We start from the raw sequence: 140,014 nt of genomic DNA on the forward strand, positions 1-140,014 counted from the left end.
CGCACAACCGCTTCCGGTAACCAGCAATGAGTTTCTTACAAGGCTCTGCTGGAATCTTAGACCCTTCTTCTTTGGCTCCTGCTCCAGGTCCCCCCTGAGATGTGAAGGGGGCCTTCTCCAAACTGCCATCAAGAGATCTCTCCCCCTCCCCCACAGGTGTTCTATGGGATTCAGGGCTGGACTCATTGCTGCCACTTTACAAGTCTCCAGGGCTTTCTCTCACCACCATTTTCTAGTGCTGACCTGAAGTGTGTTTTGGGTCATTGTCCTGCTGGAAGAGCCCTGACCTCTGAGGGAGACCCAGCTTTCTCACACTGGGCCCTACATGATGCTGCACAATGTGTTGGTCGTCTTCAGACTTCATAATGCCATGCACACGGTCAAGCAGTCCAGTGCCAGAGGCAGCAAAGCAACCCCAAACCATCAGGGACCTCCGCCATGTCTGACTGTAGGGGGCGTCTTCTTCTCTTTGGAGGCCTCTTTTTTTCCTGTAATCTCTATCTTGAGGCCTTTTCCTACTTTTGTCTCCTCTGACCAGAGAATATTCTTCCAGAACGGTTTTGGCTTTCTCAGGTAAGTTTTGGCAAACTCCAGCCTGGCTTATGTCTCTGGGTAAGAAGTGGGGTCTTCCTGGGTCTCCTACCATACAGTCCCTTCTCATTCAGACGCTGACGCTGGATAGTACGGGGTGACACTGTTGTACCCTCGGACTGCAGGGCAGCTTGGACTTGTTTGGATGTTAGTCGAGGTTCTTTATCCGCCATCCGCACAATCTTGCGTTGAAATCTCTCGTCACTGTTTCTTTTGCGTCCACATCTAGGGAGGTTAGCCACAGGGCCATGAGCTTTACACTTCTTGATGACACTGCGCACGGTAGACACAGGAACATTCAGGTCTTTGGAGATGGACTTGTAACCTTGAGATTGCTCAGGCTTCCTCACAATTTTGCTTCTCAAGTCCTCAGACAGTTCTTTGGTCTTCTTTCTTTTCTCCATGCTCAATGTGGTCACACAAGGACACAGGACAGAGGTGGAGTCAACTTTAATCCATTTCAACTGGCTGTAAGTGTGATTTAGTTATTGCCACCACCTGTGGAAACTGACAGGTTAAATCTCTGAGACAACGTTTTGTATCCTTCCCCTGAACAACTATGTTGAACAATCTTTGTTTTCAGATCATTTGAGAGTGGGCTGTCCATGCTTGGTGACCATCAAACTTAACTGAACTTGAATTGTTTTGTAAAGAGGAATGGTCCAAAATACCTTCATCCAGGATCCAGGAACTGATTAAAAGCTACAGGAAGCGACTAGAGGCAAAAGGAGGATCTACTAAATATTATTGTCACTTTTCTGTTGAGGTGCCCAGACTTCCTGAAATATTACTGTGTCCATCAGTTATTAGATAGATCAAACTGACATGGCTGCTGCAAGCACCAAAATATTTAGAACTAAAAATGATTAAGATTAATAGGGGTGCCCAAACTTTTTCATAGGACTGTAGGTACAAAGTGTATTTGTAGCAGATGTTTATGGGGTTTGTATCTACAGCATTCACTGCGCAGCGAAATGACACGCTGTCTATATCCTACACGGAAAAACCAAATGTATATCGTTTTCGGTTATGTTTTATCACTTCAGAACAACCAGAAACTTTGATACATTTTTGATAGTGTACGGATATTTCTACACTTTCCTAATATTGGGTTGCATGAGGTTTGTTTTTTGCGGGGTCTGATGTACTTTTATTTCTATAATTTTGCTGAATATTTGAATATTTGAAGATTTGATCAAATTTTATACAAATTTATATACTGAGCAATTCAGAATGTGTTTATGTTCTTATTTTTATGTGTTCTAGGTCTGATTTGAATTTTTAGTTCTTTTGAATTTTTTGATTATTTTTTAACTTAAATTTTTTAAACATTTTTTACTGTTATTTTTGCACTGTTGCGATATTGGCGCCTCGTTCATGTTTGACCAAGTCTTTGACAAGGTTAATGGCCACTACTGTCCGATCTCTGCAGCACAGACCCAGTGGCTGTTGCGGCCGCCATATTTCAAGACCTGACATAACAATACAACGGATGTTGGGAAAGAGTTAAAGGGAGTCTGTCACCATTAAACCAGCCCCAGTACCTTATAGTGCTCAGTGCTGTGCGCACTATAATGGCAGCTGAATTTCCTAAAATTTTCTTTCACTTGCATATAAGAGACCATTTTTTGGGTGTCGCATTGTTGGAGTAGAGGGTACGTCTCTTCTATATACAACCCTAACCCTCACGTGCCTGGTTTGACATGGATAAAGCTGGTGTTGCCATAACAGTCACAGGAGCCACAGCATATCGGGCAGCACCTCATTTTACCCATTCCATTCCTCGCTATGTCCCATTTTGAGCCTGTTGCTTTCTAAGGACGGAACTTCCCAATCAACAGAGAGTCAACAGCAAATTAGCTAGAAGGGAGACACCTAGTGGCAAGAAACTTAGAGATGATTTTCAGGCAGAGAAGAAAAATCGTTTTAGAATAAAGTGTATTTCATTTTGGTCCAGAATCGTGCGATCTATTAAATATGACTAAGATGTCTGAAAAGTGAGCGACCAGTTAAAGGGATCTGGGAGGATCCATCCTATGGGACACACCAATCCTAATGATAGAAAGGACTCTTTGTACGCATTGTATTGCCATTACTATTCATTTCTACACTACAGCGCACCGGACTCTGGCAGGATAGGGTTCTGCGGCATGTCAGACTTCACAACTGCAGGGGGCAGCATTTCTGGCTAGATGACTGAAACCAAGAAGAGGAAGCTACATGGAAGGGCTACTGATCGGGCAGTTGTAACTCTCTGGCTGGAGAATGGAACAAAATGGAAGTCTGGCCCTTAGTTTGGTCCTGCGGACCCCATAGCAGCTGCCTGGGCCCCCCTGACAGATGTGCAGACAATAACCCTCTATGGGAAGATGGATGACCTGCCCTGACATAATGGAATGGCCACAGATTCATTACCCTACTGATGATAGATAACACCCCCGCATTGATCTCTAATAGGTGGTGAAGTGACTGGTACCTGAGGGGCCCGAAATAATGACCCACCCCCATGTACAGGACCCCGGAGAGCGCCGCAATAGATTACTGACGATAAACTGCATTATACCAGTGATGGATTGGCAGAAAGGGTGCAGGTCAGACTAGGCATACTGTCTGATGTATCTAAGCCCGCCATGTGTCTGCTGAGCTGTGTATCTAAGCCCGCCATGTGTGATACTGTCTGATGTGCTGAAATAATAGAAGATTACCAACTACAGTAAGTGTTGAAGCTCAGAACATTCATCTTCTAAGATTCTAATACTTGTAGAACATGTGTGGCCCCCAGAGAATCTATATATATATCTAATATCTATCCATCTATCTATCTCCTATCTATCTATCTATCTCCTATCTATCTATCTATCTATCTATCTATCTATCTCCTATCTATCTATCTATCTATCTATCTATCTATCTATCTATCTCCTATCTATCTATCTATCTATCTATCTATCTATCTATCATCTATCTATCTATCTATCTATCTATCTATCTATCTCCTATCTATCTATCTATCTATCTATCTATCTATCTATCATCTATCTATCTATCTATCTATCTATCTATCAATATATCTATCTATTATCTATCTATCTATCTATCATCTATCTATCGATTTATCTATCTCCTATCTATCTATCTATCTATCTATCTATCTATCTATCTATCATCTATCTATCTATCTATCTATCTATCTATCTCCTATCTATCTATCTATCTATCTATCTATCATCTATCTATCTATCTATCTATCTATCTATCTATCTCCTATCTATCTATCTATCTATCTATCTATCTATTATCTATCTATCTATCTATCTATCATCTATCTACCTATCTATCTATCTATCTATCTATCTATCTATCATCTATCGATTTATCTATCTCCTATCTATCTATCTATCTATCTATCTATCTATCTATCTATCTATCATCTATCTATCTATCTATCTATCTATCTATCTATCTATCGATCTATCTCCTATCTATCTATCTATCTATCTATCTATCTATCTATTATCTATCTATCTATCTATCTATCTATCTATCTATTATCTATCTATCTATCTATCTATCTATCTATCTATCTCCTATCTATCTATCTATCTATCTATCTATCTATCTATCTATCTCCTATCTATCTATCTATCTATCTATCTATCTATCTATCTATCTATCTATCTCCTATCTATCTATCTATCTATCTATCTATCTCCTATCTATCTATCTATCTATCTATCTATCTATCTATCTATCTATCTATCTCCTATCTATCTATCTATCTATCTATCTCATACACACTGTATCTGAATCATTCCTTCACATCCTCTTTGCCGCGTTCCTTACAATATTATATTTAGTAGGGAAATATTTCGCTATCAGATGTAGAATATTCTTTTCATGCTCTTTCTATATTCGGAACAAGTGATACTGAGCGCAGGTACAAAGCTTAAGAAGGTTGTGACCACTCATAAAAGAGAAGGCGCCCTACGCTGACCCTTGAGACGGCCATAATTGATAGGAATGTCTTCCTCCTCGCTGCATTATTTCTTAACACGTTCTAGAAATCTTCTTAGAAAATGATCTGTTCTTTGGTGACCTCACATCTTCAACCTTGGGTTAATAATTGAGGAATTTGGTGCCGTAATCAATGTTTTCTTCTGACAATAGTATTCGTGACGTCGCTGGAGGACGGGGGTGGGTAGGCGGAGAGGTGTCCAGTATAGTATATATATATACAGTATGGTGCTTGTCCACGCAGAGCAGCTCCAAGGAACATTCCGTCACCTTGACAGACCACCGGAGCCATGACCGCCATGTCTTACAGTGCACTTGCCACCATCTTTTTTGGCTTATTAGCCTTGTCTTCGGCGTGTTATATACAGAACTGTCCCATAGGAGGAAAGAGGTCGGTGATAGACTTCATGGACGTACGGAAGGTAAGTGCTCCTCAATGTTATCAGATGTTCTGGATCTTTGGAAACTCTTGAAGTTCTCATTCACTGTCTTCTCTTACTTCATGATATGTTGGCTTTATCACAGCAGCCTGACTCTGAGCAGAAACTTATATAGGGTAAAGACGTAGTGGTCTCATGAGAATTTTTGGAGTGTTTCTTCTCCTTTTTGAGTAGGTGGACCTTTTTTGAGGTTCAGACGTCTCCTGTACTCACCCTTACACCACGATGTGATGGCTCTATCTGAGCTTTATCCCAGCAGCCTGACTCTGAGCGGAGACTTATATAGGGTAAATACGGGAGACTTATAGGGGTTTTTAGAGTTTTCCTTGAATCTTGCATATCTGTCAAGGTTCTTGTTCTTCACCAAGATGTCTCCTGTACTCACCATTACTCCATAAAGTGTTGGCTCTATCTGAGCTTTACCAAGGCAGCCTGACTCTGAGCGGAAACTTATATGAGGATGAATACGGAGACTTATAGGGATCTTTGGAGTTCCTTCTCCTTGCATATTGGTGGATCTTGTTGAGAGAATTGTTGTCCACCATGATGTGTCCTCTGCTCACCCTTAGGCCTCATGCACATGTCCATGAGTCTTATCGGTGAACCATGTTTTTCAGGGCTAGCACACTGGCTCATTCATTTCCAAAATTCAGGGTAGGTCCTATCCCTGTCTGTTCTGCAGCCCCGACCTCAATGAATGGGGCTCTGAAGCCCCCCAATGTCATCCATGTGCTGACCATGCCTTCCCATATTGTGGCGGTGACACACACACACAGTCACGTGCAATAAGCACACAGTATACAGTCAGTGCCCTCTAGTGGTGGTTTCAGATAGTCAGCATCTTATATTTTACAGTCCGGGTTTGGAGCTTTGTTTCAGGATAACCGGGCTCTGATCCCTATACAGATGGGTAACGTGTCACGAGTTGTGGGTGACGTGTACCAACTATTCTCGGTCTTCACTGCTTTAAGGCGTCTTTGTGTATTCTCAGTGGCTGCAGCGTACACGTATTATACATTGTAATCATACCTCCTGCTCCACCATGCTTTACACTGCCACTCTGCTTGTTTCCATAAGGGCTGATTATAGAATAATAGATAAGTAAACCACAAGTGAGAAGATTCGCATCACTGACTGGAGGGGCTGTAACTTATCAGTTGTGATTTACGGATGTAGCAGAGCTGAGTTTGTTATTTGCAGAATCCATGCTGATATGACACCGTGTTACCCATGGACTGTCATAGAATTGCCAGAAAACATAGTGAGCCATGAAAGGGTGTAGAAAACAGGTACATTACACGTTCAGCACTGCTACATCTTCATAAAAATGGAGTTATTACACTTATAGTCAGTGTTTTCTCAAAACCGTCTAAACTCAATAGGGGAACGTTATAGCAACTATAGAGAGATACTATGGCGGATGTCACAGCCGGGCGCTGTCTGAGGCTCTGCTCACATGTTTGGCAAATTAAAGGGGTTGTTAAAGGAGTTCTGTTAAAGGGGTATTCCAAACAAACACACTAGGCAGCAAATCCTTTGCTATATTATACCATGATAAAATTAGATAAAATTCATTCTAATAATACATTGAGATTTATAATATTAATAGTTACTTGGAAATATTTATATAATGTTTTAATAATATATTATTAAATTATAGATATATTTAATGACACGTTCAGCTCTGCTACATCTACATAGAACTATTGCACAACACAAATGAGACCTGTACATGACTGACTCAGCTCTGCTACATCTGCCCTACTAAATGAGACCTGTACATGACTGACTCAGCTCTGCTACATCTGCCCTACTAAATGAGACCTGTACATGACTGACTCAGCTCTGCTACATCTGCCCTACTAAATGAGACTTGTATAGGACTGACTCAGCTCTGCTACATCTGCCCTACTAAATGAGACTTGTACATTACTGACTCAGCTCTGCTACATATGCCTTACTAAATGAGACTTGTACATGACTGACTCAGCTCTGCTACATCTTCCCTACTAAATGAGACTTGTACATGACTGACTCAGCTCTGCTACATCCGCCCTACTAAATGAGACCTGTACAGGACTGACTCAGCTCTGCTACATCTGCCCTACTAAATGAGACTTGTACATTACTGACTCAACTCTGCTACATCTGCCCTACTAAATGAGACCTGTACAGGACTGACTCAGCTCTGCTACATCTGCCCTACTAAATGAGACTTGTACATTACTGACTCAACTCTGCTACATCTGTCCTACTAAATGAGACCTGTACAGGACTGACTCAGCTCTGCTACATCTGTCCTACTAAATGAGACTTGTACAGGACTGACTCAGCTCTGCTACATCTGCCCTACTAAATGAGACCTGTACATGACTGACTCAGCTCTGCTACATCTGTCCTACTAAATGAGACCTGTACAGGACTGACTCAGCTCTGCTACATCTGTCCTACTAAATGAGACCTGTACAGGACTGACTCAGCTCTGCTACATCTGCCCTACTAAATGAGACCTGTACATGACTGACTCAGCTCTGCTACATATGCCTTACTAAATGAGACCTGTATAGGACTGACTCAGCTCTGCTACATCTGCCCTACTAAATGAGACTTGTACATGACTGACTCAACTCTGCTACATCTGCCCTACTAAATGAGACTTGTACATGACTGACTCAACTCTGCTACATCTGCCCTACTAAATGAGACTTGTACAGGACTGACTCAGCTCTGCTACATCTGCCCTACTAAATGAGACCTGTATAGGACTGACTCAACTCTGCTACATCTGCCCTACTAATTTGGAGTAAATCCTGTAAATAACAAAGTCAGCTTTGCTGTTCTGGTTGCCTGATTATGGAGCTGGCCCCAGGAATCTGTTACATAACTTATTCCACTCTGCTACATCGGCACTCGTCATGTGAATAGGGAAGCAGATATAGGCGTAATAACAGAGTCAGCTCTGCTACATGTGCACTAGTCAGCTGGGTCAGTAGTACTATGGCTATTGTCAGTGCTGGTGTACACACTGGAGCTCAGTGGCGCCCCCTCACCGTGGGCAGGTGGAGGTACAAGGCTAGAGCACAATAGGAATTCAGGGGAACAATACAGCTGTGAAGGAGGAAGCGTATAGCGGAATGTGATCTGATATACAGGGGATTGTGACTGTATGACATGTATACATGGAGGTGTAGTGATGGCCACTGAAGTAGCAGAGCTGACACATCGCATATCCCTATCAGGTTCAATGACAGCAAGCAGAGATCTTAAAAACTGAGCAATTGATGCAGAAAACCCCCATTTATTTAATCGTAATACCCCTTTAAAAGACTTACCCAATACAGCTGAGGGTTTGTTACAATGTAACAGCCTTGGTCAGTGGCCTCTAGAACTACAACACCCAGCATGCCCACATGAGAATTCATAAAATATTTTTTGTACTCCTTGTGTCCAGCAGGGGGAGTCTAACACTTTGTGTAGACCTTATATAGCGCCCCCTACGTACATTATATGCCTTGCCGCTGTGTCGGGCGCCATTTTTGGGTGTTATGTTCAAGCTCTAGTTATGGAAATCTTTCTAGTACTCCAAAAAGGTTCCGCAGTGTTTTGTATCGCAAGAACAGCGCCACCATCAGCTTCAGGCCATGTCTGGTATTGCAGTCATGCTTTCGGCACCAGTGTTAAGATGATTTCTCTGTCTTTTAGTGTATTCCCTGTGGACCAAGGAACAAAGGTCACTGCTTTGGGCCCAACATCTGCTGCGGCGAGGAGCTGGGGTGTTACTTTGGCACCACTGAGACTCTCCGATGCCAAGAAGAGAATTTCCTCCCATCGCCTTGTGAATCTGGTAGGAAGCCATGTGGGAACAACGGAGGAAACTGCGCCGCCTCCGGCATCTGCTGCAACCATGGTGAGAACCTACAACGTGAGGTGTCTACAGGGCGCCGAAAACCTAAAAACAACCAAAGATATGCGTGATGTTGTGAAATTTGTTATATGCTTAATGGATATACGCCACAAGTTTTATGTTAAACTAGTTTTTTAAAGAATTTTTGATGATTTTCTTTTTAAAAAGTACTAATTCTACTAAATCCTGCAGTTTTCACTCTGACCACAAAGCCTAAGAACAGATTGACACTCACCAATTATGTGTTTTCTTTGCAGCAGCATTTACATAATAGAAGATAACACCGCTATAGATAAGACCACTGACACACCATTACATCCCCGACTGACAATAGATGATGTCACAGCTTATTCCCCTCCCTTCACATGTCTAAAAAACTCTCCCCAGAGTATTTTTTGCCTATGCTGTAAAGCAGATCACCAAATGCTGTTAACAGCCCGGAGGAGAAGCTCAGACAAGATGGCCGCCCCCATAATCATGTACAGAAAATAGAATGATGGTCTGGATGTAGGCATGGGCAGTCACTAACTGAACCATGTGATTTCATTGCCCCACCCCTGCTTTGGAGCTCCTCCCACTAACCTCTACAGAAAATGTAAATGTAGTTCCATAGAGTGCTACGGCCGTGACCGGTTTGTTACAATGTACCAGTGATATAATTCTCACATACTAGACTCCCTGGCTGATATACGGGGTCACCATATACATGGCTATTGTATATATACTGTATATACTGTATACTGTACTGCCTCTGTCTTGTTCCCTGCAGAGAGCTGCACGATGGACCCGGCCTGTGAACAGGACTCCCTATTCTCCTAGTCGGTGTCTTCAGAAAGCACAGAACGCACTGACCAGTATACCGGCCACACAACCACGAGATGCAGGACCCCCGCCGCCGCCACCGCCGCAGGCCGCCACTGTGTATACATGTACTGTACAGTGAATAAAGATCTGAAACATGGCCACACTGATGTCTCTTTTCTTTACATAGTCAGTGACTAAACTGCACTTATCCCTGGTGTCCCTCATGTCACAAGTATTAGGACACTGGGCACCGCCACCGATCAGCTGTTTGAAGAGACCGCACTGTTTGGATACCAAGCGCAGCGCCATACATGGTGTAGTGGTTGTACTTGGTATTGCAATTCAGCCCATTCACTTAAATGGGACTGAGCTAGAAAAAGGCAATGTGACATGGATGTGAAGGTGAAGCAGTGATAATCTGTGGGGTCCCAGGGGCCCCGCCGATCTAATATTAACCCCTTAACTACAGTGGCGTAATGAGGCCTATAGCACCATAGAGCTGTTTGACTCGGCGTTGTGCTGCACCTGTATTTCGGTACAGTATAGTGACATTATATGGGCAGTGTATGGCACAAGGATAGGCTCACTTGGTAAATCACCAAAAAACAATTCTACCTTATCGAACATCACCCTATAGCTCAGTTTCTTGGACTTGTGACTCATATAAGCTTCATCTATATAGTGACCCAGCAAAAGGTCACAGAAGAAACACAAAAACTGGTCTGGAAGTGGTTAAATCCGGAGAGATAAAATCTTATGCCACAACAGACTCTCTATATAGTGTATACTGTCTGTATACAGCATAGGAATATAATTGGTGCTCTGCTTCCCTCTAGTGGTGAAGGAGCACACCTGCATGATAGCCTTAGTTCATACTGTACATATAGTCCTATACATTGACCCCTGACTTATGGATATAGCGCACCACTCAGTTATCTCATAGAGATGAATGGAGCTAACAGGACAGGCGTATCTATCGCTTCATTCATCCAGAGAGGACCACCATGCCCGAGGCTAAGTGGGGGCTAAGTGGTTGGATAGTAACATCCCTGGTGGACTGGGGCAGTGAAGAGGTTAATAGTAACATCCCTGGTGGACTGGGGCAGTGAAGAGGTTAATAGTAACACCCTTGGTGGACCGGGGCAGTGAAGAGGTTAATAGTAATATCCCTGGTGGACCGGGGCAGTGAAGAGGTTAATAGTAACATCCCTGGTGGACCGGGGCAGTGAAGAGGTTAATAGTAACACCCTTGGTGGACCAGGGCAGTGAAGAGGTTAATAGTAACATCCTTGGTGGGCTGATGCAGCAAGAATTGGGTTAATAACTTTTATGGTGATCTAGGGCAGTGAAAGTGTTAATAATAACTTCCCTGGTTGTCTAGGGCCATAAAAGGGATGAATAAAATAACACCCCTGGTGGACTGGGGCAGTGGAGAGGTTAACAATAACATTCTTGGTGGACTGGGGCAGTGAATAGGTTAATAGTAACATCCCTGGTGGACCGGGGAAGTGACGAGGTTAATAGTAACACCCTTGGTGGACCAGGGCAGTGAAGAGGTTAATAGTAACATCCCTGGTGGACCGGGGCAGTGAAGAGGTTAATAGTAACACCCGTAGTGGGCTGATGCAGCAAGAATTGGGTTAATAACTTTTATGGTGATCTAGGGCAGTGAAAGTGTTAATAATAACTTCCCTGGTTGTCTAGGGCCATAAAAGGGATGAATAAAATAACACCCCTGGTGGACTGGGGCAGTGGAGAGGTTAACAATAACATTCTTGGTGGACTGGGGCAGTGAATAGGTTAATAGTAACATCCCTGGTGGACCGGGGAAGTGACGAGGTTAATAGTAACACCCTTGGTGGACCAGGGCAGTGAAGAGGTTAATAGTAACATCCCTGGTGGACCGGGGCAGTGAAGAGGTTAATAGTAACACCCGTAGTGGGCTGATGCAGCAAGAATTGGGTTAATAACTTTTATGGTGATCTAGGGCAGTGAAAGTGTTAATAATAACTTCCCTGGTTGTCTAGGGCCATAAAAGGGATGAATAAAATAACACCCCTGGTGGACTGGGGCAGTGGAGAGGTTAACAATAACATTCTTGGTGGACTGGGGCAGTGAATAGGTTAATAGTAACATCCCTGGTGGACCGGGGAAGTGACGAGGTTAATAGTAACACCCTTGGTGGACCAGGGCAGTGAAGAGGTTAATAGTAACATCCCTGGTGGACCGGGGCAGTGAAGAGGTTAATAGTAACACCCGTAGTGGGCTGATGCAGCAAGAATTGGGTTAATAACTTTTATGGTGATCTAGGGCAGTGAAAGTGTTAATAATAACTTCCCTGGTTGTCTAGGGCCATAAAAGGGATGAATAAAATAACACCCCTGGTGGACTGGGGCAGTGGAGAGGTTAACAATAACATTCTTGGTGGACTGGGGCAGTGAATAGGTTAATAGTAACACCCTTGGTGGACCGGGGAAGTGACGAGGTTAATAGTAACACCCTTGGTGGACTAGGGCAGTGAAGAGGTTAATAGTAACATCCCTGGTGGACCTGGGCAGTGAAGAGGTTAATAGTAACACCCGTAGTGGGCTGATGCAGCAAGAATTGGGTTAATAACTTTTATGGTGATCTAGGGCAGTGAAAGTGTTAATAATAACTTCCCTGGTTGTCTAGGGCCATAAAAGGGATGAATAAAATAACACCCCTGGTGGACTGGGGCAGTGAAGAGGTTAATAATAATGTCATCCCTGGTGGACTAAGATAGCGAGAAGAGTTAATAACAAATCCATGGTGGTGTAAGGCAATGGAAGTGTTAATAATATCACCCCTGGTGGGTAGGGACAGTGAAGAGTTAATGGTAACATGGTGGGGGGGTGTCTAGTGCCATTGTTAACTGGTTAAATGCTGAAGGCTACAATGACATTATACACGTGTTACATCGAGATTTGTCTCAATCTGAACAAGTTCATTCCAAATTTAAAATGCCCCAATGGCCCTGAAATGTCTTGTCCAACCCTCCAGGGGCTGCTTGGACTGGACCCAGGTCTGCTCAGCCTCAGTACATCTTCCTGTATATAGTGATATGGACCAAGTTGGTATAACCTGGGTATCTCCTGTATATAATTCTATATGTACAGCTGGTATCCTACAAATCTTATCTTCTTCTTATCCTTCCTACTTAATATTATAAATGTGAAAGTTTGGATGTTTGTTACTTGATTGTGCAAAAATGGTAAATGACATGGCTTCACGACTGTTATGAATTTATGTTCACATACTATATTACACTGCTCCTGCAGCAGCTTATCTCACGTCCTAGTTCTATTATCTCTCTGTGTAATCACACGCTAACCCTCAGGGATTGTGTACAGGCATTTGCATATTACCTGATCTGCTCCAGGCAGTGCTGACACATTGACATGGGCAAACACCTTTTATCCAAATTGGCAGTTTGTTAATTTTAAACATCCTTGGGAAAAGAAAATCTAATTTGTCGCAAACAACGAGAGCTATGAAGGAGCCAGAAGTCACAGAGTTCTCCTCAAGCGGAGCTAAGGGGGATCATCGACACCAACAACACGTTCATTATATGGCGTCCCAGAGAGCTCCTGAGATGCCGGAACAATCACAGGCATAGCACGAGGAACAAGTTCAGCAGCAGGACAGCTTAAGAGCTGCCAAAATTCCGGAGCAGGTGAACCATCGACGGCAGCAATTTGCTGAATATAGGCGGATCATCCACTCCAACAACCCGCAGACGAAGTCGCAGGCAGAGTCTTGTAAGTTATATATCTTCTTATATATAGTGATATGGGCCATGTTGGTATAACCTGGGTATATACTGTATATAATTCTATATGTACAGTTGGTATGAGTTATACATCTTGTATATAGTGACATGGACCATGCTGGTATAACTAAATATAATTATATAAAAGTAATGTCATCTTCATTGCACTACCCTGATGTGCGCACCAGAGGGCGATGTGAAGCTTTCCTGTAGCTTTGCAGGGTTCCTTGTATCCTGGTATTCAGCCTCTGGTGACATTTATTAGGTTTCTGGATGAGGAGCTTCCTGACAATCTGCTCACCTGTGACAGCTCCTTGAGAAGGTTTGGAAGCAGAGACATAACCTTAAGTTTCTGGGCCTCTATGTAAAATTTAGAACAAGGCCAGCACTTACTATTGCCATTGTCTTGTTATGTGGTGTAGGGTCTATGGATTCATCCAGGCACTAGGGTTTGTACTACTTGCCAACAATGAGGGAGCTTTGTCTTTCATCACCTCCATCAATTTGAGCTATTTTTATTCTTTATTACTCACTGATTCCAGCACAGTTGGAATTTTTTCTCTAGCCCCCACCATTCCTGAGCAATCAGTGCAGAAAGGTTTGGTATTCTAATTAGACTCCCTAATGTCAAGTGGGTGGGAGCAAACAAGGGGGCGTGATTGTGTGCTCTGCTTCTGATTGGAGCTCCGAGTCACGCCCCCTTGCCTGATTCTACCTGACACCACCTATGTGACATTAGGGAGTTAGTCAGTGTAGCGGTGCCTCTTAAAAGATCAAGAGTTTGGTGAAGGTGATGAAAGTTCCTCTTTCAAAGACCCAATAAGGCCCCATAACAAATCTGGGAATTTAGTAGAAAAGCAGGAATCCTTCACCTGGTTCTCAGCTTGGCAATACCTGAGGGCGGGGCATAAAATGAGGCGGGCATTAAGATAGAATTCTACTGCAACAAGCCGCCTCCCAAAGCCCCGCCCTCTTCCCCAGACTTAATGATTCACATGCTTTAGCACTGGAGGGGGGACAGAAGAGGCTTCATGGGACAGAAGAGGCCTCATGGGACAGAAGAGGCCTCATGGGACAGATCTGATTTTTGGGCAGGATGAAGGAAGACAAGGATATCGCGGTCAGTGTTACTTGTATTTCCATTTAATATAACAAGAAAGCAAAACAACAGTTTCCCAAAAAGACTGAACTTTATTTGTCAATCCCGTCTTCACTCGTCGTCGCAAAGCTCGCAGCGAATCCTCGTAGAAACCTGGGCCTGGCGTTAGTATCGCTCCCAGATATGTTTACATACTGTATATACAGAAATAGGTCTATGTATATCAAAGTACACTTGTTTTATATAGAACATAGCAGCATATCAAATATGGATCCGATCCCGCCCGACAACCAGGTCACTTACTTAGAATTGTCAGGAAATCTTTGTTCAAAGTTCTGCGTTATTTAAAGGGGCACCTGCCGTCTACGGGGGGGGGGGGGGGGGGCTTGTCCAAAATGATAAAATCAGAGATGAGGGTCTTAGTGCTGGGAACCATCATGGGGGTCTTGATGGCTTCATTGTATGGATGGCCATAGTAATGAATGAAACGCTGGCACAACCACCTCTCCATTCAAATGGGCTCAGGATGGGTGGGGGTCCGACTGCTGGGATAGGGTATATGTTTAATTTGTGGTACAATCCCTTTAAATACATAGCTGTTGGTTGTGACGCCCACCGATCCTGACATTGGGGCCCTCTGTGTCCTATATTAATGGGGCGGCAGTGTTCCAGTCAATTCTATGGAGTGAATAGAATTCAAGATGAATGGAGCAGCCGTGCATAGCTAAGACCCGTACATATAAGACACAGGGCACCCCCGTTCTCACGATTGGGGGGAGGTCCCAACAGTCATACACCCACCAATCAGATACTTCATAAGGAACTGACCCACCACTAGAGGGAGCTTACAAGTTTGTTTCTCTGAATGCAATGTACAACTAGTAGTCCTTAAAGGGAATGTGTCACTAGAAAATTATCTGTTTTAAAAAAAAAATTCACGTCACTCTATTCTTTAAAAAAAAAGGATTATATTGTAGTATTTTAACTCTGGCCACTAAGCCTAAAAATAGACTGACACTTGTCAATTCTGTAGCAGCATTCACCTCATTGACATGATAGATAGCATTACAATAGAAGATAGCGCGTCTATGTTCTTCTTACACAAAGCATGTCTAAAAAAAAACTCTCCCACAGACTCTGACTCTAGTGACTCTGCTGTAAAGCAGATCACTAAATGCTGTGAATAGAGCAGAATAGAAGAAAGAAATCTATAGAAATCACAAAATAAAAAGAGATGAGAAAAATCTGGCTTTATTAAATAAATTATTAGAAAAATTAGTGACATGGCTTACAAGCTCCCCCTAGTGGTGACGGCGGGCAGACAGAATTTTATCATATACTGCTATGGCTATCAGAAAAATGATATATTAAGAAATGAATCTGCGCAGAATGGAGGGGCCATACGATGGATATTCACTTTGGATTGGTTGACAAATCGCCCCCCATCCCATGTGGACGACAGGTGCCCCGTGGTCAAAAAAGAACCATCAATACATAAAATATACACGTGAAGGTGTCCCAATACGCACAGCATTGTGTTCAAAGTGGAACATTCAACAGTAAATTGGGTGATATCATAACACGTCTCTTCACCAGTAAATCACTGACAACAGTTCGTACGGCATAAACTACCAAATAAAATAACAGAAAATAGCTTCATTTTTATTTATTTTTTTTGTCCACATATATTTTCTCTCATAGACACCCTGCGTTCTTCTCGCAGTTTTTTTTTTCTCCATATAAAATTATATATATACAATTATTTGCCTATTTATATATCTCTCTTAAATCTGTGCATGCACACACAGGCAGCTAGTCACATGCACACGCGTGCACACTCACACGCACTCACGCATCGACGCACGCACGCACTTTTTTATTGCAGACTCCCTCGTTGCTCTGTATCATGTGCAGGACACAGTCGTAGGGGCAGAGTTGACGACAGTAAGTAGGGATTAGGGTAGGCTGGTGGTCAGTAGGGTCATGTGACGTCTCTACGACGTTGGTAAATGGGGACTGTAAAAGCTAGAATTTAGGTTTCTCATGAAACTTTGAGGTACTCATCATCCCACCAGTCAGGAGGTACATTCATTGTGACTGTCTAATTTCCATCTGTACCCTTATAGAGCGTGAGATATTAAAAATTCAATTTAAAATTTTTTAAAAATATAAAAAATTGAGCTTAAAGGGGGTATGTCACCAGAACCAGCATATCAATCTAGCCTCACAGATTGATAGGATACGGTTACCTGAATCAAACGGTGTTTTTCCCTTGTGAATCGGAGCCTCCGTTGCGGAGATATCGCTGTTTTCGTCGATATGAAATGAGCTCAAGGAAGCAGCCATTGCTCTAGACTCATTTGCATATGGACATAAAGTGCGATATCTCAGAATCGGAGACTCCGATTCACAAGGGGAAACCGCTATTTGATTCAGGTGACCTTAACCTATCTATCTGTGGGGCTGGTTTAATATGCTCGGTATTGGTGAAACACTCCCTTTAAGCTTCATTTTTGATATTTTTTTTAAAAAAAGGAAGGCAGACAAAAATTGGACAGTCATAATGAATGCACCTCCTGACTGCAGGGACGATGAGCTCCTCACATTTTTGAGAGAAAGCTAAATTCTAGGTTTTATAGTCCCCAAATAGAACAGGGATCTCTAATATGTAACTTTTTCTAACTTACTAGGCTCCTTCTGTATCAAACATTTGATTGGCCAAGAGATCTACTCAGGGGTGGGGAAAAAATAAAGCAGGGGTGTGGCTAGGGGCTGGCAGTGCTTCTATATTAGGTGTCAGGTGATACAGAGGGCACCAATGGGAAGCCTGGCAGGAGTGATCAGAACTAAATGTTTGCCCTGGGTGTATAAATGCTTAGCTATGTCTATGACGGAAAGCCCTTTATTACTTCTACCCTTGAGAGGCATCTTGGTTTTCCAGTATGCAAAAATAAAAAATTTGTAATATATTTACCCTACTACCGATTCCTCTCTAGTCTTGGTCATCCCATTGCTCCTGCTTTGCCCCCATGCATGTTAAAGTGACGGCCATACTGAAAACATGACAGGTGACCATGACATCCAATCATGAAATTCTGTCCAATGTGACGTCAGCGCTAAGGCCAATGATTGGCAGCTTTGGGTCATGTGATCTATGTATGGCAGTGTATCTGCTGCATAATAAATGGTTGTCTCCATGTAAAGCACTGCTCAGCCAGCTCCTAAGAGGTCACAAATGTTTGGGGTTTTCTTTAATACAACGTCCTCTTGTGGGTGCCTGTCCATCTATTATATTTAAAGGGGATATTTCATCACCTCCACCTCTTTGCACCCTCCAATAGACATTACTCTGCTGATTCCAGCACAGTTGGAATTTTTTCTCTAGCCCCCACCGTTCTGGAGCAATTGGTGCTGCTAAGTAAGCACTCTACTATCAGGTGGGCGGTCCCACACTATCTGCTTCCCCCTTGGACCGCCCACCTCACAGTAGAAAGCCTTGTTAGTGAAACTTACATTATTGATTGCTCAGGAACGGTGGGGGCTAGAGAAAAAATTCCAACTGCCCTGGAAACAGTGAAGAGATGACTATTGAAGGATGCAAAGAACTAGAGTTGGTGAAGGGTATATTCATTATACAAATTTACTCCCGTTTCTGCCTCTGTTCCTTGTCCTTGTTACAATATGGACATTGATTTTGGAAATTTGTGTAATACCGACCCTACGATGGGCACGTAGATACTATTTTTTATCATTTCAAACTACACAGTATATTAGGATATTACACATGGTGGACACATCGATTTTATCCACTCAATTTTCCATCCTCCTGTTACATAATTTTTTTTTTCATCGACACCCAAGCCAATTCTGAATACATTTACAGTATTTTCTAGTCACAAAATTTTTCAAAAATTTATCTTATTCTCAATTCTTTTAGTCCTAAAAATAAAATAGGAGAAAATTGGAGAAATTGCTTTACAGTAATGAGATGTAAAAGGGTAGACACTGGTGTGGAAACGTGGAAACTTGAGGGTTGACTACCGGGAAATGACCCGGAAGAAACCTGCTTAAAAGGGGTTAGGCAAGTGGGTCTGCTTCTGATTCTGGAAACAGCACCACTATTGTGTAGAGGCTGCATCTGGTATTACACTTTAACTCTTGTCAAGTTTATACTGCAGTTCCAGACCTAGCCTACAGACAGGAGTGGCGCTGTTTTTGGAACAGAATTTTTTTTTCCAGTGTTATATAACCCCTTTAAGTTTCGCATTTGCTTTAGCTGAGACATGAAGCTGATCACACGCGGGATGGCTCTTTTATAGACATTTGTAGGTTTTAGTGCAGGGATATAACAAAATTCTGGACGATATTTGAAGGGCCTATATACGAGGGTAAATTTTCATTTTCTGGGGATTTTTTTTTTGCTTCTGGGTGGACTTTGATGGACTTAAAGGAGAACTCCAAGCAAAAATCAAAAATAATCCATCGTATAGTGCGGTATGTGTTCATCACTTAAATACTGTAAAAAGTTTCTGGAATTTACTGTTACAATATGGTTTCTAGATTTTAGAAACTTGTTGCTCCATGACACATATACAGCTGGAGGGTCAGACTCCACCCCTGCTTAAGTCATTCCCAAAGACATTGGTTGTTAGATGCATATCGTCACGTGACATCAAAGCTCCACCCACAGTGTTACATTTTAGAACATGACGATAGACATTAGAATTTGTGATATTTTCTACTACAACATGGTTTCCCATAGCCCAATCTTTCTTCAAATCTGTCACAGCTCCACCCCTGCTTATCTTATGTCCTACAGTTGATTGGTACATAAAGTCATGTGATAACAAAGCTCCACCGGCTATAGCAGGTATAGTGGTATTTGGAAACCCTATTGTTACAATTAGAGACCTGGGTTTAATATGAAGTTTCAAAAAACCTCAGAGCCTGATCCAGTGTCTTTAGACCTCCTCAGGCCTTTTCTGTGATGTCATAGGCCCCGGTGGAACACTAAAGGCCTCGGCGGTCACATGGGGAGCGCCAACATCATGAAACTTGATGGTTTGCTCCACATGGTCCCAGGTTTCAGTGATTCCCCAGGGTCTGTGATGTCACATAAGAGGCCAGAATCTGTCCAAAGAGGACCAAAGATACTGGGAAACGTACACCACGAGGGAGCCCAGGAGAGGTGCGGGAAAGTGAGTAGCAGTGTCTATTGTTTTACCACACCACCATTTATAATAAAAGCGCTTTCCGTAAACTAAACTAGAGGGCAAAACGCACCAATATTTGCAAAATTAATCTCGTAAGGTTAATACATCTCTAGTCATACATTGTAGCAGCTCATGGTTCCATGACACACCTTCCTGCATCCGACTCCACCCCTGCTTAAGTCATTCTCCTTTCCCTACATTGTCATTGGTTGGCAAGAGTATAAGCTCCACCCATAATACATTAACATGTAGAAATTGTGTGATGTAACAAAATATTTAAGCAATTCCATCGTCCAATTTGTAAGTTCTATCATGACTGGATATCTCAAGTGGGTGGGCAGTATAACAAGCCACGAGTGGAGTTCCCCTTTAAGTAAGTGATCATCCCATAGCATGTGTGTGACCAGCTTTAGGTGCCTCGTGGCTAAGTTATAAGACACAATATGGTTATGTAGCACATCTCCCTGACCATCCATCCACCTGAAGACCTTGCTCCAAGCTTGGCATGTTGTCTACGCTCTTCGACTCCGACCTCAAGGACACTCTTGATGCTGGATAAGTAAACAAGCACACTCACAATTCATTGCAGCATTTTTATGGAGTAAAATCTAGCGTGCTAAAAATCTACCCACTGTGAACTGTGCATTATTACCAAGGTAAGACTCGCTAGCCGTGCGCCCGTAATGCCACAGCTTGGCGGGAGGCTCTGAGAAGATCTCGGCTCATCTTATATCCTGTAGTTTACTGTACTAGTGGTGCTGCCGCTAAATCCCTGAAGAAGAGGGAAGAGGCAATTTATTCCTGAAGTTGTACAGCACTTTTCTTTGGTTTTATCCCTGGGATTTTTTTTATCAGAATTTGTCTCAGCATGTAGCAGGACTCGATGGTGGTGAGAAAGGCTTTCCAGTCAGTATGTTGTCTCCAGATATCACAAAAAACTACATTTATTAAGCTTATTCAGGGCTACGAGAGCAGCGCTCCCCTATATTCTGTTGGGTAAAGTGCCAACCAGATATACAGGGGTGTAAATAAAGACTCACGGGCCCTCAGCACCGCACCTCCCATGAGGCGACCTGAAGCGACCGCTTCAGGCGGCGCTATGCCAGGGCCCTGGGGGAAAGGGGGCTGTCCTGGACTGGCTTAGCATCACCGTCTCGGCAGCCCAGCAAGGGAAGCGAGCGGTAGATTGGGGAGGCCCCTCACGCTTAGCAGAGAGCAGGTCCTCTCCCGGCTTGCTCTCTGCCTGCTAATGCCGCCCCTTTCTGTCGTCCGCATCAGGCGGCAAAAAAGCTAGGTTCACCCCTGGCGCAAACGCTAAGCTTAGGTCCTCCTGCCAACCATCGGCCACTCCCATAGATGCATTTTTGCAACATTTCCATTTCCTTCTCCATCTGGCCCAGACCACCATGACGTCCTATCATTCCTATAGGCTAACTGTGTCCCCATGCACCAATCAAGTCCCATTTGGTGCCACAGTCTTCCACATGGAGTCCCACCTACACCAACTTCTATGTATACTATGAAAGGGTTAACTTTCTCCTTTCTGACAGTGGAAGGCTGTGTATTATAAATCTTCTCACTCCAATGCACCAAAAGGCAGGGCGAATAATTTTTATGTTGTATCAAGACCTAGTGAACTGTGGAGCTCCTTGGTTTCTGGGCCTCGTGGCAGCTACAACCACCGCAATCTCTATAGCTACACTAGTGTTAACGTGTCACATTCTAGTTGTCATTCATCTAGCGCCTTGGATGGTGACTTGGGGTGACCCTAACCATGAAGTGTGACATTAACTAGTAAGGGTAAGTTCACACGGGGTTTTTTGGTCCAGAACCTGATGCGGAGGCCGCTCCGGACTGGGCCAAAATGAATGGGCCTTGTTGGGAGGGAGAGTCTTCAGGCGGATGTCACGAGGCGACTCCGCTTGAAAGAATGAGCATCTCGCTTCTTTTTTCCAGGAGCAGAAACGGCTCCCAGAATAAAGAACTGACCGTCTCCCATTGATTTCAATGGGAGCTGTCTTTTTGGTCAGGATTTTGAGGCGGATACGGAAAAGTGGAAATGCCCTTTAAGGAGGTCTGATTTACTATAGAGGATGTCCAAGTTTCGTGATATCTACCTCTAACAATCAGCTGCAATCTGTGGGACATCATGGTAGTAGGTGTTCAATTTCCCTGCAGCGCCACCACAGGGAAAATTCTAAAATTACACAAATCCATTCAAATGAATGTGTTGTCTCTGTAATGGACAGAACAGGTCCTCCAGCTGGAAGGACACTCTTTTTAACTGCTCTCCATTCTGAGGATCCTAAAGAGATCCCCTCTATTAACTCAGAATTACCAACCATGGTTCACGAAAATGGGTTTTCTAAGCCGGACGACCCTTTCCATATACTGGAATAGAGGTGACCCTTTCAGAACAAGCAGAGACCTCTCTCTCTTTGGAGGACCAGATTCGGTAATCCGTTCCTTTCCAGTGTAATGCTTCATTTCCCCTGTGGTGGCGCTGCAGGAAAACTGCTCACTTCCTATAAGGATCCTCCACAGATTACATCTGATCACTGGAGGTCTAAGAAGTGGGACTCTCTAAGTTGACCTTATTTTCGGGGACTCTTCTCATAAAAAATGTCCAACGTGGAATGCAACTTTAAAAACTGGTTAATCCATGATGGACTTCTCCTGACTCAGGCCTATGTCCAGCACAGTCTAGGGGAAAGAAGAGGGCCATAAAAAAGCCCCCAAACAACTGAACCTAATAGTGACAACCAGGGGTGAAGCTTCCCCTTTCGCCGCCCGAGGCGAACTACAGAAAGCCGACCCCGCCCCCCCGGAGGAGGAAGCAAAGTGAAGGGGCGTGGCCAAGCGAAGGGGGCGTGGCCAAGCGAGGGGGCGGGGCTTAGTGCCATTCGCAGGCAGAGAGCAGGCACGGAGAAGACCTGCTCTCTGCCTGAGCGTGAGGGGAGGCTGCTGGAGCAACGCTGCTCCAGTGGCCTCCCCAAACCACCGCTCGGTGCTAAGCCAGTCCAGGACAGCTTGTCCTGGACTGGCTTAGGTAATCAAAAATGCCGCCCTCCCTGGGGTCCTGACATAGCGCCGCCTAAAGCGCTTGCTTCAGGTCGCCTCATGGGAGGTGCGGCGCTGGTGACAACACACAGACTGGTCAATGATCTCACCATAAAGTCTAAGTCATCAGTAGTGCAGACTCGCAAAAATATTGAAATACTAAAGGAAAAACCTATCGGTTAAGAGAGAAAATTTCCTACTATCCCTCGAAAGTTTTTGGGAGATAATGCACAGTAGACAGTGCCTAGAACGGTGGGAAGTATCTTAAAGATTGCTAGATTTCACTGCACAGCAGAACTCCCATTGCTAGCCAATATGGCTAAATTAACTCATGAATCCAAGTCACTTTGACCTTTCTTTCCGTGAGTCCTAAAGGATTAAGGACTGGTAACAGTCACAACACTGCACTTCCCCTTTGACTGCCCAGCGGTACATTATAAGAATATAATACACCTTTCGGACCGGCAGTCAGAGGGAGGTAAAGGCGTAAGGGAAAAAAAACAGACATATAGCATCATTGGCGGCATAACAAACTGTATACCATAAAGGTTTCATCTGCAGTTAGATTACAGCAAGCACTTGAGACACCTTTTTTTTTTGAGTCCTCCAGGGTTGTCTTGAATGGAGTTGTAGTCAATGGTCCCCGTAGACTCTGTTAGGTCTTTTCCTGATACCATGGGCTGGAGTAGGTAGCACATGCACAGTGAGTAACTAGCTGTGTACACTCAGTCAACCGTCCTTAGATTTCCGTGGACTCTATCCTCTCCAACCTTGAAGGCGTCCAAGGTTTCTTGTCTTCTGCTGGCGGCGTGGTGACCTTTGTGGTCAACTCGCCGATCTTTTGCTCCAGTTGTTGATTTTTTTGATACATCTCCACATAGTTGAGCTGAAGTTGCTTCTGATATTTTATGACTTTTTCCTTCTCTTCTTGCCACGTACGTCTCTCCTCTTCAAAGTCCACCACCTGTTGGTCCCGCTGTTGTCTCTCCACAGCCAACTCCATCTGGAGCTTCTCTATATCCATCTTAAGGGTGCCCACACTGTCCTCGTTCTGACGTTTCATCTTGGCCTCATCGCTCTCACACGCTAGAGTGTCCCTCAGTTTTTCGTTGAGGTCCATGGTGTACGGGTTCTGGCCAATATCTGACAAGGTCTCCTTCAAACCTGCTATCTCCTGTTCGCATTGATTGAGCTTCTCCTTCATTTGCTGGGCCTCGCTTTGCTTTCTTTGCATTTCGTTCTCGCAGATCTCCAGACTGACACTTTTTGAGCTGTAGGAATCTTTAATGGAGATGATCTGCTCCTCTTTTTCCCGTAGCAAGGCCTTGACTTCTTTCAACTGTGTTCTAAGGCCAACGATCTCATTGAGTTTTTGAGAAATGTCTGCCTGGGCATCTTTCAATTGCTGCTTCAGAAGTGAGATCTCCCCAGCTTTTTGACAAACCTGCAAAGAAAAGCTTACATGTTTAAGTTGCTGGGACGAAACAAAAATTTTGGAGTAGAAAATATGGAAGAATCCAACTTTTTTACAATTTTTTTTTGCCCCCCAGGCTTTTAAATGGCCTATATGTCCTGTAGAGAGCGCCTTCATTCAGACTGTGGACGCAGATGTTATGGGGTCATTGAAAGTGCACAGTAAGGGTATGTTCACACGGAGGAATTCGGCACTAAATTGGAGGAAGACTCCGTCTTATAAAAAGCTCCAAATTCCGCCTGAAACCAACCTCTAATTATTTCATTGGGAGACAGATTTTGACGCAAATTGGACAAGCAGAAAAGTCATTTTCAGATTGCTGAAGCTGAATTTTCAGCTAGTTAAACTTCTGCCATGTGAACAACCCCTTAAAGGGATCCTATCTTTTAAACACATTTTTTTCTCCCTAACATGTCGGAATAGCCTTAAGAAAGGCTATTCGTTTCCTACCTTTCCTTTTCTTCTCCGCGCCAATGTTCACCTGTAATCCCGGTTTTTCTCGGTATGTAAATGAGCTCTCTTGCAGCACTGGGGGCGGCCCCAGTGCTCAAACAGCACTGGGGGAGACCCCAATGCTGCAAGAGAACTCTCCAGCTCCGCCTCCATCTTCTTCTGCAACAAGGTTTTCACCACGTCTTCTTCCGGTGGTGTCTTCTAATTTCTAGGCCTCGGGCCTAGGGCAAGCCAACTGCGCATGCCCGCCGACCATATGAAAAATGGCCGCTTCCACAGTACTGTAAGCAGCCATTTTCTCTTGCAGCAATGAAGCTGCCCCAAGTGCTGTTTGAGCGCTGGGGCCCGCCCCCAGTGCTGCGAGAGAGCTCATTTACATACCGAGAAAACCGGGATTGCAGGCGAACCGCAGCGTGGAGAAGACAAGAAAAAGGTAGGAGACGAATAGCCTTTCTTAAGGCTATTCTGACTTGTTAGGGACAAAAAAAATGTGTTTAAAAGATAGGAACCCTTTAAAGGAAACCTGTCAGGCCCTTGGGGACCACTCAACTGCCAAAATGTCATTGAGCATCTGGGGCTTAAGGTCCTGAACTTCTGAAACCTACGGCCAAGCCGGTATGCTTAGTAACCAAAGGTTGAAGATCACAGATGCCCACTGAGGGACTTCGGCGCATGCGCATGGCACGCAGAGAAGACGAGGTCAGTAGATCTCACTTCAATGCAATGCAGGTGTACTCTTGTATTGTCATTGCGTGCAATTCGCTTGCACCAGAGTCTCTTAGTGGTCTCATCTGTGCCTAAGACTGCTCATTGCTAAGTACAACGGCATGTGGATGGTCTAGTGGCCCCAAACAGGATGACAGGTTCCCTTTAAATAATACAAAAAATTCTATTATTGCCATTGATATACATGGGTATCTTTTTCTGTTTATTGGCTTTCCATCAATGGGCTTCACTAACCGCTGCTCAGCTCTGACCTGGGCATGTCTGATGATGTCACGCCGCCCCCAGCTTATTTCACTCCCAGGTGCAGTGTGACATCATCAGACATGCTTAGTACAGTGTGAGAGATGTCAGTCAACTAGCGGGAGCAGCAGTTAGCAGCAGCAGATAGTGAAGCCCAATGATGGAAAACCCTGCCCATAAAGCCTTTTTTCTGCTCATTTGCATAGGGATTTTTTTTTTACAAGGATGGAGCGTAGGTCCTGAATAAGAAATACATCATTGTAAACTGTGCTGACAGCCCTACAAGGTACCGAGACTCCATTTAATGTCTTTATTAGAGATGAGCGAGTAGTACTCGATCGGGTAGGTATTCGATCCAATACTACGGTATTCGAAATACTCGTACTCGATCGAGTACCACTCACTGTTCGAATGGAAAAGTTTGATGCAGAACCAGCATTGATTGGCCGAATGCTATACAGTCAGCCAATCAACGCTGGTTCTTCTCGTACCTTTAGAAGTCTTCTCCATGCAGCGTCCCCGCGGCGTCTTCCGGCTCTGAATTCACTCTGCCAGGCATCGGGCCTGGGCAGAGTCGACTGCGCATGTCCACTTGTAGTGCGGGCATGCGCAGTCGGCTCTACCCTGGCCCGATGCCTGGCAGAGTGAATGAAGAGCCGGAAGACGCCGCAGGGACGCTGCACGGAGAAGACTTCTCGGAGGAGCCAGCCCGACCCTCACTCGTGGACTTGGTAAGTATAATTTGATCGAATGTTGCCTACCCCTGAAACGAGCATTTTCCCCCCATAGAGTATAATAGGGTTCGATATTCGATTTGAGTAGTCGAATATTGAGGGGCTACTCGAAACGAATATCGAATCTCGAACATTTTGCTGTTCGCTCATCTCTAGTCTTTATGCCTAGACGGCCTATGCTGTCATCTTACCTCCCACTTGGTTTCCTCGATCTTCGGGAGGAACTCTGACTGCTCCTTCTTAAAGATCATGCACTTCTTCTCCAATTCCTCCCTTTCCTGAAGCAACTGCGCGACGTCGTCTTGAAACTTCTTCTTTTCTTGCTGGAGCTTAAATATCTGCAGCTGTAACGCTTGTTGGGCGCGTTGTGCTTTCTTGGACACTTGCTGAAGCTTGTTGGCATAATTCTGTCTCAGATCTTCCATTTCCCGCTCCCAGATCTTCTGCTTCTCTTCAAAGACTTGAAAAATAGCAGCCTCGCTTTTGTCTAGGTTCCTCTTCATCTGTATCACCTCTTGCTCCTTTTCCCAGAGACGATCCTCCAGGTCTTGAATGATGTCATCGCTTGAGGGTGAATGGAAAGGCAAGGTCTCGTTGAGATGGTTCAGTCGGCTAAAAGAAGAGGTGCTTTTGCTGGAAGATCGGCCACTATCTGAGGTAGAAATTCCATTATAACCTACTATATTCTTCTCTACATAGGTAGTCCCAATGCGATTTATATGGCTTGTTGACGCGCTCATTGGGCCAACATGCTGGCTGTAACCAGTCCCATACGTTGGTAGGCTGGTCAATGAATTACGACCAGAATCAGATAGACCTCCCACCTGGTTGGAAGATCTATTGTGGCTGCTCTTCTCCAAACTGCTTTTTAAGACAGATTGACTGTTCCCGTGACTCGAGCCCTTTCGATTCTCAGTGACTCCATTGTTCACTGGTGGACATAAGTTCTGCATGGAATGGAAATTCTTAGGGACCACTGGTTTAAAGGCAGAGGGTCTCACCAAAGGCTCATTGCTCTGTAAAATCAGAAAGTAACACAAACAGGACAATGATATAATGGTTGTCACTGGATAACAAAATATCTTCTAAACTTGCCCCAAAAAAACTGTTCAGTATTAGAGACGAGCGAACACTGTTCGGATCAGCCGTTCCGAACAGCACGCTCCCATAGAAATGAATGGAAGCACCTGGCATGGCGACCGGCCGCCGGCAAAGTGTACGTGCCAGGTGCTTCCATTCATTTCTATGGGAGCGTGCTGTTTGGAACGGCTGATCCGAACAGTGTTCGCTCATCTCTATTCAGTATCCATGGTCCAGTGTATAGTTCACTAAGGCCAGGAAACCGAAGGACATGAAAACGTTACCTATACCAAGTAGACCGTGTACTTTGTGCAAATGTGACAGGGTTAAAGGGGCTCTATCAGCAGAATTTTGCATGCGCCGGATTTGAACCGTCGGAAGAAGACGACGATGAAGCCGGAGAAGAGCCCAGGACCGGAGGGTGTCACCGAAAGAAGAAGAAAGAAGAGGAAGGCGTGCCAGAAGATGACGTTGGATCGTGCATCACCACCCACAGTACACGATAAGTATAATTAGCATATTTGTTTTTAGAGTTTTATTTTAAAACGAGGGGGGGGGGGGTGTTAAAATAAGATTAGCGGTGCCTGAATACCCTTATAAAAGGCTATTCACACATATGTGAGGCTCATATAGCATCATTTTTCTGATAGAGCCCCTTTAACTCTGCCACATTTGTACAATAATAGGGAGTTAAATGACTTTTTATATCATAATCCACATAAAAATTTACATTACTTATCCTGAGTTACATCCTGTATTATACTCCAGAGCTGCGCTCACTATTCTGCTGGTACAGTCACTGTGTACATACATTACATTACTTATCCTGTATTATACTCCAGAGCTGCGCTCACTATTCTGCTGGTGCAGTTACTGTGTACACACATTACATTACTTATCCTGTACTGATCCTGAGTTACATCCTGTATTATACTCCAGAGCTGCACTCACTATTCTGCTGGTGCAGTCACTGTGTACATACATTACATTACTTATCCTGTACTGATCCTGAGTTACATCCTGTATTATACTCCAGAGCTGCACTCACTATTCTGCTGGTACAGTCACTGTGTACATACATTACATTACTTATCCTGTATTATACTCCAGAGCTGCGCTCACTATTCTGCTGGTGCAGTCACTGTGTACATACATTACATTACTTATCCTGTACTGATCCTGAGTTACATCCTGTATTATACTCCAGAGCTGCGCTCACTATTCTGCTGGTACAGTCACTGTGTACATACATTACATTACTTATCCTCTATTATACTCCAGAGCTGCACTCACTATTCTGCTGGTGCAGTCACTGTGTACATACATTACATTACTTATCCTGTACTTATCCTGAGTTACATCCTGTATTATACTCCAGAGCTGCGCTCACTATTCTGCTGGTACAGTCACTGTGTACATACATTACATTACTTATCCTGTATTATACTCCATAGCTGCACTCACTATTCTGCTGGTACAGTCACTGTGTACATGCATTACATTACTTATCCTGTATTATACTCCAGAGCTGTGCTCACTATTCTGCTGGTACAGTCACTGTGTACATACATTACATTACTTATCCTGTACTGATCCTGAGTTACATCCTGTATTATACTCCAGAGCTGCACTCACTATTCTGCTGGTACAGTCACTGTGTACATACATTACATTACTTATCCTGTATTATACTCCAGAGCTGCGCTCACTATTCTGCTGGTGCAGTCACTGTGTACATACATTACATTACTTATACTGTACTGATCCTGAGTTACATCCTGTATTATACTCCAGAGCTGCGCTCACTATTCTGCTGGTACAGTCACTGTGTACATACATTACATTACTTATCCTGTATTATACTCCAGAGCTGCACTCACTATTCTGCTGGTACAGTCACTGTGTACATACATTACATTACTTATCCTGTACTGAGCCTGAGTTATATCCTGTATTATACTCCAGAGCTGTGCTCACTATTCTGCTGGTACAGTCACTGTGTACATACATTACATTACTTATCCTGTATTATACTCCAGAGCTGCGCTCACTATTCTACTGGTGCAGTCACTGTGTACATACATTACATTACTTATCCTGTACTGATCCTGAGTTACATCCTGTATTATACTCCAGAGCTGCACTCACTATTCTGCTGGTAGTCACTGTGTACATACATTACATTACTTATCCTGTACTGATCCTGAGTTACATCCTGTATTATACTCCAGAGCTGCGCTCACTATTCTGCTGGTGCAGCCACTGTGTACATACATTACATTACTTATCCTGTATTATACTCCAGAGCTGCACTCACTATTCTGCTGGTACAGTCACTGTGTACATGCATTACATTACTTATCCTGTATTATACTCCAGAGCTGTGCTCACTATTCTGCTGGTACAGTCACTGTGTACATACATTACATTACTTATCCTGTACTGATCCTGAGTTACATCCTGTATTATACTCCAGAGCTGCACTCACTATTCTGCTGGTACAGTCACTGTGTACATACATTACATTACTTATCCTGTACTGATCCTGAGTTACATCCTGTATTATACTCCAGAGCTGCGCTCACTATTCTGCTGGTACAGTCACTGTGTACATACATTACATTACTTATCCTGTATTATACTCCAGAGCTGCACTGACTATTCTGCTGGTACAGTCACTGTGTACATACATTACATTACTTATCCTGTACTGAGCCTGAGTTATATCCTGTATTATACTCCAGAGCTGCACTCACTATTCTGCTGGTACAGTCACTGTGTACATACATTACATTACTTATCCTGTACTGAGCCTGAGTTATATCCTGTATTATACTCCAGAGCTGTGCTCACTATTCTGCTGGTACAGTCACTGTGTACATACATTACATTACTTATCCTGTATTATACTCCAGAGCTGCACTCACTATTCTGCTGCTTTTTGTGAATATGATATTGATGTTCTACTTTTAGAACTGGTCATCGATATCAGATTAGTGAGGTTCCAATACTCAGCACCTTTGACAATCAGCTGTTTCTATAGGTTGGGGTGTTTAGACGAGCTTATCAATTATAGTGCCATACATTGCATAGAGGTAACGCTCGGTATTGCATCTCAATCCCATTTACTTGAATGGGATTGACCTGCAAAAATGCCATGTGACCAATGAACATGCTGTCATTGCAAGTGCTGCTTAACCTGAAGGTGCCAGTTGTTGGATTCTCTCCAATAAAATATTGACAACCTATCCTAAGCAAATGTCAAGAATATCATAGACCTGGAAAACCCAGTTAAAGCATGACTTGTCTCTATAGGCTGTACTTGGTATTACAGCATTCAAAAGAACAAGGATAAACTGTAATACCAGGCAGCCAGGATGGCCCTGTGTCTGAAGGAAAGCAGTCAGGATGGCAAAGTCTCTGAAAGAAAGCTATCGGGATGGCACTGTCTATGATAGTAAGAAGTTAAAATGGTGCTGTCTTTGAAACAAAGTAATCAGGATAGTCCTGTCTCTGAAATAAAAGCAGTCACGATGGAACTGTGTCTGGAAGGAAGCAGTCTCAATAGCCCTGTCTCTTAAATAAAGCAATCAAGATGACATTTTCTCTGGAAGAAATCAGTCAGGTCAGGATGGCGCTGTCTCTAAAAGAAAGCAGTCAGTATGAGAATGTCTCTGAAGGAAAGCAGTCAGGATGGAGCTTTCTCTGAAGGAAAGCAGTCAGGATGGAGCTTTCTTTGAAGGAAAGCAGTCAGGATGGCACTGTCTCTGAAAGAAAGCAGTCAGGATGGAGCTGTCTCTGAAGGAAAGCAGTCAGGATGGAGCTTTCTTTGAAGGAAAGCAGTCAGGATGGAGCTGTCTCTGATAGAAAGCAGTCAAGATGGAGCTGTCTCTGAAGGAAAGCAGTCAAGATGGCGCTGTCTCTGAAGGAAAGCATTCAGGATGGAGCTGTATCTGAAGGAAAGCAGTCAGGATGGTGCTGTCTCTGAAAGAAAGCAGTCATGATGGAGCTTTCTTTGAAGGAAAGCAGTCAGGATGGAGCTGTCTCTGAAGGAAAGCAGTCAGGATGGAGCTGTGTCTGAAAGAAAGCAGTCAGGATGGAGCTGTCTCTGAAGGAAAGCAGGCAGGATGGAGCTGACTCTGAAGGAAAGCAGTCAGGATGGAGCAGTCTCTGAAAGAAAGCAGTCAGGATGGAGCAGTCTCTGAAGGAAAGGAGTCAGGATGGAGCTGTCTCTGAAAGAAAGCAGTCAGGATGGAGCTGTCTCTGAAGGAAAGGAGTCAGGATGCAGCTGTCTCTGAAAGAAAGCAGTCAGGATGGAGCTGTCTCTGAAGGAAAGGAGTCAGGATGGAGCTGTCTCTGAAAGAAAGCAGTCAGGATGGAGCTGTCTCTGAAAGAAAGCAGTCAGGATGGAAATGTCTCTGAAGGAAAGCAGTCAGGATAGAGCTGTCTCTGAAGGAATGCAGTCAGGATGGAGCTGTCTCTGAAAGAAAGCAGTCAAGATGGAGCTGTCTCTGAAGGAAAGCAGTCAAGATGGCACTGTCTCTGAAGGAAAGCATTCAGGATGGAGCTGTATCTGAAGGAAAGAAGTCAGGATGGAGCTGTCTCTGAAAGAAAGCAGTCAGGATGGAGCTGTCTCTGAAGGAAAGGCGTCAGGATGGAGCTGTCTCTGAAAGAAAGCAGTCAGGATGGAGCTGTCTCTGAAAGAAAGCAGTCAGGATGGAAATGTCTCTGAAGGAAAGCAGTCAGGATAGAGCTGTCTCTGAAGGAATGCAGTCAGGATGGAGCTTTCTTTGAAGGAAAGCAATCAGGATGGAGCTGTCTCTGAAAAAAGCAGTCAGGATGGAGCTGTCTCTGAAAGAAAGCAGTCAGGATGGAGCTTTATTTGAAGCAAAGCAGTCAGGATGGAGATGTCTCTGATAGAAAGCAGTCAGGATGGAGATGTCTCTGATAGAAAGCAGCCAGGGTGGCACTATCTCTGATAGAAAGCAGTCAGGATGGAACTGTCTCTGATAGAAAGCAGCCAGGGTGGAGATGTCACTGATAGAAAGCAGTCAGGATGAAGGGGCCACACGGTGGCTCAGTGGTTAGCACTGCAGCCTTGCAGCGCTGGAGTCCTGGTGTTCAAATCCCGCCAAGGGCATAAAACCATCTGCAAGGAGTTTGTATGTTCCCCCCGTGTTTGCATGGATTTCCATCCCATAGTCCGAAAAAGACATAATGATAGGGAAAAATGTACATTGTGAGCTCTATGTGGGGCTCACAATCTACATTAAAAAAAAAAAAAAGAAAAGAAAGCAGTCAGGATGGAGATGTCTCTGATAGAAAGCAGCCAGGGTGGCACTGTCTCTGAAAGAAAGCAGTCAGGATGGCACTGTCTCTGAAAGAAAGCAGCCAGGGTGGCACTGTCTCTGATAGAAAGCAGTCAGGATGGCACTGTCTCTGATAGAAAGCAGATAGGAGTACATTATGTGACTTTCACCTTTTCGCTCTTGCGCTGCTCATTTATATACATGGAGTTTTTCTCCGTCTTGTAGCTCTTCTCTTCCCCCGAGTATCGGTTTGAGTAGCCATTTCTGAAGCTGTCGCTTTGCTTGAGGCTGTTCTGAGTTCTGGTTCCTACGCTCTTCATCGCAAACTCTTGTTCATTGGCAACTCCACTGCCCACACTACCCATAGTGCCCTGGGAGGGAGAGTCTGAAGACCTGCTGGCGAAAGAGTGGAAGGACTCTTGGCTCTGGTAGGCTGTGTCACTCAGGACAGTTCTTGACTCTAATTTTGCCATGGCAGCAGAGAGGAGGGTGTGTGATGACACTCAACGGCACTGCAAGAGAACCAAAGCAAGGGTTATCCAAACTGAGTACTGCCCAAAAACATTGCATTACGACTAGTATACAGGGTCGGCATACTATATAAGAGGATGGCCTCTTCTCACGTGCCAATGATGTCATGTTCATCAGTCTCATGTACAACAGGAGTTCAGTCCCATTCAAGTGAATGGGGCTGAGCTCCAATACCAAGCATAGCCACTATACAATGTATGGTATAGTATAGTATACATACTATACCATAGAATACAACCAAATACACATATCAAGACATCTCTTGTACTGATACTTTGTTATAGCCAGTATTATACTCCAGAGCAGCATTCATAATTCAGCTAGCTGTCACTGAAAACAGACAAAAACTCTTCTAATCATACGCCTGTATTACACAGTAAGGGGCCATTCACACGGAATAACGCCGGGCGTGTATCACAGCCGTACACGCCGGCGTTACGGCAGACTGCCGAACACTTCCCATTCACTTCAATGGGAGCGCTCGTAAACGCCGCTGTTACGAGCGCTCCCATTGAAGTGAATGGGAAGTGTTCGGCAGTCTGCCGTAACGCCGCCGTGTACGGCTGTGATACACGCCCGGCGTTACTCCGTGTGAATGGCCCCTTAATACTGAGCTCTTATAACGCAGTAAGGTGAGGCTATTTTTCTACAGCCCCTTCCACTTTTTAGAAAGCTAAGCAAGTGAAGGCGCCTTACGTGACGTGAATGCTGATAGATTTCTACTTTGAAACTGGCAGAATTGTGATTACGGCTCTGGAGCATAATATAGAATTCAAATCGGGATTAATACATGATAGTTAATGGAAGTTAGTTTTGTAGATTCATGTACACTACACCACCAAATACAACTTACTGCACCCTTCAATAGGCACAGTTCAAATTTATTCTCTAGCCCCAACCATTCCTGAGCAATTGGTGCTGTTAATTTCAGCACTGAATAAGCTAATTACTGTCAGGGGGGTGGTCCCGTGTTGGATCAGCCCTCCCACTTGACAATCGAGATCCTAATTAACATGCTGAGTGCTAAAACTAATAGCACTGATTGCTCAAGAATGGTAAGAGCTAGAGAAAAAAACCCAACTACTCCAGAATCAGTGGAGGGACACCAATTGAAGGGCGCAACGAATTGGAGCTGGTGGAGTTGGTGAATGGTCTTCCTGATCCTTCCTGGATCCATGAGAGTATAAGTTGAGTAGGGTAGGGGATGCTGAGCTTAGCTATAGTCAAATCTGTATTTTTAGGTATGGAGTAGAGGTGTCCTTCAATCTCACTGTATATTCTGCGGTGACTGAACAGACCGTGAACTGTTTCCAGTTTTGTTCGGTTGAACATGAAGATGAATAGTTGGCTATGTCCTCTGCTACAACATTGCCCGGGGTCTCGTAACCGGAAACTAATTGCAGTTTCAGATACTAAACATTAACAGGTGTTAGACTCAATGAGAATCTAACAGAATAAAGTCAAGGTGGCGCTATCCTTGACTACAAAACATGTTCCCTGGTAGTCACAGGGTGCGGTCACATACATCCATATGGCTATAGGCCCAGTCTGCACTTCTATGTGGCTGCAATTTTAATATAGAGGAATATGGATGAAAATTTGCTATGCAAATTAAGCTCAGGGAGCACAGGAGGCGTTCCCCTGTGCTCTGAGCACACCCGCGTCATCACCTCTCACTGCCCCTTAGTCCATTCTCTTCACGCCTCCCAGCAACTTATCCTGGTCTTCTGCTTTGCGTACGCATCTGACGCGGTTGAAATCCTGCACATGCGCAGTCAACACTGCCACTTCAGGTTTGGGCAGAGTCGACTGCGCATACGCCGTCCGCCATTTTACAGTGGTCTGTTATACGTGTAACAGACTCCCTTTAAATATGAATGACGGCTCAAAACAAGTATCTTAAAGAGTCATTTCCAATTATAGGGAGTAAGGTCATTTACCCCTCACACTTGTAGTAAACCAGAACAACACAGAAACTATTAAATACTAGGATGTACAAAATACTATAGACATTAAAGGGATTCTACCATTAAAAACTTTTTATTTTGTCGTTGACACATCAGAATAGCCCTAAGAAAGGCTATTCGTCTCCTACCTCTAGATGTCTTCCCCAGGCCACCGTTCGGTGAAATCCCAGTTTCCTTCGGTATGCAAATGAGTTCTCTTGCAGCACTGGGGGCGGGCCACAGCGCTCAAACAGCACTGGGGGCGTCCCCAATGCTGTGAAAGAACTCTCCAGCGCCGGCTCCATTTTCTTCTGGAACGTCCTCTTCATGCGTTTTCTTCTGGCGCAGGCGGTGAAACTTGTAGGCCTCGGGTAAAGCCGACTGCGCATGCCCGCGGTCACAAGAAAAATGGCCGCTTACACAGTAAGGCAGTGGGTAAATTTTATTTTTTCGAAGGAAAGTTTTTTTGACCCCCTTATTTTTGACTGTTCCGACACAGCCAGGTCCCAAACACTTTTCAGCCTGATAACCTCGCGCTCGCTTGCGTTAGATCTGCCATTTATAATGTGGATCACGTTTTACATCTCGTTAACAACTTTGCCAGCCTATGAAGTTTGAGCGCCCCCCCGAGTTTCTCGCCTCGGCTGTGAACTTTTGGCTCCCCTCCCTCTACACCTCCCTACGTTGCTCTGGTCTCTGTGCTGTCAGAATCAATTTCTCAGTCGAGAGATTTCCCCAGTTAAGTGTTTTCAGCAATTGCTGCAGATGAAAGCGAGTTGAAGGAAAGGTTACGTGTAATGTTCGCTCCTGTAGAGAGAATTCATAACTCGCCTCTACGTGACACATTTTGTATGAACTTAAAACGCGCAGAGTAACTTGATTACCAAAAACCCAATCTCTGCCAAAGTGACTGCGGTCCTGCGAGATCGGGCAGGTTAAAGATTCATTCCGGAGTTCTCGTAATTACAGATTTTTTTCATATTTTGTAAAGAATATTTAATCCTCTTTGGGTTTCTATAAAGACGAGATGAAAGGTCTACGGAGGATAGAAGAGAAGACTCCAGTATGGAGCTTTCAAAGATTCCGAGAAGCATCAAAGAAACAAGAACGGAAGTGTAAACTTTACTCCCCTTTGTGGCTCATGATGATGAGAACCTTCCCCTTTAATGTTGGTCAAGGTCCCAAGACCCTCAAAAAACAACTGTGGCATGGCTAGTCTGACTTGAAGAGCTGACGTGGACAGCCAGAGTCCACCAAGTTGTAATCGTAACTCCATCGGAGGATAGAAGAGAAGACTCCAGTATGGAGCCTTCAAAAATTCCGAGATGCATCAAAGAAACAAGAACGGAAGTGTTAACTTTACTCACCTTTGTGGCTCATGATAATGAGGTGAGCTCCTTTAATGTTGGTTGAGCCCCTTTAGTGTTGGTCAAGGTCCCATGACCCTAAAAAAACAACTGTGGCATGGCTAGTCTGACTTGAAGAGCTGACGTGGACAGCCAGAGTCCACCAAGTCGTAATCGTAACTCCATCAGAGGATGGAGCCTTCAAAAATTCCGAGATGCATCAAAGAAACAAGAACGGAAGTGTAAACTTTACTCACCTTTGTGGCTCATGATGATGAGACCAGCCCATTTAAAGGGATTCTACCATTAAACTACCTTTTTTTCTAATGAACACGTCGGAATAGCCTTAAGAAAGGTTATTCGTCTCCTACCTTTAGACGTGGTCTCCGCCGCGCCGTTCCGTAGAAATACCGGTTAACCGGTATGCAAATGAGCTCTCCGCAGCAATGAGGGCGGGCCCCAGCGCTGAAAGGCCGATGAGCGCATCCCCATTGCTGCCCGAGAGTTCTTTCCTGCGCCACCTCCTTCTTCTGCAGCAACTCCGTCTCTTCTGGCTTCTCTTGCGGGCGGCGGCCATTTTTGGGTAGCCGCTCTTGCAGTTCAATACAGGAGCCGGCCAGCAGCCATTTTTGGGTAGCCGTTCTTGCAGTTCAATACAGGAGCCGACCGGCGGCCATTTTTGGGTAGCCACTCTTGCAGTTCAATACAGGAGCTGGCCGGCGGCCATTTTGGGGTGGCCTCTCTATGCTCCTGTATCGAACTGCAAGAGAAGCCAGAAGAGGCGGAGTTGCTGCAGAAGAAGGAGGCGGCGCAGGAAAGAACTCTCGTGCAGCAATGGGGATGCGCTCATCGGCCTTTCAGCGCTGGGGCCGCCCTCATTGCTGCAGAGAGCTCATTTGCATACCGGTTAAAACCGGTATTTCTACGGAACGGTGCGGCAGAGACCACGTCTAAAGGTAGGAGACGAATAGCCTTTCTTAAGGCTATTCCGACGTGTTCATTAGAAAAAAAGGTAGTTTAATGGTAGAATCCCTTTAATGTTGGTCAAGGTCCCAAGACCCTCAAAAAACAACTGTGTGTCTGACTTGAAGAGCTGACGTGGACACCCAGAGTCCACCAAGTCGTAATCGTAATTCCAATGAAGGATAGAAGAGAAGACTCCAGTATGGAGCCTTCAAAAATTCCGAGATGCATCAAAGAAACAAGAACGGGAGTGTAAACTTTACTCACGTTTGTGGCACATGTTAGCCACAGCTACAGCTACAGCGTTGGTGGAAAGCCACCAACATGTGACTCCCTACGATAAATGTTCTTGTACTTGAGTAGACACCAACTTTTGGGCCCCGTAGCTTATGTCCTACAGCTATAATTTTGCCCAAGCTGGCAAATGAAGAGGGTTCCCAAGTTGAGCATCCCCCTCTATAAAGCCAGTGACACCTAATACAACATGTGTATGGGAATTGTCCGATCCCTTTAAGGTAAAAAAAAATAAACTATACATTTGTTAGAAATCATGGGTCGACAAAAAAGTGTAAAAAAAACTGATGAGTATTTTGCATCAAAAATTGTTGGGACTTTAAATATGGTGCCCACTCAGAAGCGGAGATCCAGGGGCAAGGCCTGTGATCAGAATCCTCTATGAATCCGGACAATAACCCTTCAGACGCCTAGGTCAAATGTGACCAAGGCAACTGCGTGGGTGATTTTTTTTTTTCAATGTTTTGGATTTTTGTAAATGTTTTAAGACATAACAAAAACTATATAACTCTGGTATCGCCATGATCGGTGGCATAACTACTGGGCCCGGTGACAGCCGCTATGGCTGCATCTTTTTTTTTTAGGTCGTTACTGGCCGGTAGCAGCCGGTAACGAGCCCCATTTACTTACCTCTGCATTCAGGCTTTGGGCCTACTAGTGTGATGTCCCTGATGTCACATGACTGGGGCCTGCGTCCATAATACTGTGTGCAGGGGCCTCTATGGGCATAATTGTGTGTGGGGGGATGTCAGTCGGTCAGGGTCTTTGGCGTCGGTCAGGGGGGCCCCACCATTCCTAGTCACGCCACTGGCCATGACTGTACCGATCTGAACATTGTCCAAAAACAAAACCCATAAGAAAATGGTGCAAATGTATTTTTTATTTCATTCCATCGAATTCTGATTTTTTTTTTCAGCTTGTGTGTACATTATACGGAATATTAAATGGTGCCATTGTGAAGTACAATTTCGTATGGTTATAATAGTATGAAGCTTTCACGCCACGGGAACGCCGTAGAAAATATTTATACCGCAATGAACAAATTAAAGGGTTTGTCCCATGAAAAGCATCCTATCTATACTGCTAGTTTATGTGGATTTAAGACTTTTCCTAAATATATTGCTTTGTTTGACTGCTATCTTAATTTATTCACTTCATTGTTGACACTGCGTTTCTATGGCCACTGGGCTTAATTGCTCATTTCCCAAGTGAGGTAGCTGCCTGCTCTCAGGGGGGGAGGGAGGGGCTGACAAGTAACGGAGCTCCTCAGATAGAGGAGGGGGGAGGAGAGAGCTCCGGGATTACTGTGCTGTCTATCTTTGGCTTTTCCACTTATCATCCGGTTTAAGGGCTGAGATAAGGAGTCCGTTACCTCTGTATGTAATGCAAGCTGACTCAAATCCAGATCTGCTACATCAGTTTCCACATCAGCTTCATACTGTGGTAATGCATTTACAACCAATCCCTCATTATTGACTGCAAACATAGCAGAGCAAGTGAAACCCCGCCCACCAATGTGCCGACAAATCCAGGAAGTGAAGAGAGCACAGAGCCTTCAGGCTGCAGAACAAGAGTTATGGGAATACCCCTTTAATATATTTTCCTCGCCTCTCCAAAAATAGCAATAAAAAGTGATCACAAAGTCATACATACCCAAAAATTGGTACCAATAAAACTACAACTTGTCCACACATAGCTTCATCAACAAAACTGTAAAAATTTTATAGGCGCCAGAATACGGTGACCCAGGATGTGACAATAACCTTAGGTCTCTCCGGGTCACTTTTTTCCGTCATTGTTAAAAGCACTGCAGAATTTTTTGCGTTTTTCTACAATGAGAAATGAATATTGTGACGTCCGTGGCGAATGTCCTGACTTGACCTCGCACCGTGTATTGATTTCTATGTATGACTGTTCTTTACCACAACACACTCATTGATTTATGGGTCTCAATCATCCAGGAGAGGCAGGACATAGATGTATACAGTGTTGGCCAAAAGTATTGACACCCCTGCAATTCTGTCAGATAATACTCATGTTCTTCCAGAAAATGATTGCAATCACAAATTCTTTGGTATTATTATCTTCATTTAATTTGTCTTCGATGGAAAACCACAAAAAGAATTGTCAAAAAGCCAAATTGGATATAATTCCACAGCAAACATAAAAAAGGGGGTGGACAAAAGTATTGGCACTGTTTGAAAAATCATGTGATGTTTCTCTAATTTGTGTAATTAACAGCACCTGTTACTTACCTGAGGCACCTAACAGGTGGTGGCAATAACTAAATCACACTTACAGCCAGTTGAAATGGATTAAAGTTGACTCAACCTCTGTCCTGTGTCCTTGTGTGACCACATTGAGCATGGAGAAAAGAAAGAAGACCAAAGTACTGTCTGAGGACTTGAGAAGCAAAATTGTGAGGAAGCATGAGCAATCTCAAGGCTACAAGTCCATCTCCAAAGACCTGAATGTTCCTGTGTCTACCGTGTGCAGAGTCATCAAGAAATGTAAAGCCCATGGCACTGTGGCTAACCTCCCTAGATGTGGACGGAAAAGAAAAATTGCCGAGAGATTTCAACGCAAGATTGTGCGGATGGGGGATAAAGAACCTCGACTAACATCCAAACAAGTCCAAGCTGCCCTGCAGTCCGAGGGTACAACAGTGTCACCCCGTACTATCCAGTGTCAGCGTCTGAATGAGAGGGGACTGTATGGTAGGAGACCCAGGAAGACCCCACTTCTTACCCACAGACAGAAGCCAGGCTGGAGTTTGCCAAAACTTACCTGAGAAAGCCAAAACCGTTCTGGAAGAATGTTCTCTGGTCAGATAAGACAAAAGTAGGAAAAGGCATCAACATAGAGATTACAGGGAAAAAAGAGGCCTTCAAAGAAAAGAAGACGCCCCCTACAGTCAGACATGGCGGAGGTCCCTGATGGTTTGGGGTTGCTTTGCTGCCTCTGGCACTGGACTGCTTGACCGTGTGCATGGCATTATGAAGTCTGAAGACGACCAACACATTGTGCAGCATCATGTAGGGCCCAGTGTGAGAAAGCTAGGTCTCCCTCAGAGGTCAGGGGTCTTCCAGCAGGACAATGACCCAAAACACACTTCAGGTCAGCACTAGAGAATGGTGGTGAGAGAAAGCCCTGGAGACTTGTAAAGTGGCAGCAATGAGTCCAGGCCTGAATCAATGTTTTTTCATTGCAAGCAAAATAAATTAAGATAATACCAAAGAGTTTGTGCGTGTAATCATTATCTGGAAGACACTGAGTATTATCTGACAGAATTGCAGGGGGGCCAATACTTTTGGCCAACAGTGTAGAAGACGACCTCCTGGAGAAAAGAACACGCCACTGGAAGGTAACGCTATGATGGCGGCTCCGGCTGCAGGTACATGGCTGTATCTCTAGCCTGACTCCCAACAACTGGCATTGTACTGTCCAGTGGTTCTCAGCCGGTCTCTCTGGGCTGGTTGTTATCCTGGCACCCCTTATGTCTTCCTGTCTCACAGGCCTCTCCTGGCATTCGCTATCCCTGTGGGTGACACGGCCATGTGCCATGAAACTTTTTGTCTTGAATTTTTGGAAACATAGTGAGGAAAGGGGGGGGGGGGGTTGGGGAAGGTAGAATTTTTTTTTACTTACTGTATATTGTACTCACCCTCAGGTATATCATGCCTTATACTCTAGTTACATGTAGAGCTGCAGCTCACACTCTATTTATTCATATCCTTAGACCCCTGTTGTCTCTTGTATCCTACTTCAATGTCTAACAGCTGGAGATGTACCCCCACAAAAATGTGCAAAAGGGCAAATTCCCACCGCTGAGCATGGCAGACTAACCAGACTACCTGTCGCCATGTGTTGGTATTTTGCTGTACTGTCAATAGGGAGGTTCCTCATACAGGCGGATACACATGTGATTGTGACACTGGCCAGCAGTGAGCAGGTAAATCCCATTATGTGCGGGGTTCTTTCATCTGTGTTTGTCTATGATGAGGCCAGACGGGTAGTTAATGATTAACCGCCATATAGTACTGACCGCACAGGGGGAACAACACGTTCTGCTACAGGATTATGTAATATCTCAATGGTAAGTCCCATCAAATTCACAGAAAGTTCTAGCAATAACACCCCAAGAGAGCGGAGACAAAAGCAAGAAGTGCGATAGACGTGAACTTGTCATACAGATTATACATATATGTACACAAAACCCATGCACACGGGTAATATACACACATACACAATATTACACAGATATTATATATACACACTAATAAAGCCCATTCATACAGATATGTTACACAGATACAGTATACAATACACACATACAAGGTGAGATGTGGGATACACATACAGATAACATACACACATTATACATACATACAGTACATCACCCCAGTCTCCCGGCCTCCAGTACATCACCCCAGTCTCCCGGCCTCCAGTACATCACCCCAGTCTCCCGGCCTCCAGTACATCACCCCAGTCTCCCGGCCCCCAGTACATTACCCCAGTCTCCCGGCCCCCAGTGCATTACCCCAGTCTCCTGGCCCCCAGTACCTTACCTTAGTCCCTTGGCCCCCAGTACATTACCCCAGTCTCCCGGCCCCCAGTGCATTACCCCAGTCTCCTGGCCCCCAGTACCTTACCTTAGTCCCTTGGCCCCCAGTACATTACCCCAGTCTCCCGGCCCCCAGTACATTACCCCAGTCTCCCGGCCCCCAGTACCTTACCCCAGTCTCCCGGCCCCCACTGCATTACCCCAGTCTCCTGGCCCCCAGTACCTTCCCTTAGTCCCTTGGCCCCCAGTACATTACCCCAGTCTCTTGGCCCCGGATACATTTTTTTTTCTCTTTAATGTAAATCATGAGCCCCACATAGAGCTCACAATGTACATTTTTCCCCTATCAGTATGTCTTTGGAATATGAGATGGAAATCTACGCAAACACGGGGAGAACATGCAAACTCCTTGCAGATGGTTTTATGCCCTTGGCGGAATTTGAACACCAGGACTCCAGTGCTGCAGTGCTAACCACTGAGCCACCGTGTGGCCCCTCTGTCCCCGGATACATGTCTGCAGTTGTTATCCAGTAATAGTGACACCATACCCTATGGATCTAATCCTACACTGGAGGATAAGTGCGGTGTGTGAGCTCTCACCTGCTGTGTGTATGTGCGGCCTCGGCTCCCTCTACCCCATGTCTGCAGCCAGCCCTGGCCACTACTGTATACTGCAGAGACATATAACACAACCTTCGCCCTCTACGACTAATAATATACTCCTGTGTTTACCCTGCGCAGGTAACGTGGTAACAAGAGCAGGTGAGTAAACCTGCCGGGTACGAGTGTGTATAACCGTACAGGAGCCGCGTACACACACAGATCTCTGCACCGCTATACATTACATAACTCATCTGTTAGTATTTTGCTCTATTTAGGACTATCCCCTACTACAAAGGGTTAATTTACATTTTTTACATCTCCCCCACCGTCTTCATAATACTGATTTACATTTGCTCGATAATACTGTCATATAGTACGCCAAGCAACTAATGTTACAATAATGCAATATAGTGCCCTAATAAGCCGCCATATGGAGAGCAGAAAAAGTGCCACCATGTGTTATACAAATAATTATGCTACTGAATGACGAAACATTACAGCCGTACCGTGCTGAAATAATAGTACCATATAGTGGCCACATAATACCGCCATACAAAGCAGAAATAATATTAATATACGGTGTTTTAATAATGAAGTTATGGAATGAACACTTGAACACTGTCCCAATAATAGTAACAAATACTGAGCTAATAATACCGCCATACACAGCTGGATTGATGCTACCATATGGTGTCCAGATAATTATGTAATAGAATGATTGCATATTACAGCCAAACAGTGGCCATATAATAGTACCATAGAGTAGGCCAGTAATATTGCCATACAAAGTGGAAATAATGCTACCATATGATGTCCAAATACCGTAGTTATGATATATTGATCACATATTACAGCCAAACAGTGCCCAATAATACCATACAGTGATGTAATAGTACCGTCATACAAAGCAGAAATAATACCGCTATATGCTATAAATATGCTAGTATGGTACGGTACCATATAGTCTCTAAAAATATCACTATAATGATTCCTACTGTCACATCTCTAGGCTAAAACTGCCACTAGAGGGAGCCAAGTGCAGGCAGATATAAAGGGGGCGGCTTCAGACATGAGTGGGGTGATACACCTGTCACAAGACTATGGATACTGATCAGAATATAACATGATGTGATACTCCATGAGCCAGTACTTCTCACAGCTGAGTGTTTGCTACAGTTGTACCCAGTCTGGAGATTAATAGTCTGATACATGTTACCTGCACTGATACATTGTAACAAACTGTTAGTACAGAGACTTGTCCTACCTGTCAGTGAATGGCTCCCGCTCTAGTCCTGCAGCTTGTTGCACCCCTTACATTCGGACAGTACGGTGGACTCTGCGGAGCTTCCAGTGTACTCACTGGACCTGCACATACTCCAGGCACTGCTCATACACATACCACACATTCCTGATGTCTCTCCAGGGTCACGTGTCTGGCACAGCTCAAAGGAAAGGAGTGAGATAAAGGGGGCTCACTGGGGGGGAGGGGGGGGGGGGGGCGTCAGGGTACTGGGGGGGAGGAAGAATCTGGAATATCAGTCCCAATACATCGCTTACAGCTTCCTTAAGGGTTGTCACCCAGCTTTCCTAGACTCCTGAACAGTCCGGCATCAATAGAAGGATAGGAGATTAATTACTAGGCAGGTTCAGTAGTGGCGGCAACCCAACTTTCCTAGGAACAGATATGCTGGATAAATCATAGGAGCTGGCGTCATCCTGTCCTATGCCATACTCCGACATAGGCCACACCTCTTTATATAAACCACACCCCAATATTAGGCCCCACCCCAATCAAAATTCTTGTTGTTTATACAATAAAAAGTTTTTCCCAATATACGTTCTGGAACAATTCCTCACAGTTTTCTAGATCTCTACTTACTGCCAGTGGATAAACAGCAGTCCATGGTCATCTGATATATACGGTCCATGATCATGTGATATATACAGTCCATGGTCATGTGATATATACGGTCCATGGTCATCTGATATATACGGTCCATGATCATGTGATATATACAGTCCATGGTCATCTGATATATACGGTCCATGATCATGTGATATATACAGTCCATGGTCATGTGATATATACGGTCCATGGTCATCTGATATATACGGTCCATGATCATGTGATATATACAGTCCATGGTCATGTGATATATACGGTCCATGGTCATGTGATATATACGGTCCATGGTCATGTGATATATACGGTCCATGGTCATGTGATATAAAGTCCATGGTCATGTAATATACATTCCATGGTCATGATATATATACGGTCCATGGTCATGTGATATATACGGTCCATGGTCATGTGATATATACGGTCCATGGTCATGTGATATACAGTCCATGTTCTTGAGATATATGGTCTATGGTCATGTGATATATATGGTCCATGGTCATGTGATATATACGGTCTATGGTCATGTGATATACAGTCCATGGTCATGTGATATACAGTCCATGGTCATGTGATATACAGTCCATGGTCATGTGATATATATGGTCCATGGTCATGTGATATATACGGTCCATGGTCATGTGATATATACTGTCCATGGTCATGTGATATAAAGTCCATGGTCATGTGATATATACTGTCCATGGTCATGTGATATATACAGTCCATGGTCATGTGATATACAGTCCATGGTCATGTGATATATGGTCTTTGGTCATGTGATATATATGGTCCATGGTCATGTGATATACAGTCCATGGTCATGAGATATATGGTCTATGGTCATGTGATATATATGGTCCATGGTCATGTGATATATATGGTCCATGTTCATGTGATATACGGTCTATGGTCATGTGATATACAGTCCATGGTCATGTGATATACAGTCCATGGTCATGTGATCTATACGGTCCATGGTCATGTGATCTATACGGTCCATGGTCATCTGATATATATACGGTCCATGGTCATGTGATATATACTGTCCATGGTCATGTGATATAAAGTCCATGGTCATGTGATATATACAGTCCATGGTCATGTGATATATACAGTCCATGGTCATGTGATATACAGTCCATGGTCATGTGATATATGGTCTTTGGTCATGTGATATATATGGTCCATGGTCATGTGATATACAGTCCATGGTCATGAGATATATGGTCTATGGTCATGTGATATATATGGTCCATGTTCATGTGATATACAGTCCATGGTCATGTGATATACAGTCCATGGTCATGTGATATACAGTCCATGGTCATGAGATATATGGTCTATGGTCATGTGATATACAGTCCATGATCATGTGATACTGATTTCTCAATATTGGTCTGAAAATGGACAATCCCTTTAAGCCAACGCCTACAAATGTAAACCATCAATAATACTTATACACTTGCTTTTCTCATAACCTATGGTGTCTCGGATCCCCAAGTGTTTCAGACCACAATCCCGGGACATTTTAGCCCTGCCCTGCATTTCCTACCCTGGAACCTATAACTCCACCCCCTTTGGGGATTAATTTGACCCAAACCTCACCCCCTATGTCCCTTTCTGCCCATTTCTTGGGGCCAGTATAGGATTGGGGTTTCTTCACCAGATATAATGATTCCAGGGCCCACCCTCCAACACCCCTAGGAGGTAGACCATTGCACCCTTCATATTTGAGCGTCTTCTGCAGGACCATTATTGTGTTAGCGCCGGGGCCTACTGGGGGATCCTCTGATGTGCCACTGAATGTGGACTCTTATCCCCGGTTCTGACCCCAGAGTGAGATCCAAAACCAGACCTTGTTCATGCTATGGCAGTAAAGTTTATATTCTTAGTGTAACCTGACAACTTCTTAACTAATGCATCTGCTTCTAGGAAAGCTGGGTGATCGCAGTCAATATGACCCCCAGAGCTGCACCCTCTTTGTTGTAAGGATGGGCAGGAAACACAAGTCCGACCTATAGATTCTGCACCCGATTCCTGGACGGAGGCTGCAATTCCCTAGGACAGCTGAGTAATACTTGATGGATAGAAGCAGGGCACGTACTATGAGAAGAATTTGTGGAGGGGAAGCGGGAGGAGTGGGGGGTCCAAAATATGAAAGGAGTTGTAATGATTCACTGAACGTTACTCTGAACATTAACCGATTAATGACCACACAGCTGCCATACTCATCTTCATGGCCCTCTTTACTGGTGTCTATGGGAGATTTCCTTAGGCTCTGTTCACATTGGCTCCATGCAGAGCCTCCTATGTAAAGTCTGTAAAATGTGCCAGGAAGAAGACCCTGAATAACATGGAGGAATCTGAAGGAGGCAAATCCAAGTAATGGGTGCAGAAGGTGCCAGTGGAGCCTGGTGGTGATACACATCTGTCACATGGGGCATATGCCCTGCCAGTTCCTTATCTACATGCCTACGTATCGGCAGGGCTCACAAGACATAGCAGAACCCTACAAGATGTCTGAAGGGAGGGGAGGAGCTGTCCACCAGGTCAGAAGGGAGGGGAGGAGCTGTCCGCCAGGTCAGAAGGGAGGGGAGGAGCTGTCCGCCAGGTCAGAAGGGAGGGGAGGAGCTGTCCGCCAGGTCAGAAGGGAGGGGAGGAGCTGTCCGCCAGGTCAGAAGGGAGGGGAGGAGCTGTCCACCAGGTCAGAAGGGAGGGGAGGAGCTGTCCGCCAGGACAGAAGGGAGGGGGGGAGCTGTCCACCAGGTCAGCAGGGAGGAGGGGCTGTCCGCCAGGTCAGAAGGGAGGGAAGGAGCTGTCCGCCAGGACAGAAGGGAGGGAAGGAGCTGTCCACCAGGTCAGAAGGGAAAAGAGGAGCTGTCCACTAGGTCAGAAGAGAGGGGAGGAGCTGTCCACCAGGTCAGAAGGGAGGGAAAGAGCTGTCCGCCAGGTCAGAAGGGAAGGGAGGAGCTGTCCACCAGGTCAGAAGGGAGGGGAGGAGCTGTCCGCCAGGTCAGAATGGAGGGGAGGAGCTGTCCGCCAGGTCAGAAGGGAGGGGAGGAGCTGTCCACCAGGTCAGAAGGGAGGGGAGGAGCTGTCCACCAGGTCAGAAGGGAGGGGAGGAGCTGTCCGCCAGGTCAGAAGGGAGGGGAGGAGCTGTCCGCCAGGTCAGAAGGGAGGGGAGGAGCTGTCCGCCAGGTCAGAAGGGAGGGGAGGAGCTGTCCGCCAGGTCAGAAGGGAGGGGAGGAGCTGTCCGCCAGGTCAGAAGGGAGGGGAGGAGCTGTCCACCAGGTCAGAAGGGAGGGGAGGAGCTGTCCGCCAGGTCAGAATGGAGGGGAGGAGCTGTCCGCCAGGTCAGCAGGGAGGGGAGGAGCTGTCCGCCAGGTCAGAATGGAGGGGAGGAGCTGTCACCAGGTCAGAAGGGAGGGGAGGAGCTGTCCGCCAGGTCAGCAGGGAGGGGAGGAGCTGTCCACCAGGTCAGAAGGGAGGGAAAAAGCTGTCCGACAGGTCAGAAGGGAGGGGAGGAGCTGTCCGCCAGGCCAGAAGGGAGGGGAGGAGCTGTCCGACAGGTCAGAAGGGAGGGAAGGAGCTGTCCACCAGGTCAGAAGGGAAGAGAGGAGCTATCCACCAGGTCAGAAGAGAGGGGAGGAGCTGTCCACCAGGTCAGAAGGGAGGGAAAGAGCTGTCCGCTAGGTCAGAAGGGAAGGGAGGAGCTGTCCACCAGGTCAGAAGGGAGGGGAGGAGCTGTCCACGAGGTCAGAAGGGAGGGGAGGAGCTGTCCACGAGGTCAGAAGGGAGGGGAGGAGCTGTCCACGAGGTCAGAAGGGAGGGGAGGAGCTGTCCGCCAGGTCAGCAGGGAGGAGGAGCTGTCATCAGGTCAGAAGGGAGGGGAGGAGCTGTCTGCCAGGTCAGAAGGGAGGGGAGGAGCTATCCACCAGGTCAGAAGGGAGGGGAGGAGCTGTCCGCCAGGTCAGAAGGGAGGGGAGGAGCTGTCCACCAGGTCAGAAGGAAGGAGTTGTCCGCCAGGTCAGCAGGGAGGAGGGGCTGTCCACCATGTCAGCGGAGGGAGGCGTTGTCCACCAGATCAACAATGTCAGAGCTCTGCAAGAACTGTTTCCAAGAGTAAGTAGGATGGACCGAAACCACAGAAATGCCTGATAACGAAAACTCATGGCGTTCCCATGCCCTGATGTTACTGACTTACTGGTATACCGCCAAAACTGCCCACGCCACCCTCAACAGGCAATAGAAAATTGGCAAAAACTAGAACAAATCCAGTAATTTCTACCGAATCTAGACATGGGAGGAGATAGTACAGATAGTTTTATGAAAAATATGGGGGAAGGGGGAGGCAGAGACGTGTTTTCATAGGTCTGGAACGATATACGGTATATTCTGCATGATGTGGGCGCTTCAGCTCATGAATATGTAATAGCTGAGCAGAACGTATCTATGGCTACAGTGAATGTGGGTGGGCGGTCGTCTTAAACATTGTATAATTTTCTTATATTACATAGTATATACATATATTATATATAATACACCCATATAGTGCTGAGGCCTGAGGTACCGCTACGACTCACACCTCAGTAACAAAAAAAATTCATAAAATTTCTCTAAACGTCGGCAAGTTGCCATCTAGTGGGAGAAAGAAATACGAAAGGCTCTGCCAAATACTCATAAGAATAAAGCCGTCAAATGAAGATGTTAAAATGGCCGCCACCATCTGCACTGATTAAGACAACAGCTTGCCAAGGAAACAGTAAACAGGTGAAAAGATGAAGACATGTGAAGATAATGTGAAGTGATCCTTACATGACTGTAGGGGGGGCTGTGTCTGCTCATTACACGCGTTACACTAATTCACTAATGAACTGGACGAAGCGTAGCCGGGGACGCCGCTGGATGGACGCCATGATACCGCCAATAATCCTGAGATGGTAATAGAATATGCAAAGAGATGTATAACGCCATGATCCTGGGGCCCAGGGACCGGGGCCCCCACTTACCACTTCTTATATGGCACCCCATCTGTGTACTGAGTGCCACCGCCGGTGTCTACATGGAATTTAGGCTTGGAGTGCAGGGACGGAACTCAAATGGACCAGAACAACGGACACACTAGTGTCATACCTCCCAACCGTCCCGATTTCTGCGGGACAGTCACGATTTGGGTGACATGTCCCGCGGTCCCGGTTGGAGGAAGGTATGTCCCGATTTCAACTCAGATCTGCGTCCAGAGGACGCAGATCTGAGTTGAACACATATGCGGCTGAAGCAAGGAGCTGACACAAGTCAGCTCCTCGCTTCGTCGCTGCCCGCCTCTCTCACTGACACATGCGGCTGAAGGAAGGAGCTGACACAGGTCAGCTCCTTGCTTCGCCGCTGCGTGTCTCTCTCGCTGACACATATGCGGCTGAAGCGAGGAGCTGACCTGTGTCAGCTCTTCGCTTCGCCGCCGGCTCCTGGCTTCTAGACGCGATGTGACATCGCGTCTACAAGCGAGTAGCCGCGGCAGCAGCGAAGCGAGGAGCTGACACAGGTCAGCTCCTCGCTTCAGCCGCATATGTGTCAGCGAGAGAGACACGCAGCGGCGAAGCAAGGAGCTGACCTGTGTCAGCTCCTTCCTTCAGCTGCATGTGTCAGCGAGAGAGGTGCGCAGATAGCGGCGAGGGAGCGGAGGAGAAGGTAAGTTTAATGTGGAGGTGGAACGTGAATCTGGGGGCAGATGAAGGAGAGGACGGCATGACACTGGGGGCAGAGATGGAGGGACATGAATCTGGGGGCAGAGATGTGGGGACATGAATCTGGGGGCAGAGATGGAGAGGACATGAATCTGGGGGCAGAGATGGGGGACATGAATCTGGGGGCAAAGATGGAGGGGACATGAATCTGGGGGCAGAGATGGGGGGACATGAATCTGGGGGCAGAGATGGGGGACATGAATCTGGGGGCAGAGATGGAGGGACATGAATCTGGGGGCAGAGATGGAGGGGACATGAATCTGGGGGCAGAGATGGGGGGACATGAATCTGAGGGCAGAGATGTGGGACATGAATCTGGGGGCAGAGATGTGGAGACATGAATCTGGGGGCAGAGATGGAGGGGGGACATGAATCTGGGGGCAGAGATGGAGGGGGGACATGAATCTGGGGGCAGAGATGGAGGGGACATGAATCTGGGGGCAGAGATGTGGAGACATGGATCTGGGGGCAGAGATGGGGGACATGAATCTGGGGGCAGAGATGGAGGGACATGAATCTGGGTGCAAAGATGGAGGGACATGAATCTGGGGGCAAAGATGGAGGGGACATGAATCTGGGGGCAAAGATGGAGGGGACATGAATCTGGGGGCAGAGATGGGGGGACATGAATCTGAGGGCAGAGATGGGGGGGACATGAATCTGGGGGCAGAGATGGGGGACATGAATCTGGGGGCAGAGATGGGGGGACATGAATCTGGGGGCAGAGATGGAGGGGACATGAAACTGGGGGTAGAGATGTGGGGACATGAATCTGGGGACAGAGATGGAGAGGGGGACATGAAACTGGGGGCAGATGAAGGGTGTATATGAAACTGGGGGAGAGATAGAGGGGGGACATAATTTACAGGTAACTGTAGGAGGATTATACTGTGTGGGGGCACATGAAAAATTAACGGGTGGGCGGAGTCAACACAAAAGTGGGCGGGGCTAAATTTACGCGCGCCGTACATTTTGTCCCTCATATGCTAGTGCACATGTGAATATACTGTAAGGTGCCTAAGTTTGCATGAACCAAAAATGGCTGCAGTTTCCATAATGGCCACTAGAGAGCAGCATAACATGTTACGCGACAAAAAAACATCTTCCTTTCCATCCTGCTGTAAAATATATCATGGTGATTAATAGATATCTCTTGTATTACAAGTATTAGTGTCCAGGGGTTAATAGAAGAACTGTTATCTCCCTCCTTGTAAAATAGTTGTGCTGACTGCGCCTACAAATGGGGTCACTTTTTTTCCAGGGTCACTTTCAGGTCCCAATCAACCTCTTCCCAGATCACGTATATGGGCCTATATTTCAGGGCGCAGAGCTATGGCGGATGTGAGAAGCGCACCAGATTTCCATGCGTGCTGGCTGTGACGTGCGGCCTACATTTGCTGCGGATGATTAGCATTTCGTCGGAGTTTCCATGTGCAGAATATGCTCGGCAGGATTGCAGACGCACGGCCTAATGATAAGAGACAGGATGTTGTGTGAAGGGCAGGATTTGTGCGCCGGCCTGGAGATCATTAATCTGCACAATGAGATTTGATACAGCTCAAGACGCTCATTGTAGAAGGAAGAAATCTCCTCCAAGAAATTCGGGAGAGGAGGAGGGGGAGGAAAATGTTTCTAGAAAACCTGCACATATTATTAGTACCCCTGTTATAGCTACTGCGCTATATATCAGCAGTAAGCCCTGCTGTCTTATAGGGAGTGTCACCAAACCCCAGCATATCACCCCAGCCCTGCAGATAGATAGGTTACTGTCACCAAAACCAGCATATCACCCTATCCCTGCAGATAGATAGGTTACTGTCACCAGAACCAGCATATCACCCCAGCCCTGCAGATAGATAGGTTAGTGTCACCAGACCCCAGTATATCACCCCAGCCCTGCAGATAGATAGGTTACTGTCACCAGACCCAGCATATCACCCCAGCCCTGCAGATAGATAGGTTACTGTCACCAGATACAGCATATCACCCCAGCCCTGCAGATAGATAGGTTACTGTCACCAGAACCAGCATATCACCCCAGCCCTGCAGATAGATAGGTTACTGTCACCAGATACAGCATATCACCCCAGCCCTGCAGATAGATAGGTTACTGTCACCGGAACCAGCATATCACCCCAGCCCTGCAGATAGATAGGTTACTGTCACCAGACCCAGCATATCACCCCAGGCCGGCAGATAGATAGGTTACTGTCACCAGAACCAGCATATCACCCCAGCCCTGCAGATAGATAGGTTACTGTCACCAGAACCAGCATATCACCCCAGCCAGCAGATAGATAGGTTAGTGTCACCAGAACCAGCATATCACCCCAGCCCTGCAGATAGATAGGTTACTGTCACCAGAACCAGCATATCACCCCAGCCCTGCAGATAGATAGGTTAGTATCACCAGAACCAGCATATCACCCCAGCCCTGCAGATAGATAGGTTACTGTCACCAGACCCAGCATATCACCCCAGCCCTGCAGATAGATAGGTTACTGTCACCAGAACCAGCATATCACCCCAGCCCTGCAGATAGATAGGTTAGTGTCACGAGAACCAGCATATCACCCCAGCCAGCAGATAGATAGGTTAGTGTCACCAGAACCAGCATATCACCCCAGCCCTGCAGATAGATAGGTTACTGTCACCAGAACCAGCATATCACCCCAGCCCTGCAGATAGATAGGTTAGTATCACCAGAACCAGCATATCACCCCAGCCCTGCAGATAAATAGGTTACTGTCACCAGACCCATCATATCACCCCAGTCCTGCAGATAGATAGGTTACTGTCACCAGAACCAGCATATCACCCCAGCCCTGCAGATAGATAGGTTACTGTCACCAGAACCAGCATATCACCCCAGCCCTGCAGATAGATAGGTTAGTGTCACCAGAACCAGCATATCACCCCAGCCAGCAGATAAATAGGTTACTGTCACCAGAACCAGCATATCACCCCAGTCAGCAGATAAATAGGTTACTGTCACCAGAACCAGCATATCACCCCAGTCCTGCAGATAGATAGGTTACTGTCACCAGAACCAGCATATCACCCCAGCCCTGCAGATAGATAGGTTAGTGTCACCAGAACCAGCATATCACCCCAGCCCTGCAGATAGATAGGTTAGTGTCACCAGAACCAGCATATCACCCCAGCCAGCAGATAGATAGGTTAGTGTCACCAGAACCAGCATATCACCCCAGCCCTGCAGATAGATAGGTTACTGTCACCAGAACCAGCATGTCACCCCAGCCCTGCAGATAGATAGGTTAGTATCACCAGAACCAGCATATCACCCCAGCCCTGCAGATAGATAGGTTACTGTCACCAGACCCAGCATATCACCCCAGCCCTGCAGATAGATAGGTTACTGTCACCAGAACCAGCATATCACCCCAGTCCTGCAGATAGATAGGTTACTGTCACCAGAACCAGCATATCACCCCAGCCCTGCAGATAGATAGGTTAGTATCACCAGAACCAGCATATCACCCCAGCCCTGCAGATAGATAGGTTACTGTCACCAGAACCAGTATATCACCCCAGCCCTGCAGATAGATAGGTTAGTGTCACCAGAACCAGCATATCACCCCAGCCAGCAGATAAATAGGTTACTGTCACCAGAACCAGCATATCACCCCAGTCAGCAGATAAATAGGTTACTGTCACCAGAACCAGCATATCACCCCAGCCAGCAGATAGATAGGTTAGTGTCACCAGAACCAGCATATCACCCCAGCCCTGCAGATAGATAGGTTACTGTCACCAGAACCAGCATGTCACCCCAGCCCTGCAGATAGATAGGTTAGTATCACCAGAACCAGCATATCACCCCAGCCCTGCAGATAGATAGGTTAGTATCACCAGAACCAGTATATCACCCCAGCCCTGCAGATAGATAGGTTAGTGTCACCAGAACCAGCATATCACCCCAGCCAGCAGATAAATAGGTTACTGTCACCAGAACCAGCATATCACCCCAGCCAGCAGATAAATAGGTTACTGTCACCAGAACCAGCATATCACCACAGCCAGCAGATAGATAGGTTAGTGTCACCAGAACCAGCATATCACCCCAGCCCTGCAGATAGATAGGTTACTGTCACCAGAACCAGCATGTCACCCCAGCCCTGCAGATAGATAGGTTAGTATCACCAGAACCAGCATATCACCCCAGCCCTGCAGATAGATAGGTTACTGTCACCAGACCCAGCATGTCACCCCAGCCCTGCAGATAGATAGGTTACTGTCACCAGAACCAGCATGTCACCCCAGCCCTGCAGATAGATAGGTTACTGTCACCAGAACCAGCATATCACCCCAGTCCTGCAGATAGATAGGTTACTGTCACCAGAACCAGCATATCACCCCAGCCCTGCAAATAGATAGGTTAGTATCACCAGAACCAGCATATCACCCCAGCCCTGCAGATAGATAGGTTACTGTCACCAGAACCAGTATATCACCCCAGCCCTGCAGATAGATAGGTTAGTATCACCAGAACCAGCATATCACCCCAGCCCTGCAGATAGATAGGTTAGTGTCACCAGAACCAGCATATCACCCCAGCCCTGCAGATAGATAGGTTACTGTCACCAGACCCAGCATATCACCCCAGCCCTGCAGATAGATAGGTTAGTGTCACCAGAACCAGCATATCACCCCAGCCGTGCAGATAGATAGGTTACTGTCACCAGAACCAGTATATCACCCCAGCCCTGCAGATAGATAGGTTAGTGTCACCAGAATCAGCATATCACCCCAGCCCTGCAGATAGATAAGTTAGTGTCACCAGAACCAGCATATCACCCCAGCCCTGCAGATAGATAGGTTAGTGTCACCAGAACCAGCATATCACCCCAGCCCTGCAGATAGATAGGTTACTGTCACCAGACCCAGCATATCACCCCAGCCCTGCAGATAGATAGGTTACTGTCACCAGAACCAGCATATCACCCCAGCCCTGCAGATAGATAGGTTAGTGTCACCAGAACCAGCATATCACCCAGACCTGCAGATAGATAGGTTACTGTCACCAGAACCAGTATATCACCCCAGCCCTGCAGATAGATAGGTTACTGTCACCAGAACCAGCATATCACCCCAGCCCTGCAGATAGATAGGTTACTGTCACCAAAACCAGCATATCACCCCAGTCCTGCAGATAGATAGGTTACTGTCACCAGAACCAGCATATCACCCCAGCCCTGCAGATAGATAGGTTACTGTCACCAGAACCAGTATATCACCCCAGCCCTGCAGATAGATAGGTTACTGTCACCAGAACCAGCATATCACCCCAGTCCTGCAGATAGATAGGTTACTGTCACCAGACCCAGCATATCACCCCAGCCCTGCAGATAGATAGGTTAGTGTCACCAGAACCAGCATATCACCCCAGCCCTGCAGATAGATCGGTTAGTGTCACCAGAACCAGCATATCACCCCAGCCCTGCAGATAGATAGGTTACTGTCACCAGAAGCAGCATATCACCCCAGCCCTGCAGATAGATAGGTTAGTATCACCAGAACCAGCATATCACCCCAGCCCTGCAGATAGATAGGTTAGTGTCAGCAGAACCAGCATATCACCCCAGCCCTGCAGATAGATAAGTTAGTATCACCAGAACCAGCATATCACCCCAGTCCTGCAGATAGATAGGTTAGTGTCACCAGAACCAGCATATCACCCCAGCCCTGCAGATAGATAGGTTACTGTCACCAAAACCAGCATATCACCCCAGTCCTGCAGATAGATAGGTTACTGTCACCAGAACCAGCATATCACCCCAGCCCTGCAGATAGATAGGTTACTGTCACCAGAACCAGTATATCACCCCAGCCCTGCAGATAGATAGGTTACTGTCACCAGAACCAGAATATCACCCCAGTCCTGCAGATAGGTTACTGTCACCAGACCCAGCATATCACCCCAGCCCTGCAGATAGATAGGTTAGTGTCACCAGAACCAGCATATCACCCCAGCCCTGCAGATAGATCGGTTAGTGTCACCAGAACCAGCATATCACCCCAGCCCTGCAGATAGATAGGTTACTGTCACCAGAACCAGCATATCACCCCAGCCCTGCAGATAGATAGGTTAGTATCACCAGAACCAGCATATCACCCCAGCCCTGCAGATAGATAGGTTAGTGTCAGCAGAACCAGCATATCACCCCAGCCCTGCAGATAGATAAGTTAGTATCACCAGAACCAGCATATCACCCCAGCCCTGCAGATAGATAGGTTAGTGTCACCAGAACCAGCATATCACCCCAGCCCTGCAGATAGATAGGTTACTGTCACCAGACCCAGCATATCACCCCAGCCCTGCAGATAGATAGGTTACTGTCACCAGAACCAGCATATCACCCAGCCCTGCAGATAGATAGGTTACTGTCACCAGAACCAGTATATCACCCCAGCCCTGCAGATAGATAGGTTACTGTCACCAGAACCAGCATATCACCCCAGCCCTGCAGATAGATAGGTTACTGTCACCAGAACCAGCATATCACCCCAGTCCTGCAGATAGATAGGTTACTGTCACCAGAACCAGCATATCACCCCAGCCCTGCAGATAGATAGGTTACTGTCACCAGAACCAGCATATCACCCCAGCCCTGCAGATAGATAGGTTACTGTCACCAGAACCAGCATATCACCCCAGCCCTGCAGATAGATAGGTTACTGTCACCAGAACCAGCATATCACCCCTGCCCTGCAGATAGATAGGTTACTGTCACCAGAACCAGCATATCACCCCAGTCCTGCAGATAGATAGGTTACTGTCACCAGAAACAGCATATCACCCCAGCCCTGCAGATAGATAGGTTAGTATCACTAGAACCAGCATATCACCCCAGCCCTGCAGATAGATAGGTTACTGTCAACAGAACCAGTATATCACCCCAGCCCTGCAGATAGATAGGTTACTGTCACCAGAACCAGCATATCACCCCAGCCCTGCAGATAGATAGGTTAGTGTCACCAGACCCCGGCATATCACCCCAGCCCTGCAGATAGATAGGTTAGTATCACCAGAACCAGCATATCACCCCAGCCCTGCAGATAGATAGGTTAGTGTCACCATAACCAGTATATCACCCCAGCCCTGCAGATAGATAGGTTACTGTCACCAGACCCAGCATATCACCCCAGCCCTGCAGATAGATAGGTTACTGTCACCAGAACCAGCATATCACCCCAGCCCTGCAGATAGATAGGTTAGTGTCACCAGAACCAGCATATCACCCCAGCCCTGCAGATAGATAGGTTAGTGTCACCAGAACCAGCATATCACCCCAGCCCTGCAGATAGATAGGTTACTGTCACCAGAACCAGCATATCACCCCAGCCCTGCAGATAGATAGGTTACTGTCACCAGAACTAGTATATCACCCCAGCCCTGCAGACAGATAGGTTACTGTCACCATATCCAGCATATCACCCCAGCCCTGCAGATAGATAGGTTAGTATCACCAGAACCAGCATATCACCCCAGCCCTGCAGATAGATAGGTTAGTATCACCAGAACCAGCATATCACCCCAGCCCTGCAGATAGATAGGTTAGTATCACCAGAACCAGCATATCACCCCAGCCCTGCAGATAGATAGGTTACTGTCACCAGAACCAGCATATCACCCCAGTCCTGCAGATAGATAGGTTACTGTCACCAGACCCATCATATCACCCCAGCCCTGCAGATAGATAGGTTAGTGTCACCAGAACCAGCATATCACCCCAGCCCTGCAGATAGATCGGTTAGTGTCACCAGAACCAGCATATCACCCCAGCCCTGCAGATAGATAGGTTACTGTCACCAGAACCAGCATATCACCCCAGCCCTGCAGATAGATAGGTTAGTATCACCAGAACCAGCATATCACCCCAGCCCTGCAGATAGATAGGTTAGTGTCAGCAGAACCAGCATATCACCCCAGCCCTGCAGATAGATAAGTTAGTATCACCAGAACCAGCATATCACCCCAGCCCTGCAGATAGATAGGTTAGTGTCACCAGAACCAGCATATCACCCCAGCCCTGCAGATAGATAGGTTACTGTCACCAGACCCAGCATATCACCCCAGCCCTGCAGATAGATAGGTTACTGTCACCAGAACCAGCATATCACCCAGCCCTGCAGATAGATAGGTTACTGTCACCAGAACCAGTATATCACCCCAGCCCTGCAGATAGATAGGTTACTGTCACCAGAACCAGCATATCACCCCAGCCCTGCAGATAGATAGGTTACTGTCACCAGAACCAGCATATCACCCCAGTCCTGCAGATAGATAGGTTACTGTCACCAGAACCAGCATATCACCCCAGCCCTGCAGATAGATAGGTTACTGTCACCAGAACCAGCATATCACCCCAGCCCTGCAGATAGATAGGTTACTGTCACCAGAACCAGCATATCACCCCAGCCCTGCAGATAGATAGGTTACTGTCACCAGAACCAGCATATCACCCCTGCCCTGCAGATAGATAGGTTACTGTCACCAGAACCAGCATATCACCCCAGTCCTGCAGATAGATAGGTTACTGTCACCAGAAACAGCATATCACCCCAGCCCTGCAGATAGATAGGTTAGTATCACTAGAACCAGCATATCACCCCAGCCCTGCAGATAAATAGGTTACTGTCACCAGAACCAGTATATCACCCCAGCCCTGCAGATAGATAGGTTACTGTCACCAGAACCAGCATATCACCCCAGCCCTGCAGATAGATAGGTTAGTGTCACCAGACCCCAGCATATCACCCCAGCCCTGCAGATAGATAGGTTAGTATCACCAGAACCAGCATATCACCCCAGCCCTGCAGATAGATAGGTTAGTGTCACCAGAACCAGTATATCACCCCAGCCCTGCAGATAGATAGGTTACTGTCACCAGACCCAGCATATCACCCCAGCCCTGCAGATAGATAGGTTACTGTCACCAGAACCAGCATATCACCCCAGCCCTGCAGATAGATAGGTTAGTGTCACCAGAACCAGCATATCACCCCAGCCCTGCAGATAGATAGGTTAGTGTCACCAGAACCAGCATATCACCCCAGCCCTGCAGATAGATAGGTTACTGTCACCAGAACCAGCATATCACCCCAGCCCTGCAGATAGATAGGTTACTGTCACCAAAACCAGCATATCACCCCAGTCCTGCAGATAGATAGGTTACTGTCACCAGAACCAGCATATCACCCCAGCCCTGCAGATAGATAGGTTAGTATCACCAGAACCAGCATATCACCCCAGCCCTGCAGATAGATAGGTTACTGTCACCAGAACCAGTATATCACCCCAGCCCTGCAGATAGATAGGTTACTGTCACCAGAACCAGCATATCACCCCAGCCCTGCAGATAGATAGGTTAGTGTCACCAGAACCAGCATATCACCCCAGCCCTGCAGATAGATCGGTTAGTGTCACCAGAACCAGCATATCACCCCAGCCCTGCAGATAGATAGGTTACTGTCACCAGAACCAGCATATCACCCCAGCCCTGCAGATAGATAGGTTAGTATCACCAGAACCAGCATATCACCCCAGCCCTGCAGATAGATAGGTTAGTGTCAGCAGAACCAGCATATCACCCCAGCCCTGCAGATAGATAAGTTAGTATCACCAGAACCAGCATATCACCCCAGCCCTGCAGATAGATAGGTTAGTGTCACCAGAACCAGCATATCACCCCAGCCCTGCAGATAGATAGGTTACTGTCACCAGACCCAGCATATCACCCCAGCCCTGCAGATAGATAGGTTACTGTCACCAGAACCAGCATATCACCCAGCCCTGCAGATAGATAGGTTACTGTCACCAGAACCAGTATATCACCCCAGCCCTGCAGATAGATAGGTTACTGTCACCAGAACCAGCATATCACCCCAGCCCTGCAGATAGATAGGTTACTGTCACCAGAACCAGCATATCATCCCAGTCCTGCAGATAGATAGGTTACTGTCACCAGAACCAGCATATCACCCCAGCCCTGCAGATAGATAGGTTACTGTCACCAGAACCAGCATATCACCCCAGCCCTGCAGATAGATAGGTTACTGTCACCAGAACCAGCATATCACCCCAGCCCTGCAGATAGATAGGTTACTGTCACCAGAACCAGCATATCACCCCTGCCCTGCAGATAGATAGGTTACTGTCACCAGAACCAGCATATCACCCCAGTCCTGCAGATAGATAGGTTACTGTCACCAGAAACAGCATATCACCCCAGCCCTGCAGATAGATAGGTTAGTATCACTAGAACCAGCATATCACCCCAGCCCTGCAGATAGATAGGTTACTGTCACCAGAACCAGTATATCACCCCAGCCCTGCAGATAGATAGGTTACTGTCACCAGAACCAGCATATCACCCCAGCCCTGCAGATAGATAGGTTAGTGTCACCAGACCCCAGCATATCACCCCAGCCCTGCAGATAGATAGGTTAGTATCACCAGAACCAGCATATCACCCCAGCCCTGCAGATAGATAGGTTAGTGTCACCAGAACCAGTATATCACCCCAGCCCTGCAGATAGATAGGTTACTGTCACCAGACCCAGCATATCACCCCAGCCCTGCAGATAGATAGGTTACTGTCACCAGAACCAGCATATCACCCCAGCCCTGCAGATAGATAGGTTAGTGTCACCAGAACCAGCATATCACCCCAGCCCTGCAGATAGATAGGTTAGTGTCACCAGAACCAGCATATCACCCCAGCCCTGCAGATAGATAGGTTAGTGTCACCAGAACCAGCATATCACCCCAGCCCTGCAGATAGATAGGTTACTGTCACCAGAACCAGTATATCACCCCAGCCCTGCAGACAGATAGGTTACTGTCACCATATCCAGCATATCACCCCAGCCCTGCAGATAGATAGGTTAGTATCACCAGAACCAGCATATCACCCCAGCCCTGCAGATAGATAGGTTAGTATCACCAGAACCAGCATATCACCCCAGCCCTGCAGATAGATAGGTTAGTATCACCAGAACCAGCATATCACCCCAGCCCTGCAGATAGATAGGTTACTGTCACCAGAACCAGCATATCACCCCAGTCCTGCAGATAGATAGGTTACTGTCACCAGACCCAGCATATCACCCCTGCCCTGCAGATAGATAGGTTAGTGTCACCAGAACCAGCATATCACCCCAGCCCTGCAGATAGATCGGTTAGTGTCACCAGAACCAGCATATCACCCCAGCCCTGCAGATAGATAGGTTACTGTCACCAGAACCAGCATATCACCCCAGCCCTGCAGATAGATAGGTTAGTATCACCAGAACCAGCATATCACCCCAGCCCTGCAGATAGATAGGTTAGTGTCAGCAGAACCAGCATATCACCCCAGCCCTGCAGATAGATAAATTAGTATCACCAGAACCAGCATATCACCCCAGCCCTGCAGATAGATAGGTTAGTGTCACCAGAACCAGCATATCACCCCAGCCCTGCAGATAGATAGGTTACTGTCACCAGACCCAGCATATCACCCCAGCCCTGCAGATAGATAGGTTACTGTCACCAGAACCAGCATATCACCCAGCCCTGCAGATAGATAGGTTACTGTCACCAGAACCAGTATATCACCCCAGCCCTGCAGATAGATAGGTTACTGTCACCAGAACCAGCATATCACCCCAGCCCTGCAGATAGATAGGTTACTGTCACCAGAACCAGCATATCACCCCAGTCCTGCAGATAGATAGGTTACTGTCACCAGAACCAGCATATCACCCCAGCCCTGCAGATAGATAGGTTACTGTCACCAGAACCAGCATATCACCCCAGCCCTGCAGATAGATAGGTTACTGTCACCAGAACCAGCATATCACCCCAGCCCTGCAGATAGATAGGTTACTGTCACCAGAACCAGCATATCACCCCTGCCCTGCAGATAGATAGGTTACTGTCACCAGAACCAGCATATCACCCCAGTCCTGCAGATAGATAGGTTACTGTCACCAGAAACAGCATATCACCCCAGCCCTGCAGATAGATAGGTTAGTATCACTAGAACCAGCATATCACCCCAGCCCTGCAGATAAATAGGTTACTGTCACCAGAACCAGTATATCACCCCAGCCCTGCAGATAGATAGGTTACTGTCACCAGAACCAGCATATCACCCCAGCCCTTCAGATAGATATGCTGGGGTCTGGTGACACTAACCTATCACCCCAGCCCTGCAGATAGATAGGTTAGTATCACCAGAACCAGCATATCACCCCAGCCCTGCAGATAGATAGGTTAGTGTCACCAGAACCAGTATATCACCCCAGCCCTGCAGATAGATAGGTTACTGTCACCAGACCCAGCATATCACCCCAGCCCTGCAGATAGATAGGTTACTGTCACCAGAACCAGCATATCACCCCAGCCCTGCAGATAGATAGGTTAGTGTCACCAGAACCAGCATATCACCCCAGCCCTGCAGATAGATAGGTTAGTGTCACCAGAACCAGCATATCACCCCAGCCCTGCAGATAGATAGGTTACTGTCACCAGAACCAGCATATCACCCCAGCCCTGCAGATAGATAGGTTACTGTCACCAGAACCAGTATATCACCCCAGCCCTGCAGACAGATAGGTTACTGTCACCATATCCAGCATATCACCCCAGCCCTGCAGATAGATAGGTTAGTATCACCAGAACCAGCATATCACCCCAGCCCTGCAGATAGATAGGTTAGTATCACCAGAACCAGCATATCACCCCAGCCCTGCAGATAGATAGGTTAGTATCACCAGAACCAGCATATCACCCCAGCCCTGTAGATAGATAGGTTACTGTCACCAGAACCAGCATATCACCCCAGCCCTGCAGATAGATAGGTTAGTGTCACCAGACCCCAGCATATCACCCCAGCCCTGCAGATAGATAGGTTAGTATCACCAGAACCAGCATATCACCCCAGCCCTGCAGATAGATAGGTTAGTGTCACCAGAACCAGTATATCACCCCAGCCCTGCAGATAGATAGGTTACTGTCACCAGACCCAGCATATCACCCCAGCCCTGCAGATAGATAGGTTACTGTCACCAGAACCAGCATATCACCCCAGCCCTGCAGATAGATAGGTTAGTGTCACCAGAACCAGCATATCACCCCAGCCCTGCAGATAGATAGGTTAGTGTCACCAGAACCAGCATATCACCCCAGCACTGCAGATAGATAGGTTACTGTCACCAGAACCAGCATATCACCCCAGCCCTGCAGATGGATAGGTTACTGTCACCAGAACCAGTATATCACCCCAGCCCTGCAGACAGATAGGTTACTGTCACCATATCCAGCATATCACCCCAGCCCTGCAGATAGATAGGTTAGTATCACCAGAACCAGCATATCACCCCAGCCCTGCAGATAGATAGGTTAGTATCACCAGAACCAGCATATCACCCCAGCCCTGCAGATAGATAGGTTACTGTCACCAGAACCAGCATATCACCCCAGCCCTTCAGATAGATATGCTGGGGTCTGGTGACACTAACCTATCACCCCAGCCCTGCAGATAGATAGGTTAGTATCACCAGAACCAGCATATCACCCCAGCCCTGCAGATAGATAGGTTAGTGTCACCAGAACCAGTATATCACCCCAGCCCTGCAGATAGATAGGTTACTGTCACCAGACCCAGCATATCACCCCAGCCCTGCAGATAGATAGGTTACTGTCACCAGAACCAGCATATCACCCCAGCCCTGCAGATAGATAGGTTAGTGTCACCAGAACCAGCATATCACCCCAGCCCTGCAGATAGATAGGTTAGTGTCACCAGAACCAGCATATCACCCCAGCCCTGCAGATAGATAGGTTACTGTCACCAGAACCAGCATATCACCCCAGCCCTGCAGATAGATAGGTTACTGTCACCAGAACCAGTATATCACCCCAGCCCTGCAGACAGATAGGTTACTGTCACCATATCCAGCATATCACCCCAGCCCTGCAGATAGATAGGTTAGTATCACCAGAACCAGCATATCACCCCAGCCCTGCAGATAGATAGGTTAGTATCACCAGAACCAGCATATCACCCCAGCCCTGCAGATAGATAGGTTAGTATCACCAGAACCAGCATATCACCCCAGCCCTGTAGATAGATAGGTTACTGTCACCAGAACCAGCATATCACCCCAGCCCTGCAGATAGATAGGTTAGTGTCACCAGACCCCAGCATATCACCCCAGCCCTGCAGATAGATAGGTTAGTATCACCAGAACCAGCATATCACCCCAGCCCTGCAGATAGATAGGTTAGTGTCACCAGAACCAGTATATCACCCCAGCCCTGCAGATAGATAGGTTACTGTCACCAGACCCAGCATATCACCCCAGCCCTGCAGATAGATAGGTTACTGTCACCAGAACCAGCATATCACCCCAGCCCTGCAGATAGATAGGTTAGTGTCACCAGAACCAGCATATCACCCCAGCCCTGCAGATAGATAGGTTAGTGTCACCAGAACCAGCATATCACCCCAGCCCTGCAGATAGATAGGTTACTGTCACCAGAACCAGCATATCACCCCAGCCCTGCAGATAGATAGGTTACTGTCACCAGAACCAGTATATCACCCCAGCCCTGCAGACAGATAGGTTACTGTCACCATATCCAGCATATCACCCCAGCCCTGCAGATAGATAGGTTAGTATCACCAGAACCAGCATATCACCCCAGCCCTGCAGATAGATAGGTTAGTATCACCAGAACCAGCATATCACCCCAGCCCTGCAGATAGATAGGTTAGTATCACCAGAACCAGCATATCACCCCAGCCCTGCAGATAGATAGGTTACTGTCACCAGAACCAGCATATCACCCCAGTCCTGCAGATAGATAGGTTACTGTCACCAGACCCAGCATATCACCCCAGCCCTGCAGATAGATAGGTTAGTGTCACCAGAACCAGCATATCACCCCAGCCCTGCAGATAGATCGGTTAGTGTCACCAGAACCAGCATATCACCCCAGCCCTGCAGATAGATAGGTTACTGTCACCAGAACCAGCATATCACCCCAGCCCTGCAGATAGATAGGTTAGTATCACCAGAACCAGCATATCACCCCAGCCCTGCAGATAGATAGGTTAGTGTGAGCAGAACCAGCATATCACCCCAGCCCTGCAGATAGATAAGTTAGTATCACCAGAACCAGCATATCACCCCAGCCCTGCAGATAGATAGGTTAGTGTCACCAGAACCAGCATATCACCCCAGCCCTGCAGATAGATAGGTTACTGTCACCAGACCCAGCATATCACCCCAGCCCTGCAGATAGATAGGTTACTGTCACCAGAACCAGCATATCACCCAGCCCTGCAGATAGATAGGTTACTGTCACCAGAACCAGTATATCACCCCAGCCCTGCAGATAGATAGGTTACTGTCACCAGAACCAGCATATCACCCCAGCCCTGCAGATAGATAGGTTACTGTCACCAGAACCAGCATATCACCCCAGTCCTGCAGATAGATAGGTTACTGTCACCAGAACCAGCATATCACCCCAGCCCTGCAGATAGATAGGTTACTGTCACCAGAACCAGCATATCACCCCTGCCCTGCAGATAGATAGGTTACTGTCACCAGAACCAGCATATCACCCCAGTCCTGCAGATAGATAGGTTACTGTCACCAGAAACAGCATATCACCCCAGCCCTGCAGATAGATAGGTTAGTATCACTAGAACCAGCATATCACCCCAGCCCTGCAGATAAATAGGTTACTGTCACCAGAACCAGTATATCACCCCAGCCCTGCAGATAGATAGGTTACTGTCACCAGAACCAGCATATCACCCCAGCCCTTCAGATAGATAGGTTAGTGTCACCAGACCCCAGCATATCACCCCAGCCCTGCAGATAGATAGGTTAGTATCACCAGAACCAGCATATCACCCCAGCCCTGCAGATAGATAGGTTAGTGTCACCAGAACCAGTATATCACCCCAGCCCTGCAGATAGATAGGTTACTGTCACCAGACCCAGCATATCACCCCAGCCCTGCAGATAGATAGGTTACTGTCACCAGAACCAGCATATCACCCCAGCCCTGCAGATAGATAGGTTAGTGTCACCAGAACCAGCATATCACCCCAGCCCTGCAGATAGATAGGTTAGTGTCACCAGAACCAGCATATCACCCCAGCCCTGCAGATAGATAGGTTACTGTCACCAGAACCAGCATATCACCCCAGCCCTGCAGATAGATAGGTTACTGTCACCAGAACCAGTATATCACCCCAGCCCTGCAGACAGATAGGTTACTGTCACCATATCCAGCATATCACCCCAGCCCTGCAGATAGATAGGTTAGTATCACCAGAACCAGCATATCACCCCAGCCCTGCAGATAGATAGGTTAGTATCACCAGAACCAGCATATCACCCCAGCCCTGCAGATAGATAGGTTAGTATCACCAGAACCAGCATATCACCCCAGCCCTGTAGATAGATAGGTTACTGTCACCAGAACCAGCATATCACCCCAGCCCTGCAGATAGATAGGTTAGTGTCACCAGACCCCAGCATATCACCCCAGCCCTGCAGATAGATAGGTTAGTATCACCAGAACCAGCATATCACCCCAGCCCTGCAGATAGATAGGTTAGTGTCACCAGAACCAGTATATCACCCCAGCCCTGCAGATAGATAGGTTACTGTCACCAGACCCAGCATATCACCCCAGCCCTGCAGATAGATAGGTTACTGTCACCAGAACCAGCATATCACCCCAGCCCTGCAGATAGATAGGTTAGTGTCACCAGAACCAGCATATCACCCCAGCCCTGCAGATAGATAGGTTAGTGTCACCAGAACCAGCATATCACCCCAGCCCTGCAGATAGATAGGTTACTGTCACCAGAACCAGCATATCACCCCAGCCCTGCAGATAGATAGGTTACTGTCACCAGAACCAGTATATCACCCCAGCCCTGCAGACAGATAGGTTACTGTCACCATATCCAGCATATCACCCCAGCCCTGCAGATAGATAGGTTAGTATCACCAGAACCAGCATATCACCCCAGCCCTGCAGATAGATAGGTTAGTATCACCAGAACCAGCATATCACCCCAGCCCTGCAGATAGATAGGTTAGTATCACCAGAACCAGCATATCACCCCAGCCCTGCAGATAGATAGGTTAGTGTCACCAGAACCAGCATATCACCCCAGCCCTGCAGATAGATAGGTTAGTGTCACCAGAACCAGCATATCACCCCAGCCCTGCAGATAGATAGGTTACTGTCACCAGAACCAGCATATCACCCCAGTCCTACAGATAGATAGGTTAGTATCACCAGAACCAGCATATCACCCCAGCCCTGCAGATAGATAGGTTAGTATCACCAGAACCAGCATATCACCCCAGCCCTGCAGATAGATAGGTTAGTATCACCAGAACCAGCATATCACCCCAGCCCTGCAGATAGATAGGTTACTGTCACCAGAACCAGCATATCACCCCAGCCCTGCAGATAGATAGGTTAGTGTCACCAGACCCCAGCATATCACCCCAGCCCTGCAGATAGATAGGTTAGTATCACCAGAACCAGCATATCACCCCAGCCCTGCAGATAGATAGGTTAGTGTCACCAGAACCAGTATATCACCCCAGCCCTGCAGATAGATAGGTTACTGTCACCAGACCCAGCATATCACCCCAGCCCTGCAGATAGATAGGTTACTGTCACCAGAACCAGCATATCACCCCAGCCCTGCAGATAGATAGGTTAGTATCACCAGAACCAGCATATCACCCCAGCCCTGCAGATAGATAGGTTACTGTCACCAGAACCAGCATATCACCCCAGCCCTGCAGATAGATAGGTTAGTGTCACCAGACCCCAGCATATCACCCCAGCCCTGCAGATAGATAGGTTAGTATCACCAGAACCAGCATATCACCCCAGCCCTGCAGATAGATAGGTTAGTGTCACCAGACCCAGTATATTACCCCAGCCCTGCAGATAGATAGGTTACTGTCACCAGACCCAGCATATCACCCCAGCCCTGCAGATAGATAGGTTACTGTCACCAGAACCAGCATATCACCCCAGTCCTACAGATAGATAGGTTAGTATCACCAGAACCAGCATATCACCCCAGCCCCCCAGATAGATAGGTTACTGTCACCAGAACCAGCATATCACCCCAGCCCTGCATATAGATAGGTTAGTGTCGCCAGAACCAGCATATCACCCCAGCCCTGCAGATAGATAGGTTACTGTCACCAGAACCAGCATATCACCCCAGTCCTGCAGATAGATAGGTTACTGTCACCAGAACCAGCATATCACCCCAGTCCTGCAGATAGATAGGTTACAGTCACTAGACCCAGCATATCACCCCAGCCCTGCAGATAGATAGGTTAGTGTCACCAGAACCAGTATATCACCCCAGCCCTGCAGATAGATAGGTTACTGTCACCAGACCCAGCATATCACCCCAGCCCTGCAGATAGATAGGTTAGTGTCACCAGAACCAGTATATCACCCCAGCCCTGCAGATAGATAGGTTACTGTCACCAGACCCAGCATATCACCCCAGCCCTGCAGATAGATAGGTTAGTATCACCAGAACCAGCATATCACCCCAGCCCTGCAGATAGATAGGTTAGTGTGCCGTGGGTCACAGATCTGTAAGGAGCACGTAGTCAGGAGAAAGACTGAAGAATGACCAAGAAAAGATCTTCAGTCTATGGAGTTTCTTGCAGGTCTTTATGGATTTGTGTGCTTAGCATTATAGAAGAAGGACATCAAGAAGTTGCGTAATACTGTGACACGAATAGACAGGTCACTGTTCCCCAACAAAATCAGCACAATCCTCTCCTTAAATACTCTGTGCTGGTAGACCCCCCTCCTATGTATGGTATGTCTGGGTCTGTCACCTCCCAGTGGCCCTCATTTCCTTCCCCATTTCCTAACTCTGCCCCTGTCACACAAGAGGTCACTGCCCGCACAAGATCAGCGCACTCCTCCCCTGCTGCCGCCGTGTTCCTCCGTCTGACTGGTTACCACAACACTACGGCTAATATATTCCATGAGTAATGAGGGTGTAGGGTGTATATCATTAGGAGAAGCCAATATTACACATGGTTATGTATATAGGTACCAAGGTAACAGCGACTGTATATAGCGAGGCTGTAGGTGTCATGTCTCTGTCATTGTGTAAGTTACTATGACAACCCCGAGGCCTACAGGCCTACAGCCGGGCATAGAGAGCAATGGGAATAGGAAATACAGGGAAGATTAGCTATAGGGAAAGATATATATGTATACAGCTGTGTATGGAGTATGTATATATAATAGGAGAATACACCGGGGCCAAGGGTCTAATGATCTCATATCTATCTATCTATCTATCTATCTATCTATCTATCTATCTATCTCCTATCTATCTATCTATCTATCTCTCTCCTATCTATCTATCTCCTATCCATCTATCTATCTATCTATCTATCTATCTCATATCTATCTATCTATCTATCTCCTATCTATCTATCTATCTATCTATCTATCTATCTTCTATCTCCTATCTATCTATCTATCTATCTATCTATCTATCTCCTATCTATCTATCTTCTATCTATCTATCTTCTATCTCCTATCTATCTATCTATCTATCTATCTATCTATCTATCTATCTCCTATCTATCTATCTTCTATCTCCTATCTATCTATCTATCTATCTATCTATCTATCTATCTCCTATCTATCTATCTCCTATCTATCTATCTATCTATCTATCTCCTATCTATCTATCTATCTATCTATCTATCTCCTATCTATCTATCTATCTATCTATCTATCTATCTATCTATCTATCTCCTATCTATCTATCTATCTATCTATCTATCTATCATCTATCTATCTATCTATCTATCTCCTATCTATCTATCTCCTATCTATCTATCTATCTATCTATCTATCTCCTATCTATCTATCTATCTATCTATCTATCTATCTATCTATCTCCTATCTATCTATCTCTCTCATATCTATCTATCTCCTATCTATCTATCTATCTATCTATCTATCTATCTATCTATCTCCTATCTATCTATCTATCTATCTATCTATCTATCTATCTCTCTCCTATCTATCTATCTCCTATCTATCTATCTATCTATCTATCTATCTATCTATCTATCTCATATCTATCTATCTATCTATCTATCTATCTATCTATCTATCTCCTATCTATCTATCTATCTATCTATCTATCTATCTCCTATCTATCTATCTATCTATCTATCTATCTATCTATCTTCTATCTCCTATCTATCTATCTATCTATCTATCTATCTATCTATCTATCTATCTCCTATCTATCTATCTATCTATCTATCTCATATCTATCTATCTCCTATCTATCTATCTATCTATCTATCTATCTATCTATCTATCTCCTATCTATCTATCTATCTATCTATCTATCTATCTATCTCCTATCTATCTATCTATCTATCTATCTATCGTCTATCTCCTATCTATCTATCTATCTATCTATCTATCTATCTATCTATCTATCTATCTATCTATCATCTATCTATCTATCTCCTATCTATCTATCTTCTATCTATCTATCTATCTATCTATCTCCTATCTATCTATCTATCTATCTCCTATCTATCTATCTCCTATCTATCTATCTCCTATCTATCTATCTATCTATCTCATATCTATCTATCTATCTATCTATCTCCTATCTATCTATCTCCTATCTATCTATCTATCTATCTATCTATCTATCTATCTATCTCCTATCTATCTATCTATCTCCTATCTATCTATCTATCTATCTATCTCCTATCTATCTATCTATCTATCTATCTATCTATCTATCTCCTATCTATCTATCTATCTATCATCTATCTATCTATCTATCTATCTATCTATCTATCGTCTATCTCCTATCTATCTATCTATCTATCTATTTATCTATCTCCTATCTATCTATCTATCTCCTATCTATCTATCTATCTATCTATCTATCTATCTCCTATCTATCTATCTATCTATCTATCTATCTATCTCATATCTATCTATCTATCTATCTATCTATCTCCTATCTATCTATCTATCTCCTATCTATCTATCTCCTATCTATCTATCTATCTATCTATCTATCTATCTCCTATCTATCTATCTATCTATCTATCTATCTATCTCCTATCTATCTATCTATCTATCTATCTATCTCCTATCTATCTATCTATCTATCTATCTATCTATCTATCTATCTCCTATCTATCTATCTATCTATCTCCTATCTATCTATCTATCTATCATCTATCTATCTATCTCCTATCTATCTATCTATCTATCTATCTATCTATCTATCTATCTATCTATCTATCTCCTATCTATCTATCTATCATCTATCTATCTATCTCCTATCTATCTATCTATCATCTATCTATCTATCTCCTATCTATCTATCTATCCATCTATCTATCTATCTATCTATCTATCTATCTCATATCTATCTATCTATCTATCTCCTATCTATCTATCTATCTATCTATCTATCTATCTATCTATCTATCTTCTATCTCCTATCTATCTATCTATCTATCTATCTATCTATCTATCTCCTATCTATCTATCTTCTATCTATCTATCTTCTATCTCCTATCTATCTATCTATCTATCTATCTATCTATCTATCTATCTATCTCCTATCTATCTATCTTCTATCTCCTATCTATCTATCTATCTATCTATCTATCTATCTATCTATCTATCTATCTATCTCCTATCTATCTATCTCCTATCTATCTATCTATCTATCTATCTATCTATCTATCTCCTATCTATCTATCTATCTATCTATCTATCTCCTATCTATCTATCTATCTATCTATCTCCTATCTATCTATCTATCTATCTATCTATCTATCTATCATCTATCTATCTATCTATCTATCTATCTCCTATCTATCTATCTCCTATCTATCTATCTATCTATCTATCTATCTATCTCCTATCTATCTATCTATCTATCTATCTATCTATCTATCTATCTATCTCCTATCTATCTATCTCTCTCATATCTATCTATCTCCTATCTATCTATCTATCTATCTATCTATCTATCTATCTATCTCCTATCTATCTATCTATCTATCTATCTATCTCTCTCCTATCTATCTATCTCCTATCTATCTATCTATCTATCTATCTATCTCATATCTATCTATCTATCTATCTATCTATCTATCTCCTATCTATCTATCTATCTATCTATCTATCTATCTCCTATCTATCTATCTATCTATCTATCTATCTATCTATCTTCTATCTCCTATCTATCTATCTATCTATCTATCTATCTATCTCCTATCTATCTATCTATCTATCTCATATCTATCTATCTCCTATCTATCTATCTATCTATCTATCTATCTATCTATCTATCTCCTATCTATCTATCTATCTATCTATCTATCTATCTATCTCCTATCTATCTATCTATCTATCGTCTATCTCCTATCTATCTATCTATCTATCTATCTATCTATCTATCTCCTATCTATCTATCTATCTCCTATCTATCTATCTTCTATCTATCTATCTATCTATCTATCTATCTATCTATCTATCTCCTATCTATCTATCTCCTATCTATCTATCTCCTATCTATCTATCTATCTATCTATCTATCTATCTATCTATCTATCTCATATCTATCTATCTATCTATCTATCTATCTCCTATCTATCTATCTCCTATCTATCTATCTATCTATCTATCTATCTATCTATCTATCTATCTCCTATCTATCTATCTATCTCCTATCTATCTATCTATCTATCTATCTATCTCCTATCTATCTATCTATCTATCTATCTATCTATCTCCTATCTATCTATCTATCATCTATCTATCTATCTATCTATCTATCTATCTATCTATCTATCGTCTATCTCCTATCTATCTATCTATCTATCTATTTATCTATCTCCTATCTATCTATCTATCTCCTATCTATCTATCTATCTATCTATCTCCTATCTATCTATCTATCTATCTATCTATCTATCTATCTCATATCTATCTATCTATCTATCTATCTATCTATCTATCTCCTATCTATCTATCTATCTATCTATCTATCTATCTATCTATCTATCTCCTATCTATCTATCTCCTATCTATCTATCTATCTATCTATCTATCTATCTCCTATCTATCTATCTATCTATCTATCTATCTCCTATCTATCTATCTATCTATCTATCTATCTATCTATCTATCTCCTATCTATCTATCTATCTATCTATCTATCTATCTATCTATCTATCTCCTATCTCCTATCTATCTATCTATCTATCTCCTATCTATCTATCTATCATCTATCTATCTATCTCCTATCTATCTATCTATCTATCTATCTATCTATCTATCTATCTATCTATCTCCTATCTATCTATCTATCATCTATCTATCTATCTCCTATCTATCTATCTATCATCTATCTATCTATCTCCTATCTATCTATCTATCTATCTATCTATCTATCTATCTATCTACACCAGGTCCAGCACTTCCGGGACTCTGATCGGTGACCCCTTATTTCGGGCTCCTCCAGGATGTTGAGGTTTCTAACTGGTGAAGATGATGGCAAATTTTTCATTTGCCACATTGCATTTATTACGGATCCAGCCATAGTGACCCCATACCGGATCCAGCCATAGTGACCCCATTACTCTCCAGGGGCCCTATATCAGAGCAGTAGGACCAGTATATGGCGGTGCAGCGGCTATACCTCCCATTCACTAAGCCTCTTCCATAGGCTCCCTATATATTAGCCCAGTCCTAATTAAGGTTTGTCTTGGAGGAATAAGCTATAAAAAGCCGCGTTTCATCTCCCTCCGTTGCGATCCATGTGAGTGGGATTCTGCTGGAGGAGCTGGCTGCTATGGTTACAGACTTCATCGCTGCGGCTCGCCAGCGTACATCCAACAATTAATCTCGGAGACTTTGGGAAGCCATTTCCCTCATCTGCAACGTGTAATGATCTCAGCGCCTACTGCTTCTTCTCACTGAAACATGTGTCAGGAATGATCAGTGTCTGGCTGAAGGATCGCACCTGCACAACACTGCTACATCTACCCATAGAAACACGCAACCGTGGCTCCACGTAGAGATGTGGGGTTTTCTCTTAGTGGTTCTTACATGCATTATGGTTGGGATACCACCAGTACATTGACCATTGACAAAGTTAGATTAAGAAAGGCTAATCGTCTCCTACCTTTAGATGTCTTCTCCGCGCCGCCGTTCGGTAGAAATCCCGATTTTCGTCGGTATGCAAATGAGTTCTATCGCAGCACTGGGGGCGTCCCTAGTGCTGCGAGAGAAATCTCCAGCGCCGCCTCCATCTTCTTCAACAACGGCCTCTCTGTGTGTCTTCTTCCTTAACTAGGTTGAAACTTCTATGCATGCGCATTCGGCTCTGCCTGAGTCCCGATGACTGCACATGCGCGCGGCCATTTTTTTGTGCCCGCTTACCCCAGCTTACTGTGTAAGCAGCCACAAGAAAATGGCCGCTTACACCAGGCGGGCATGCACAGTCGGCTCTGCCGTCGGGCCTCGGGCAGAGCCAACTACGCATGAGTAGGAGTTTAAACCCAGAAGATGCGCAGAGGGGCCGTTCCTGAAGAAGATAGAGGCGGCGCTGGAGATTCCTCTTGCAGCATTGGGGACGCCCCCAGTACTGTTTGAGCGCTGGGGAACGCCCCCAGTGCTGCGAGAGAACTCATTTGCATACCGACGGAAACTGGGAATTCTACTGAACAGCGGCGCGGAGAAGACATTTAAAGATAGGAGAAGAATAGCCTTTCTTAAGGCTATTCCTACATGTGATCGAGAAAAGTCTGTACAACACATAGATATTCATGTGAGTTGCAGACACAAAACGGCAGACTACTTTTAATCATGTTTATTTACAAAGCTGCTCGGACACTACACAAGAAGTCAGGAGTCACTATATATATATATATATAAGTCACGGAAGGAGCTAACGTCTTCATACCAGGTATCACAGGATAACTTCCCTGTTCACACGGGGCAAGAGGGGGCAGATTGTGGTGCGGAATCCATGTCATAATCCGCCCCTTCACAATGGTAGTCTATGTAGACTGCTAGCGTTCTTTTTTCCACAGCTGCCCTTTCTTCAGGTGCATTCTGTGGCTGATTCAGCCGCGACAGCACCCTCCGGAGTAGACCCATTCATTTGCACTGCACCGGCATCCCATTGCGGCAGCCATGAAGGAATATGCACACGCGTAATTGCGTGTGAACAACCCTTAGATGTCTTGCGGAGTCTATTCCTCAATGGGTCAGAGCTGTGCTAACGATATAAAGGATCCCTACCCAATATAAGGCAGGTGGTTTTAATGTTATGGCTGAGTGTTGCATCTATTTGCGTTACTTCTATATACTGTACTAGCCTCTGCCCGCAACTTCATCTGCGGGTTGTTGGCGTGGATGATCCACCTATATTCAGCAGATTGCTGCTGTTTATGGTTTTCCTGCTCTGGCATTTCAGCAGCTCTCAAGCTGTCCTGCTGCTGAACTTGTTCCTCACACCGTGCCTGTGATTGTTCCAGGAACGTCAGCAGCTCGCTGGGACGCCATATAATGAGCGTGTTGTTGGAGTTGATGATCTGCCTGCTCCAGCGTTTCAACAGCTGTGAAGCTGGCCTGCTGATGAACTCGTTCCTCGCGCTGTGCCCATGATGGTTCCAGTATCTCAGCAGCTCGCTGGGAAGCCATATAATAAGCGTGTTGTTAGCGCTGATGATCCGCATAATGAGCGTGTTCTTGGCGTTGATGAGCCGCATGCTCTGGCGTTTCGGCAGCTGTCAAGCTGACCTGCCGCTGAACTTTTTTCTTGCACTATGCCTGTGATTGTTCCAACATCTCAGCACCTCGCTGGAACATCATATAATGAGCGTGTTGTTGGTGTTAATGATCTGCCTGCTTCAGTGTTTCGGCAGCTGTCAAGCTGGACTGCCGCTGAACTTGTTCCTCGTGCTGTGCCCGTGATTGTTCCGGCATGTCAGCAGCTCGCTGGGACACCATATAATGAATGTGTTGTTGGAGTTGATGATCCCCCTCAGCTCCGCTTGAGGAGAACTCTGTGACTTCTGGCTCCTTCATAGCTCTCGTTGTTTGCTACAAATTAGATTTCCTTTTTCCAGGCATGTTTAAAATTGGCAAACTGCCAATTTGGATTAAAGGTGTTTGCCCATGTCAGTGTGTCAGTACTGCCTGGATCAGATCAGATAATATGCAAATGCCTGTACACTGAGGGTTAGTGTGTGTTTACACAGAGAGATAACAGCCCTGGCTTTCTAGGAAGCTGAGATAAGAGCTGTATAATATAGTATGTGAACATAAATTCATAACAGTCGTGAAGCCATGTCATTTACCGGGATAAAATGTAGCCTAAGTTTTAATTGAGGTTACAATCTATCTATGTGCCCAATTTCATCCAAATCCGTTCAGCCGTTTTTGTGTGATTGAGGAACAAACATCCAAACACACAAACTTTTACCTTTATAATATTAGGATTATGGATGATATAAGGCTTTCAGCCTGTAGGATGATGATGGGCTGTTTTGACAGATTTTCTGCATAATGCTTTTAGCTGTTACCTGGATGGAGCATTGTGTGTGGAGAACAGAATTTGTTCAGATAATTTGAGCTTTTTTTTTCTCTCAGTCTCCATCTGCTTAACTCCTCAAAAACATCTTATAAAATCACTACTGTCACTCTGATAATCCAGAAACCATCTCCTGACCCCGTAGCTTAATATAATAAGGGCAAAATATGTAGTTGCCCGGAACCCAAGGCTGCAAGAGGGCCCGGCGCCAAGTAATTTGCCCCCATTATAATCTAACCTCGGTATGTGAGTCTACTGGAGGGGGTTTGTTCAGGAACCTCATGAAATTTATCTGGCAAATATTTTCTAGGTTCGCCCTGAGGTTTCCTTTAGACCAGGGGTGCCCAATACGTCGATCGCGATCTACCGGCCAATCACAAAGGACGTATGGGTCGATCGCGGGATGCAGCCAGGGATCCCCGGTATCTGCTTGTTCACAGTGCAGGCTGAGAATCGACTCTCAGCCTGCGCTGTGAACAAGTACTCCGGACACTTGCAGGCCGGGCAGCAGCAGCTCCGGGGGATGAGGCGCTCCCTGCTCTTAGGGATGGAGGGAGCCGGGGTGCTGCTTGTTCACAGTGCAGGCTGAGAGTCATCTCCTAACATAACTCTCAGCCTGCGCTGTGAACAAGCAGACACCAGGGATCCCTGGGCGGCCACAGAACGCCAGTGTCTCCTGCTCTCACGCTCCGTCCGACCCCGCCCACATGCCCGGCCCCGCCAACAGACACGCCCCACCCCGGCCTGTAGTAGATCTTTTGCCTTGACAGTTTATAAAGTACTAGCTCACATGCTGAAGAAGTCTGGGCACCCCTGCTTTAGACCAAACACATCCAAACTGATCTGAACTTAGCGGAGGATCACAAACAGTCTTACTCACCTCCCCTGGGATCCGGCAAGGGTCCCTGTCCTCTTCAGGCCTCTTCCATCCTCCAGAACGACATCAAGGACAGCTGAGGCTTGTGATTGGGCCTTAGTGGTCACGTTGGTCATGATGATGCAAGCGCTGGGACGGCTCTTGACCTATGTGACTAATGAGACCCAATCACAACCCGGAAGAGGCGTGAAGAAGATGGGGAGCCACGGCAGAGTCCAGGGGAGGTGAGTATGACCGTTTAATTACCTTCCCTGGGCCTCTGATTATTATCATCCCTATCTTTTCTTTTTATTATTTTTATTTTATTAGTTTAGGGGCCATTCTTAGACATTATACTGTTTGGAGGGGCCAATATGAGACATTATACTGTGTACAGGGGCCGCTTTGTGACATCACACTGTAGGTAGTGGCCACTATAGGACATTATACCGTTGAATGGATTTTTGGCATGAATTGGAGGGGTGTAGGTTCTTTCTGAACAGGAGCCCATAGTACCTGTAATCTACCCCAGACCATTACTCCCATTCTCTGCCATACACCAGGTACACCATGAACGCGCTACCTATCTCCCTGTTGGGTGACCACTTACAATATGGTTTTCGGGCCAATTCTTGCACTTCTACCTTCTACGTCTCCATACTAATCCTTCTACACTTAATAGGAACTGGCATAGATCTTATATATAACTCATGTCAGATTTTAATTTGTTGGGCCAAGATGTCCTTGCCAGCCTTTCGCAAAAAGTGGCGAGGCACAGAATGAAGGATATGGTGCATCTTTTTAGAAAAAAGGGCCAAAGATGTGTCACAATGACACACTTGTATACCAGAAAACTACCGTAGATGGATTAATAAATTTCCCATTGGCTCTATTACTTGGCTGGAATAGTGGCTCTTGCGAGGACAAGACGTAGGCACCAATTTACTTACATACAAGGACTCCATGACAACATTGGTGGTCTTGTGCATATGCAAAGCAGCCAATCTAAAGAAGCAGAGCTGTAGTGTAAAGCATGCAAGAGGGAAAGAACAATTACAACCTCAACTGCAACGGGGGTGTCACTTCCCTTTTGGGACGTGGGCAGAAAATGTGCTGGCCATGACCAGCACATAAAGTGCCCATGTTACAGATACAGGAGCATTCAACAGCTCGCGAGGTTATTCCAGGGTGCTGGAACCTCTCGGACGTTCTGGAAGAATTGGTGGCTATGGGGTAACCATATAATACAAGTCCTCCAGAACTGCACCCCGTGGTGAGCGCCACTGTCAAAGATGAACACCAGCGCATGGTCACGGGCGCCATCCTTACTTTACAAGGATGATGAGTACTGATGCAGATGCTCATTGCAGTCACAGGTGCCCCAGGGGCATTCAGTACTCCCTACTCCAAGTGCTGATGTCATAGAAGGCCCAGAGGCAGAGACAAAGCATGAAACAGAGTGGTGAGTACTGAATATACTCGCTCCCTAAACATGATCATGGGGGCACTGTGGAGGTCATTATATTATATGTGGGAGCAATTATATTATATGTGTGGGCCATATTACATGTGGCGGTACTGCAAGGACCATTATATTACATGTGGGGGCACTTTAGGGGCCATTACAATTATATGGCAGCATTTATATTTATATGTGGGAGCCATATTACATGTAGGGACACTGTGAAGGTCATTAAATTACATGTGGAGGCCACTATATGTCGAGGACTATAGAGGCCATTATATTGCATGTAGGAGTTATTATATTATATGTGGAAGACTGTAGGGGCCACTATATTACATGTGGGGCACTGATGTGGCCATAATATTACATGTGGGAGCACTGAGGGGACCATTATAGTATACTGGGACACTGAGGAGCCATTATACTATATGTGGGTGCGATTATATTATATGTGGGGGCACTATGGGGTTCATATTAGATGTGGGGATATTGTGAAGGCCATTATTTTACATGTGGGTGCCATTATATTATATGTGAAGCACTGTGGGGTACCATTATATTGCACGTATGGAGCATTGAGGGGGCCATTACATAACTGACAGAGGCTCCCAATGAAGCCTTATTTTACCACCATTTATAAGTGACTGCCACCTTGAGGGTACTCGGCTGGGACGTTTGCTCATTAGGGGGCTATTTTGGTTGTAAAGGTTCAGAAACACTAAGGCCACCTTCTATATAAGGGGGATCTACTCCTTTAAGGAAAGTGTTCCAACTTAAAGAAGGTAAAAATAGTAGAGCAGTATTTTCCGTGGATAAAAACATTATTCAGCACATCACATTTTACCTCCCCTCGAGCAAAGAAATGAAGGTTTAATCTATAAGAATCAGATGTTAATCTCTGAAGGCTGCTGGTAGCGGAAATTACCGAGCACGCCGTGCGGAGCTGCAGGCTAATGGCGGGGGGGAAGGGGGATGATGCAATCTGCACCCCACTAAAACTTATCACAACCGCAACCGGCAAAGACTTTCTGAAATGTTTCACTCCCTGCAGGGGGAACTGGGATGAAGCATCAGAAGAGAAGAGGCCTTCATAGGAGATGCCCGCCAGATAAAAAGATGTGCCTGGGCTGATCCTGTCGGTGGGCTATGCTGATAGGAAGGTGCTTCTAGCCTGAGGGGACGCTCTACAGATAAGGTAGGTAGGAGAAGGTGACATTGGACGGAACAGTCACTTTACGTCTTTGTTCTCCGACTGAATCTTGCAAAAATATTTAAGCATCGAGGTCGGATATAGAACGTATAAAACATCAGAAGAAAAGACACAAAGCAAATTCTATCTACTCGGACTGTAAATTGACAGAAACTTTTTCAAACATTTTATAAATTTTATCAATTTTGGAACAAAACTAATTTGGTACAAATTTCCCAAAAGTTTGGCTGAAATGATTGGGATTCACCAGACATAATATTGTTCAAAACAACAGCCGCCATCTTACAGAACAGAAGAAGAAAAAGAAGAAGGACCACATGACCATGAGTGGTAGCATAAGTAACCCGGTAGTGCATTGTGTTATTACACAGGCCGCTATGACCAATGGCTACCAGCCATTTACCCACAGCCATGTCGTTGTTGTCACTTGGACCTTACTAATATTGACTTGATGCTACTTAAAAGGGGTCGGAAACAGTCCTAAGAGACCTCATATATGACTTTCAGGCCAATAGTGGCACTTCTTATTGGACTGGATTAAATTAAATTGACCCAAAACTAATTTCAGGAAATTTACTCTTCCCTATTCATAGACCTTGGCTGTCTACGGTAGACGAGATTTTATGGTCACCACTTTTTGTGGTCCGGTGAAGTTCCACCTTCCTTGACTTTATTCCCAAGTGGTCTAGGGTAGAAACAGGGTTAATATTGCACTACCCTGGAGGTCCGGTGGTGGTGGTTAACACCTGATGATCTACTGTATTGGGTGCAATATTTTTGTTCCATGATGGTCAAGTGTGAAATAGGAGACTCAACAGAGACAGACTAGGGTTCCTTGGTTCCACCAGAGAGATGATTCTGAGGTCCGCCTTCCATCATCTTAATGTTTTCGTTGCTATAAAATGTAGTAGGTTATTTGTGAATTATCCCATTAGAAATAAGTCCTCCTGGTAAGTGATCCAAAGTAATCTCCATATGGTGTTGTCTTCTGTGGAGCTTAAGAGCCCATTATTGTGTCAGAGCCTGGGCCCATTCCTTTGCCACTAAGATGGACTAGTTCAACCCTGATACTAAGGATAATGTTTCTGGCAATCCATTTTATAAAGGCCCAGGAGGGTGGTCAGTCAATTGACCAACATGGTCCATGTTGATGTCATCGTCCATGACAGCCATGTGTCCTAACAGGGCATATGGACAGGGCTTGTACAAATTGACTAGTTAGGTAACCCAAGTCTCTTAGAAATTACCAAAAATGTAGGTTAATCCAACTAAAGTGAGCATTAGGTACCCTTCTACCTCACATATGGAATATCTATCTTCCAACAAGTCTTTTTAATGTAGATCCAGTAGAGGATCCCACAGAGCTCAGGGGACAGAAGGTACTTTGATAAAATGTATGTATGATGGAGGTACAAAGTTTAGAAGCAGTGAGAAAGGCTGATCTACGGGAATGTCTTGACCCATAATGGTCTACAGAACATTTTGGTTTCCCAATCTTCTAGTAGAAGTCAGTGGGAACCAATGTCGTTCGTACTACCATTGTCATCGTGTTCCAATGTGAGATTAACGTTGATGGACATGGTCCTCTATTTTCCTTAATCTAAAGGTCAACCTTTGGCTTCAGTGAGTAATTGTGATTTTTTCCTCCATGTTTACCCCATGAATGGCACTGTGTTGTGTGTATGGCGTGTCTAACATGACTGCTTGATGTCAACGAGGACTCACGAGTAACAGGAGAAGAAACCTCAGCCGATTGTTCTAAAACACTTGAGTGAATTCTACTTCAACCATATAGAACAATCCATAGACCTACACATTGGTCTAGTCAAGTCAACAATCATGTGATCTCTACCTTGCTGTTGAGTGACCACCATTAATCAATTTTAATTTTGTTCCAAGAAGAAGACCATGACGGAGCCTGGAATATTCTAGTACCCGGCCTGAGGACAAAAATGTCACACATTTTGTGCTTTGGTTGTCCAAATGAAAAAAAAAAAGACTCCCATTTTGTCCACTAATCTTCATTATTAGACTATTGGCCCACCAATGAGGACATAGTAATATCTTGGTCTCATAGGGATACCAGATGCTCCTCTGGATTCTCTAAGTACTGTTGCCAAATCATATAGTATTTGGCCAAATGTTTGTTGGACCTGGACTATCATAGCTCTACGAATTTGCTGGGCATCCTTTTCCAAAACTATCGGCATTAAGGGTGTTCTTCAGCACTACAAAATGAATGGCTCAGCCATAGGATAGGCCAAAAATGTCAACTCGGTGGAGGTCCAACTCTCGGCATCCTTGCCATGTGGCTGGTTTGTCCCCTTCATGGTCTAAGAGCCACAGCTCCATAGTTTTGGTCGATGCTTTGCCGTGAAAGGGACTACCATGCTATGGGATGTCATACCAGGCACTGACAGAGCTGTGTCTGGTAGACAATGAAGAGGACGAGTGACTTGCCCGAAAGCCATGACCAGTATTTTGTGATAGCCGCATGTACACAATGTGGCCAAGATGACGAGAGAGCTATTGGACACCATAGTTATGTGACATCACTATAAATAACGCACCCCTATTGTCTGTCTTTGGCCTTGGTTTTCCGTGAGCACAGCCCCGGCAAAACCTTTAATAAGATCCCATTGGAGAAGTTTTTTTTTTTTTTTTTAGTAGTTAGACTTTCAGCTTCATAAAGTTCAACGAACACTTTGCATGAGTCTCTATTTCCTGCTTACGCAGCAACCCCGACTGCATAAAACATTAAACAATGCTTGGGCTGCTGACTATTCGTGCTGCATATGTCTTGTTACGATGTGGCAGGCTGCTTCTCGCACCAGCTGGAAAGGGCGCATCTCCTCGGCTTGGCGGTCTATCACTTTGCAGCCTCCGTCCCCTCACACCTACAGACTGTCTGCTCCTATGTATTTCTTGGAGAACCGCTCACACATAGGCAGGAGCTCTGCCTTTACTTTAGGCTCGGATAGGTGTTTCTCTTGAAGGTTTTGATCTCGCGGAAAAGTCTGACGTGTTGGGAATGCGAGTTCCAGAGTATGGGGGACGCACAAGAGAAATGGTGGAGATGAATGTTTGAGGAATAGATAAGTGGAGAGCAAAGAAGGAGGATCAGAGATTACATGTGGAGAGATATCAGGATAATGACCAAGTACCTGATGATGGCCATACAATTGACTTCCAAGTGTCCGATAATGACTAACACTGACCACCAAGTACTAGATGACGAACATACAACTGACTACCAGGTATTCGATATTGACTATAACATTGACCACCAGGTACCAGATGATGACCATACAATTGACTACCAAGTGTCCGATAATGAGTATACAACTGACCACCAGGTACCAGATGATAACCATACAATTGACTACCAAGTGTCCGATAATGAGTATACAACTGACCACCAGGTACCAGATGATAACCATACAATTGACTACCAAGTGTCCGATAATGACTAACACTGACCACCAAGTACTAGATGACGAACATACAACTGACTACCAAGTATTCGATATTGACTGGTTTGCAACACTGAGACAGCAGCTGACTTCCTAATTACATCATGGAAGACAGATTTGCATATTCTTCCAATAGTCCCTTGCAAAGTGGAGTGCTAAAGGCTTAATAAGTCTCCACACACCTATATGGTGGTCTCTCCCCAAGGAGTGACGATACCCCCCTTACCCTGTCTAAGCCTCTCACCTCTACCAAGTTAGTCTTCTCTACTTCGAGCTGACGAGATGCAATAACATCGAAACGGCCGTCCTCGGTTGAGAGACTATACCTGGTAATAATCCCACCATCATTGCAAAACAAAGGCCTCTTGGAAGGTCGAGCATGTTGTTAAAGGGAGCAGCCTGTATTGGGCTATTTTCACTGAGATTCTGTCTTCCTAAATACATCAGGGAAGACAGGCTTGCACATTCCAGTGAGCGCCCTCTATTGGTTTGCAACACTGAGGCACCTAACTTCCTAATTACATCATGGAAGACAGATTTGCATATTCTTCCCACTGACCACCAAGTACTAGATGACGACCATACAACTGACTACCAAGTACTCGATAATATATGGTCATCACATACCACCGATCACCAGGTATCAGATGACCATACAACTGACTACCAAGAGAGTCCGATAATGATTATAACACTAACCACCAAGTACTAGGCCACGACTTTTGTGGACCCGTTGTGCCATCTAACTGTTTTGGCTTTGGGCAACACTCAAGAGGGCATTCTCTAAGCGGTGTCCTGGTTTCCACCCTTTAACCCCTATATAGGGATGGGTCTGCAAGGGACTACCTTTAGCTGACCCAAAGACGAAGCACCAGAGGGACTGGCAAAAGCGTAGTCAAAACCAGTCCAAAGGTCAAGGACAAGCAGTGGAGAAGCAGAGTCTAGGAAGCCAAAAGTCATGCATGAGAGAACAACAGATCAGGAACAGTATCAAAAGTGGAGTCAGAAGTCAAGCCAAAATCACAAAACTGAAGATCAAGCCGGAACAAACACGAACCCTCATAGGAGTTGGAAATCCAAAGATCTATGTTGCTTGCACACAGTCCAGAGGGATGAGCAGGCTTAAATACACATGTGCTGCTTGGAATTGGCTAGGTCGGGCTCACAGGTGAATTCATTAACTCTTGGGGTTGAGGAGAGCAGGAGCGCCACCGCTCTATGGGCTTAACCAGCAGCTGGAGAGTCAAGAAATGCACAGTGTGAACTGGAGCATGTAACAGATAATAACTAAATAGTTAATTAAGCAGATGATGACTATACCACTGACCACCAGGTACAAGATGATGACTATACCACTGACCACCAGGTACAAGATGATGACTATACCACTGACCACCAAGTACAAGACGATGACCATACCACTGACCACCAGGTACCAGATGATGACTATACCACTGACCACCAGGCACCAGATGATGACTATACCACTGACCACCAGGTACAAGATGATGACTATACCACTGACCACCAAGCACCAGATGATGACTACGCCACTGACCACCAGGTACAAGATGATGACTATACCACTGACCACCAAGTACAAGACGATGACCATACCACTGACCACCAGGTACCAGATGATGACTATACCACTGACCACCAGGTACCAGATGATGACTATACCACTGACCACCAGGTACCAGATGATGACTATACCACTGACCACCAAGCACCAGATGATGACTACGCCACTGACCACCAGGTACAAGATGATGACTATACCACTGACCACCAAGTACAAGACGATGACCATACCACTGACCACCAGGTACCAGATGATGACTATACCACTGACCACCAGGTACCAGATGATGACTATACCACTGACCACCAGGTACCAGATGATGACTATACCACTGACCACCAGGTACCAGATGATGACTATACCACTGACCACCAGGTACCAGATGGTGACTATACCACTGACCACCAGGTACAAGATGACTACTATATAATTCGTTACCAAGTACTGGAAAACAACTGAACCTATTGGCCATCAGGTACTAGAGAATAAGTAAACCATTGATCACCAAGTACTATTTATTTATTTATTATGCTTACTTGTATAGCGCCATCATATTCCACAGCACTTTACAGACATTGACAGTCACTGTCCCATATAGGGCTCACAATCTACAGTCCCTATCAGTATGTCTTTGGCGTGTGGGAGGAAACCGGAGTACCCGGAGGAAACCCACACAAACACGTGGAGAACATACAAACTCCTTGTAGATGTCCTTGGCGGGATTCAAACCCCGGACTCCAGTGCTGCAAGGCTGCAGTGCTAACCACTGAGCCACTAGATGGTAACTAAATCACTGTCCACCAGATACTGGATAACTGAACTACTGGCCTTGTGGTACTAGACAATAACTAAAACAATGGCTATAAGGCACTAACAATAACCAGACCACTAGTCATCAGGTGCCAGGTACTATACAATAACTGAACCACTGGCCACCAAGTTCTAGATAATAACTGAACCACTGACTACAAGGTACTACATAATAAATGAACCACTGGCCTCCAGGTACAAGAACTGAACTATTGGTCACCAGGTACAACAACTGAACCAGTGGCCACCAGGTACTAGACCATAACTGAACCAGTGGCCACCAGGTATTAGACCATAACTAAACCACTGGCCAGCAGGTACTAGACAATAACTGAACCGCTGGACACCAGGTACTAGACAATAACTGAACCACTGACTACAAGATACTAGATAATAACTGAACCACAGGCTGCCAGGAACTAGACAATAAATGAACCATTGGTCATCAGGCAATAGACGATAACTGAGCCACTGGCCACCAGTTACAAAAACTGAACCAGTGGCCACCAGGTACTAGATAATAACTGAACCAGTGGCCAGCAGGTACTAGACAATAACTAAACCAGTGGCCAGCAGGTACTAGATTATAACTGAACCAGTGGCCAGCAGGTACTAGATAATAACTGAACCACTGGCCAGAAGGTACTAGATAATAACTGAACCACTGGCCACCAGGTACTAGATAATAACTGAACCACTGGCCACCAGGTACTAGATAATAACTAAACCAGTGGCCAGCAGGTACTAGACAATAACTGAACCAGTGGCAACCTTGTTCTAGATAATGTGTAAAAAAAAAAAAAGGCAGCTCTCACGAAATCTGCCCTCTTTCTGCTCCCATGGACCTCATTCCAAGGGTGTCATCTTGTAATGCTACATAATATCATGAGATATCATGAGAGATCATGAGGTTTTTGGGTTTTTTTGGCGCCGCCCCCTGAGAGGCTGGCTGCCTTGATGCAGTGCTCCAAGCTGGGAGCAAACTTTTCTTTCCTTTTTCACTCTTTTTCTCTGTATCTTCAATGAATCCGGTAACCAAGCAATCTAGCACTATGAATTTAGCAACTATAAATCGAATGGAAGACCCTGTGGAGTTTTTTGTTCCTTTTGTTTCCATTGTAAAGCATGGACTCAAGACCTGGTTCAGCTGGTTTCCACATGTGCCTGTTACCATCCCCCCAGCTAGGACAGCATGGCTCAACATGCGGCATGGAAGAGAAACCTACATGGAAATGCGGACTTCTTCGTTCAAGGAGATGATTTCTGGCGTCTATTGCTGATGTGTGAAGATGCTACAGCTGACTGGTATTTCTTTCTATTACTGTGGACACGTGGGACTCTGCTACAGCCTGGAAACCATCACCCACCTACCCCAGGAGTTATGGAAGCTTGGCAAGAGAGCAGCACCATGTATACCTGGATGGTCTCTGACTTCCTTGGGGCAGTAGAACACTGTGGTAAGGAGGAGGAGGAGGAGGGCTTGTGATGAAGGATATTTGGGGCATTTTTTGTGGTTAATGGACAATAGCGCTGATGCAAGATACCGAACTATCAGCTGTGAGCAGGAGATCTCACCACCTACCAAAGGAACTGCCACATGTTATCATGATAACTGCATATGTCCCCCACCTCTGCAAAAATTTCTGCTTGTTATATCCACATGCTGTGACCCCCCTCCTCGTGTTCTACAACCAAGTCGGCTGTATTATTATTATTATTATTATTATTATAATTATTATTATTAACATCAATCTGCACAGAGAACTAAATGATCCTGCAGTGTGTCTGTGTTTCTTTCTTTTTTAGTTGCTATGATTCCTAGGATTTCTCTATCTGCCATGAGCTTCTATGTGTTTCTCTCTTGTTATATACTACTGTACCATCTATGAAATTGTATCACTGAAATTTCCCCATTGTGGGACTATTAAAGGAATATCTTATCTTATCTTATCTCTTATATGGATATAACTGACAGGAGTTTATACATAGTACTAGATATCTATAATGCACACGGTCAATAATCAATGTCTAGTCTCGCTCCGAGGTCCCCTCCTAATCCAAAAATCATTGTAACCTCAGCGCCAGTCGCAGAGGCCGACAAGCACCACCACAACCTATCGACAAGTCTGCCATTTCCAGGATGATATCTCGTAATTATTACTCTACATCTTCCAGACTTCATCTTCATCTAAACTGGTGTCTTAGCCCAGAGGTCAGGCTCCGAATTCCCACGGGTCTCCTACTCCATAGATTAAAACGGTTCTGAAAGACTCGGAGATGTTCTGCTCTAGTTAAGGCAGAAAAATAAAGAGATTTACATAAAATAAAGACAGAAAAGTGCAACTCAGCTTTCCCCATGAGTTAATCAGCAGAAGTGAATGTGAGGAAGTCTTACTCCGGAGCGCCGCTTAATTGCATCCCCAGCGTACGCTCTCTTTCTGAACACGTTCCTCAAGTCCCTGGGAAGACCACTCTTCCAGATCTGCCTTCTTTTCATCCATGTGTTGAAAATGTCCTCTCATCTGCTATTATTTGCATGTGGATGCCGCATTACAGTCACATTCTCGTAATAAAAATCTACTTCATTTACATTAATGGGGTCTTATACCTTACATAAGCTCCTTCATGGCTGGTTAGGTTCTTCGGGGGTGTCTACCATGATGTAGGACCAGTCTATATGGATCCATCATGTCCCCGGACCGGTCTACTAGTTACGTACAAATTAAAGGGCCTCGTGGCAAAAAGTCTTACAAGCTCTGGGCAGGGGTGAACCAACATAGGCGAACTATAGAAAGCACCCCCCCCCCCCCCAATTAGGACATGCCCCCCCCCCCATTGGCAAAAACCCCTTATTTGACCCCACATAGTATAACACTATACCAAACAATATACAACCCCCTTTTTTGTTACACAACACAATACATGACCTCCTTTTTCTGACCCCCCCCCCCCCACGATATACATCTCCCTTTTTCTGGAAATATATGACCCCCCCCCATTTTCTTTGCCCCCCCCATATGGTATATGACCTCCTTTTTATGGCCCCCTACACGATATAAAACTCCCTTTTCTGGGAGTATATGCCCCTCTTTTTTTTGTCCCCTCCATATATGACCCCTTTCTTATGCCACCCCACAATATATGACCCCTTTATGGTGTCCTCCATAATATATGACCCCTTTTTTGCCCCCTCCCCACATTATCTGACCCCTTTTTATGCCCCCCTCACATTATCTGACCCTTTTTTGCGCCCTCCCCACATTATCTGACCCTTTTTGTGCCCTCCCCACATTATCTGACCCTTTTTGTGCCCTCCCCACATTATCTGACCCTTTTTGTGCCCTCCCCACATTATCTGACCCTTTTTTGCGCCCTCCCCACATTATCTGACCCTTTTTGCCCCCTCCCCACATTATCTGACCCCTTTTTATGCCCCCCTCACATTATATGACCCCTTTTTTGCCCCCTCCCCACATTATCTGACCCTTTTTGCGCCCTCCCCACATTATCTGACCCTTTTTTTTCATAGCCCCCCACACAGTATTTGACCCCCTTTCGTACACACCCCCACAGAGTAGCAGCCAATACTTATGTGTCCACACTCGGTCTTGGCTGCCCTCCGCTGCTGCCTCCAGGGTGTGCCTTGGCCAACGTTGAAGAACCCCAGGACGCTGTACGTGGCGTTGTGACGTAAGTGTAGCGCCGCCTAGAGGCGATAGTGGAGGGCGGCCAGGACAGGAGCGTAGACAGGTGAGGTGTGCTATTGCAATAACACAATAAGTAACTGCCGATTTAAGAGAAAAAATGCCGTCCCCCAGTTTATTCCATGAGGCCTCAGGTAGCCTCATGGAAGGTGCGACCCTGGCTCTGGCTACCAAGTCTGACTCCAGCACTTACAGATGTGTCCTGCTTTACCCGTTCACTTGGCTGGACATGTCACCAAAAGATGACCAGCTTTTCTAAACAACATGGTTAGTGATATTCTGTAACCTGTATGTCTTTACATGTGGCCACCCACTGGTTGTCTTGTGAGCTGCACCTTGTTAAAGGTGTTGTTTTATTGGAAGTCCTTAAGTGTTAGGTCGAAAATTGCTCCCAAACCAATAATACTGCCATGTTGGGGCAAAACCCCACAAACCAATGAAGAAATACAAAGATGATCGTCTCCTAAGCAAATCAGCTGGCAAGTGCACTATGGGCGGGGCTTGATTTGCCAACAAACAATCTTGATGCAGACAGAGGTTGAAAATGTCAACAATGGGGAGGCAGAAGGTAGCGAGTCCACAGGAAAGTCAGAGCACTTACAAATGTCTATATGCAAGTATGGCAAATCAGGCCCCACCCCCAGTGCACTTGCAGGCTGATTTGCTCGTCCTTAAAAAGATGATTATCTCTACATTGCTTTAACAGTTTGTAGGCACAAAAATATGTCTCTGCTCCTATTAAAGGCCTGATGGACTCCTTTGCACTCTTGTTTATGGCCATTATTAATCTGTAGATCTGGACTCAAGTATTATTAGACATCTCTAAGACGTTAATGAGTATCAATGGGAGGAATTTATTAACTATGGTGATTCTTACGCTAGTCTTAATGGATTCTTCACTGGTGCACGTATTGCCAGAATTACTAATGTCTGGGATGACATGAAGAGACAGACGGATTTGACCAAGCCAAGATCTGTGCTCAGTTTTCCAAGATGGCGGGAACAACCTCCCTGCCGAGTTCTGCCAAAAACTGTCTCCAAGTACCGAGAAGAACTGATGGAAGGCAAAGGTCACACCAAATATCGATGGAATTTACATCTTTTCTTCATTCACCACATTTTGTTAAAGGGATTCTATCATTAAAATCACACGTAGGAATAGCCTTAAGAAAGGCCATTCTTCTTCTACCCTTAGATGTCTTCTCAGGTAGAAATCCCGGTTTCCGTCTGTATGCAAATGAGTTCTCTCGCAGCACTGGGGGTGGGCCCCAGCGCTCAAACAGCACAGGGTCCACAAGAAAATGGACGCTTACACAGCTGTGTAAGCAGCCATTTTCTTGTGGCCTGTGGGCATGCGTAGTCGGCTCTGCCCGAGGCCTAGAAGTTTGAATGCGCAGAGAGGCCATTCCTGACGAAGACGGAGGCATCGCTGGACAGTTCTCTCGCAGCATTGGGGACGCCCCAAGTGCTGTTTGAGCACTGGGGACCGCCCCCAGTGCTGCAAGAGAACTCATTTGCATACAGACGAAAACCGTGATTTCTACCGAACGACAGCGTGGTGAAGACATCTAAAAGTAGGGGAAGAATGGCCTTTCTTAAGGCTATTCCTACGTGTGATCGAGAAAAAAAATGTGATTTTAATGATAGAGTCCCTTTAATTGGTAAAAAATAAACTCTTCTATTTCTGGAAGCATTCTTATTTTACAGCAGTCTATCAGCACCTGCGCCATACTGCAGATCCAAACATTCGTATACGATACCCATGTGTACGTGTGTAGGGGACTCTCTTACGGGTTATTCCAGGATTTCGCACACAGCTGTGCTAGTACAAGAGCTCAGCACTGTAATAATCCCACCGCAGACGTGGCATTCATTGCTCCAGCTACCATGCAGGTGTGCCTTGTATAGACCCGTCATTGATAACATGGCTCCTCCTGCTGCTGTAACATATTCTACAGGGAAATCAGCTGCAATTGCTGTTTTGTCTTGCAAGCACAATGAAAGGAGAAAAGTCATTACTCCGGGTTACACCATTACTCTTATAAGGATAATAAAGGGTAGGAGGCCGCACCACGTGCGCATACAGGGTCACCCACTTACCACGTGCTACACTCCTATTATAGAATGTGGAAAAAAAAGCAATCACTTAAAGGGTTAACTCAACAAGTGATCCCTTTGATTAAGAAAACTAGGCCAGAACTTTCAAGGAATGGCACTTAATGGAGATGGACTATATAAAAAAAAAATCCGAACAGACTATATAAAACAATAAAGGGGATAGCGATCTTTTGCAAAGCGTTGGCCTTCAATATTTAGGTCCTGGAAAAACCTTTTTTTACCAACTACTGCTGCATATTACTAGGCTCTGCAGCAGGTTGCCAAAATGACTTCCTCTGACATCACTTCCTGCTCTGCAGCTACTGGCTAAAGTTGTACTCCACAGACTTCCTGTTCTTCCCGCCCCTGGCATTCACTCTATACATAATACTGGTAGTAAGAGTTTACGCCATGACCTTCATCTTCTTAATAGCAAGCAGTAGAAAAGGGCCGAATTTACCAAATTACCTTAAAAAACCCCAAAAATTAAATATTAGAAAGTTGCCTGGTTGGTGCGGCTATGCCCATAGTATGGTGTTAACGCGATGTAGGGCATGCATGACCTTTATAATGTCAGGGCGGACAAGGAGCTGAGGTCACGAGGAGGATTTATCACTTGGACAATCCTCAGGTATTTCAAGGTTTCTCACAGATCAAAGTGAAGTTTAGAGGAATTTCTAAACTATCTCCTCAGTTATCTCCATGTGTCCTCCTCTCTGCTTATCACTCCACCTGGAATGCTGGGGATGGCGGTATTATAGGTATTATGTCATAGCAATAATATACAGCAGGGCATTGTGGGCCGTCACTCCCGGGTGATTTATGCTTCATTCCTCCTGTCCACTATAAAAATTTGAGAGTCTTCAGTAGTTTTTTAATGGCTAACTAAAAATGATAACAGATTGCAAGCTTTAGAGGCTCTAGTTCTCTTCCTCAGGCATGGTTTAAAGGGATCCTATCACTCAGACACAATTTTTTCTAGGTAACACGTCGTAATAGCCTTAAAAAAGGCTATTCGTCTCCTACCTTTAGATGTCTTCTCCGCGCCGCCGTTCTGTAGAAATACCGTTTTTCACCGGCATCCAAATGAGTTCTCTCGCAGCACTGGGGGCGGGCCCCAGCGCTCAAACAGCACTGGGGGCGTCCCCAATGCTGTGAGAGAACTCTCTCCAGCGCCGCCTCCATCTTCTTCAGCAGCATCCTCTTCTTCCAGCGGTGGCTTCTAACTTCTAGGTCTCGGGCCTCGGGCAGAGCAGACTGCGCATGCCCACAGGCCACGAGAAAATGGCCACTTACAATACTGTGCAAGCAGGCATTTTCTCGTGGCCTGTGGGCATGCACAGTCTGCTCTGTCCAAGGCCCGAGGCCTAGAGGTTACAAGTCACCGCCGGAAGAAGAGGCTGAAGAGGACACTGCTGAAGAAGATAGAGGCGACGCTGGAAAGAGTCCTCTCACAGCATTGGGGCCGCCCCCAGTGCTGTTTGAGTGCAGGGCCCGCCTCCAGTGCTGCGAAAGAGCAAAGGTAGGAGAAGAATAGCCTTTCTTAAGGCTATTCCGACGTTTACCTAGAAAAAATTGTGTCTGAGTGATAGGATCCCTTTAACTATGTGATAAGTCCTATGTACAGAAGATCTCTGTTGATAAGGATGGAAATGAGAAACCTACACTTGAAATTCCCTAAAAACATTGAAACGTAATGGGATAAATCGGTGTGTCAGCCATTTCAGATCCTGATCTCATCTTTTTCTGGGCCCAGGAAGCCGCTTAAGTACGGCGGCCATTGTTGGAAACGACGAAGGTATTTAGTCACAGCAAGCGACTATACTTATAATATACTCTATACATAAAACACTACAAGTCCCAACATGGGTGACCACTGGACAAAACCATAATACCTTCCTCACAGACCACTACAACCCTCAACATGACCGGACCACTGGGCATGACCATACTACTATACTATTATACCCATATACATATGACACTACGTCCCCCGACATTACCTGCCACTGGATACGACCATAATACAATTCTATTATACCCCTCACATGACACTACATCCCCCGACATTACTGTACTTGATTTTCCGGCATAAACCACTGGACATGTCCTATGTTTATCTGTATACCCTCCACAGGCTGCTGTTAATGGCTCTATATTCCATATTCTGTATTTCTGTACATAATGGCGCCCTGTTGTGAGCGATTATAACATGGTTAGATACATCATGAATAATTCATGGGCATTTAATTGAGAGGAAAAAAATTCAGGTCTCTGACCAACCTTGTATCTAACCTGCCTACCACAAAGTGCCCTAGGGAGGCCGTAGGAGAATAGGCCCCATGAGCCACGAGGTTTCTCTGAATATTGCCAGGTCCACACTAGCTTTCATTGTTTTTGTCCATCGGAGGACCAGAGGAATGGAAAACCGACGACTAAAATAGGGACTGAGGAACCTCACTGATTATAATGGAGTCCATCGGACTCGGACTGCAATTACCGGGCTTATAGGACTTTTTCTTCGTCAATTTTAAATGAGCCCTGTGAATGAGTCTCCATCTCCGACATAGATGTGAACCCAGCCTCACCTATATGGTACTCGTAGTTTATCATTGGGTTCCCAATAAACATGCAACATGCCGTTACAGAGGGGCCATAGACTTCCGACCACACTTTGGACCCACACCATGTGGCTCAACATACTGGCCAACCCATGGAAGAGGTATCAAAGACCAACGTGGGCTCCGGTATATTTGAGATATTTACGGCGCTACTATAGGCCCACTTGTATGGATTCAGTAAGTCGTCAGAAAGTGGAAGTAGTATGAAGACAAGAGGAATTTTTCGGCCTAGCTGTAGACAGCTGATTTATGCCCATCAAGTATTATCATCACGGTCATTCATGGTATATCCACAGCAAATGCCACCAATGCCTCAGGTTTGGGTCCCACGTATGAGACCCTCACCTATTTCCATATTTGCCAACTTACTGGACGCTCCCAAAAAAAGGAGTGACCTCTTGGACTGCCGGAAAAGCATGAAAACCTTCTGGTCACTGGTCCATCCGTTACTCTACGTGCCGGTCACATTGCAAAAAGGGGGCCGGTGAAGTTAGTGCCCAAGTCTAAAGAAACAGGTATGGTATTATTCAAAAGGGGCCATGGCCTCACCTAAAAATATTTGTGGTGTGCTGTGTGTGCCGCTGTGACCTTACTTTGCATCTGATGTACGAGTAGTGATTGAGGAGGTGCTTGCGCATGCGCAGCTTCTCCATTCACCACTATGGGAGTCCCCAACACAATACAGCTATTGCGCTCTGTCTATGATGAGACTGTCCCTTAAATAGAGTCACCCGTAGGCCTAAGGGCCATGAACGACTAACACGAACGCCAAAAATCCACCATCACCGTCATAAACTGAACATGTTGGACATCAGATTCTGTAGCTTTCGTCTCATGTCATCCTCCAGGCAGCTGAATGAGCCTGTACTGTGTACAGAAGCACTGCTGAGCGCAGGAGCCATGAGGGGGTTAACTGAGCGAGAGCAATCCCACATATAAATCACCGAGCGCAGCAGAACAAATGACAGAAGCGCCACACATTTATGTAACAGGACGGTGCAGAGATCTGCTACATGCACCGCGGCGGGTGGGGGGGACTACTGTCATATATATATATATATATATATATATATATATATATATATATATATATACCGCACTAATTCGGCCCCGTATTCCCAGGTATCAGTGTCCATATCATCATCTTCATCATAATGAACATTAATAAGATCCTATTCCAAGTCTATTTCATCATCAACTTCCTCATCAAGTTCCTACAATCCATTTCATCGTCGTTGTCTAGATGTCCATAGCATTATCAAGTGTATTCATGTCCACATCATCATCCTTAAAGGGGTGTTTTCCCCAGAGACAGCCCCTTTCAGGTAGCAGCCCCCGAGGGGTTCATCAGTTGATCACCTAAGGTCCTATTCCCAGAACCCCCAATAAACAGCAGATTTTGCTATGGAAAATCACTTTCAGCAAGGCATTTTTCCTACAGGGGCCTCTGCAGAGCAAATATAGTATTACATGATGACCAGTGAGATGAATAATGGTCTATGGAATCTTATATCCACCATATAGAGGATCTCTCAAGAGGAATCTTCATAACACATCCCATTAAGTGCCTACAAGTCTATATCATCAGCAAGTGTTTCCACTTCGTGTCCAAATCTGTAACATCATCAAGACCAATAAGGGCCTACAAGTCCATATCATCATCATGATTAGTGTGTTCAGAACCATGTCATCATCGTCATTATCCACAATAAGTGTCATCAAATGCATATCATTATCTTTAGTAGGTGTCTACATGACCAGGTCATCATTGTCATCATCTTCAAAAAGGGTCTACATGTCCATATCATCATCATCATCATCATCATCATCATCATCATCATCATCAGTAAGTGTCTACAAGAACATATTATCAAGTGTCTACAAGACCACAGCATCATCTTCATCATCAACAAGTGTCTACAAGACCATATCATCATCATAAATAAGTGTCCTCAAATTCATATCATCAAGTTTCTACAAGCCCATACAATTATCATCAAGTGTCTACAAGCCCATATCATCAACCTCAGCCATAAGTGTCTGCATATCATCATCATCATCAGTAGAACACCAAAGTATCATCATTATCAATGAGTGTTTAAAAGACCATAATAACATCATCCTTAATATGGGTCTACAAGAAGATATCCCCATCCTCTATTAGTGTCTACAAGACCATATTCCAAATACCCTCAATAAGTGTCTACAAGAACATATCCCCATCACCCTCAATAAGAGTCTACAAGACCATATACTCATCACCCTCAATAAGAGTCTACGAGACCATGTACCCATCACCCTCAATAAAGGTCTACAAGAACATATTGCCATCACCCTCAATAAATGTCTAAAAGACCATATCCCCATCACCCTCAATAAGGGTCTACAAGACAATATCTCCATCACCCTCAATAAGAGTCTACAAGACCATATACCCATCACCCTCAATAAGGGTCTAAAAGAACATATCCCTATCACCCTCAATAAGAGTCTACAAGACCATGTTCCCATCACCCTCAATAAGGGTCTACAAGACCATGTTCCCATCACCCTCAATAAGAGTCTACAAGAACATATCCCCATCACCCTCAATGTGTCTACAAGACCATATCCCCATCACCCTCAATAAGTGTCTACAAGATAATATCCCCATGACCCTCAATGTGTCTACAAGACCATATCCCCATCACCCTTAATAAGGCAATAAGGGTCTAAAGACCATATTCCAATCACCATCATAAATAAGTGTCCAGAAGTCCATATCATCATAACATATCTTCAAGTCCATATAATCTCTGGAGAATATGAAGTTTGTCAGCATACAACTTGGAGTATTCTTATTTAGATGAATGACACATACTCCGCACAACGTTTCGACCATGTAGGGGCCTTTATCAGATCCATATGATCATCATCAGCCTCAGCAAGTGCCTACAAGTCCATATAACCATCATCCTCAGGTATCTTCAAGTGTATACCATCTCCATCAAAGAAGTCCATATAATATTATTACCGTACACCCTCCTCCTCATCTTCATCCTCATGACTATAACCACCAACATTGTTATACGACAAAGGATTATAGTTATTGTCACACGTCAAAGGTAAGTTCATCGTCATCCTCCTCATTATTATTAATAGGGGCCTTCATGGTCAGTATCATCATCATCCTCACTATTACAGGCAGCCCTAGAGATGGTGGCACATTTGGGCTGTATGAGCAGGTGAGGACGGGCTGTGATTAGCTGGAGCCTGCTGCGTCCCCTCCTCTTACCTTTGCAGATTGTCTTCTCATATCATGTTGCAGGGCCCTCTCAATCCTCAGTCCCCATGCTGTGTGATGGCTGCACAAGGCTTATCCGTCCCCAGTACTGCAGCATAGCCGAGCCTTCCCTGGGATCATACGGAGCGAGCATTGACTGCGGCTTCCCTACCATCCACTCTTCATACGTGTGTGTGTGTGTGTGTGTGTGTGTGTGTGTGTGTGTGTGTAGTGGTGTGTTGTCTTCAGCACTGAGTCACGTCGCTGTGTAGGACTGAATGTTCAGTTGGGCTGACTGCCCGAGTAGGCTGATAGGTGGGTGTAGAGGCTTCTGTGCAGCGCCGTGCCAGCTCACATGCCAAGAAATTTCTATTATTTTCTTATGATGAACAAAAATGATCATCTAATTATGGAGCCTGGGAATTCGCGAGCAAAGCCCCGTACCGACGGCGAAAACAGGAATACAATCTATGTCATATCATATAGGGAAACCGGAGGACCAAGGAACATGCACTCCTATCTATCTATCTATCTATCTATCTATCTATCTATCTATCTATCTATCTGTCTGTCTATCATCTATCTATCTATCTATCTATCTACTTACTATCTATCTATCTGTCTGTCTGTCTATCATCTATCTATCTACTATCTATCTATCTATCTATCTATCTATCTCCTATCTATCTATCTATCTATCTATCTATCTATCTATCTATCATCTATCTCCAATCTATGTATCTATCTATTAATCTATCTATCTATTAATCTATCTATCTCCTATCTATCTATCTATCTATCTATCTATCTATCTCCTATCTATCTATCTATCTATCTATCTATCTATCTCCTATCTAGCTAGCTATCTATCTATCTATCTCCTATCTAGCTAGCTATCATCTATTTATCTATCTATCTATTTATCTCCTATCTATCTATCTATCTATCTAACTTTTTCCGTAATATACAGTATTTCTAAATCATCTTACAGAAGATTTACACAGTAAACTATCAATTTTTGCAGAAAATTATGTAATGTGGTCATCACCAAAGACGAAGGTGATCGATAGATAGATAGATAGATAGATAGATAGATAGGAGATAGATAGATAGATAGATAGATAGGAGATAGATAGATAGATAGATAGATAGATAGATAGATAGATAGATAGGAGATAGATAGGAGATAGATAGATAGATAGATAGATAGATAGGAGATAGATAGATAGATAGATGGATAGATAGATAGGAGATAGATAGATAGATAGATAGATAGATAGATAGGTAGGAGATAGATAGATAGATAGATAGATAGATAGATAGATAGGAGATAGATAGATAGATAGATAGATAGATAGATAGGAGATAGATAGATAGATAGATAGATAGGAGATAGATAGATAGATAGATAGATAGATAGATAGATAGATAGATAATATATACAATGATTGGGTGTGGATAAGTCACGGGCCTGAGCAGCGAAGGGGTAAATGAGGCCACTGGGGTATCTTCAGATCCCAGAGTATAACAGCTGGAGGCCCAGGGGAGGTGTTAAACATCATTTATACTCACCTTCCCTTTGGCCTCCTCGTGGTGTCCGGCACTCTCTCGCGGTCTTCTTCTGACCTGGGGCCACCGCTGAGTCCTAATCCCATGAGGCTTGCCAAGCATCATGACGCCTGGCGTGCCCCGTGTGATATGGGCCAGTAGAGGACCAAGGAGACCATATAATAATTTCTCTTCCAATCTAAGGGTGACAAACCCCATAAACACAAACGTTTGGAAAATTCGGGTTGGATCCAGTTTGCTCATCTCTAATATGGTCTATATCAGTGTAATGTGCCTGGTGACGGTGGAATATACTTGGAGGAGGTGGCAGACTCTCATTACATTTCTGGAGATGGTTGGGTGTCTCTTATGAGACTTACGAACTAGGATTCTGCGAAGCCCAGGGTCAGATCATGGAGGGGCTCCTGGAAGACGTTGCCTCATATGCCAGGATACCCCTAAATCTATCTGAGTCAGAATAAGACGATTCTGGACGCGGCACAACCTGGACCCAGCGCCTTCAAGTCATTGTCGCTAAGTAGGAGCCTCTCTGTCCAGTGAAGCGTCTCCGGTTTATACTCCTGCACTGCCGGCAATAAACATCTGCTGGAGCTTATCTCAAGATAATGAGTTCTGCATCAGAAATCTCCAGGAATGGAACCATTAACACCTTGTGTGCCAGCCCGAAGGAGAAGTCTAGTCCTAGAGGACAATGCCCCGATGCGTATCTATCATCGAAAAATTTACATGCGGTTCCCAAACCCATCCTAGATGTCCTGGATTAGATTGGTTGTCATCCAACAAGAGGAGGGATCCGAGATGGGGGCGATTTCTCCTTAGAAGGTGCATTAATGCAAAATAATGGCATGGAACCACATGGGATATAGTAACGGACAGAGCCCCAGACATGGTGCGGGGGACCCCCTTCTGGAACGGAAGAATTTTGGTGCCCATATCTCGTTACCCCCCAATAGAGTTGGCTGTACCCAGGGCACTCTAGTAAAAGGGTTGCCCGGAGGATGGGCCATAAATGCCTGATCGGTAGGGGTCCAACAGCCAACTCCTGGACCGATCAGCCAAATGCAGCTGCTTACTGTGCCTGTCAGGTACACAATACAGAAGGCTCTGTCCACTGTATAGCAGTCGGGCACCATCATTGCAGCTCAGCGCCCACTGACTTCAATGAGATTTCTGCTTTCTGCCCTGTATTGTGTACATGACAGGCACTGGAAGTGGCTCCATACAGCTGATCAGTCCAGGGGCTGGGTATTGTCTCCTACAGATCAGTTATCACCAAGATAGGCCATAAAAAAATTAAGTCTGGACATCCCCTTTAAGGCACTTTTGGGGGTCCGACATTTCTAACCAAAATGAATTAGCTGGTGCAAAGGACAGCGACAAAGAGTGTCTATTTCTGGAGGACCAAGCACAGCGATAAGTTAAAGGGGTTCTCCATGTTCTATTATTGATGGCCTATGCTGATATTCTGCAGGGGTCCCGGCACAGCTTGGCCCCCAAAATAGTTTCTCCACAGACTTCACCAACATGGCCTGCAGGGCAGAGCTAGGCAGACTCCCCCTATGGCTCACCATACAGAAGAGGGCGCTAGCTTTCCAGGCACACATCCAAGGGAGCAAGCCTGACTCCTACCACCACCAAGCATGGCTAAGCCACCTGAGCAAACCAGACATTCACCAACCAAACAACAGCCAACCACCAAACCAAAAACACCAACAGATGATAACCAAGGCCGAAATAAAGGCGACCACAGAGGCAAACAGAGAGCGGTACATTGAAGAATGGAGAAACGAAATAAATAACTCCAAGAAACTCACCATGTACCAATCCCTGCAAAGGGACTACACCATGGCCACCTACCTGGAGAGAATACGCCACCCCAAACACAGACAGACCCTGAGCCGATACAGACTGAGCGCCCACAACCTAGAGATAGAGACGGGGCGATACAGGCAGACGTACAAGCCACGGGAGAAGAGACTGTGCCAGCACTGTGACCAGTGGGCCCTAGAAGACCAGACCCACTTCCTGCTACACTGCACCAAATACTCAGCTGTGAGGGCCGTCTACTACCAAAGACTCTCTGCCCACATCCCAGACGAGAAGAGGAAACTCTACATCCTACTGGGAGAAGAAGAGGCCACTGTGGAGATCACTGCCCAATACGTGTCCAGCTGTCACCAACTAAGAGGAAGATGAGACTCCACGGACTGTTATATTTATCCCAATACACCCCCCCCCACCTCCAACCCCACCCCCCCATATAGCGGTCACCAACGAAGAGAAAGATGAGACTCCATGGACTGTTATAACCCAAACCACCCCCCCCCCACACCCACCCAACCCAACTCCCCCCCCCCCCACCGCTCACTTTACTAGCTTTGGCAATGCCAAATACCTATTCGGACGTGCCAATAAAGCATTTTTTGATTTGATTTGACTTCAATGGGACAGTGTTGCAGTATATAAAGCCCCACCTAGGTTGGTAGGGGCCCAACATCAGGGGCTCAGGTGGCTGAAGAGACTGGAGCGTTTTGGTGAGCGTTGCGTCCTCTTCACTGAATACCAAGCGCGGCGCCTTACATCGTATACTGGCTGTGCTTGGTACTGCAGCTCAGCCCAATTCATTTGAATAGGACTGAGCTGCCACAGGCCATGTGATGAATGCACGTCCAATCACTGACCGGGGATACAGAAGGGGTATCGGACCCTCGCCCATCACATACAGATGACCTACAGTATCCTAAGCATAGGTCATCAATAGGTTGCTTCCAAAAAAAAACCCTTTAATACATGCCCCCATTGTGTCATTGGCTTCAGCATGGTGCCAAAGATGGCGCCATCTCTAGTAAGACTCATTTAATGCACTTTGTGTTGGGTTAGTCAGAGCCTGGCTGGATCCATACCTACTATCTACATGGTTGCTAAGCAGACCATTATACGTACCCTATTTGGGCCTACACGCAACGCACCTCAAGGATGAATCATCTCATATTATACAATATATATATCCAGCAAGAAAGTATTAATACCGTATATACCTACAGATCTGTACAGTACATAATGGGGGGAAATGGGGCGACGTAAGACACCATAAGCGGGACGTGACTACAAGTACGCAGGTCGCCCTCACTGCAATAAGGGACAGATCACACAATGGACCCTAAATAAAGATACAGACCCATATTTATACAGACCACACACCAGTCCCGGATATATGCTGAGCCCAGACCAGACCTACCCTATGATCTGCCGCAATGGAGGGTGCGCTATCTGCCCCCTATATTATCAGTTACATGTTGAGGAACTTCACCTTTGAAAAGATTGTCTCATAAAAAGCCCCCGAGCTGATCTCCTGTTAGGGGATATGAATGTCAAAGAGGGGGTCCCCCTGGTCTAGCCAAAATGGGCCAAGCTCATACATGACTGTATAAACAAAATAGTGAGTGCAGCTCTGGAGTATAATACAGGATGTAACTCAGGATCAGTACAGGATAAGTAATGTAATGTATGTACACAGTGACCTCACCAGCAGAATAGTGAGCGCAGCTCTGGGGTATAATACAGGATGTAACTCAGGATCAGTACAGGATAAGTAATGTAATGTATGTACACAGTGACTGTACCAGCAGAATAGTGAGCGCAGCTCTGGAGTATAATACAGGATGTAACTCAGGATCAGTACAGGATAAGTAATGTAATGTATGTACACAGTGACTGTACCAGCAGAATAGTGAACGCAGCTCTGGAGTATAATATAGGATGTAACTCAGGATCAGTACAGGATAAGTAATGTAATGTATGTACACAGTGACTGTACCAGCAGAATAGTGAGCGCAGCTCTGGAGTATAATACAGGATAAGTAATGTAATGTATGTACACAGTGACTGCACCAGCAGAATAGTGAGCGCAGCTCTGGAGTATAATACAGGATAAGTAATGTAATGTAATGTATGTACACAGTGACTGTACCAGCAGAATAGTGAACGCAGCTCTGGAGTATAATATAGGATGTAACTCAGGATCAGTACAGGATAAGTAATGTAAATGTACACAGTGACTGTACCAGCAGAATAGTGAGCGCAGCTCTGGAGTATAATACAGGATAAGTAATGTAATGTACGTACACAGTGACTGCACCAGCAGAATAGTGAGCGCAGCTCTGGAGTATAATACAGGATGTAACTCAGGATCGGTACAGGATAAGTAATGTATGTACACAGTGACTGTACCAGCAGAATAGTGAGCGCAGCTCTGGAGTATAATACAGGATAAGTAATGTAATGTATGTACACAGTGACTGTACCAGCAGAATAGTGAGCGCAGCTCTGGAGTATAATACAGGATAAGTAATGTAATGTATGTACACAGTGACTGCACCAGCAGAATAGTGAGCACAGCTCTGGAGTATATTGTGTTTATACTCTGTGTAGCCGGCTTGTGATGCTGATCATAGTAGACGTGGCATTGTAGCTACCTATCCCCTACATATTTCCGTATTACAATCTAATACCTGATTGTAGACTGAAGCAATTTCTACTTTCTTAGTAAAATAAAGCAAAATACATTAAAATATTATAAGAGAGGACATGCAGCAGTGAAATGGTTAAGGAGTCATAATCATTTCCTATTCTCTAGTACTTAATATAGCAAAACATTACACAATGTCAAAGAAAGCGCTGAAACAGGTCAGCCGGGGCCCCTGGGAGTACAACAGGCAAAGAAACATCACGGCAAAATGCAAATCATTTTATTCTAGCGGTATAAGAGGCGCCATCCTGCTGGACTGTGCAGGGGCCTATGAGTACGGGGGCCCTGAGTATACAGCGCTCACCTAGTCTACGCGACGGCGATAATTCTGAGAGACAAATTCAGGTCAAGACTGTCATCTCACAGGACACACAGCCCGAGTATTGCTGAGCTATGAGTCAGTCAGCAACTACAATATCTATTCTAGTGCAGATGTAGCAGAGCTGAATGTGTTGTTGGACTCCTCGGTGTTGTATGGCTTGTGCATATTGATATTCACGGCCCCCTGGTACCACCTGATCTCAGAATCCCAATGTTTGCATACTGCCCATACTATGTGTATATCCCCCATGCACTATATTACAGAGGGACCTTTTTATGAGGGAAAACCTAACAAAGAACCACTACAGTATAAAACCTATAGCAACAACCAGGTGACCACGTGGTGGTCACCTCTACAGAGACACATATACCTTGCTTTGCTTTTAATACAATATCGGCACAGACACTGCTGCCTCCTAGTGAATTGCGCAGGCACAGATAGTACTGCCTTTTTGTTTCTGCTTCTAGCATTTGTACTAACAGATAATACAAACACCCAGTCTTCCCTCAAAATGATATATATAAACCTCCCCGTAAATAAAGAAGTTCATTACCTCCCCGTAAATCAAGAAGGCACAGATAGTACTGCTTTCCTGTACACGGGGAGCTGCAGAAAGCACTAGTTTTCCTTGATGTAGACAGAAATAGCACTGCCTGCCTATAAATAGTGCTCCCATATCGCTGCATCTCAGTTTCTCCCTGTATATGATATGGCAAAAATAATATTGCCTCTAAATATCTTCCCGGAAGTCATAACAGGGCGCACACCAGGACACTACCATTGAGTAAGCTCATCTATACCAGGGAACTACCAGTGAATAAGCTCATCTATACCAGGGCACTACCAGTGTATAACCTCATCTATACCAGGGCAGTACCAGTGAGTAACCTCATCTATACCAGGGCACTACCAGTGTATAAGCTCATCTATACCAGGGCACTACCAGTGTATAAGCTCATCTATGCCAGAGCACTACCAGTGAATAAGCTAATCTATACCAGGACACTACCAGTGTATAAGCTCATCTATACCAGGACACTACCATTGAGTAAGCTCAACTATACCAGGGCACTACCAGTGTATAAGCTCATCTATACCAGGACACTACCATTGAGTAAGCTCAACTATACCAGGGCACTACCAGTGTATAAGCTCATCTATACCAGGGCACTACCAGTGAATAAGCTCATCTATACCAGGGCACTACCAGTGTATAACCTCATCTATACCAGGGCAGTACCAGTGAGTAACCTCATCTATACCAGGGCACTACCAGTGTATAAGCTCATCTATACCAGGGCACTACCAGTGTATAAGCTCATCTATGCCAGAGCACTACCAGTGAATAAGCTAATCTATACCAGGACACTACCAGTGTATAAGCTCATCTATAACAGGGCACTACCAGTCAGTAACCTCATCTATAATAGGGCACTACCAGTGAGTAACCTCATCTATACCAGGGCAATACCAGTGTATAAGCTCATCTATACCAGGGCAATACCGATGTATAAGCTCATCTATACCAGGGCACTACCAGTGAGTAACCTCATCTATACCAGGACACTATCACAATAACAGTGAGTAAGCTCATCTATACCAGGATACTACCAGTGAGTAAGTCTATGTACACAGCACTAACAGTAAGTAACCTTATCTATAGCAGGGCACTACCAGTGAGTAACCTCATTTATACTAGGGCACTACCAGTGAGTAACCTCATCTATACCAGGGCACTACCAGTGAGTAACCTCATCTATACCAGGGCACTACCAGTGAGTAACCTCACCTATACCAGGGCACTACCAGTGAGTAACCTCACCTATACCAGGGCACTACCAGTGAGTAACCTCATCTATACCAGGGCACTACCAGTGAGTAACCTCACCTATACCAGGGCACTACCAGTGACTAACCTCATCTATACCAGGGCACTACCAGTGAGTAACCTCATCTATACCAGGGCACTACCAGTGAGTAACCTCACCTATACCAGGGCACTACCAGTGACTAACCTCATCTATACCAGGGCACTACCAGTGAGTAACCTCATCTATACTAGGGCACTACCAGTGAGTAACCTCATCTATACCAGGGCACTACCAGTGAGTAACCTCACCTATACCAGGGCACTACCAGTGAGTAACCTCATATGCAGTATATGAAAAAAATGGCATATAATTCCACCATCATAAAAAATTAAAATATAACTTTTAATTAAAGTTAATAAAAAAGACAATAAACATGCCTACGCGTTTCGTGGTAGGCATGTTCACCCGCTTACTTATTGCTATGAATAAGGGGTTGAACACTCCTACCCTAAAAGTGTAAACTAATTTACTCTGTCTTATCGTTGTCACTCAGGTCATTGTTATTTGGAAATTTTATTGTCTTGTTACTAACATAAATTAAAAGTTTTATTTAAATTTTTTATGATGCTAGAATTTTGTACAATTTTTTTCATATTCATTGCCTATTGGTCCAAGGTTTGTTCTGTGCATCATTTTTTCATGGTTCATACTCTTTATATGTTTTGGTTGTAGCAGTGATTTGTTTGAATCTAATCTATACCATGACATTAACAGTGAGTAAGCTCATCTATACCAGGACACTACCAGTGAGTAAGCTCATCTATACCAGGACACTAACAGTGAGTAAGCTCATCTATACCAGGACACTACCAGTGAGTAAGCTCATCTATACCAGGACACTACCAGTGAGTAAACTCATCTATACCACGGCACTACCATTGAGTAAACTCATCTATACCAGGGCATTACAGTGAGTAAGCTCATCTATACCAGGACACTACCAGTGAGTAAGCTCATATATACCAGGGCACTACCAATGATTAAGCTCATCTATACCAGGACACTATCACTGAGTAAGCTCATCTATACCAGGACACTACCAGTGTATAAGCTCATCTATTCCAGGGGAATACCAGTGTATAAGCTCATCTATACAAGGGCACTACCAGTGAGTAACCTCATCTATACCAGGGCACTACCAGTGTATAAGTTCATCCATACCAGGACACTACCAGTGAGTAAGCTCATCTATACCAGGGCACTACCAGAGAGTAACTTCATCTATACCAGGACACTACCAGTGAGTAAGCTCATCTATACCAGGGCACTACCAGAGAGTAACTTCATCTATACCAGGACACTACCAGTGAGTAAGCTCATCTATACCAGGGCACTACCAGAGAGTAACTTCATCTATACCAGGGCACTACCAGAGAGTAACTTCATCTATACCAGGGCACTACCAGAGAGTAACTTCATCTATACCAGGTCACTACCAGTGAGTAAGTTCACCTATACCAGAGCACTACCATGAGTTAGTTCATATATAACAGGACACTACCAGTGAGTAACCTCATGTATACCAGGATATATCAGGGAGTAACCTCATCTATACCGGGACACAACCAGTGAGTAAGTTCCTCTATACCATGACACTACCAGTGAGTAAGCTTATGTATAGCAGGACACTACCAGTGAGTAACCTCATCTATACAATGACACTCCCAGTGAGTAACCTCAGCTATATACAGCCTGCACACAGCACTGCCAGTGACTATACCCAGCAAGATACAGTTTGCACATAGCACTGTCAGTGACAAAACCCAGCGATATACAGCCTGCACACAGCACTGCCAGTGACTATACCCAGCTATATACAGCCCGCACAAAGCAATGCCAGTGACCAAACCCAGCGATATACAGCCTGCACACAGCACTGCCAGTGACTATACCCAGCTATATACTGCCTGCACACAGCACTGCCAGTGACTATACCCAGCTATATACAGCCCGCACAAAGCAATGCCAGTGACTATACCCAGCTAGATACAGTTTGCACATAGCACTGTCAGTGACCAAACCCAGCGATATACAGCCTGCACACAGCACTGCCAGTGACTATACCCAGCTATATACTGCCTGCACACAGCACTGCCAGTGACAATACCCAGCTATATACAGCCCGCACAAAGCAATGCCAGTGACCAAACCCAGCGATATACAGCCTGCACACAGCACTGCCAGTGACTATACCCAGCTATATACTGCCTGCACACAGCACTGCCAGTGACAATACCCAGCTATATACAGCCTGCACAAAGCACTGCCAGTGACTATACTCAGCTATATACAGCCTGCACAAAGCACTGCCAGTGACTATACCAAGCTACATACAGTCTGCACATGGCACTGCCAGTGACTATACCCAGCTATATACAGCCTGCACACAGCACTGCCAGTGACTATAGCCAGCCATATACTGCCTGCAGTGCACACAGCACTGCCAGTGACTATACCCAGCTATACCCAGCTATATACAGCCCGCACACAAAAAAGGCAGTGGATATATCAGCTATACAGCCTGTACACAGCACTGCCAGTGACTGCACAAGCTATATACAGCCTGCACACAGCACTGCCAGTGACTACACAAGACATATACAGCCTGCACACAGCACTGCCAGAGACTAAACAAGCTATATACAGCCTGCACACAGCACTGCCAGTGACTATACCCAGCTATATACAGCCTGCACACAGCACTGCCAGTGACTATACCCAGCTACATACAGCCTGCACACAGCACTGCCAGTGTCGACACCCAGCTATATACAGCCTGCACATAGCAATACCAATGACTATACCCAGGTATATACAGCCTGCACACAGCACTGCCAGTGACTATTCCCAGCTATATACTGCCTGCACACAGCACTGCCAGTGACAATACCCAGCTATATACAGCCCGCACAAAGCAATGCCAGTGACTATACCCAGCTATACAGCCTGAACACAGCACTGGCTGTGACTATATCAGCTATACAGCCTGCACACAGCACTGCCAGTGACTATACCCAGCTATATACAGCCTGCACACAGCACTGCCAGTGACTATACCAAGCTACATACAGTCTGCACATGGCACTGCCAGTGACTATACCCAGCTATATACAGCCTGCACACAGCACTGCCAGTGACTAAAGCCAGCCATATACTGCCTGCAGTGCACACAGCACTGCCAGTGACTATACCCAGCTATATACAGCCCGCACACAGAAATGGCAGTGGATATATCAGCTATACAGCCTGTACACAGCACTGCCAGTGACTGCACAAGCTATATACAGCCTGCACACAGCACTGCCAGTAACTACACAAGATATATACAGCCTGCACACAGCACTGCCAGAGACTAAACAAGCTATATACAGCCTGCACACAGCACTGCCAGTGACTATACCCAGCTATATACAGCCTGCACACAGCACTGCCAGTGACTATACCCAGGTATATACAGCCTGCACACAGCACTGCCAGTGACTATACCCAGCTATATACAGCCTGCACACAGCACTGCCAGTGACTATACCAAGCTACATACAGTCTGCACATGGCACTGCCAGTGACTATACCCAGCTATATACAGCCTGCACACAGCACTGCCAGTGACTAAAGCCAGCCATATACTGCCTGCAGTGCACACAGCACTGCCAGTGACTATACCCAGCTATATACAGCCCGCACACAGAAATGGCAGTGGATATATCAGCTATACAGCCTGTACACAGCACTGCCAGTGACTGCACAAGCTATATACAGCCTGCACACAGCACTGCCAGTAACTACACAAGATATATACAGCCTGCACACAGCACTGCCAGAGACTAAACAAGCTATATACAGCCTGCACACAGCACTGCCAGTGACTATACCCAGCTATATACAGCCTGCACACAGCACTGCCAGTGACTATACCCAGGTATATACAGCCTGCACACAGCACTGCCAGTGTCGACACCCAGCTATATACAGCCTGCACACAGCACTGCCAGTGACTATACCCAGCTATATACAGCCCGCACAAAGCAATGCCAGTGACTATACCCAACTATACAGCCTGCACACAGCACTGCCAGTGACTATACCCAGCTATATACAGCCTGCACACAGCACTGCCAGTGTCGACACCCAGCTATATACAGCCTGCACATAGCACTACCAATGACTATACCCAGGTATATACAGCCTGCACACAGCACTGCCAGTGACTATTCCCAGCTATACACAGCCTGCACACAGCACTGCCAGTGACTATACCCAGCTATATACAGCCCGCACAAAGCAATGCCAGTGACTATACCCAGCTATACAGCCTGCGCACAGCACTGCCAGTGACTATATCCAGCTATATAAAGCCTGCACACAGCACTGCCAATTACTATACCCAGCTATATACAGCCTGCACACAGCACTGCCAGTGACTATACCCAGCTATACAGCCTGCACACAGCACTGCCAGTGACTATACCCAGCTACATACAGTTTGCACATAGCACTGTCAGTGACCAAACCCAGCTATGTACTGCCTGCACACTGCACTGCCAGTGACTATACCCAGCTATATAATGCCTGCACACAGCACTGCCAGTGACTATACCCAGCTATATACAGTTTGCACATAGCACTGTCAGTGACCAAACCCAGCTATGTACTGCCTGCACACTGCACTGCCAGTGACTATACCCAGCTATATAATGCCTGCACACAGCACTGCCAGTGACTATACCCAGCTATATACAGTTTGCACATAGCACTGTCAGTGACCAAACCCAGCTATGTACTGCCTGCACACAGCACTGCCAGTGACTATACCCAGCTAAATACAGCCTGCGCACAGCACTGCCAGTGACTATATCCAGCTATATAAAGCCTGCACACAGCACTGCCAATGACTATACCCAGCTATATACAGCCTGCACACAGCACTGCCAGTGACTATACTCAGCTATATACAGCCTGCACACAGCACTGCCAGTGACCAAACCCAGTTATATACAGCCTGCACACAGCAATGCCAGTGACTATATAGCCAGCTATACAGCCTACACACAGCACTGGCAGTGACTATACCCAGCTATATACAGCCTGCACACAGCACTGCCAGTGACTATACCCAGCTATATACAGCCTGCACACAGCACTGAAAGTGACTATACTCAGCTATATACAGCCTGCACACAGCACTGCCAGTGACTCTACCAGCTATATACAGCCTGCACACAGCACTGCCAGTGACTATACCAGTTATATACAGCCTGCACACAGCACTGCCAGTGACTATAGCAAGCTACATACAGTCTGCACATGGCACTGCCAATGATTATACCCAGCTATATACAGCCTGCACACAACACTGCCAGTGACTATACCCAGCTATATACAGCCTGCACACAGCACTGCCAGTGACTATACGAGGTATATACAGCCTGCACACAGCACTGTCAGTAACTATACCCAGCTATATACAGCCTGCACACAGTACTGCCAGTGACTATACCAGGTATATACAGCCTGCACACAGCACTGCCAGTGACTATACGAGGTATATACAGTCTGCACACAGCACTGTCAGTAACTACCCAGCTATATACAGCCTGCACACAGTACTGCCAGTGACTATACCAGTTATATACAGCCTGCACACAGCACTGCCAGTGACTATACCAGGTATATACAGCCTGTACACAGCACTGCCAGTGACTATACGAGGTATATACAGCCTGCACACAGCACTGCCAGTGACTATACGAGGTATATACAGCCTGCACACAGCACTGCCAGTGACTATACCAGGTATATACAGCCTGCACACAGCACTGCCAGTGACTATACCCAGCTATATACAGTTTGCACATAGCACTGTCAGTGACCAAACCCAGCTATGTACTGCCTGCACACAGCACTGCCAGTGACTATACCCAGCTAAATACAGCCTGCGCACAGCACTGCCAGTGACTATATCCAGCTATATAAAGCCTGCACACAGCACTGCCAATGACTATACCCAGCTATATAAAGCCTGCACACAGCACTGCCAGTGACTATACTCAGCTATATACAGCCTGCACACAGCACTGCCAGTGACCAAACCCAGTTATATACAGCCTGCACACAGCTCTGTCAGTGACTATACCCAGTTATATACAGCCCGCACACAGCAATGCCAGTGACTATATAGCCAGCTATACAGCCTACACACAGCACTGCCAGTGACTATACCCAGCTATATACAGCCTGCACACAGCATTGCCAATGACTATACCCAGCTATATACAGCCTGTACACAGCACTGCCAGTGACTATACCCAGCTATATACAGCCTGCACACAGCATTGCCAATGACTATACCCAGCTATATACAGCCTGTACACAGCACTGAAAGTGACTATACTCAGCTATATACAGCCTGCACACAGCACTGTCAGTAACTATACCCAGCTATATACAGCCTGCACACAGTACTGCCAGTGACTATACCAGTTATATACAGCCTGAACACAGCACTGCCAGTGACTATACCCAGTTATATACAGCCTGCACACAGCACTGCCAGTGACTATAGCAAGCTACATACAGTCTGCACATGGCACTGCCAATAATTATACCCAGCTATATACAGCCTGCACACAACACTGCCAGTGACTATACCCAGCTATATACAGCCTGCACACAGCACTGCCAGTGACTATACGAGGTATATACAGCCTGCACACAGCACTGTCAGTAACTATACCCAGCTATATACAGCCTGCACACAGTACTGCCAGTGACTATACCAGTTATATACAGCCTGCACACAGCACTGCCAGTGACTATACCAGGTATATACAGCCTGCACACAGCACTGCCAGTGACTATACGAGGTATATACAGTCTGCACACAGCACTGTCAGTAACTACCCAGCTATATACAGCCTGCACACAGTACTGCCAGTGACTATACCAGTTATATACAGCCTGCACACAGCACTGCCAGTGACTATACCAGGTATATACAGCCTGTACACAGCACTGCCAGTGACTATACGAGGTATATACAGCCTGCACACAGCACTGCCAGTGACTATACGAGGTATATACAGCCTGCACACAGCACTGCCAGTGACTATACCAGGTATATACAGCCTGCACACAGCACTGCCAGTGACTATACCCAGCTATATACAGTTTGCACATAGCACTGTCAGTGACCAAACCCAGCTATGTACTGCCTGCACACAGCACTGCCAGTGACTATACCCAGCTAAATACAGCCTGCGCACAGCACTGCCAGTGACTATATCCAGCTATATAAAGCCTGCACACAGCACTGCCAATGACTATACCCAGCTATATACAGCCTGCACACAGCACTGCCAGTGACTATACTCAGCTATATACAGCCTGCACACAGCACTGCCAGTGACCAAACCCAGTTATATACAGCCTGCACACAGCTCTGTCAGTGACTATACCCAGTTATATACAGCCCGCACACAGCAATGCCAGTGACTATATAGCCAGCTATACAGCCTACACACAGCACTGCCAGTGACTATACCCAGCTATATACAGCCTGCACACAGCATTGCCAATGACTATACCCAGCTATATACAGCCTGTACACAGCACTGAAAGTGACTATACTCAGCTATATACAGCCTGCACACAGCACTGTCAGTAACTATACCCAGCTATATACAGCCTGCACACAGTACTGCCAGTGACTATACCAGTTATATACAGCCTGAACACAGCACTGCCAGTGACTATACCAGGTATGTACAGCCTGCACACAGCACTGCCAGTGACTAAACCCAGCTATATACAGCCTGCACACAGCACTGTCAGTAACTATACCAGTTATATACAGCCTGAACACAGCACTGCCAGTGACTATACCAGGTATATACAGCCTGCACACAGCACTGCCAGTGACTATACCCAGCTATATACAGCCTGCACACAGTACTGCCAGTGACTATACCAGTTATATACAGCCTGCACACAGCACTGCCAGTGACTATACCAGGTATATACAGCCTGCACACAGCACTGCCAGTGACTATACCCACCTATATACAGCCTGCACAAAGCACTGCCAGTGACTATACCCAGCCTGCACACAGTACTGCCAGTGACTATACCCAGCTATATACAGCCTGCACACAGCACTGCCAGTGACTATACCCAGATATATACAGCCTATACACAGCACTGCCAGTGACTACACAAGCTATATACAGCCTGTACACAGCACTGCCAGTGACTATACCCAGCTATATACAACCTGCACACAGCACTACCAGTGACAATACCCAGCTATATACAGCCTGCACACAGCACTGCCAGTGACTATATCCAGGTATATACAGCCTGCACACAGCACTGCCAGTGACTATACTCAACTATATACAGCCTGCACACAGTACTGCCAGTGACTATACCCAGGTATATACAGCCTGCTCACAGCACTGCCAGTGACTATACCCAGCTATATACAGCCTGCACACAGCACTGCCAGTGACTATATCCAGCTATATACAGCCTGCACACAGCACTGCCAGTGACTATACCCAGGTATATACAGCCTGCTCACAGCACTGCCAGTGACTATACCCAGCTATATACAACCTGCACACAGCACTACCAGTGACAATACCCAGCTATATACAGCCTGCACACAGCACTGCCAGTGACTATATCCAGCTATATACAGCCTGCACACAGCACTGCCAGTGACTATACCCAGCTATATACAGCCTGCACACAGCACTGCCAGTGACTATACCCAGATATATACAGCCTGCACACAGCACTGCCAGTGACTGTACCCAGCTATATACAGCCTGTACACAGCCAGTGACTAAACCCAGCTATATACAGCCTGCACACAGCACTGCCAGTGACTATAACCAGCTATATACAGCCTGCACACAGCACTGCCAGTGACTATACCCAGATATATACAGCCTGCACACAGCACTGCCAGTGACTATACTCAGCTATATACAGCCTGCACACAGCACTGCCAGTGACTATACCCAGCTATATACAGCCTGCACACAGCACTGCCAGTGACTATACTCAGCTATATACAGCCTGCACACAGCACTGCCAGTGACTATACTCAGCTATATACAGCCTGCACACAGCACTGCCAGTGACTATACCCAGCTATATACAGCCTGCACACAGCACTGCCAGTGACTATACTCAGCTATATACAGCCTGCACACAGCACTGCCAGTGACTATACTCAGCTATATACTGCCTGCACACAGTACTGCCAGTGACTATACCCACCTATATACAGCCTGCACACAGCACTGCCAGTGACTATACCCAGATATATACAGCCTGTACACAGCACTGCCAGTGACTACACAAGCTATATACAGCCTGCACACAGCACTGCCAGTGACTATACCCAGCTATATACTGCCTGCACACAGCACTGCCAGTGACTATACCCACCTATATACAGCCTGCACACAGCACTGCCAGTGACTATACCCAGATATATACAGCCTGTACACAGCACTGCCAGTGACTACACAAGCTATATACAGCCTGCACACAGCACTGCCAGTGACTATACCAAGCTATATACAGCCTGCACACAGCACTGCCAGTATATACACCAGCTATATGCAGCCTACACACAGCACTGCCAGTATATACACCAGCTATATACAGCCTGCACACAGCACTGCCAGTATATACACCAGCTATATACAGCACTGCCAGTGACTATACCCAGCTATATACAGCCTGCACACAGCACTGCCAGTATATACACCAGCTATATACAGCCTGTACACAGCACTGCCAGTATATACACCAGCTATATACAGCCTGCACACAGCACTGCCAGTATATACACCAGCTATATACAGCACTGCCAGTGACTATACCCAGCTATATACAGCCTGCACACAGCACTGCCAGTATATACACCAGCTATATACAGCCTGTACACAGCACTGCCAGTATATACACCAGCTATATACAGCCTGTACACAGCACTGCCAGTATATACACCAGCTATATACAGCCTGTACACAGCACTGCCAGTATATACACCAGCTATATACAGCCTGTACACAGCACTGCCAGTATATACACCAGCTATATACAGCCTGTACACAGCACTGTCAGTATATACACCAGCTATACACAGCACTGGCTGGAGATGACATCATCTGCGGGAGAGCTGCACTGCAGTACGCCGGTCCGTCCCGACACCCACCTCTGTGTCCGGGGGCTTCTAGCTGGCATCTTCACGGCTGCAGAGCAGGGTGCACATGGGGTAAGGTCCTGCACCGCCTGCAGCCGCTCACCTGGCCGCCCCCTCCATCCTGGATGTGTCCGGAATAGCTCCAGCAGCAGCAGCAGCAGCAGCAGCAGGGTATACAGCGCCGCTGCTGGCTCTAGCAGACGTGCCCCACAGGCCAGCAGTCACTCATCCTGACTGACAGCGCCCTCCTCCCACCTCCTGGACCACTGCATCCTCCCCCAGCCTCAGCACAGGGGCGCCCGGCTGCTGGTGACGTCACTCACCAGGACATGGGGGGTCACAGCTCCGAGGACTACAGCTCCCAGCATGCCCTGTCTGCACTCACTCCAACATACAGCAGCCTGCTTATGTATCCGTGTGCAGCACAGTGTGAACTAGGACAACAATGATATTATCCTCACATCACCGCACAGACAAGCCGCCATGTCCTTGTAGCCTGGCATTATGTAATACAGACAGCAGTGTGACGTCACAGACAGAGTAGTGACATCAACTGTCCTCAGTGCTAGGGTCCAAGATCAGAAGTCACTGGCAGAACAGGCTGAGATGTATCTATGTATTCTTATATATCAGTCTAGTTATATCTGTCTATCATTATCTTCTATCTATCTATCTATCTATCTATCTATCTATCTATCCATCTATCTATTTCCTATCTATCTATCTATCATCTATCTATCCATGTATCTATCTCCTATCTATCTATCTATCTATCTATCTATCTATCATCTATCTATCTCCTATCTATCTATCTATCTATCTATCTATCTATCCATCTATCTATCTCCTATCTATCTATCTATCTATCTATCTATCTATCTCCTATCTATCATCTATCTATCTATCTATCTATCTATCTATCTATCTATCTCCTATCTATCTATCTATCTATCTATCTATCTATCTCCTATCTATCTATCTATCTATCTATCTATCTATATATCTCCTATCTATCTATCTATCTATCTATCTATCTATCTATCTATCTATCTATCTATCTCCTATCTATCTATCTATCTATCTATCATCTATCTATCTCCTATCTATCTATCTATCTATCTATCTATCTATCTATCTCCTATCTATCTATCTATCTATCTATCTATCTATCTATCTCCTATCTATCTATCTATCTATCTATCTATATATCTCCTATCTATCTATCTATCTATCTCCTATCTATCTATCTATCTATCTATCATCTATCTATCTCCTATCTATCTATCTATCTATCTATCTATCTATCTATCTATCTCCTATCTATCTATCTATCTATCTATCTATCCATCTATCTATTTCCTATCTATCTATCTATCTATCTATCTATCTATCATCTATCTATCCATGTATCTATCTCCTATCTATCTATCTATCTATCTATCTATCCATCTATCTATCTCCTATCTATCATCTATCTATCTCCTATCTATCTATCTATCTATCTATCTATCTATCTATCTATCTATCTATCCATCTATCTATCTATCTATCTCCTATCTATCATCTATCTATCTCCTATCTATCTATCTATCTATCTATCTATCTATCTATCTATCTATCTATCTATCTATCTCCTATCTATCTATCTCCTATCTATCTATCATCTATCTATCTATCTATCTATCTATCTATCTCCTATCTATCTATCTCCTATCTATCTATCTATCTATCTATCTATCTATCTATCTATCTATCTATCGATCTCCTATCTATCTATCTCCTATCTATCTATCTATCTATCTATCTTTCTATCTATCGATCTCCTATCTATCTATCTATCTATCTATCTATCTATCTATCTATCTATATATCTCCTATCTATCTATCTATCTTCTATCTCCTATCTATCTATCTATCTATCTATCTATCTATCTATCTATCTATCTATCTATCTATCTATCTCTATCCATCCCTATCTCTCTCTCTCTATCAAATCAAATCAAAAAAGCTTTATTGGCACGTCCAAATAGATATTTGGCATTGCCAAAGCTAGTAAAGTGTGGGGGGGGGGAGTTGGGTTCGGGTGGGTGAGTGGTGGGTATGGGGGGGGGGTTGGTGGTATAACAGTCCGTGGAGTCTCATCTTCCTCTTGTTTGGTGACAGCTGGACACGTATTGGGCAGCGATCTCCACAGTGGCCTCTTCTTCTCCCAGTAGGATGTAGAGTTTCCTCTTCTCGTCTGCAGATATGAAGTCTGGGATGTGGGCAGAGAGTCTTTGGTAGTAGACGGCCCTCACAGCTGAGTATTTGGTGCAGTGTAGCAGGAAGTGGGTCTGGTCTTCTAGGGCCCCCTGGTCACAGTGCTGGCACAGTCTCTTCTCCCGTGGCTTGTACGTCTGCCTGTATCTCCCCGTCTCTATCTCTAGGTTGTGGGCGCTCAGTCTGTACCGGCTCAGGGTCTGTCTGTGCTTGGGGTGGCGTATTCTCTCCAGGTAGTTGGCCATGGTGTAGTCCCTTTGTAGGGATTGGTACACGGTGAGTTTCTTGGAGTTATTTATTTCATTTCTCCATTCTTCAATGTACCGCTCTCTGTTTGCCTCTGTGGTCGCCTTTATTTCGGCCTTGGTTATCATCTGTTGGTGTTTTTGGTTTGGTGGTTGGCTGTTGTTTGGTTGGTGAGTGTCTGGTTTGCTCAGGTGGCTTAGCCATGCTTGCTGGTGGTAGGAGTCGGGCTTGCTCCCCTGGATGTGTGCCTGGAAAGCTAGCGCCCTCTTCTGTATGGTGAGCCATAGGGGGAGTCTGCCTAGCTCTGCCCTGCAGGCCATGTTGGAGGTGTTGCGATGGACATGGAGCAGGTACTTGCAGAACTCCAGGTGGAAGTTCTCTGTTGGGCTGGAATCCCACTTTGACTGGTCTGGGTAGGTGGCTGGGCCCCAAACCTCGCTGCCATAGAGAAGGATCGGGGAGATGACAGCGTCAAATATCTTCAGCCAGACCCTCACCGGTGGTTTGAGGTGGTACAGTTGTCTTCTGATGGCGTAGAAGGTCCTCAGGCTTTTGCTTTCAGGGTTTCTATTGCTGCTTTGAAGCTTCCTGATTGGCTGAGCTCCAGCCCCAGGTAGGTGTAGCTGTTGGTTTTCTCCAGTTTGGAGCCGTTCAGTGGGAATTGTGGGGTGGTGGAGGCTTTATTGTGGCCCTTCTTCTGAAATACCATGACTTTGGTCTTCTTCTGGTTGATGGGTAGGGCCCATGTGGTGCTGAATTTTTCCAGCACTGACAGGCTTTCTTGGAGGTCTTTCTCGGTGGGGGCCAGGAGTAGGAGGTGGTCGGCGTATAGCAGGAACTTCTCCTCCCGGTCGTTCAGGGCGAGGCCTGGGGTTGGTGAGGCCTCCAGGGCTGTAGCCAGTTCATTGATGTAGATGTTGAAGAGTGTTGGGCTCAGGCTACAGCCTTGTCTGACCCCTCGGGCCTGTTGGAAGTATGCTGTCCTTTTCCCATTCACTTTCACACTGCACTGGTTTCCGGTGTAGGAGCTCTTGATGACGTCGTATGTTCTTCCTCCTATTCCACTCTCTAGGAGTTTCAGGAGCAGGCCTGGGTGCCATACTGAGTCAAACGCCTTCTTAAAATCTATGAAGCAGGCGAATATCTATCTATCTATCTCCTATCTATCTATATATCTCCTATCTATCTTTTCTTTCTTTCTTTCTATCTATCTATCTATCTATCTATATGCTCACCCAGGGTCGGACTGGCCCACCGGGAAACCGGTGAATCCCCCGGTGGGCCCCGAGCCTTGGCTAGCAGTGTTCATTTTCCCAATGCATTTGTATTGGCAAACTGAGGACTGATAGTGGCAGGGGCTGAATCAGTAACCTCAGGGGCCCCAGGCTGCTGGCAGCACTGTAATGACTAAAGATGGCCAGCTGCTGGCAGTTGCCCGGGGCCCTGACACATACACAGGGGCCTCCTGCCAGTCGTATACTTTCCCTATTACTATAGGATAAGTATACATCAGGAGGACACTGTGTGCAGCTGCAGCAGCTTCACCTATCTTCAACTCTCTGTGCAGCCCGGACTTCCCCTTCCCAGCAGTGAGTCATCGCTTACATTGTATTATGTGGGGACAGAAGGGTCTGCTGCAATGCTTCACTTTCTTCTTCACAAATGTGAGTATATATTTTTCTTTTTTTGGTACAATGTAATATTTAATATGTATATGTGTACGTTTGTTTAACCCTTAAGTACTATCATGTTGTCTATCATACACCACTACCATACACATATCACTATGATAGACACCATGATAGTACTTAAGGGTTAAAGTATGTGTCTTGTATACTGTGTGAGGACTGTATGATTGTATACAGGTATGTTTGAGTATATACAGTATGCTATAATAATGTGTATGTGTGAGTGTATGTATATTTGTGAGTATACATAGTATTAATACATTCATGTAAGTATATATTTGACTTATATATGGTATATGAATGTATATAAATGTATATATGCTATTATATATATGTGTGAGTATATACACTCACCGGCCACTTTATTAGGTACACCATGCTAGTAACGGGTTGGACCCCCTTTTGCCTTCAGAACTGCCTCAATTCTTCGTGGCATAGATACAACAAGGTGCTGGAAGCATTCCTCAGAGATTTTGGTCCATATTGACATGATGGCATCACACAGTTGCAGTCGCAGATTTGTCGGCTGCACATCCATGATGCGAATCTCCCGTTCCACCACATCCCAAAGATGCTCCTCTATTGGATTGAGATCTGGTGACTGTGGAGGCCATTGGAGTACAGTGAACTCATTGTCATGTTCAAGAAACCAGTCTGAGATGATTCCAGCTTTATGACATGGCATTGCATTATCCTGCTGAAAGTAGCCATCAGATGTTGGGTACATTGTGGTCATAAAGGGATGGACATGGTCAGCAACAATACTCAGGTAGGCTTTGGCGTTGCAGCGATGCTCAATTGGTACCAAGGGGCCCAAAGAGTGCCAAGAAAATATTCCCCACACCATGACACCACCACCACCAGCCTGAACCGTTACCGATACAAGGCAGGATGGATCCATGCTTTCATGTTGTTGACGCCAAATTCTGACCCTACCATCCGAATGTCGCAGCAGAAATCGAGACTCATCAGACCAGGCAACGTTTTTCCAATCTTCAATTGTCCAATTTCGATGAGCTTGTGCAAATTGTAGCCTCAGTTTCCTGTTCTTAGCTGAAAGGAGTGGCACCCGGTGTGGTCTTCTGCTGCTGTAGCCCATCTGCCTCAAAGTCCGACGTACTGTGCGGCGTTCAGAGATGCTCTTCTGGCTACCTTGGTTGTAACGGGTGGCTATTTGAGTCACTGTTGCCTTTCTATCAGTTCGAACCAGTCTGGCCATTCTCCTCTGACCTCTGGCATCAACAACGCATTTCCGTCCACAGAACTGCCGCTCACTGGATGTTTTTTCTTTTTCGGACCATTCTCTGTAAACCCTAGAGATGGTTGTGCGTGAAAATCCCAGTAGATCAGCAGTTTCTGAAATACTCAGACCAGCCCTTCTGGCACCAACAACCATGCCACGTTCAAAGGCACTCAAATCACCTTTCTTCCCCCCCATACTGATGCTCGGTTTGAACTGCAGGAGATTGTCTTGACCATGTCTACATGCCTAAATGCACTGAGGTGCCGCCATGTGATTGGCTGATTAGAAATTAAGTGTTAACGAGCAGTTGGACAGGTGTACCTAATAAAGTGGCCGGTGAGTGTATGAATGTATATCTATCAGTGTGTAGGTATATAGTGTGTGCAATCCCATCCACACATTGCAGAAAAATACACGCAACTGTTGTGGTTTTAGAAATCGCAGCATGTCACTTATACCTACAGAAATACCGGCGGTGTCCCTATAGATATAAAGGAAGCAGAAAGTCCTCAAAGGAAACCTCTGTGGAGTTTCTGCAGAAAGCGCTGTGGGAAAAACTGATGCGTCGCCGACGGGGTTTTTTCTGCAGCACTTTTTTGCTGCGGGACAATTACGCAGCTACAATTCCCCTGCCATGTTTTTAGAAGCCATGCATTGTAGAATTTGCAGCATCTTCCACATCTTTTTTTCCTGCAATGTGTGGATGAGGTAAGGCCTAGTTCACACGGGGCAAGGGGGACGTATTTTGTTCCTGATTTTGACGCGGAAAGCTGCGTCAGAATAGGAACAAAATACGCCTGTCGCGGCTTCCGACAGTCGCGACTTCCTGCTCCCGGAGTAGGCCCAAATGAATGGACCTAATACGGAGCGTGCTGCCGCGAGGCGGACGCCACCGATGATTCAGCCGCGGAATACGCCTGCTCGCTTCTTTTTACCATGCTCCCGCTCACGGAAAAAAGTAAGCTAGCAGTCTGTAGAGACCGCTATTGTGAGGGGGCAGATTCTGACATGGATTCAGCACCAAAATCCGCCTCCTCTTGCCCCGTGTCAACGAGCCCTCACTTTGATTAAATTTCATGGTGTCACATGACCCACAGGAAAAAACAACCTTCATTAAATTAACTTTAAACTTCAAATCAATGAAATAAAAACACAACAACTTTTTAATGGAAGATAAATGGCCGTGGTGTTTTATTTATGGGGTTACCAATCCAACAATAAATAAATAATTAAATCATCATTAAAACTTCAAACTTTATAAATATTAAATAAATAATTAGAACCAAAATACCATAAAACCAAATAACAATACAGTAAACTTACAGTCCTCCCAGCGATAGCTGGGCGACTAAAACCCCCACTAATAAAACTCCACGACAGTCCATAATTGACATATTGGGCGGGCGGGTGGGCGTTGACTTCCTCCAGCTGGTCTCCTCAGGAACTGTCACAGAGCTACCAGCTGAGCAGTCTTTTATCTTCAAATTTCCCGCCTTTCACAAACAGCTGTCCAATCAGCTGATAAGCTCGTTGCTGGGCAGAAACATCTGGCAATCCGCTGCTAGGCCGTTACTGGGCAGATTATCAAGAAAGAAACTTCTAGAACCTACTCATGCCAAGGGCACAGCTGACCTTGCTTAACCCCAACTGGTAAGCACCATCTTGTAGAATTACCTCAAGAAATAGGGGGATAATAAAAGAAGACCAAACCAAATTAGATTACATTTATTGAAATAAATAATTAATATAAACTCCTGGGGACAGTGACACCATGTGCCCCCTCATCATATACATTCAAGGGGGCCTCTCATGGTGTCACATGACCCACAGGAAAAAACAACCTTCATTAAATTAACTTTAAACTTCAAATCAATGAAATAAAAACACAACAACTTTTTAATGGAAGATAAATGGCCGTGGTGTTTTATTTATGGGGTTACCAATCCAACAATAAATAAATAATTAAATCATCATTAAAACTTCAAACTTTATAAATATTAAATAAATAATTAGAACCAAAATACCATAAAACCAAATAACAATACAGTAAACTTACAGTCCTCCCAGCGATAGCTGGGCGACTAAAACCCCCACATGGCCTTGACTAACTAGTCAAGGCCCCCCCCCCCCCCAAACACCAACAGCCCATTTTCAATCATATTTTGTAACCCTACATTAAAAATATCGTTACCAACATCATTAAATGAACACCATCTTTCCTATAAAGCCCTGAAATAAAACCTTCTAAATCAATGTGGCGATAGGAAAAACCACCTAAACAAGGTAAGTATTTAGACATGGATCTGTTTAACCGCTTTCTAATTCTATCCAAAAAATTAGTTGCACTATTGTTCCAAACTAACCTGGGAACTAACTTCAGAGAAAACCAAAATAACATCAGGATATAAGCATTTTAAGAATGCCAAATCTCTTTTCATTTCTGACATAAGATCCAATGTATTAACTTTGCCAATATCATTCCCACCTAAATGAATATTAATTACATGAGGATTTGGCCATAAAAACTTAACTTTCTAACTTCGCTAATCAAGGACTTCCACATCATACCACGGATGCCTTTCCAGAAAATTCTCACAGTATTTAAATCAAATGATAAATTCTCCTTGTAATTTCTCACTTGCGCTCTCTTCAGGGCACAATAAATAAAAGAATGACCAATTAGCCAAATTATTAATGGATCACCTAGAATAAAGCAAAACCAGTTACAACAACAATAATTCAGGTCTTATGTACAGCTTAAAACGATGTGATTCCCATCTGCCAATCTTTTTTATTATAGCATCATCTAGACCCATTCTTGCTGCTTCAGTAGCAGCTCCAATCCTGAAAGAATGAGCTGAGATTTTAAAATGTTGCAAACCCAACTGACATAAACATTTTCTAAGGACAGAGTTGAATTGAAACTTTGTTAACGGCTTAAGATTTACATGTAGCAAAAAGTTACCAACCGTATTGGGTCTTGTTACTAACCACTTTGCTACAGTAGCAATGGGACAAATATTCCTCTGCTGCAATCCATATAATTGAATAAAACAACCCTTTGCCAATTGATCAGTTTTGGACCTGAGCAAGAAAATTGTCAATATGTTATCATCCAATTGAACATCTTTTATATCCAAACCTGATTTAGAACAGCTGTTTTCTGCCACCAACTCCGAAATCCGCAACGCTGCAAAAAGGCAACTGTAAAAGCAGTTCTAAATAAAGATAACTCAAATTGATTAAAACAGATCACTTCTAACACTTCCCATAATTTCTCTAATAATACAATTGATATTGGCATTCTTCTTGGTTGAGGAGGTACCATTCTGTGATGCCCCTTCAACATTTGTTTCACCAAAATTGGGGAGCTAAAGGTGGATTACCTGACAACTTCAGAAAGAATGATATTCCAGCTAATTGCTTCTGAATTGATGCACTTGATAAACCTTTTTGCATAAGATCGCAGATAAAAATCAATACTAAGGCTACATTAGTTGCTAGGCAATTAACTCTTATTGAATTACAAAATTAAATCCAGTCTTTCCATGCAGCCGAGTAATCAGCCCATGTTCTCGGTGCAATGGATGCTCTTAAATTCTCACCAATCAATCTCAAATAAGGTCCCAAAGATGTACTGGACACGGAATCCCAAATCTCTCTGCATTCGGTACCAGGGTAAAAAATTGATCTAGCTGCAAATAAGATAAGGAATCGGCTATAACATTATTTCTCCCTGCTACATATCTCGCTTTAATCCACACGTTAAACTTCAAGCAACACAAAACTAAAAGCCGTAACAATTTAACCACCATTTCTGACTTAGAAGAGAGTGTGTTGATAGCAAATACCACTCCTTGATTATCTGAATACAATAAAATTCTTTTATTTTGGAAAACTGAACCCCATATAACTACTGCTACTACTACAGGGAATAATTCCAGTAAAACAATGTTCTTCACAATTTCATTCTCAAACCAAACCTTAGGCCAATGCTCCGCTGACCACTGGCCCTGACAAAAAGCTCCATACCCAATTCCACCAGCTGCATCAGTAAATAATTGAAATGCATCTGACTCAATGAACTCTGACTGCCAACAATCAGAACCGTTATAATGTGAAAGAAACTCTAGCCATAGATTTAAATCCTCTTTTAGACTTCTAGTCAATCTGATGTGTGACTGTGGTGACTGTAAACCACACGTAGCTCTGTATAAACGTTTACAAAAAACTCTACCGATCGGAATTACTCGCCCAGCAAAATTTAACAAACCTAGGAGCGATTGCAACTCTTTTAGTGTGACTTTAGCTCTAGCTAAAAAATCAACCAGCAATGCTTTCATCTTAACAATTTTCTCTATGGGTAAATGAAATTCCATTTTTTTTCTGAGTCAATAACTATTCCTAAAAATTCTAATGACAAACAAGGTAACACAGTCTTTTCACCTGCAATCGGGATTCCAAAACAATTACAAATCTATAAAAACTTAGACAATAACAAACTACAACCATCAGAATCCGAACTACTTACAAACAAGAAATCATCAAGATAATGAACAATATTAACATTACCCGCTTCTTTCTCCTCTACCCAATGCAAAAATGAAGAAAAAGCTTCAAAATAACTACATGACCTACTAAATCCCATAGGAAGACACTTGTCGAAATAATACCTACCATCGAACTGAAAACCTAACGAATTAAAACCTTTCGGGTGTACTGGCAGCAAGCAAAAAGCAGACTTAATATCCGCCTTTGCAAGCCAGGCCCCATGCCTGCATCTCCTTAACAATACCAATGCATCAACAAAAGAAGCATATTCAACTGTACATTCTTCTTTTAATAATTCATCATTCAGAGAATGATGCCTGGGGTAGGACAAGTGGTGTATTAATCTAAATTACCCAGGTTCTTTCTTAGGAACGATACCCAAAGGGGAAATTCTAAAGTTAAGGAAAGGTGGGTCCAAAAATGGGCCTGCTATCCTACCTGACTCTAATTCTTTTTCAATTTTCTTAGCCACTACTTGCTTATGTAAATTAACAGACTTAAAATTATCAGAACTCCTTTGTACTAGGCTGCTGTTGTCCTGACAGTGCATTCTTTCTAAAGCATTTTGACATGAGGTGGGCACCGCCACAAAAGGAACATTCATGACGGTACCTACAATTATTAAACCATCTACACGAAGATTCATTAAAAGCAAAACATACTCCTTTCCACATGGTAGGTTGAGTAGGAGTAGATTGCCTTACTGGAGCATTCCGCTGCGGTAACATGAGATTCAACCATAATCCAACATCTTTTACACCCCATTTTAGGGAGGGGTACACTGCTATTTTTTGATGAAATAATTCAACATATGTAAACCAGGCCATCCCTCCAAAATTTCTGTAAGCTTCTAGAATTATAACTATATGTTGGAACAGCCCTGAACATAAATTTGGATTTTTTCCTTTTTTCTTTTTTTTTTATTAGTACCGCAGCGTATATGCAGAAGGCCTGCAACCAATTGTGGAAAGAACGCGATGCAACTCGCTTTCTTTCATCTTTTTTTTTTTTTTTTTTTAATTTTATTTATTTATTTATTTTTTTATTATCAACCTTAACTAATGTTTCCTTTGCGGAAGGAAGCAATGACAATAATTCAACAAATTCTAATTTCCAGATCCGCTCTTTCACAGAAATATTCAAATGATAGCCAAGCGGGGAAATTTCACAAGCCATTGCTTCCTTCACACAAGTTTCAGATACTCCTGACCCTTTTTCAATAACCGGGTTAACATTCGCATCACTACAAACATTGCTAATCACACTAGAAGGCTTAATCCAAGCCTCTGATATAGAAGATGCTTTAGAAGCACTAGCAAAATTGTTAATTAACTGCATTAAATCTCAACACAGACTTGACATGGATGTTCTCACCAGCCGTTGCGGCCTCCTGGCCTATACCAGAGGATTGATGTGGATTTTGAAAGCTGTCATCAGTGGCACCGGATCCATCTCTGTGCTGTAAACTTGTCTTCTGCACCGCAGCAGGGGACGCAAGGGGGGCAGGTACATCTACAACCGGCAGCTACCACAACTCAGAATGATGTTGTGATCCCAGGCTATAGCTCCTTCCCTGTCTCTCACCCGAGATACCCTGATAAGGGTGCCCGGGGGGACATGGGCTATCATGCCGCCGTTGTGTGTTCCGTGACCCCCCCGTGCTCCCCCCCGCCATGCTCCTCTGACCTCTACTGCTTTGGGGTCTGCTGGGCTTCAGGGCGGCGTCTTCGCGGCAACCGCCGCTCTCCTGCTGCAGCTGCGGTCTCTCCCTCCATCCGGGCTCCACACGCTGCTCTCCCCTGGTCCGGCTGCCTGCACTCGCTGAACCCCGCCTGACGTCAGTGGGCAGGGTATAGGCCACGCGGCTCCGTCGGCTTCTCTTCGCCGGCATTGAAATTTCGCCGGCAGAGACAGCAGGCTGTCTTTCTCCTCCGCTCCCGACATCCGACAAGGTAAGTACTTCGGCTTGGCTGCGCAATGTCCCACTTGTCTCCGGCTGTGAGAGGCAACTCTGGAGCCATTCTTCTCCGCCAGCAGATTCAGCTCTCTCCATTAGCTTCTTCAATAGTTCCTCCATAGTAGATAGGTGGGCGTTGACTTCCTCCAGCTGGTCTCCTCAGGAACTGTCACAGAGCTACCAGCTGAGCAGTCTTTTATCTTCAAATTTCCCGCCTTTCACAAACAGCTGTCCAATCAGCTGATAAGCTCGTTGCTGGGCAGAAACATCTGGCAATCCGCTGCTAGGCCGTTACTGGGCAGATTATCAAGAAAGAAACTTCTAGAACCTACTCATGCCAAGGGCACAGCTGACCTTGCTTAACCCCAACTGGTAAGCACCATCTTGTAGAATTACCTCAAGAAATAGGGGGATAATAAAAGAAGACCAAACCAAATTAGATTAAATTTATTGAAATAAATAATTAATATAAACTCCTGGGGACAGTGACACCATGTGCCCCCTCATCATATACATTCAAGGGGGCCTCTCATTCTGTTTGTTTTGTAAAACACATCAATTTTCCTTTCTGCTGTAGGTTTGTCCACAAACTGGAGCGATCACTGTGGCGGCCACCAGGGAGGTGTAGAAATTAAAAAAAAAAAAAAAGCCTTCTCACCTGTCCCCAGCCCCCCGTTGTCCCCCCTCTGTATCTGTTCGGTCTCATGGCCGCATTTCTGGAAATCCTGCACCTAATTGGTCTCAGTGATCACATGAGGTGCAGGACATGGTGCATGGACACTGGTGGCGGACAATGGAGCGATGAGGACAGGTGAATACGCTTTTTACTTATTTAGTTTTTATTTTACACCTCCCTCCCAGCACATGAGTTGCTCCAATTCCTGGACAAATCTTTAAAGCATTTATCCATCTTTCTAATATTAATGGACTGTCCTTAGGATAGGCTATCAATATTACATCTGTGATGATACAACAGCCAGGACCTCTGCAGATCAGTTTCCAGGACAGCGTGGCTACAGGTAATGGTAACAATTTTAGGAGTTACGCTGTTCACTTACCATACAGTGTGTAGCAGTGGGTTTAGGTAGTGCAGTGGTGCACAGTGTATGGCGGGTGAGCAGCATGGCTCCCAAGATGTTATTATTAGAGATGAGCGAGTAGTGTTCGATCGAGTAGGTGTTTGATCGAATACTACGGTATTCGAAATACTCGTACTCGATCGAACACTACTAGCTGTTCGAGTTTAAGGTTCGATGCTATACATTCTGCCAATCAACGCTGGTTCTTCTCTTACCTTTAGAAGTCTTCTCTGTGCAGCGTCCCCGCGGCGTCTTCCGGCTGAAATTCACTCTGTCTAAGCATTGGGGCCTAGGCAGAGCCGACTGCGCATGCGCAGGCATGCCCTCGCATGCGCAGTCAGCTCTGCTCAGGCGTCGGGCCGGGCAGAGCCGACCGCGCATGCGCAGTCGGCTCTGCCTAGGCCCCAATGCTTAGGCAGAGTGAATTCCAGCCGGAAGACGCCGCAGGGGCGCTGCGCCGGGAGAAGACTTCAAGGAGAATCCAGCCCGACCGTCACTCGTGGACTTGGTAAGTATAATTTTATCGAATTTTGCGTACCCCTGAAACGAGCATTTCCCCCCATAGACTATAATGGGGTTCGACATCCATTCGAACAGTCGAACAGTGTGCGGCTGTTCGAATCGGATTTCGAACCTCGGACATTTTAGTGTTCGCTCATCTCTAGTTATTATCTTTAGTCGTCGTGTCTCGCTATCACTGATCTGCAGGGGTCCTGGTGGTGGGCCCCTATAAACAATTCCACTGGTGGGCCCTAGACACCCCAGTCCGACACTGTGCTCACCAGTGATCACCACACACTATTAAGTGGTAACTGTGCCCACTCCACACCAGAGTCTGACCCCTATTCCCCCCTCTTGCTTACACACAGCTTGCACCACCATTCCCCCCTCTTGCTTATACACAGTGTGTACCCCCATCCCCCCTCTTGTTCACACACAGCCTGCACCCCCACGTCACCCTCTTGCTCACACACAGTCTGCAACCCCATTCCCCCTTTTTGCTCACACACAGCCTGCACCCCCATTCCCCCCTCTTGCTCACACATAGCCTGCACCCCCATTCCCCCCTTTTGCTCACACACAGCCTGCACCCCACGTCACCCTCTTGCTCACACACAGCCTGCACCCCCATTCCCCCCTCTTTCTCACACACAGCCTACACCCCCATTCCCCCCTCTTGCTCACACACAGCCTGCACCCCCATTCCCCCCTCTTGCTCACACATAGCCTGCACCCCCATTTCCCCCTCTTTCTCACACACAGCCTGCACCCCCATTCCCCCTCTTGATCACACACAGCCTGCACCCCCATTCCCCCCTCTTGCTCACACACAGCCTGCACCCCCATTCCCTCCTCTTGCTCACACACAGCCTGCACCCCCATGTCCCCCTCTTGCTCACACACAGCCTGCACCCCCATGTCACCCTCTTGATCACACAAAGCCTGCACCCCTATTCCCCCCTCTTGCTCACACACAGCCTGCACCCCCATTCCCCCTCTTGCTCACACACAACTTGCACCCCCATTCCCTCCTCTTGCTCACACACAGCCTGCACCCCCATTTCCCCCTCTTTCTCACACACAGCCTGCACCCCCATTCCCCCCTCTTGCTCACACACAGCCTGCACCCCCATTCCCCCCTCTTGCTCACACACAGCTTGCACCCCCATTCCCCCCTCTTGCTCACACACAGCTTGCACCCCCATGTCCCCCTCTTGCTCACACACAGCCTGCACCCCCATGTCCCTCTCTTGATCACACACAGCCTGCACCCCCATGTCCCCCTCTTGCTCACACACAGCCTGCACCCCCACGTCACCCTCTTGATCACACAAAGCCTGCACCCCTATTCCCCCCTCTTGCTCACACACAGCCTGCACCCCCATTCCCCCTCTTGCTCACACACAGCCTGCACCCCCATTCCCCCTCTTGCTCACACACAGCCTGCACCCCCATTCCCCCTCTTGCTCACACACAGCCTGCACCCCCATTCCCCCCCTCTTGCTCACACACAGCCTGCACCCCCATTCCCCCTCTTGCTCACACACAGCCTGCACCCCCATTCCCCCTCTTGCTCACACACAGCCTGCACCCTTATTCCCTCCTCTTGCTCACACACAGCCTGCACCCCCATTCCCTCCTCTTGCTCACACACAGCCTGCACCCCCACGTCACCCTCTTGCTCACACACAGCCTACACCACCATGTCCCCCTCTTGCTCACACACAGCCTGCACCCGCATGTCCCCCTCTTGCTCACACACAGCCTGCACCCCCATTCCCCTCTTGCTCACACACGTTCTCTTCTCTCCTCCTTACCAACCATTAGTCTCATCCCCTGCTGCTTCCACATTGTCCTGTACAATCCATAATAACTCACGCGAGAGTTTGATCACATGGTTATAACATCATGAAAGGTTCTTTAGCTCACTAGGATTTAGCATCTACCGCAGGAAGAGCCCAGGACGGGTGAGTATAAGTATTATTTTTATACACCTCCCTTGGGCTGGCATTTAATGGAAAGTAGTCCAGTCAGGCCCCTTTCCATTAACAATATGTATAGGGATTGGGAAACAAGGCCTTCCCCAACCACTGTAAGTGGAGGCGCAATGCTCAGCAGACGGGCCTGAGAAGGAAGGATTGGGCCTGGTGATATGTAACATGATCAAACCTGTTTAGACTGAACTGCGGCATTATCCTGGTTTAGGCACCGTTTATTACTGACTACATCAAAAACATTCTCTGTCCTTTTTGTAAGTGTAACAGGTTTGTTATTTTGGCTGTGCAATATCAAGCCCCCCCCCCCATTCCAAACGAAAGTCATCCTCCTCCTTTTCTTCCAGTATAGGATTCCCAGATCCTCCTCCGTCATGTCCCAGAGCCATTTATTCGTCCTCCTCCAGTTCCCTTTGCACTACCCCTGGCCATATTCTCCGACACATGGTGATATCTAGCATGGACATCTTTCAAACAAAATAATGGCGACTAGGTATCTTTCATTGAGGTTGAGCACATGCCCTCAGTTGGCAAAATGCATTAGAATCTACCGACTGGTACAGCAGCACTGGATTGCACTTCAAGCGATTTGACCAGGTGTGAGTTAAAGCTGCAGATCAGCTAGATGACTGGGTATATATCGCTGTTTGCTGGACATACATTCCTTTATGGATGACTAATGTTGCCAAGCTCAGAGGTAGTGTTGCTGTTGCCACCCACATTCTTATTATTAGTACTTGCAATGGTGGATGGAGTGAGAGTAGCATGAGCGTTTACTCCTTAGTAGTCTGTACCCTGCCCTGTTATTTTTTTCAGGTCATTTCACTTATATAATAGTGATTGATGATTGATTCTGATACTGTATGTATTTGTTTCTGCAATACCAAGCAGAGCCCCTATGTATTGTGTGGTGTTTACTGAAAAGACACAAATTCTTCAACCCACTTATCAGTGGGGTTCCAGGTTGTCGGACCCACCACTGATCACATATTGATGACCTATTTTATGGGTAGGCCATCACTAAGTAAGTCTCAGAAAACCCCTTTAATAGCCCATATCATAACTCTTTGGTAATGTGACTTTAATAACTCCACCAGGCTGCACTTTTGACTGGCGGTGCTGCATTACTATATATTGACTTGCTTGTCACATTACTCCTCTGTAAACCTGCGCCATCCATAAATAAACAGTCGGGCTCCGGCTGATCTTCTTTTGCTCTGGTTTAATGGGTTGAATTGGCTTTTAATGTGCGGCAGAGCTGTCAGTCATGGCGGTTCTATACTGGAAGGTGAACTCTTATTGAACCTGCCTTTAAAATATTCCCTTTAAACCCGCGACTTCACATGTGATAACATTTGTACAGCCTGCCAGCGAGCGTCCCAGTCAGGAGAGGCATCAAAGACACATTCACAGGCTTTTATAACAGAGGGAGGTGAGTGAAACACATCCTCGAAATCGCAACGCTCAGCAGACCTCCCCCTTCCCCCTCCATCGGTATCATTGCAACAGTTCAGGAAACTTTTCTCAATTAAGGTAGACTTGTGATCCGAAGAGATGATTCTTTACGATATCATGTACGTTGCTGATGACTGTTTTCGACGGATGAGACCTTTTGGATTTGGCTCGTCTGTGGTTTATTAGTATCGTTTGTAACACGATCAAAAATAGACTTAATGGGGTCGTCCAAGAGTCGATACCGAAACTTATTCAGGTCATGAATAGAGATGAGCAAACCGCTTTGTAACAGGGCAAATTTGTTAAGAATTTTCCCAAAATTTTGGCCGAATTTGAAATTTTTGGAATGATTATTATCCTCTGGGGGTCTCCTCAGTTACAATACTCCCCTTCTCCTGAGATCCCTAGTAGAACACTGCGACCTTGGGGCCCTAGAAGGTGAAGCCCATTTCCTACTACTTCACCAAATACTCAGCAACGAGGGCCATCTACTTTGAAGGACTCTCTGCTCACATCGAAGACTTCACATCTCCAGATGAGAAGCAGAAACTCTACATCCTACTGGGAGAAGAGGAGTCCACTGTGGAGATCGCTGCCCAATATGTGTCCAGCTGTCACCAAGTGAGAGGAAGATGAGACCCCAAAGACTATTAAACCCCCTCATCACCCCACCTAATCAACCACCCACCTCACGCCCGCCCATACCTACCTTCTTAAACAAGAACAACGAGACCCCCAAACCACACAATGCACCCCCACCCCCTACTGTTCTTTGCTTTGGCAATACCAATTGTGTTTTCGGTTGTGCCAATAAAGCCCTTTTGTATTTGGATTTGCATCCGGAGTTGTTTATGAGACGTTGTTGGTGAGGCCCCAGGCCTGGCTTTCATTGGTCATGTGGAGCACGTCAACATCTTGTTGATATGACTTTCGCGTCATGACATTGGCGCATCCCATGTGACTGCTGAGGACCAATCACATGCTTATATTTCCGCACCTCCTCCAGGCCTCTGCTTATTATAAATGGGGGTCTCGTAGGATAGAGCTACATAGCGCGGATCTCAAATTTGGAGGACATTATAGAATAGAATTGAGTACAGGACCTTACTGTTAAAGGCATTTTACCCACAATCAACATAGTGGGGCGGGGGGTCCTAGTTGGGGAGAGTCCCCTTTAAGTGGCGTCTGCTGTATGTCCGCCCCTGTGTACAGCTCAATAAATGGTTCCTTGACCTCACCAATGAGCGCAACCTACCTAACTGGTGACCACCATAGAAGAAAACCTGGATGCGTTTACTAAAGGCCCATGGGCCACCAATTAGATTGCCCTAGATAAAATGTGGCATGATCTAGTTTTCTGCACAGGCTTCGTCCTTCATCTTAGCTAATGTTACAATCTCAATAGTGGCAGTCTCTTCAATCAGAGCTTCGCGAGCGGTGAAGGTGACTTTGGATCGTATTTTGTAAGAAGCTCTGCTTAGAATATCAGAAGCAGCAGGTCGTCGCTCAACATCGCAAGTCCTTGTAATTTTGTGCTGTTTCCATAGACATTAAGCCGGCTGCTAAGTCCTTGCTACACATCACCAGCAGAGCACTGACCACTAAATATAGAGTAGGCCCCGGTCTGGTTGACGTCATTTGTGATGTTGACGTTCCTATGAAGTGACCTTGAAGTGAACGTTACTGAAAACCGGATTCTTGAATCTAGACTGGTCTTACTTCCTACGAAGACAAGTCCTTGCTTTAGAAGATATTTGAGGTCAACAAGTAATCTCCCATATCAAAGACAACCCCATACAATGAATTCTGCTGATGTACTCAACTAGATTTAGAAAAGGTTCTCCTAATGGTGTCTATGATCAGGTCATGGTCTGCACTGAACAAAAACAGCAAAAATGTCCTATCGACCAGACCCTAATATCTTCAGATCCAAGGCCAGCCCCTGAAAGCTCTGAGATCCCAGACTCCTAAAACTATTCAGATCCAAGACCAGACTCCTAAAATTATTCAGATCCCATACCAACCACTACAATCATTCAGGTCCATGACCTGACACATAAAATCATTCACAACACAGACCAGACCCTATAGTCCTTCACTTCCCAGATCAGACTCCAAAAATGATTCAGATCCCAGACCACCACTAATATCAGTCAGAATCCCCAAATCATAAATCATTCAGATCCTAAACCAATCCCTAAAATCACTCAGGTCCCAGACCAGACCCCTAAAATTATTCAGATCCCATACCACGTTCTTAAACCATTCAGATCCCAGACCAGACCCTAAAATCTTTAGATTCTAGACCAACCACTACCATTATTCATACTTCTAGGTTCCACCCCCGAACTCATACCTTAGACCAGACCCCTAAGAAGAATTCAAATCCCGGAAAAAAACATTAAATATATTCACACCCCAGATAAGCCCCTAAAATTTATCAGTTCCCGGAATGGACTCCTCTCGATTTCCTGGGGTCCTGATGCTGGCCAATGTCAAGACCTGGTGTGCCGGTCCTTGACAGTATTTCTGCCAGATGATTTGGAGTAGACACTTCTTACTCCAATCCATGAGTCTATGGGGTTTGGACAATTGGTGTTCCATCTCTGGAGTGAAGTCCACCAGCCCAGCACCCTCATTGTAGAATATATATAGCGTCGATCAGACTTGGGTTCTTTGGCCTCACTAGAGGAGCAGATTTTAGGGGTCTACTCTCCATCTATGGAGTATGTTCACATTCATTGCCTGGTAATCCAAAGGACATACCATCAATAAGATCTAATAGGACTTGTGACCCATCCCTTAAGAATTAGACCCTACTGACGAGTCACCTCCAAATGTCTTCTGCTGGAACTTGTAGATCCAACGCAAGTCTTGTCGGTATGACGCTGTTGGGTAGTGTAGCTTTGGAGTGAATGATGCTAAGCTGCAATACCAGAGATAGCCATAAAGATTGGGTGGCACTAGTTCAGTAATAAAGTACAAGGTATGTACTGTAGATCTTCGCCTAACCAAAGCTGGAGACAGACCATGAAGCTCCTGGGCCTCAATATAAAATCTGAATTTTGGGTTATATTTGTGAACATGATGAATATACATGATCCATCATCCATATGCGGACGATCCTCCGGTGGATACTGACTGTTCTTGAATGAGATTCGGGAGAAAGATTTCTCCTCTTCATCTGAACCTCTTGTGAATCGCCATCACTTCTTCACCACTTTCCTCCCAGTTAATATATTTTCACACCCTCTCGTCCCCTGGAGTTTCACCTGCCACGGGAGATTTAGGATCTGACAAGGGCCCCTATAATGAGGGGAGACAAGATTCTTAATATTTTAGCTCAGGACTCGGAGAAAGTAACAGGAAATATATAAATGAGACTATGGAAGAATAATAAAAAATGTCAAAAATAAATAAAATCTCAGCCTTGTGGGGCATCAGAGGGGAACAGAGGTGGAGCCAGTATATTAGGCACAAAGGGGGTTAGGCCTGGGTGTGCACAGACTATAAGTACTGCCGATAGGTCACATGACCCATGCCATGAAGTCGGGGGTTTGAAGGTCTCAAATGTGATAAGCTCATTGAGTGGTTCAGGGACGTTCAGGATTTCCCATCGGCTGGTTTCCATGGGGGAAGTAATATCATGGGAGTGAGGGCATATCTCAGGGGTAGGTCCCCCCACATAGTACAATGCCCACTTTGTGCTCCACACAAAATATGTTGTCACCTAAGTGCCCGCACACAGTATAATGTCCCCTGGTCCTACATAGTATAATGTCCCCAAGTCCCACACAGTATGATGTCCCCTGGTCCTACATAGTATAATGTCCCCAAGTCCCACACAGTATAATGTCCCCAAGTCCCACACAGTATAACGTCCCCAGGTCCCACACAACATAAGGTCCACACATTCTACACAGTATAATGTCCCCTGGTCCTACATAGTATAATGTCCCCAAGTCCCACACAGTATAATGTCCCCAAGTCCCACACAGTATAACGTCCCCAGGTCCCACACAACATAAGGTCCACACATTCTACACAGTATAATGTCCCCTGGTCCTACATAGTATAATGTCCCCAAGTCCCACACAGTATAATGTCCCCAAGTCCCACACAGTATAACGTCCCCAGGTCCCACACAACATAAGGTCCACACATTCTACACAGTATAATGTCCCCTGGTCCTACATAGTATAATGTCCCCAAGTCCCACACAACATAAGGTCCACACATTCTACACAGTATAATGTCCCCTGGTCCTACATAGTATAATGTCCCCTGGTCCTACATAGTATAATGTCCCCTGGTCCTACACAGTATAATGTCCCCAAGTCCCACACAGTATAATGTCCCCAGGTCCCACACAGCATAAGGTCCACACATTCTACACATTATAATGTCCCCTGGTCCTACATAGTATAATGTACCCAGGTCCAACACTGTATAATATTCCCAGGTTCCACACAGTATAATGTCCCCAGGTCCAACTCTATATGATGTCCACAGGTCCCACACAGTATAATGATCACAGGTCCCACACAGTATAAGGTCTCACGTTTCTAACGTCTGGAGGGCCTGCAGAGTATAAGTCCCACACGGTATATTGTCCCTAGATTCCACACAGTATAATGTCCCCAGTTCACATTCTATATACTGTTCACAGGTCTTACATAGTATATTGTCCCCTGTTCAGATACTCTATAATGTCCTCAGGTCCTACATAGTAAAATGTCCTCAGGTCCTACACTGTATGGCATTGGCTTGAGCCCACAATGTACGGTCCCTGGAGGTCAGTGGTTAGTCTCTGTACTCCCTCTCTGGTCCTGGCACCCATGTCACATTGCCGCAGGAATGGAGCCTCGGAAATTATCTTTTTTTTTTATTTCACACCTCCCCCTATCAACATGACAGTCCAGAAAATCCCTTTAAGGCCCTTTGCCTCTGAAGCCCAAGGCCGGACAAACATGGTCGATGCTTGCCAAGGGTAGGGCGCCATATATAGGGAATCCAGCCAACAAAAGGGCCCAAATATATTTGGAGCCGGATATACAGGGCCGCGCTGGGTTTCTATAACCCCGAGGGCCAAGGCCTGAACAGGAGGCAAGGTAGACAAGGTAAGTGGTCAGCCATGTATCTAAGAACTGGAGCTAAGACTATGCAGACACAGAAGTCCTGGCCTAGACGTCTCAGCCTGGTTGCATATTACGTAAGCCCTCCGCTCATCTTCGCACACTGTTTCTGACATGTCGGAGTCACATGCCGAGTCTCAGAAAGAATATACCAGGAGGATACTGTCAGGAATGGCGATGTGGTTGTCACAGCAACAGAAAATGGGCCCGAGCGCAACGTAGAACATAAGGCAGGAAGGTAGAGAAGGTGAATGACACATCTTACAAGGACTATTACATAATGCACCTCAGCGGCATAATGGTAACACAGAAGGCGCGCTGTCTGTAGCAGAGCTGAGCTTGTCACGTAGCACAATTCAATGTAACATCAGTAGAGATGAGCGAACCGCGACGAGACGAGCCAGGTTCGACCCGAATATCTAAAATTAGGTTATATAAAAAACATTCCTAAACACCTTCTGTTACCTTTTTTGGGGTTTCTCGTAGCATCTGGCGCTTCCTATGACGCGTATGGGTGTATGATTGGGCCACAGCGGTGACATGACGTCACGACTCATGATGACATCACCACTGCTGTCACTTGACACCAATGTCCGGAGATACCACATAAATCATGTTCACGTCCACAAGATACCGTATAAATGTCTTACGTCTCGTGAATCGGGGCAGACCCTTCTCCCATTGGTGCTGTAAAAGTATAAGTGGCCCCCCAAACCTCACACAGGCCCAGCAGACAGGTCCCGAGCCTGTGCACTCTATCATGGTAGAC

At 45.5% G+C, this 140,014-nt stretch overlaps 2 protein-coding genes across 4 annotated transcripts; one reads left to right on the top strand and one right to left on the bottom strand.

Annotated features, from left to right (window-relative positions):
• The first annotated feature begins 4,866 nt into the window (after nucleotides 1-4,866).
• LOC142196579 (mesotocin-neurophysin MT) lies at nucleotides 4,867-9,840 on the top strand. The gene is made up of 3 exons (XM_075266552.1): nucleotides 4,867-5,027; nucleotides 8,748-8,952; nucleotides 9,719-9,840. The coding sequence occupies exons 1-3, from the start codon at nucleotides 4,896-4,898 to the stop codon at nucleotides 9,766-9,768; spliced, it is 387 nt and encodes a 128-aa protein (XP_075122653.1). The 5' UTR covers nucleotides 4,867-4,895; the 3' UTR covers nucleotides 9,769-9,840.
• Nucleotides 9,841-22,999: 13,159 nt separating this feature from the next.
• On the bottom strand, nucleotides 23,000-117,252 carry LZTS3 (leucine zipper tumor suppressor family member 3). 3 transcript variants are annotated; one of them, XM_075261764.1, is made up of 4 exons: nucleotides 117,150-117,252; nucleotides 33,102-33,443; nucleotides 26,734-27,558; nucleotides 23,000-24,359 (listed from the first exon to the last, which is right to left on the bottom strand). In XM_075261764.1, exons 2-4 carry the CDS (start codon nucleotides 33,402-33,404, stop codon nucleotides 23,655-23,657), a joined length of 1,833 nt encoding a protein of 610 aa, XP_075117865.1. In that variant the 5' UTR covers nucleotides 33,405-33,443; nucleotides 117,150-117,252; the 3' UTR covers nucleotides 23,000-23,654. The 3 variants fall into 3 exon arrangements, with proteins under 3 accessions (XP_075117865.1, XP_075117864.1, XP_075117866.1); XM_075261763.1 differs by lacking the exon at nucleotides 117,150-117,252 and adding an exon at nucleotides 98,641-98,933; XM_075261765.1 differs by lacking the exon at nucleotides 117,150-117,252 and adding an exon at nucleotides 44,443-44,539.
• Nucleotides 117,253-140,014: the final 22,762 nt, after the last annotated feature.

The sequence above is a fragment of the Leptodactylus fuscus genome, chromosome 1 (genome assembly GCF_031893055.1).
Source record: "Leptodactylus fuscus isolate aLepFus1 chromosome 1, aLepFus1.hap2, whole genome shotgun sequence".
Taxonomy (NCBI): domain Eukaryota; kingdom Metazoa; phylum Chordata; class Amphibia; order Anura; family Leptodactylidae; genus Leptodactylus; species Leptodactylus fuscus.

Bases quoted from the DNA above. Each gene is read 5' to 3' on its own strand.
- LOC142196579 (XM_075266552.1), top strand. From the start codon at position 4,896: ATGACCGCCATGTCTTACAGTGCACTTGCCACCATCTTTTTTGGCTTA. The intron at 5,028-8,747 runs GTAAGTGCTCCT...TCTGTCTTTTAG, and splicing joins ACTTCATGGACGTACGGAAG to TGTATTCCCTGTGGACCAAG. The intron at 8,953-9,718 runs GTGAGAACCTAC...TGTTCCCTGCAG, and splicing joins CGGCATCTGCTGCAACCATG to AGAGCTGCACGATGGACCCG.
- LZTS3 (XM_075261764.1), bottom strand. From the start codon at position 33,404: ATGGCAAAATTAGAGTCAAGAACTGTCCTGAGTGACACAGCCTACCAG. The intron at 27,559-33,101 runs GTGAAAGTCACA...CTGATTTTACAG, and splicing joins AGCAGCGCAAGAGCGAAAAG to AGCAATGAGCCTTTGGTGAG. The intron at 24,360-26,733 runs GTAAGATGACAG...TTTTCTTTGCAG, and splicing joins TCGAGGAAACCAAGTGGGAG to GTTTGTCAAAAAGCTGGGGA.